Consider the following 144179-nt stretch of genomic DNA (forward strand, 5'->3'; position numbering starts at 1 on the left):
GTTTCAAAATAAATGATTTTAATATAGCCATTATTTATTTATTTATTTATTTATTGTTGTAGGGTGTTTTTGTTTGTTTTGTTTTGTTGCCGTGGGTGACACCTGACGCAAATCGCTCCAACGTCATTTTTCACTCAGCAGCTGTTAACACTTAGTTCACACAAGTTAGCAGCTGGATGTGCTTGGAGCAACAATAAAAACTGGACATCTTCACTTGTCTACAGCAAAGTAAAAAAATTTTAAATACTCACACCATCCGACTTCTTTTCTGTTTATTTGCTTTTACAGTTTTATAGAAAAACATATAGTCGTGATTGGTGAACTCCGATAAAACCTTTAAAAATAACAAAGAAATAAATAATAGTAATAAATCAAGCACAGCAGACGCCTTAAATAATTATTTCTGATTATTGTGAACATTCAAAATCTTCTGCGTTTTGGGTAACTTGATGCTGTCTGGGGGTCTGTTGTTCAAGTAAATTAAGACAGAGACAACGGGACATTTATTCAGATACTGTAACTGTTTGCTGGTTAAATGCGTTGATGAGCTGTATTTTAGACATTAGATTTTTAAAATAACAGAATGGAAAGGATTTGTCAAATAATTTATCTGTTTTAGATTTAAAGTCACATAGAGACATTTAAAAATATTTTGTCATGTTAAAATGCATGTTTTTCTCAGTAAATGTCAAAAAATAAAAAATTTTTAAAATGAAGGTGGCCAAGCTGTTTATGCACTTGTTTCTGGCACGTAGAGTTGTTAGTTCAAGGCCACGCCAGCTGGTTTTCCATGTCATGTGGCCTTAAACACTTACTGAATCAACATGCGGCTCCATTGTGGATCTGCTGTGACGACCTGAGGACAAAGGGAGAAATGTGAAGAACTTATAAAATGATTGTGCGTTAATTCATCCTCCTTTTGCTTTTCTGTCGCTGCTGCGTACCAAGAAATTACAAGTTGATTGTCGCCGAGGGGCTCATTCTGAATGATTCTGGAAACTTCTTGAAAAGTTCTCCGTAATCTCACAAACAAACAGATTAACGTATCTGAAAACAAACTCCTATCCAGCTGTTTCTGCTGCTTGTTGTTTATTGTACATTTTTCTTTCCATTTCAACCATAAGTGACGTTTCTGGATTAGAACTGAACAGACAATCAAGATGTTCCTGAGTCAGTCACTCTGAGGATCGAACCCCGTTTCAGGAAAAACAAAACATTCTTCATATCCATGTTCTTAATGTTATACAGTATGAATGTTGCATGTGCAGCGTTGTCTCAGAATAAATACAAAATAACATTAAAGTCATGACAGAGATTTTCAGATAGTTTGGAAAAGTCTGTATATCTTTTGGTTTGGTGCTTTGCATAAAACAACCCTGAGCCATATTTACCTGATACAACTTTAAACCTGAGGAAATGTTTGTGTGCAACTGCTGAGTCCAGGAGAGACGTGGACATTTATTTTGTCAGTGTCTCGTTATGTTGCCACCTTTAGTTGAATTATTATTGTGTTTGATGGATCAGATTTTTGAAGATCTGTACAGTCAGCAGCAGTGAGACAGACACATGTCTCTGTCTCAGCAGGTCTGGACTTCAGCTGAAGACTGTTTCTCTGTCTTTCTCTTTGCAGACCAACCTCGGACTCCTCACAGGCCGTCCAACCCCATTGGACAAAATGTCGGCGTCATCATGACAAGGGACATCAGGATGGTCCCGCCAGTACAGAACTCGAGTAACGGCCTCACAGTGACGGTGATAACAAGTCCAGAACCACACCTACAACATCATGGTGATGAACCCTTGTTGGAGGACCCCCCTGTGAACTTTTGTTAAAGGCTCCTTACAGGCTCCAGAATTCGACATTTTTTTAATCAACATTAATTTTGGAAATTAAGCTTCAGTATTTTTCCAACAGCTTGAAAGCATTTTGTGGAACAATGCTGAACATTCTTGAGGTCATCACTCAAAAAAAGTAATGTCACATATAATGTCACTTGCTCCTTCAAAAATGATTTTACTTTACTTTCAGTGGAAAGTAGCTCATTACTTGTTACTTTTGCATTACTCAGAAACAACCTGTAGCCAAACCTTAAAGCTACATGCACTGCACACGTGGAACAAATTCCGATTGTTAAACAGAGCGGGCTCTAGCCCTTTTGGTGCCTAGTAGACAGTGTACACTGATGTCACGCAACATGCGGTTTTGTGTACGCAGCCATACTGGACAGCAAGTTCCACACCACAGTATGGCCGGTGCAGGATCGTCTGTGGACGGACAAGCTCATTTGTCCAATATAGCGCAAGTGCTCAATCCTGATCAGAAGTATTTGGGGAAAATACAGAAAATCAGTGTGGATCCCTACAATATTTCCCTCAGACGTTCACCAGTTTTATCAATTTTGAGCAGAAACCAGACAGGCGGTATGATATCCAGACATTTTTAACTACTTTATCAACACTCCAACACCCTACACAGGAGAAGCCCTGAAGGCATACAAACGTTTGGAGGCCTACAGCTTCTTCGCGTCTTGATGGGGGCAGAATGTTGTTGTTGCATAAAATTCGCAACTAGTTGTGGTGGACCCCAGGCAAGGTCGGGGCCCCAGACAATTTATTGGTTTGCTTTCCTTCGTGCAACGGGCCTGGTTGAGGGCAGCGGCTGAGCCCATCTGCAGAAAAAAAAAAACATCCCAATGTTGGAAACCTTCCACAGCTGGAAAACTGATGGAAGTCAGCACAGCAGAAGAAAATCCTCCAAATCAACACGATCTTCACAATCATGAAACACCTTAACAACTACAGCTGAGTCACCCAGGTGAGTGTGTACGACGTTCTAAACACCCCAAACAGCCAGGGGCCCCCCAGGGTAACATCACTGATGTTGTGTCCAAAAGCATTATAGCATCATATCTTCATGTGTTAACATTGTGTCTACATGAACAGTAAGACAGAGGTGTCTCCTTAAAATGAGCTGTGGCCTGAAATAAACCAGTAACACAATAATAGCAATTTATTACAAACATCGACTTTCTGGAGCATCTTGATGAATATAAACCAACAAATTAATCCTATTCCTCCCAACTGTTCTGTACTTTGGTGCACGATGAAACCGTCTGTGGACAAACTGTATCTGCATGAATTACCAACCAATTCCCATTTAAGTCAAAATGGGAGCCTTGCTACTGTCAATACATGAAGTTTGTAAAATGTGTAAAAAAAGATTAGAATTTTGCCTGGGCTGAAAAGGATTAATAAATAACCCACATCACTCCAACATTAAGATGAACCTGAGTCCTTCAGTCAGTGCAGCTGTCGTTCAGGATGTTCAAACTGGTGTATCCAGATCTGCAGTGTGACCTCATGAAAAAGACAATAAAACTGGCACATGTGCAAACTGCAGAAACCTGCAGAAAGCTCCACACCGACACAGAGCTCATCAGGTGCGGAGAAATTAAACACACACACACTCATCTTCAACCACTTAGTCCAATTAAGGGTCACGGGGGGCTGGAGCCTATCCCAGCGGTCATAGAGTGTGAGGTGGGGTACACCCTGGACAGCACGCCAGTCTGTCACAGGGCCACATATAGACAAACAAACACATTCACACCCGCACGCACACCTATGGACAATTTAACGTTTCCAATCCACCTAACCTGCATGTCTTTGGATGTGGGAGGAAGCTGGAGCACCCGGAGAGAACCCATGTAAACACTGGGAGAACATGCAAACTCCACACAGAAAGGCCACAGGTGGGAATCGAACCCATGACCTTCTCGCTGTGAGGCAACAGTGCTAATCACTACGTGCTGATACTGACACCATGCTGCCAGAAATTAAACATTTACTTTAAAAAAATTGTTAGAGTAAAAACAATGTGCAAAAATTGAAAAATCTATATTATCTAACTAATATTTTAAAATACTTCTGATCCAATTTTTCTTGAGGAATTCATTTTCTACACCTGCTTATTCCAAAGAAGAGTCACGGGGGGCTTGAGCCTGTCCCAGCAGTCATTGGACAACAGGTGGGTTACACCCAGGGTGGGACGCCACTCTATCGCAGGGCCACATAGTGGAAAAAGACGTGCCTGGAACCAAACTGAGTAGAGCTGAGTCGTGCTAGTTCTGTGTAGTGGAAAAGGGCCTTTAGTGTTCCGAGTCCACTCGATGCCAGTATCTATTCAGAAAAAAAAGTTCAAACAACAATGTACTTCAGTGTCCTTGCACCACTTTTTGAATAGACACTACAATCCCATGGGCTCAAAAAAACCACTTCTTCCTGCCACCACTAATCTCAAGAACTTTAAATATTGAATCATCATTGTGCACATACCCCTGGAGTGAACAAATATGTTACACCTGTGACCTAAAGCTTAATAAATAAATAAAAGAATAAAAGAATAAAGCTGACAGAAGCTTGGTTCTACAATTGTCTGGATAACTTGTTTTGTTGAAGAGGTACTGAAGTTTGAATACAAAGTTTTTCTACATTATAAATGGGGAAAAGACTATTTCAAAAGCAAATTATATAAGAAGATTATAAACTTGCTTTAAAAACTAGAAATGCCAAAGAAGGCACCAGCACGCAATATGAATAAGGTTTAGACATATGACAGGGTTATACAGACAGAGACTAAAACTCTCTAAACCTGTTGTGGGGACATCTAAAGTGTGGAGCAATGAAGCTGTGGAGGAGCTACGCACGTGCTTGGGCACTACGGATTGGGATATGTTTGAGGCTTCAACAGACAGTCTAGATGACTACACGGACACTGTGACGTCATATATTCATTTCTGTGAAGACAGCATCATCCCACAGCGCACCAGGGTGAGATATAACAATGACAAGCCCTGGTTCACACCTAAACTCCGGCAGCTCCGTCAGCAGAAAGAGGTGGCTTTCAGAGAAGGAGACAGAGACAGCTATAGAGGTGCAAAGTACAGATTTAGCAAGGAGGTGGCAAAGGCTAAATCCATGTACAGTTCACGTCTGCAGCAAAGGTTCCCTGCCAACAACTTGGCCTCTGTGTGGAGGGGGCTGAAAGAGATCACCAACTACAAGCCTAAAGCACCTCATTCTATTGACGACCTGAAGCTGGCCAACGACCTGAACGTCTTCTATTCACGCTTTGAAGACATGGACTCACACCTCTCCACCCCCCACACAACTGGATATTCAAACACCATGGACCTCCCCCCTCTCACCGCTGCCCTCCCCCCTCTCCCCGTTGCCCTCTCCGTCCAAGAGGAGGACGTGAGAAGACACTTCAAAAGGCTGAATCCACGTAAGGCCGCGGGCCCAGACTGTGTCTCTCCTGCCACCCTGAGACACTGTGCTGATGAGCTCGCCCCAGTCTTCACGGGGATCTTCAACACCTCCCTGGAGTCATGCCATGTTCCAGTCTGCTTCAAGTCCTCCATTATAGTTCCAGCCCCCAAGAAACCATGTGTCACTGGACTTAATGACTACAGGCCTGTGGCTCTCACGTCTGTAGTCATGAAGACCTTCGAACGCCTGGTTTTATCCCACCTGAAGTCCATCACCGACCCCCTCCTGGACCCGCTGCAGTTTGCCTACAGAGCTAACAGGTCTGTAGACGACACCATAAACCTGGCCCTGCACTCCATCCTGCAGCACCTGGACTCCCCAGGAACCTACGCTAGGATCCTGTTTGTGGACTTCAGCTCTGCATTCAACACCATCCTTCCAGCTTTGCTCCAGGACAAGCTTTCTCTACTCCACGTGCCCAACTCCACCTGCAGGTGGATCACAGACTTCCTGACGGACCGGAGTCAGCATGTGAGGCTGGGAAAGAATGTCTCAAACACTCGGGCTCTCAGCACAGGATCTCCACAGGGCTGTATCCTTTCCCCTCTGTTCTTCTCCCTGTACACTAACTGCTGCACCTCCAGCCACGACTCCGTAAAGCTCATCAAGTTTGCGGACGACACCACCCTCATCTGACTCATTTCGGATGGGGATGAGTCTGCCTACAGGAGAGAGGTGGACCGGCTGGTGACCTGGTGCAGCAGCAACAACTTGGAGCTCAACGCCCAGAAAACAGTGGAGATGATCGTGGACTTCAGGAAAGCCACAGCCCCCCACCGCCCTCCCTCGCCCTCACCAACAGCCCCATCACCACTGTGGACTGTCACCACTTCCTTGGCACCACCATCACCCAGGACCTCAAGTGGGAGTCAACCATCAGCTCCCTCATCAAGAAGGCCCAGCAGAGGATGTACTTCCTGTGGCAGCTGAAGAAGGGCAAGCTGCCTGTCCAGCTGATGGTGCAGTTCTACACGGCCATCATCGAGTCCATCCTCTGCTCCTCCATCACGGTGTGGTACGCCGGGGCCACAGCTTTGTTGTGTCATTACATGATTGGGAAAAATATATTACCACTATAGGATCAACACATTCTCTGACCATGTCTGGCAAAGTGCTCTTCCCTCTGACCGTGTCTGGGACAGGTGACCAGCTATGGACCAACTGCTGTGTGATGACTGACTTCCAGGGATGGCTTGATTTGAAAGACTATATTCCTGCTGAATAAAGCATCATTTTTTTGTCTTCTTTCAAATATTACAGTGTGAATTCACCCCCAGAATCAAACCTCTGTACCTTTGCACAACTCTACACATAGATCACACAGCTGTAGTTTAAATTGTTAGTATATTGGCCTAGTTTTTTTTGTACTGCATATAGTTAGTTTTTTGTGTATATTGAGTATGACATGAATCACTTATTTGAAATCTAAAATTTTTATTTAACATTTGTGAATGACACTAACATTTAATAAACATTTAATAACTTGATGCAACATGTCAGTTTTTTTTTATTATTATTTACAGTTGGTAAGCTCCTAACTGTAGAAGTGGAGACCAATGTTTTCTGGTTTGTAGTTATTGTGTAGCTTTCTGCACCGACACTGGTATGACAGGGGTGAACCTCGTGGCACAGGTCCGAACCTACAGTCCACCATGGAGAGCTCAGACAGGCTACGCAACACCGAGGAGATCAGTGGTTACAGTCTGAGGTGCTTCACTCCTTCACCAGGAGACAACAATGTATGTGTCAGAGCGGGGTCCTGAAATAAATTAAGCAACATAAATAAATTAACGTGTTAAATTCACCGATCTTCCACGCATCTCTTGCAACTTGTTTTAATTTTCGATTCTGATGCCAGTTATTCTTGAAAACCGCTGACTTCAATGTTTTATTTACTACATCAATATAAACAATAAGTGGCAACATACAGCAATACACATTATTATACACAAACCAACAGTTTAATAGTGTCATCACCTGTGTGTGTTTGATCGAGTGTTGATTTGCAGACACTCCTGGCTGATGGCTTTGGTCTCCTCACAGCTGCATCCTGAACTGGCTCTGCATGAATCCCCTGGGAATGATATTAACAAGCAGACATGAGTGGAACAGTGTCCTGCTTCATTGTAAGAACTCACCATCAAGTTCTGAAAAAATCTAACAGCCCAGAGACTATTTTTATTTGCCTGTGGGCCCAAAGTCTGTTTTTATTTGCCTGTGGGCCTGTACACAAATGTTTTAATAAAGTGGTTATTGATTAATTTTCTGATTTGTTTTAACCCCCATGTCGATGTTAGATACTGACTAGCCTATAGCAGTCTGCCCCTCAGTAGGAGGGGTCTGGTTAGGTTTAAAACTCCAGCTTTTGTTGGCTTCTGTTTATTCGTCTCTACAAGAGTCAGACAGAAGTCAGATTTCCAGAGCAAGAATTTTAGCTGAGGAAGCTTCTGCGATTTGAAGCGAAACGTCCTCGCATCAAGCAACCCAGTCCAGTTGAAGATTCAAGCTTCTCTACGATCTGATTAGACACCATGTTTCTAAGATTTGTGGGGCAAAGTACAATAACTTTTATAACAGTTTTATCTGAATTTAAAAGCAGGAAATTAGAGGTCATCCATGTCTTTATGTCTGAAAGACATTCCTGCAGTTTAACTAATTGGTGTGTGTCCTCTGGCTTCATGGATAGATAAAGCTGGGTATCATCTGCGTAACAATGAAAATTTAAGCAATGCTTTCTAATAACACAAGGGAAGCATGTATAAAGTGAATAAAATTGGTCCTAGCACAGAACCTTGTGGAACTCCATAATTAACCTTAGTCTGTGAAGAAGACTCCCCATTTACATGAACAAATTGTAATCTATTAGATAACTATGATTCAAACCACTGCAGCACAGTGCCTTTAATACCTATGGCATGCTCTAATCTCTGTAATAAAATTTTATGGTCAGCAGTATCAAAAGCAGCACTGAGGTCTAACAGGACGAGCACAGAATTGAGTCCACTGTCTGAGGCCTAAAAAGATCATTTGTAACCTTCACTAATGCTGTTTCTGTACTATGATGAATTCTGAAACCTGACTGAAACTCTTCAAATAGACCATTCCTCTGCAGATGATCAGTTAGCTGTTTTACAACTACTCTTTCAAGAATTTTTGAGAGAAAAGGAAGGTTGGAGATTGGCCTATAATTAGCTAAGATACCTGAGTCAAGTGATGGCTTTTTAAGTAATGGTTTAATTACTGCCACCTTAAAAGCCTGTGGTACATAGCCAACTAATAAAGATAGATTGATCATATTTAAGATCGAAGCATTAACTAATGGTATGGCTTCCTTGAGCAGCCTGGTAGGAATGGGGTCTAATAGACATGTTGATGGTTTGGAGGAAGTAACTAATGAAAATAACTCAGACAGAACAATCGGAGAGAAAGAGTGTAGCCAAATACCAGCATTACTGAAGGCAGCCGAACATAAAGATATGTCTTTGGGATGGTTATGAATAATTTTTTCTCTAATAGTTAAAATTTTATTTGCAAAGAAAGTCATGAAGTCATTACTAGTTAAAGTTAAAGGAATACTCGGCTCAATAGAGCTCTGACTCTTTGTCAGAAACCTGGGGTTGTTCTTATTATTTTCTTATTGTTCTTATTTTCTTCAATTAGTGATGAATAGTAAGATGTCCTAGCTTTAAGGAGGGCTTTTTTTATAGCGCAACAGACTCTTTTTCCAGGCTAAATGAAGATCTTCTAAATTAGTGAGACACCATTTCTTCTCCAGCTTACGGGTTATCTGCTTTAAGCTGCGAGTTTGTGGGTTATACCACGGAGTCAAGCACTTCTGATTTAAGGCTCTCTTTTTCAGAGGAGCTACAGCATCCAAAGTTGTGCTCAATTTCAACCAATAATTTGCATCATTTTGTACTGAAATTGGAACAACTTTAACTTTTGACCACTGTACAAACTGAAACTAACCTTTGTCACCATTTTTGCTGTTTTTACCCCATAACTCCAAAACATTCCATCACAGATAGTCCAAACTATACCTTTTTGGAATCATTATGAACAGACAAGTAATATGATGTAGTTTCAACATGATTGGAGCATTTTTAAAGTTTGACCTCTGTATAATTCTTCACTGACCCCTACCTGGCTACAGCTACCACCCTGGGATTGCTATCATACATTTTTGTGTAGGCCATGATACACTGAGGCTGGATTCTAAGTGTTGTTTATTCCCCTTAAGAGGTACCGAAAACCCGCTGGCCCATGGACTAACTTCTTATCAGTTTACAGTCACTCTGTGGTCGGAAAGTGCAGAAAAAAGTCCAACAACTTCAATAAATTCCTCCGTTTTATTTGCTGCATGATCTGGGTCGGCAAGTCCTGCTTCTAAATGCTCTTAAAATCAGCAAGGGCTCTCCTTAAAATATCTCTCACCAACTCCCGACAAAGTTCACGGAGGCCCGCCATTGTCTCTCCCCAGGCAGCTACTTAGACCAAAACAATGGATCAGAGTAGATTGGCGTTAGCCCCGCCCACTGACTTTGATGGCCGAGTTTGACAGATAAATTTAATTCATGATGCACTGCAACACAAGGACCATGAAATAATTAATAAATAGTGAAGTAGTTATATATGTTTTTGACCATGAAATAATTAAATAGTGAAATAATTATTTATGTATTTAATTCCAATTTTAATTAATTAATGGCACATTTAAATAATTACTTGATGATGTATTTATTTATTTATTTAATTTGGGCACTTTTACTCCTCCAATTTAAATTAATTAATGACAAATGTAGGTAATTATTCACAATTTAAATTAATGACACATTAAATTAATGATACATTTATGTAATTATTTAATGATGTATATATTTAATCAGTGACATTTAATTAATTAATGACAATTCAAGTAATTATTTAATGACGTTTATTTATTTATTTTTGACACTCTTATTCCTCCATAGTACAATGTACGTACTGCCAACTGGATTTTGGACTGGTCGATGTAGCACATTTGAAGATTGTATCTCGGGCTCTGAGAAATTCTAACAGCCGTTTTATATATATATATATATATATATATATATATATATATATATATATATATATATATATATATAGACTGAAATATTTATCGATTGCTGTAATAAAACACACACACACGGTCCCTCTGCAACAAAGGCGTTTCACTGAATAATATCCGAGGTTCGAGTTGTTCCGTGAAGGCAGCACCAGAGCACGTGTGGAGCTTTCTGGAACGTGACTCTCCCTTTAGCGCTTCAGCTAAAGCAGAGCACAGCAGTCTGTACCAGTGTTACTTTTTCTACTGTTACGGCTTTGCGATGGCTGCCGTGAAAGCTCTGAACCCCAAAGCAGAGGTGGCCAGGGCTCAGGCCGCTCTAGCGGTCAACATAAGTGCCGCCCGCGGACTTCAGGATGTGTTAAGAAGTAATCTGGGACCGAAAGGGACCATGAAAATGTGAGTGCTGCAGAGGGTTTTGTCCAGCACGCGCGTTAAGCTAAGCGGCTAATGTTAGCCAGAGAGCTAATAACTAACATTAAGTTTACACTGGATTCTGCAGTTACCCCGTATTGTTTACAATTGAGCTATCCGTGCCTACGTATTAATTTTTATTCTTTTACCGCAAAGACTTTACGGTAGTTTGGTGAAACACTCATTGTAGGCCTCTGCTGTTGGCTAAGTGATTTTGCCGGTGCACGTTGTGTGCCACTGAAACACACAGTCATGCTAATGTTAGCGTAGCATTAGTCGATTGCCAGTCTGCTTGCATTCATTAAACACGGCAAAATGAAGAAAAACACAATCACCCCAGAGTTTGTATTTTGACTTCGGAACATCTAAGTCAGAGGTATAAAACTGATTCCAGAAAGGGCCAAGAGGGTGCAGGTTTTGTTTGCAACCACCCACTCCACCGGGTGATTTGGATGATTTCAGTTAATCAGTGACCACCCACTCCACCGGGTGATTTGGATGATTTCACTGATTAACTGATGGAATCAGTTAATCAGTGAAATCACCCGGTGGAGTGGGTGGTTGCAAACAAAACCTGCACCCTCTTGGCCCTTTGTGGAATCAGTTTTAATATCTCTGATCTAGAGTTGACCAGATGCTCATAATGTCTTACTGTAAGAGCAGAGTTAAATTTTCAGTTAAGTAGGAAGGTGCAAGGCTATAGGTATGGTCGGGCCTACGTCACTTCCACGTAGTTACGGCCGCCATTTTAGGTCGCCGCTGAAAATAAACTATGTGCACTCACAACCATTGTTGATATAGTCGTCTTTACCGCTGTTTATTCGCAAAGGCCTGCTGATTTGTTCATGCCAAATGGCGTAGGTACAGTCGGACATCTGGATCCCTGATGTGCGCTTACATAGCAACACACATAGTAACGAGCGAGCCGCTGAAAACAACTGCTGTCGCGTTCATTTCCTACTTGACATCCATTGCGCTGTCATTGTTCTGTCACATTTTTCTTTCTACTTAATATACACCCGTTTTCACAGCGAATGCCATGATTGTGTGCGGAATGCTATAGTCGCAGCCAAAGCGGTGTGCAGGAGAAGACTGGTTAACACCAACATAAGTTGCGTTACTTAAGTCTGATGCTGATGAAAGTGTGGATGGCTGTCTCAAGATCACATCTACTGAGAAAGGGCTTTACTTTAGTCAGACATAGTAGCTGGAAAAAACTTGCTTTGACAACAGAGTTTATCAAGATACATAGATGGATTTTTTTTTTAATCCCCTAGGGGGAATTGAGGTATCTTGTAGCTAACAGGTACAGATAAGACAGCAACACAAACCAAGTATTAAAAGTTATAACGTGAGCAAATGATAATGATACTATGAATATCAAAAATGTGATAAGAGAATAAAAAATGAATAAATCGAGTGATAAATAATTACAATTGTTAAAAAATAACGGGACATCGGCCCATTACACAGTGCACATGAAAGGTGTCGGGGGCAGCAACAACCAGTTCAGTTCAGAAGCTTCTACCATTGACGGAGTTGCTAAACAGCGGCTGTGGGGAGGAAGGAACTCCTGGGCAGCTCAGTCCATGGGCGCAAGGAGATGAGTCACCCACTGTGACTGGTGCTCTGCTTTGCCAGCATGTATTGGAGCAGGTGGCTGTTGATCCTCAAACAACTGTCAAATATCACTCCCAAATTCTTGAAAGCTGCTTTTAAATAATTTGCTACAACACCAGTTTGACTGTACAACATTTGGCATGCCAGAATTTCCAAACACAATGGTCTGGTTTTGCTATCATTCAGTTCACAGAAATTTTGGGACAGCCACTGCTTAACATCATGAATAGAATTAAATAATGACAAAGCATCACGCACATTAGTCCTCATAGGCAGATAGATTTGCAGATCATTTGCATAACAATGGAAGGACAGGTTTTGCTTGGCTATAATTTACCCCAATGGCAACATGTACAATGAAAGTGGAATGGGGCCAGGAATAGAACCCTGTGGCACTCCACAACAAAGGAGCATGTGATGAGTAGAGGTCACCAGTCATAATGGAAAAACACCTCTCAGCTAAATACAATTTAAGCAACTTAAGTACGGTACCATGAATGTCAACAACATATTGTTACCACAAAACAAGTACTGTGTGGTCCACAGTGTCAAAGGCTGCTGTGAGATCCAACAGAACCAGCACAGTAGGATTCCCTGCGTCCACGGTGTGATGTCATTATGTACTTTTAAAAGTGCTGACTCAGTGCTGTGCTGTGATCAAAATCTAGATTGGAATTTTGGTTAAATTGGAAAATTGGATAAAACTGACGTGTCAAGGTTAGGTTTTAAGAAGGGGTTGAACCACAGCATGTTTAAAAGCAGCTGGAACAGACCCTGAACTAAGACAAGAGTTAATAAGTTAGGAGACCTGCCCCGACAGTATTAAAAACCTTTTTCAGCACCTTAGCTGGAATAACATCTAAACGACAACTTGTAGGTTTTGTAAGAAACCGCCTAAAGGAAATGGGATTTACATAGAGAAAAGCTAAAACGAAAGCCATCATTAACACCTAAACAGAAAAAAACAAGGTTACAATGGGCTAAGGAAAAGCAATTGTGGACTGTGGATGACTGGATGAAAGTCATATTCAGTGATGAATCTCGAATCTGCATTGGGCAAGGTGATGATGCTGGAACTTTTGTTTGGTGCCGTTCCAATGAGATTTATAAAGATGACTTCCTGAAGAGAATGTAAATTTCCACAGTCATTGATGATATGGGGCTGCATGTCAGGTAAAGGCACTGGGGAGATGGCTGTCATTACATCATCAATAAATGCACAAGTTTACATTGATATTTTGGACACTTTTCTTATCCCATCAAATGAAAGGATGTTTGGGGATGATATCATTTTTCAAGATGATAATGCATCTTGCCATAGAGCAAAAACTGTGAAAACATTCCTTGCAAAAAGACACATAGGGTCAATGTCATGGCCTGCAAATGGTCCGGATTTTAATCCAATTGAAAATCTTTGGTGGAAGTTGAAGAAAATGGTCCATGACAAGGCTCCAACCTGCAAAGCTGATCTGGCAACAGCAATCAGAGAAAGTTGGAGCCAGATTGATGAAGAGTACTGTTTGTCACTCATTAAGTCCATGCCTCAGAGACTGCAAGCTGTTATAAAAGCCAGAGGTGGTGCAATAAAATACTAGTAATGTGTTGGAGCGTTCTTTTGTTTTTCATGATTCCATAATTTTTTCCTCAGAATTGAGTGATTCCATATTTTTTTCCCTCTGCTTGGTCTAAAAAAGTAACCGTTACTGACTGCCACAATTTTTTTTTCCTGATTTCTTATAGTGTTTCTTAAAGCCAGAAAGTTGCCATTTGAAATGACTTTAGTTTTGTCATGTCTGTGATCTGCTTTTTTTCTACAAAATTAAACAACTGAATGAACATCCTCCGAGGCCAGTGATTCCATAATTTTTGCCAGGGGTTGTATTACTACTTGAGTGTTGTCATGAATGTTTGGGTGGCTTCCTTCACTAGTTTTGAGAACTGCATACTTCAGACATATTTACATACAGCACCATACTGTTTCTATTAATGACTGAGGTCCAAGATATGTAGAGGTATGTAGAGATACAAGTATTCATCCTCTCGTTTATCAAAAGAAAACTGTAAAAGAGATTTAATGATAACCAGTTGTTTCCTATTTTAATGGGCTCTGAAAATGAAGGGACTGATGCCTGACAGCATTTAAATGAGACATGGTTTAAGCTTGTCATTGAACACAATTCTTATCCATCCCCCTTTGGCCAGCTTTCATAATATTCTCAACTATAACACGTTGGCAGCAGATGTGGTTGAGCTGAGCTCATGTATGTTTCAAACATACAGATGTTAGACTGTCCATTTATACCTCAGCAGAAGTTGCTTTTCTATGCTTGGAATTTAACTGCAGTTGTGGAAAAACCCTAATCCTCAGCTCTGACTGCACTGCAAACACAGTAGAAAAAGTTCTGGGTCTTTCTTGCTTTCTTTCTTTAACCCAGATGCACTCTGGTACAGAAATTTTGCACCAGTTGATTGGGTGGGAATGTGTAGCGCTGATGTCATTTGGTCAGTACCCAGAAAGTACAGAGTTTGATACCCAACTGTAATACACTTACATTCAGTGGTGGGTACAGCTAACCAAAAAGTTAGCTTCTATAACCATTAATCTGATGACTGAAAAGTTATATTTTATGATGCTAAACCGATAAACTGCTAAAAAATTAAGCTTTATTACAGATAACCGATAACTTTTAGTATTGATTCGGACACGGCCACATCGGATTACACTGTCGGTTTCTGATAAACCAGTTTCACTTTAACTTTTCACTGCTGGGTAAATTCAAGGATCACAAACGCATAAGAATGCACAAAAAATGAATGAATAAAAAAAATAAAACCCCAAACACTGTCATCATCTTTCAAAAGCAGTAAAACACTATTAGAAGTCAGTTTATCTCGGTATTAGATAAACCGTCATTTATGAGCTAAAAAGTTGCTGCTTTTTTCACACGCTTTGAACCCTGCGGCTTAAACAACCGAAATACGTCCATTACTGCATTGATTGGCAGAGTAAAAGACACAAATTCTTACCTGTTAGTGTCAGTGGGATTCATCTGAATAAATAATCCACATAAAGCGTCCTTTTTCATTTAATCCAAAACTCTCTAAACGGTGATGAAAAGTACCTCTGTACACAGCTGTGCAGTGAGAGGTCCTCTCCCCCACCAAGTCTTGGTGATTTAAATTATACCATCAGCCACAAAGAAATAAAACAAAATAATGTTAAAATTAGTCAGTTTTGTTACACTACCCACAATGCTCACTGCGTCGACCGGCCAATCACGTTTTCTGCTTATTGATGACATCAGGCAGCCAGTCTGCTACGAACACAATAGATGGACTAAAATGTTTGATTTTAGGGTTTATAAACATTTTTGACGGTTAAACTTTGCTCACTTTACCAGCAAAAAAAAAAAAAAAGTTATTGGACTGAAAGTAAACGGAACTAAATTTATCAGAACATAATTGGTCCGGTGATGGTTTTAAAACTTACCTGAAAAGATAATCCATGAGCAAAAACATTAGCTTCGATAATTATCTGTTATCAGATTAGCTGAACTGTGCCCACCACTGCTTACATTTTAGCTGCTTTCAGAACATGTAAAATAAGGGCATGAGAAGAAGCAGAAGAAAATCTGATCCAGGGCGGCTTGACTGGGATTTTGCAATCATCTGCTCACTTGAGTACATGCTATATCATGAGTTAAAGTTCTCCGTCACCACGACGGATTTCCATCATTTGGAAAATTTAACCACACATACACACGCATGTGGTGTCATGCGTGTTTTGGGGCTGAAATATGATACTCTCACTGTCAAAGCAACATTCCATTCTGCACTAATCAAAGCAGCAGCAATGTAATACTACTACTAATGTACTACTATTCAGTGTAGATGGCGTCGCACCGCAGAGGAAGGGACTGTGTAAATTTTCACACCTCTCCGCTCTGTTTACTGCTTGCCATGAGCGACGGTCCTTCTCCAAACCTGTCTTCGTGGGAACATTGGCAGACCTTCCCCAAGTAGAGCGGAGCGTGGCTTTGCTTTGAACCAATGAAGCAGTGCTTCAATGGTTCGTTGTTTTATTTCGCTTTATCTTAATTTTTCCCCGCTAAAACCCTAAAAAGCATATGTTTGTGAGTAATATTTACCTTTTTTATGTTAAACCGACCTGTTATGGTCTTCTGAAACAATTTATAGATGTATTTTATAACTTAAAAACGGGACCGATGCTAATGTGTTAGCATGTCTATAGGTTTTTCAATGTTCAAGTTAGCATTAAGCTGTTCGCATCTCAGCACGTTTGTGTGCATTTGTTTTCTTTGTAATAATTAGTGGCTCAGCATTTGTTGTCGTAAAAGAGTCAAATGTATTACAAATTGTAATTTATTTTTATTTATAGATTAATAATAGCAACAACAATAATAGTAATAATAACTAATAAGAGAAACAGACAAAAAAAAACCTGATAAAACAAAACAACAGAAGATAAAACCAACTATCAATGAACATAAATAAATATAGAAATAAATGTTTCCTGTGAACACCTTACACCTCCACTTCATCCCTCTTTTATTTAAGTTTAATGACAATTTGTTTTGGTCAACAACATCTAAGCTCTGTTTTTACACAAGAAAAAATAAAATGCAGTAAACTGCACATTTGTCTTTTTCGTGTAAATATCTTATTAAAGATCACATATTACACTTTAGTCAGGCCTTTAAAATACTTCTATGGACTCTTGCTGTAATATGTTGTCAGTAGTTGAGATAGTTGCAGTAGGCATCTAAAAATGCTCATAATTGGGTGAAACCTGATGGAAATCTCTTGGTGGTGTGTCTGATATATGTATGTGCAAAATAAAACAAAACACTACTCCAGGTATGTTTTTGATGAGAATATAACATAACTTTGTTACAAGGTTGATGTTGCGTGATAAAGGCCTTTTAATAATATAACTCAAAGAAATAATGGCAAAACTCACATGCAAGTAAAAAAAACAAAAAAACAACAAAAAACGATTAATCGAAAAAAAAATAATTGCCCGAATAATCGTTAGTTGCAGCCCTAGTTTGTTTTACAAGTGAGAGCATTTTACTGATTAAATGTGAATAAGCCAGTGTTGAGTTTCTCAGTGAGCATGCGTTTTCAAAACGGGTGACAGTGTTACTTTGTGCACAGCAGAACAAAGTTGTCAATTGCTTTAGGCGCTAATTTTGTATTTTGACTGTACAGGCAGCGACACAGCACCTTTTTGGCACATTTACCGGATTAGAACTGATCAAAATACTACAGAAGATGATTTTTTTTACTTGACAGTTTGAAGTGAGTTTTCTTTGTTTCAGAGGGCTTCATACCCATTAAAATTCACTAGAATATACAAAATTTGACTTGCTCTTTTAAAACATTTCTGGAGGAACACCCCCAGACCCCAGATAATCAATAGTGTGTTTTTACTTCATAGTTTGGAGTAACTTACTCGTTTCAGAGGGCTTCATACCCATTAAAATTCACCATAATATACAAAGTTTGACTTGCTCTTTTAAATAATTTCTGGGGGAGATCCCCCAGACCCCCCCATAATCAATACTGTGTTTTTACTTCAGTTTAAAGTGAGTTTTCTTTGTTTCAGAGGGCTTCATACCCATTAAAATTCACCAGAATACACAAAATTTGACTTGCTCCTTTAAAAATGTTCTGGGGGGAGCACCCCCAGACCCCCCAGAATTAAGACTACACCCCGCCCCCCACCACCCTTTTATGTACCTTTATGTTCAGGTTTTGCATTCTTTTTGTGCATTCTCTCTCTCTCTCTCTCTCTCTCTCTCTCTCTCTGTCTCTCTCTCCCTCTCCCTCTCTCTCTCTCTCTCTCTCTCTCTCTCTCTCTCCTTAGAGGCTATTTAGACTAGATTTGTGTATACTGTATAATGTGTTTATTGTATTTATTGAGGAAACAAGTGTGTGCCCCCACTACGCCACATTTTAGGGAATTGCTGGCATTCATTTTTGCCTGGAAAAAATTTCAGTCGGATGAAAATGTATTGTTTTAAACCATGTGCTATATTCATAGGCAAGGCATTGTTCAAAATATTTCCTTTTCAACCCGGAAGCTATTGGTCACCTGTAGTGGAAAAACCGGAACTGCTTGTGGACATTTTTCTTGATTTTCATCAATCTTTTTTTAAATCTACAGGTTGGTGTCTGGTGCAGGAGATATAAAGCTCACTAAAGATGGTAATGTCCTCTTACATGAGATGGTAAGAAAATGTAAAAGAGCTCTTGCTTTATACTGACTGACTTTTAAGTTAAGCAGGTTCTCCATGCTTCTACCAGCCACAGCAGTTTGGTGCAACTAGGTCAGGGTGAAACAAGTCAAGAAAAGGAACGCTGGTGCAACACAGATGACTATGTAATTAAATTATTTATTTAAAGGTGCATAAGGTGCATCAGTCCATAACAAAAGTTATGGACTGATGTTTTGATGTTTACATCAGAGGACTCTGATGTAAACTTTGAAATTAATCTGTGGTTCACATGCGTGCCCCATTATTTTGGGGTGGGGGGAGTGTTATCCATACGGATCGCAGATCAACTGTGATCCATTACACCACTAGTTTTTACCTTTTTATTGTGGCTTCTTTGGCAACCAGGTCAATACAATGCAAAGAGGTTGATCATAATTGTTACAGTTGCCATCTTACTGTATCATCTGCTTGTTTCCAGCAAATTCAGCATCCCACAGCATCACTTATTGCTAAGGTTGCTACAGCGCAAGATGACATTACAGGAGATGGAACCACCTCCAATGTCCTCATCATTGGTGAACTCTTGAAGCAGGCTGACCTCTATGTGTCAGAGGTACAGGAAAAGCTTGTTATCGCTGCCCAGAAGGCTTTGCTTTCATTTTGCCTGTCTGTTTTCTCAGCAGAATATCTCAAAAGGATATTTCCACATTTCAATGAAATATGGTGTAGAGATGGGTAGGCATAAAGTTGATTGAATTTTGGTGCAGATCTGGATCATTGAGCTTGATTCTTTTCTTTTTTTTTTAACCTTTATAGTTGCTCATGATGATGATGTTGATAATGTACCAAGATTCTTGATTTTCCCAGTTGAAGATAGCCTGTGTTTTGGCTCAGTTAAGTTAGGGCAATATACAGTACGAGGTCTGTGATAAAAGTAACGGACCTTATTATTTTTTTCAAAAACCATATGGATTTGAATCACGTGTGATTACATCAGACATGCTTGAACCCTCGTGGGCATGCGAGAGTTTTTTCACGCCTGTCGGTTACGTCATTCGCCTGTGGGCAGTCTTTGAGTGAGGAGTCGCCCACCCTCTCGTCGTTTTTTCATTGTTTAGGAATGGCTCAGCGACTGCTGCTTTGTTTGATAAAAATTTTTTCAAAAACTGTAAGGCACAACTGAGTGGACACCATTCGATAAATTCAGCTGGTTTTCTGTAAAAATTTTAACGGCTCATGAGAGATTTTGGTCTGGTAGTGTCGCTTTAAGGACGGCTCACGGCGCCTGACGGCGATCTGCGCTTCGAGGCGTCGTCGTCTCACCGTTTCAAGTTGAAAACTTCCACATTTCAGGCTCTGTTGACCCAGTAAGTCGTCAGAGAACAGAGAACTTTCAGAAGAAGTCGGCATGAGGAGTTTATTCGGACATTCCATTGTTAATGGACATTTTGTAATGAAAGAACGTGCGGGCAGAGTCGCATGTCGGGCGGGACCCGACCGCGGGGGGTCGTGACAGGAAAAACACCTCCGTTGGAAACCTTAACGGGCAAGTTGGAACATGCCCAAGCTGTTAAAGAATTTCTCAGTTACTCACTTGTTGAAAGCCATGAAAAGCCACCTGAATTTTACAAATGGTTTTCAACACGGAGGTGTTTTTCCTGTTGCGGCGCACACAGATTTGCGCGCACTTCTTTCATTACAAAATGTCCTTAAACAGTGGAATGTCCGCATAAAGTCCTCATGCCGGCCTCTTCTGAATCTTCTCTGTTCTCTCATGATGTCCTGGGTGTATTAAGCCTTAAATTAGAATGTTTTCAGGTCGAAACAGGCCGACGACGGTGCCTGGAAGCGCTGCGCGACGTCCCGCTCCATGGGAAGTCCTTACAGCGACAGAAACACCCCATAATCTCTCATCAACCGTTAAACTTTTCACCAAAAACCAGCTTAATTTCTCGAATAGTATCCACTCGTATATCCCTCACAGGTCCAGAAAAAATCTTGATAAAGCTACGCGCACCATTCCGCAGCGGCTATTCAGACAAAGAGATTCCGACGGGCGGGGTGGAGCACTCCTCACTCAAGGCCTGCCCACAGGCGAATGACGTCACCGACACGCGTGAAAAAACTCACGCATGCGCACAAGGGTTCAAACTTGTCTGATGTAAAAACATATGAATCAAATCCATTTATTTTTTGAAAAAAATAAAAAGGACCGCTTTTTTTCCATCACAGACCTCGTATACTTCTGGTGAGGGGAAAAGAGTTTTTATTCATAATTAATATATAAGAAAATATAACAATATTACAAAAACTGCAATAGGTAAACATTTACCCCCCAAAATTATTATTTATTTATTTTAGTTAGCTTTTTACTAAATTTGCATGATGTGCGCAAATATTAAAATGTGTAGTAGTGGCTATATTTTCTCTGTCACAGGGCCTTCATCCGCGAATTATTGTTGAGGGATTTGAAGCAGCTAAAGAGAAAGCCTTGGCTGTTTTGGAGGAGATTAAAGTGACACAGAAAATGGACAGAGAAACCCTCATCAATGTAGCACGCACCTCTCTTAGGACAAAAGTCCACACAGAGCTGGCAGACCTTCTCACTGAGGTATGTTGGGTTTTTCTGTAATTATTGTATGGCTTTTGCCTTACAATATAAAGTGCCTTGGGGCAACTGTTTGTTGTGATTTGGCGCTATATAAATAAAATTGATTTGATTTGTTATGAGTCCATCATGCTCATTGAACAGTATTATGAATAAGTCACATTGAGTTGTCGACATGTATGTGCTGATGTGAGTACCAACTTGTTGTTTAGGCTGTGGTAGATGCTGTGTTGGCCATAGCTAAACCTAATGAGCCCATCGACCTGTACATGGTTGAAATCATGGAGATGAAACATAAGACTGACTGCGATACACAGTGAGTCTCTGAGAGAAGAGTTGCAATGCAGCAATTCTTCGATTTTTAAATTTGTGTTAAAGGGTTATATAAAGTTTCTAGTCAGACTTAATTGCTGCTGGTTTTATGTTTGTAAGTTTGATCAGAGGTTTGGTGTTGGACCACGGTGCTCGCCATCCAGACATGAAGAAGAGGGTGGAGGATGCCTACGTGCTGACATGCAATGTTTCTTTGGAGTATGAAAAGACAGAGGTCAACTCCAGCTTTTTCTACAAAAGTGCTGAGGAAAGAGAGAAGCTTGTGGCAGCAGAAAGGAAGTTTATTGAGGATCGAGTGCAAAAGATCGTTGCCTTGAAGAACATGGTCTGTCCTAATGGAGAGAAGGGTTTTGTTGTTATTAATCAGAAGGTATGTTTCTTTGGCGTTGTTTGTTTAATATTTAATACTGTGCTTTCAGAATTAATAGTGTTTGGCTGTTGGGTCAGAAGTATTGCTTTTTTAATCTTGGATTCTGTTGACTCAACATTGCCAAAATTCAATGATTATCTGTCCCCCTTCCCCCACCTTGCCACCCCCAATGTGATTCAAAAAGAAGACCAGAAGACTGATCAGAAAATGCAGTTCAGTCTTTAATCATTTCAAATCATTAATAAATAACATTGTCAATTCAGTCCTATTATATGCACAGTGAGTATCTGAGGATGCCATGATGATGCTCCCTGGTTTTGCTTCTCTGTGCTACAGTGACTCTGATCTCTACCTTTGCATTAGGAGAATAAAATTCCTCTCCTCTATGCATTCAACAGATTTGAACAATTGTGAAGCAATTTAGAAGGTATGGTTATTGTATTGGTTATAGTAAGTGGAAGTTTATTATTTAATTTTATTTATTACAATTGTGTTGGTAGGGTATTGACCCACTCTCTCTGGATGCCCTCGCCAAAGAAGGTATCGTAGCACTGCGTAGAGCAAAGAGGCGAAATATGGAGAGGTAAGAAAAGCATTTGGAGTTTTACAATATCCTGAATCAAATGGAGATTAGAAATTTGTTGTTCTGGACTATTTGCATATTTCTAAATTACACTGGTCAAAAAAAATTAAATATTGCAAGAACTTTGAGAATTGATTTAGTGTAATTTTGGGGTGCTGAAACTGAATCTGAGCTCACATTTCTTCCACATCACGGTTTGTTGCAATCTGCATGTTCCATATTGATGGATTACGCAAAAGCCACGCATTCACTCATGAGTTTGACACCACTAATCGTGCACAAAGGTAGCTTCAAAACCATAGTTTTTAAACTAGGTACACGAAATGTGAACAAGAGCCGTAATATTGTTTATGGCGCCGAAGAGGTGTGCGAGACTGCAGCTTTTGCTTCAATGCTTGATTTGAGAAATATATTTTCATATCTCAAAAACGTGATGTGATTGACATAAACTAACACCAGATTTGGATTCAGCACCCCTAGATTACCCAAAATCTGTTGAAAAACTCATGTAAGAAAAATTGTGTGTTGACCAGTGTAATCATTTTAAATTATGGTGTTGGTGTGTAACCCAGCATTTTAATATGTTAGTTGGTAAATGGACTGCGTTTATATAGTGCTTTTTCATCTATATCAGATGCTTGAAGTGCTTTACAGTAATGCCTCACATTCACACAATCACACACCGATGTCAAGGTGCTCCCATGCATGGCGCTCACTACACACCCGGAGCAACTTGGGGATTAAGGGCCTTGCCCAAGGGCCCTTGGTGACTTCTCAGCCAGATGGGGGTTTGAACCGGGGATCCTCTGGTCTCAAGCCTACTCATTAAACACTAGACTGTCACCTCCCCAATGTTGTTGTTATACTGCTTAATGTAATATTAGTATTTTCTTTTGCACATTTTCACCTTTTCTTTCTTTACTTTATCCCAAGTTGACATTACACCCTCCTTGCTTGTTTGACAAGGTTACTAACCCCAAGATCCTTATCTATCTATCTATCTATCTATCGATCTAGCTAGCTAGGGAAGATAGGTCATTTAGGGAAGATCAGTCAGTTAGGGATGATTAGGTCAGTAACTGACCTGATTTTTTTTTTTTCTTTTTTCTTTTTAGTCATGCGAGAACTGAATGTATTTTAGTCCCATTTCAGTCAAGACATTTTAGTCTTTTTGATAAACACATTAGATTATTTCTGATTACCATTTCAGTCAATATTAAAGGATTATTAACGGACTGTGAGGTCTGTACGGGGAAATATAAGACCGATGTGTAAGTACGGCGATAGATATATATATAAACACGTGAACACCCGAATATGAAAGCTGCTGCCGGCTCGTAGACAGAGCTCATAGTCAGAGTGGAAGTGAAGCTGTTTGCTTCAGCAGCGGAGGTGAAGTTCACCTCCAAAAAAACCCAAACAAACAAAAAAAAAAAAAAACGACTTCACCTCCTCTGCTCACTTCAGAGCTCTGAAGCCGAACTAGCAGCGGCTCATCTCAGCTCACCGTCGAGCTGACGGCCGGTGTCCCGACAGAACGTCGGAGCAGAGCAGGAACTTGCTAACAGTTAGCTGGTAAGTTTTCAATCTGTGTTGTTTTTTTTTTTTGTTTTTTGTTTTCTCCCAAGATGCTGTTTAGATATTTATGGAGTACGTTCATGCCCGACTTGCTTTTTCTAATCGCGTTTTTAGCTTCTGGTTTCTAAAGAAAATACGCGTTTCGGACTGATTGTCATGGAAACCGGTCCGATATGGGAAACTATCCGACCGGTAATCGGCCAGTCAGAGCGTGTGTAACATTGCAGCGTTGCTTTCGCACATCGCAAATACTAATTGTTATCATGACCTGGCAAAATACACTTGTTGAATTATTGGCTTGTGGTGTTTTTCCCTGATATTTTATATTGGCAAGGCTTCCAGTCAGATAAAATTAGACATTTGGTTTTCCTGTAAACCAAATGCGCTGTAGGGCTGCGGGTCTTTTGTTGGATGTAGTTATTCGATTTGCATGTTGAGAATTGGTTGGAAATTTGTTAAAGCAAAGCAGAATAAAATAAAACAAACAATTCAAGATTTGTAATGTTTTCATCTATTGTAAGAGGCACAACTTGAGCCAGTTTAATTTAAATATGATGCACACTTCATATTTCATTATTCTTTATATATTTTATGTCATTTGTTATACATTAGTCATATACTGTTTAAAAACAAATTGATATTGGATGGATATAGCGTTTGCTGCTGTGTTCAAAAAATCTGCACACCGTAGATTTAATCTGACACTTTAACACTGTGAGACAGTCAATGTAAGATATTTTTTCATTAAATGTTTGATTGGCATTGGATGAATTTACTTTGCAGCACAATCCTTAGGCATAATGTTGCATTTAAATCTCATTGGTTACATTATATAGTCAGAAATGTATTTATTGTGACATAAACCTTTTCATGTCATATGCTTGAAAATTAAATCTTCTGTATACTACTTGGTGTGCTTTAATTTTTTTTGGTGGGGGTTGGGGGGCTATTTAATGGATATTTTAGAAGCCCTTTTGATTATTTCAGCTTTTTTCATTTTTGGGAACACCACCACAAAAAAGATGTGGTTTAGCTCTTGAGGATGGTGAGGAGACTAGTCCTGGAGACTCATCTACTTCATGCTCCGTTATATGATAACAAATCTCTGAGCCTGTGTAGGACTCACTATGTCTTCTTAAATCAACTGACTACATTCACTACTCTCAGAAACAATTATTGTTTTTGTTATTGGGACACCCCCTCTTTACAATTTGTCATTTTTCAAAAAATAACATCAAAGACCAAACTCTTACAATATTTGTATGTGTTATGCTTTGGCAGACTCACCCTTGCTTGTGGCGGCATTGCCATGAATTCGGTTGATGGCCTCACACCTGAGTGCTTGGGAAATGCTGGGTTGATTTATGAATACACACTGGTGAGTTTTTCTTCAAACCTTTGATTGGTTCAGCGGCATTCATTGCAAGAACCAAAAGCACAATTATAAAATTTAAGCATACAACCCCTGGCAAAAATTATGGAATCACTGGCCTCGGAGGATGTTCATTCAGTTGTTTAATTTTGTAGAAAAAAAAGCAGATCACAGACATGACACAAAACTAAAGTCATTTCAAATGGCAACTTTCTGGCTTTAAGAAACGCTATAAGAAATCAGGAAAAAAATTGTGGCAGTCAGTAACAGTTACTTTTTTAGACCAAGCAGAGGGAAAAAATCTGGAATCACTCAATTCTGAGGAAAAAATTATGGAATCATGAAAAACAAAAGAACGCTCCAACACATCACTAGTATTTTGTTGCACCACCTCTGGCTTTTATAACAGCTTGCAGTCTCTGAGGCATGGACTTAATGAGTGACAAACAGTACTCTTCATCAATCTGGCTCCAACTTTCTCTGATTGCTGTTGCCAGATCAGCTTTGCAGGTTGGAGCCTTGTCATGGACCATTTTCTTCAACGTCCACCAAAGATTTTCAATTAGATTAAGATCCGGACTATTTGCAGGTCATGACATTGACCCTATGTGTCTTTTTGCAAGGAATGTTTTCACAGTTTTTGCTCTATGGCAAGATGCATTATCATCTTGAAAAATGATTTCATCATCCCCAAACATCCTTTCAATTGATGGGATAAGAAAAGTGTCCAAAATATCAATGTAAACTTGTGCATTTATTGATGATGTAATGACAGTCATCTCCCCAGTGCCATTACCTGACATGCAGCCCCATATCATCAATGACTGTGGAAATTTACATGTTCTCTTCAGGCAGTCATCTTTATAAATCTCATTGGAACAGCACCAAACAAAAGTTCCAGCATCATCACCTTGCCCAATGCAGATTCGAGATTCATCACTGAATATGACTTTCATCCAGTCATCCACAGTCCACGATTGCTTTTCCTTAGCCCATTGTAACCTTGTTTTTTTCTGTTTAGGTGTTAATGATGGCTTTAGTTTAGCTTTTCTGTATGTAAATCCCATTTCCTTTAGGCGGTTTCTTACAGTTCGGTCACAGACATTGACTTCAGTTTCCTCCCATTCGTTCCTCATTTGTTTTGTTGTGCATTTTCAATTTTAAGTTTTCTGTCTTGACGCTTTGATGTCTTCCTTGGTCTACCAGTATGTTTGCCTTTAACAACCTTCCCATGTTGTTTGTATTTGGTCCAGAGTTTAAACACAGCTGACTGTGAACAACCAACATCTTTTGCAACATTGCGTGATGATTTACCCTCTTTTAAGAGTTTGATAATCCTCTCCTTTGTTTCACTTGACATCTCTCGTGTTGGAGCCATGATTCATGTCAGTCCACTTGGTGCAACAGCTCTCCAAGGTGTGATCACTCCTTTTTAGATGCAGACTAACGAGCAGATCTGATTTGATGCAGGTGTTAGTTTTGGGGATGAAAATTTACAGGGTGATTCTATAATTTATTCCTCAGAATTGAGTGAGTCCGTATTTTTTCCCTCTGCTTGGTCTAAAAAAGTAACCGTTACTGACTGCCACAATTTTTTTTCTTGATTTCTTAGTGTTTCTTAAAGCCAGAAAGTTGCCATTTGAAATGACTTTAGTTTTGTGTCATGTCTGTATCTGCTTTTTTTTTTACAAAATTAAACAACTGAATGAACATCCTCCGAGGCTGGTGATTCCATAATTTTTGCCAGGGGTTGTATATTGGCTGTTTGGATTTGTTAATGATGAACATGTAAAAATTTTGATTAAAGTTACATCAATATTGTTTGCCAGGGAGAGGAGAAGTACACTTTCATTGAGAAGTGTGTAAACCCTCGCTCTGTGACGCTGCTGCTGAAGGGACCCAACAAACACACCCTCACACAGATCAAAGATGCTGTCAGAGATGGCTTGCGGGCAGTCAAGAATGCTATTGAAGATGGTAAAGAATGGAAGTTCTTGTTTTTCCATTCTTTATGGAAATTCCATAAAGAACGGAAACATTTTTTAAATATCTGAAAATGTCATATTTATGCTATAGCTTTCATAACATGCTTCTATAGAGATGAATATCCAATTTACACTAGCTTTTCATTGGAGAAGTGTCATGTTTTCTCTGCCCTCAGCACAACATGCTTTTCCTTTTTAATTTCCTGTACCAGTGTCATAGTTGTCAGCTTGACTCCAGAAAGGGCAACGAGGGTGCAGATATCTTTGTAACTACCAATTCCACCAGGTAAATCACCATTGATGAGCTCATCCCATCTGCTGTTAATCAATGAAATCACCTGGTGGAGCTGGTCGTTAAAAAGAAATCTGCACCCTCTTTGCCCTTTCTGGAGTCAGGTTGATACTATGCGGTGTAACTGTTTTCCTCTGACATCTGCCTCAAGGCATCACATAAACTTTTGAAATGTTCCCATGATACACCTACCTTAAACGTACCCCTGCATGAATAAAGCTATCTTCTCCATGGAGTTTTAAATCACTGACAAAATGCCCTATTGGGCATATTGCCGTAATATTGCTATAATAAATGTGTTGTCTGTTAGGAGGTTAGTTGTTTGAAATTTTATGGAGGGCTTTTGTGTTCATCTGCACAGTGAACACCCAAGGGTGCCAGCGTGGCTCTCCCTGGTCTCATGTCTCTGTGCTATAGCGACTCTGGTGTGTACCTCTGCGTTGGGAGAGCTTCCTTCTCTCCTACATGTATTCAGCGCATCAGTACAAAGTGTCAGTACTGTTTACGAAGTGATTATGGTTTTGTCTCAGGGGGATTAATTGTTTTGCATGTTTTCTGATAATGACCCCTTGTTTTCTCAGGTTGTGTTGTGTCGGGAGCAGGCGCATTTGAGGTGGCTGTGGCAGATGCTTTGGTAAAACACAAGCCTAATGTGAAAGGGAGAGCCCAGCTTGGTGTCCAAGCATATGCAGATGCACTCCTGGTCATTCCTAAGGTGAGCCTGTGATGTCATAAAGTCACCGTGTGGGCTGCTAACATCTTTTGCATGGTGGTAAAAGTCCAGTTCTTCAGCGTTGTGGTGCTTTGAGTTACTGTGCAGTTGTGAGGCCTAGGTGCTGTGCTGTGACTAGGGATGGGTATTGATAAGATTTTATCTATCGATGCCATTATCGATTTTGCTTATTGATCCGATTCCCTTATCGATACCTCTTGTGAATTTTCTGTGTACTAAAAGTAGGCTTTACAGGTTTTCTATGTCAACAACATTATGAGTCTTAAAGTAAATAAATATGAAATTGGTCACTGTATCCTTGATCTCTGGACATAAATAAAAATAAACAATCTGTAGTTTTTGTCAAAAGCATTTCCTTTCAGACATTTTGGCATGAATGTCTCTCCATACCTCTGAGCTATTCCCCATCTTTTCTTCTTCAAATTCATTGCATTAGTACTCTGCAATTAATGGGATGCAGCAGTTTTCTATCTTGGCAGATAGTGCTGGAGGAAATCACTGAAGAAATTAACAAATTGAAAATATGGTTTGACTGAAACAAATTGTCGTTAAACTTAAATAAAACAGGGATGAAGTGGAGGTGTAAGAGTCACTAGGTGTTCTCAGGAAACATTTATTTATTTATGTTCATTGTTAGTTGAGTTTATATTTTCTGTTGTTTTTAATCAGGTTCTTTTTGTCTCTAAAGTTGTATTGTATCATTATTAGTTATTATTACTATTATTGTTGTTGGTGTTATTAATATATAAACAAAAATAAATAAAAAAAAATTACAATTTGTAAAACATTTGACTCTTACGACAACAAACGCTGAGCCATTAATTATTATACAGAAAACAAATGCACACAAACGTGCTGAGGTGCGAACAGCTTAATGCTAACTTTAACATTGAAAAGCCATAGACATGCTAACGTGTTAGCATCGGTCCTGTTTTTACGTTGCTTCATTGCTTCAAAGAAGAGCCGCAAGGCAGAAATGGTTGATTACAGACCCTTGCCGGGGTTCTGTAATCAACGTAGAAACATGATCATTTTCCCGACACACCCCAAAAACAATGGTCGCTCTGAAGGACCGATATGGGAATAATTAAGCAAAAATGCTATTGATGTTGGTGGATCAAATAATTTCTTAACGATACCCGAAAAGAACCGGTTCTTGATACCCGACCCTAGCTGTGACCTAAGACTAGGGACAGTTCACTGCGATATCATTGGTAAAAGCTGTCTAAAAGTTCCGAGATTAAACGGTGCCTCTTTTAAGAGTCATTTGGTGTACAGGTCTCTAAAAACTTCATTATTAGGAAGGGTCATACTACCTTCTTAGCTGCATCGTTACGAGCCGCCACAACAGCTCAACATCATACTGACATCTACTTAGCCAAATAAATTGTAGCACAACACTAATATGAAAACATTTTTCTTTTGGCTTCTCCAGCAAATAATATTCCAGTCATTATTGACTAGAAATATAGAAGAACTTCAGATCAACTAACACTTATTTCCATTAACTGCTGTAGATTTTTCTTTATTTTTACTGTATAATTTGTCTTGCTTATAGGTTGGGGTGTTTATTATTCCAGTCAGAATTGGCCATATTTCAAATTTACATTTCAATGAATTTTGTGTATGAAAGTACATCAAATATTGGCATTTCAAGTTAGAACTTTAAGGACTGCCCAATGTCAACCTGTTATAGAGACCAGAATGAGGCCTATTGCATGCTTTGGGTCGTGATACCGAGCATAATCCAACATGCAGGTGCCTCAGTATTGAAGATCACAATTCCTTTAATTGGCAAAGCAGATGGCCACATAACACCTGGCTGCAGTAAGATGAGTGACTACAGTAGGGAGATAATGATGTAGTTTGTTGGTGTTCTGATCCATGCAGTGTGCGCTGCAGTAGATCGGAAGACCTCACATTTACTCTCTTGATGACACTGCAGTTAGAATTCATTAATGTATGTTTGATTGGGTAAAGCATTTGTTCGTTTGATGCAGATGCTCAAAGCACTATATAATAATGGCTTGCATTTACTCATACTTCCACAACTGTGTCATGGTGTTGCGATTCAAGGTGCTCAACTGGACACTGGAAGCAACTTTGAGAGTCCTTGAGTGAGTTGCATGTATGGTGGTGAATCAAACCAAGAATCCTCTTCTGCTTTAACCTGATGTCAAATCTCTTCCATTTCAGCGATGATTGGCTTCATAAATGTAACCAGCTCCTTGTGGGAATAATGGCTCTTGCAGGGGTATGGGGTCTTATGAATAAGTTTTTTTCAGAGCATAAACCAAGGAACACAAAAAATGAGATGCCAACAATATATTCAAGGATTCTTTGTCAGTACCATATATTCTTCTACATGACATGAAATTAGGTTTGGAAAGGTGAAATTATAAACGTGTGAGTAAAAACTAATCTAGACTAGGGAATATGAATAAATAAGAGCAAGAATATAAAATAAAAAGCAACCTAATTGTAACAGGCAGTATGACAATTATTGTTCAAAAGTTCAGTTGTGCAAATATACAGGTGTACAGAAGTCTAGTTATTGTGCAAATATACAGGTGTGCAAACAAGTGTTGTGCAACCATGGTATGAACAGGTGTTAACCTGTCTTAGGTAGTATCAGGGCTGTGAAAACTCCGCGGATTTCATCATGGGGAGGGGGGCGGGGGTGTTAATGTTGTACTCTTTAATCGTGATCGTTACTGAGTTTTTAAAATGCTTATCGCAAAGCGTTCGACCCCCTGTGAATTTTCCTCGGATTTCACAATTTTCATTTCACAGCCCTGTAGTATAGTTAATGTGCAGGAAGCAACAGCAATATAATGACAGCAAATTAAATCAGCTCTCTTTCTCTTAAAATTTTAGTCCAAATAGGTGCTGGTGAACTTCACACCGCATATATGGGGAAAGGAATTGATTCTTAGATGTGATGTGGATGTTTTTTAATCTGTTCACAAATGTCAGTTGATTTTTTTTTTTTTTTTTTTTTTAATCTTTAATTTTGAGGGTAGCAACATGGCTGCTGACCACAGTTAATAAGCACATTTTTTTGTTCCTTATGTAAGCTTATGTTTCTACTTTAATTCACTTTGTGTCAACACATTGAGGTGAAAAAGTTGAAGTTATTTTCCTGATGGACCTAATCACAAACTCTGATTTTTATTTATAATATAACTATTACTACTATGTAGGTTTTGGCCCAAAACTCTGGCTACGACCCACAGGAAACTCTTCTGAAGCTGCAGATGGAGTACAAAGAGTCTGGCCAGCTGGTTGGAGTAGACCTCAGCACAGGTCAGATCACCCTCTGAGCCGCAGTCTCACTACAACACATCACCATCACCTGGAGTCTTCACAAACGCAAAATTTGTTCTGTGGAGTTGCACACATCTGACATTAGTACCCACAAAAGTCTGAACAGATGGCTTGTTTGTAACCAGTTGAGTTGAACTTGACAAATTGTCAGTCTTTCAAAATGTTATTTATGAGTTCCAATAATACACTTGGTGGAAATATCCATCAATCCATCCATCCATTTTCTTCCGCTTTATCCAGAGTCGGGTCATGGGGGCAGCAGCTCAAGCAAAACCGCCCAGACCTCCCGATCCACACACACCTCCCCCAGCTCTTCCGGGGGAACCCCAAGGCGTTCCCAAGCCAGCCGAGAGATATAGTCTCTCCAGCATGTCCTGGGTCTTCCCTGGGGCCTCCTCCCAATGGGACGTGCCCGGAACAGCGAGGCGTCCAGGGGGCATCCGGAAAAGATGCCCGAGCCACCTCAACTGACTCCTTTCGACGTGGAGGAGCAGCGGCTCGACTCCGAGCTCCTCCCGAGTGACTGAGCTCCTCACCCTATCTCTAAGGGAGCGCCCAGCCACCCTGCGGAGGAAACTCATCTCGGCCGCTTGTACTTGCGATCTCGTTCTTTCGGTCATGAGCCAAATCTCATGACCATAGGTGAAGATCGGAACGTAGATCGATCGGTAAATCGAGAGCTTTGCTCCATACTCAGCTCTCTCTTCACCACGACGGTCCGATACAGCGACTGCATCACTGCAGATGCTGCACCGATCCGTCCATCGATCTCACGCTCCATCCGTCCCTCACTCGTGAACAAGACCCCGAGATACTTAAACTCCTCCACTTGAGGCAAGGACACTCCACCGACCTGAAGAGGGCAAAGCACCTTTTTCCGGTCGAGAACCATGGGCTCGGATTTGGAGGTGCTGATTTTCATCCCGGACACTTCACACTCGGCTGCAAACTGCCCAGTGCACGCTGAAGGTCCTGATTTGACGAAGCGAACAGAACCACATTGTACGCAAACAGCAGAGATGAGATTCTGTGGTTCCCAAACCAGACCCCCTCTAGACCCTGGCTGCGCCTAGAAATTCTGTCCATAAAAACAATGAACAGAACCGGTGACAAAGGACAGCCCTGGCGGAGGCCAACGTGCACTGGAAACAGGTTTGACTTACTACCGGCAATGCGAACCAAGCTCCTGCTGCGGTCGTACAGGGACCGGATAGCCCTTAGCAAAGGACCCCGGACCCCGTACTCCCGGAGCACTCCCCACAGGGTGCCCCGAGGGACACGGTCGAACGCCTTCTCCAGATCCACAAAACACATGTGGACTGGTTGGGCGAACTCCCATGAACCCTCGAGCACCCGATGGAGCATGTAGAGCTGGTCCGGTTGAATTCTCTTCTCTAGCACTCTGGAATAGACCTTACCGGGGAGTCTGAGGAGTGTGATCCCCCTATAGTTGGAACACACCCTCCGGTCCCCCTTCTTAAACAGAGGGACCACCACCCTGGTCTGCCAATCCAGAGGCACTGTCCCTGATCGCCACGCGATGTTGCAGAGGCGTGTCAGCCAAGACAGTCCCACAACATCCAGAGACTTAAGGTACTCAGGACGGATTTCATCCACCCCAGGAGCCTTGCCACCGAGGAGCTTTCTAACCACCTCGGTGACTTCGGCCTGGGTAATGGATGAGTCCGCCTCTGAGTCCCCAGTCTCTGCTTCCTCTTCGGAAGACGTGACGATGGGATTGATGGGAAAAAATATAGAAAGCAAAATAGCTAAAGCTTATTTTAATTGAGGAAGTGGTGCCCTCCTAAAGTCAAACGCCACAATAAAAGTGTCTGAAATAAAGCAAGGTTGTAGTTTTAATTTACTAGTAGAACATGTGCCACCGAGAGCAGCACTCTGCCTATACTTCTGTTAGCAGATGAGTCTCAGACTGTGGCAAGCTTAAAAGAAAAAAAATTAATTGCTGTATGTGTGGACTATTAGCAAATTAAACTATTCCTTAAAGGTGTTCCTCTTATTAGTATGTTCTGAGCCACATCGATGTTCGGTCAAGCGTAAACCTTGGGTTCATCATGTTTGCACAGAAATGTGTTCCATATTCTGTTTGTTGTGGCAAAAACATAGTGTTTGTACAATAAATTTGTTATCAAGCAGAGAGGAAAAAAATCTGACTTCTTGTTGAAGCAAATGCTTCAATTACCATATTTTTGAGTGGGTCACTTCTATTTTTAAAAATGCGTCATGGATAGCAAAAAAAACAAAAAACACAAGTTGTACCGAAGTGTAACGCATTTATTTTTGAAACAAAATTAATTTGATCAGGGCTATATTTACAGTACATCCATAAAGTATTCACAGAGCTTCACTTTTTACACATTTTATGTTGCAGCTTTTCCAGATCATGTCCAATCAACTGAATTTACCCCAGGTGAAATCAATTAAGCTGTATGTAAGGATGATCAGTGTAAACAGGATGCACCTGAGCTCAATTTTGAGTGTGACTATGAATACTTACATACATGTGATTTCTTAGTTTATTATTATTATTATTATTATTATTATTTTAATAAATTTTGCAAAAATCTCAAGACTTTTTCGCATTGTCATTATCGGGTATTGTGTGTATAATTTTCAGACAAAAAAAATGAACTTCATCCATTTTGGAATAAGGCTGTAACATAGAATGTGGAAAAAGTGAAGTGACGTGAATGCTTTCTGGATGCACTGTATTGCGATAGAGATGACTGTCCTTCCAGAAGTCCAACCATTAGCAAACAACCGATAGCGATCAGAAGCTAACATGCTAATAAATGTTAACTGTAACAGCACATAACAAATTAAAAAAAGCCTTTGGCCATTGAACGGACAGCAAGGCACAAAATATGAGTAAGCTGCTTCTTTTGGCCACTGAATAGATGATGCTGTGCGAGCTAAACATTTGAAAACGCTTTTGTAAAACAGAATAGACTTATTTGCTGTTCTTGCTGTCTCGCATATCCCAAACAAGTGTTGTAGGGAGAGCAGTATAAAGTTATATTCTTTACTAGCGCATTGTCTGTGGGGATCCACAGGCTCTAGATTAGGTAGTGTTTATAAAATAGGTATCTGACATTTTTCAAGGGTGGTAATAAATTATGCGACATTTCTATAATGAGTTGGAATGGCTTGTGAGTCTAGAATGTTTTTCAGACCTTAGACCTCAACAGTTTTTAGAGGACAAACTCTCATTTTATGTTAATTATGTAATTTTTTAATGTAATGTTAATTTAACTGTCTTAATGTATTTATAAATTTAGGTTCTTATCATATACACATTATTTTTAGTATTATTTTATTTTATAATTACTTCTATTTTGTCATTTGATTTTTAAATGGACCACAATGGAAATAGGTGATTTCACTTTCTTGTGTCATCCATGTATTTTTAACGTATTTACAGTTATGTTATGCATTTACATTGAACTTACCAATGTAAATTAAAATCCAATAAAATCACACACGTACACTTTTATTATGTAGATTTACTGCCTCCTGCTGGAATGGCGTGAGTCCAGAATGTAAATATTAATGTCCATTGTTTGGTTTTCTTAGTTAATATCTGTAGTTTCTCCAAAAATATCAGTCCTGTCACCTTTCTGTTTTTGCAGTGTTCATCTTTGACCCAAAATATATAACCAGTCTGCAAATGTCAGCTCTCCTCAGTTTGTCCGTGGTCAAAGTTGTATGCACACATTTATTTTTACACACCCACAAACAGACCGTGGGGGAAGACATCAGATGCACTATCCTTTTCAGTCATGGTAACGGCAACTTGACACTTAACTAAACTGACCACCAGTTGAACTACAACCCCAATGCCAATGAAGTTGGGATGTTGTGTGAAATGTAAAAAACAGAATACAATGAAATGCAAATCCTCTTCAACTTATATTCAGTTGAATACACCACAAAGACAAGATATTTAATGTTCAAACTGATAGACTTTTTTGTTTTGTGGAAATATTTGCTCATTTTTAAATAGACACATCTCAATAAAGCTGGGACAGGGGCAACAAAGACTGGAAAAGTTGATGAATGCTCAAAGAACACCTGTTTGGAACATTCCACAGGCGAACAGGTTATTTGGAAACAGGTGAGTGTCATGATTGGGTATAAAAGGAGCATTTCCAAAAGGCTCAGCCGTTCACAAGCAAAGATGGGGCGAGGATCACCACTTTGTGAACAACTGCGTGAAAAAATAGTCCAACTATGTTCAAAAAATAGTCCAACAGTTTAAGAACAATGTTTGTCAATGTTCATCATCTACAATCTGTAATATAATCAGAAGATTCAGAGAATCTGGAGAGCTTTCTACACGTAAGCGGCAAGGCCGAAAACCAACATTGAATGCCTGTGACCTTCGACCCTCAGGCGGCACTGCATTAAAAACTGACATCATTGTGTAAAGGATCTTACCTCGTGGGCTCAAGAAGACTTCAGAAAACCATTGTCAGTTAACACAGTTTGTCTTTACATCTACAAGTGCAAGTTAAAACTCTACCATGCAAAGCAAAAGCCATACATCAACAACATCCAGAAACGCCGCAGCCTTCTCTGGGCCTGAACTCATTTGACTTGAACAGACACAAAGTGGAAAAGGGTGTTTGTGGTCTGAGTCCACATTTCAAATTGTTTTTGGAACTCATGGACGTCGTGTCCTCTAGACAAAAGAGGAAAAAGACCATCCAATTTGTTACCAGCGCAAAGTTCAAAAGCCAGCATCTGTGATGGTATGGGGGTGTGTTAGTGCCCATGGCATGTGCAACTTGCACATCTGTGATGGCACCATCAATGCTGAAAGGTACATCCAGGTTTTGGAGCAACACATGCTGTCATCCAAGCAACGTCTTTTTCAGGGACGTCCCTGCTTATTTCAGCAAGACAATGCCAAGCCACATTCTGCACATGTTACAACAGCGTGGCTTCATAGTAAGAGAGTGCGGGTACTAGACTGGCCTGCCTGTAGTCCAGACCAAGCACCCGTTGAAAATGTGTGGCGCATTATGAAGTACAAAATGTGACAATGGAGACCCCGGAATGTTGAACAATTGAAGCCATACATGAAGCAAGAATGGGAAAGAATTCCGCCTACAAAGCTTCAGCAATTAGTGTCCTCAGTTCCCAAATGCTTGAGTGTTGTTAGAAGGAAAAGTGATGTAACACAGTGGTAAACATACCACTGTCCCAGCTTTTTTGAAACGTGTTGCAGGCATCCATTTCAAAATGAGCAAATATTTGCACATAAGCAATGAAGTTTATCAGTTTGAACATTAAATATCTTGTCTTTGTGGTGTATTCAATTGAATATAGGTTGAAGAGGATTTGCAAATCATTGCATTCTGTTTTTATTTGGTTTATGGTTCTTTCGTATATGGTTTTTAATGCAGTGCCGCCTGAGGGACCGAAGGTCACGGGCATTCAGTGTTGGTTTTCGACCTTGACGCTTACGTGTAGAAAGTTCTCCAGATTCTTTGAATCTTCTGATTATATTGTGGACTGTAGATGATGGAATCCCTAAATTCCTTGCAGTTGAACATTGAGAAACATTGTTCTTAAACTGTTGGACTTTTTTTTCACGCAGTTCACAAAGTGGTGATCCTTGCCCCATCTTTGCTTGTGAATGGCTGAGCCTTTTGGGGATGCTCCTTTTATACCCAGTCATGACACTCACCTGTTTCTAATTAGGTGTTCTTTGAGCATTCATCAGCTGTCCCAGTCTTTTGTTGCCTGGCCCCAACTATTTTGAAATGTGTTGCAGGCATCCATTTCAAAATGAGCAAATATTTGCACAAAAACAAAGTTTATCAGTTTGAACATTAAATATCTTGTCTTTGTCATGTATTCAATCAAATATAGGTTGAAGAGGATTTGCAAATCATTGTATTCTGTTTTTATTTACATTTTACACAATGTTCCAACTTAATTGGAATTGGGGTTGTATTTTAAAATTATGACTCCCATCTTATTGGTTTGTTTTTTTTTTTTTTTTAGGGGAGCCCATGGTGGCTGGAGAGGCTGGTGTGTGGGATAACTACAGTGTCAAGAAACAGCTTCTTCATTCATGGTGCAAGACTATTTTGGATCTTTAAAGATCACCACAATATCTGGCTTTGTTATAGTGACTCATTTTTACTGTCCTCAAATCTGTTTTCTTTCAGCACGGTGATCGCCAGCAACATCTTGTTGGTAGATGAGATCATGCGAGCTGGAATGTCTTCTCTTAAAGGTTAAAGGTCAACTAAAGAAGCTGCAGGTGTTCTCCTCACAGGGATGGTTGTTAACCTGATGTTTCAGTCAACGCTTTCCTGATCTTGCACTCTGAAGCACCCCGGCCTGGTGACCAACCCATTGTAACCTCTGGCATCTATCACAGTATCTGTCAGAAACATCTCTGGTAGTCATGGGTTTGTCAACGTCTCCATGATGGGTTTATTTATGAGATTCGTTTGAAGCACTGACCTCTGCTGATCTGTCTGGTTTCTACCCATTAAATATTTTTTTGGTTCTTCAAAGGTGTGTTTTCCTGACTGTTTTGGAAGAAAGCTCATCAAAGAGTCTACAGTGTTGTTACCACTGACCGATTTAAAACCACTATGGTCCTTGGTAGGGATGCACCAATCCCAATACCAGTATTGGGTATTAGCCCGATCCTGTATTCATTTACTTGTACAGTAGTGTTCAGAATAATAGTAGTGCTGTGTGACTAAAAAGATTAATTCAGGTTTTGAGTATATTTCTTATTGTTACATAGGAAACAAGTTACCAGTAGATTCTCACAAATCCAACAAGACCAAGCATTCATGATATGCACACTCTTAAGGCTATGAAATTGGGCTATTAGTAAAAAAAAAAAAAAAAAGTAGAAAAGGGGGTGTTAACAATAATAGTAGTATCTGCTGTTGATGCTACAAACTCAAAACTACTATGTTCAAACTGCTTTATTAGCAATCCTGTGAATCACTAAACTAGTATTTAGTTGTATAACCACAGTTTTTCATGATTTGTTCACATCTGCGAGGCATTAATTTTGTTGGTTTGGAACCAAGATTTTGCTGGTTTACTAGTGTGCTTGGGGTCATTGTTTTGTTGAAACACCCAGTTCAAGGGCATGTCCTCTTCAGCATAAGGCAACATGACCTCTTCAAGTATTTTGACATATCCAAACTGATCTATACCTGGTATGCGATATATAGGCCCAACACCATAGAAGGAGAAACATGCCCATATCATGATGCTTGCATCACCATGCTTCACTGTCTTCACTGTGAACTATGGCTTGAATTCAGAGTTTGGGGGTCGTCTCACAAACTGTCTGTGGCCCTTGGACCCAAAAAGAACAGTTTTACTCTCATCAGTCCACAAAATATTCCTCCATTTCTCTTTAGGCCAGTTGATGTGTTCTTTGGCAAATTGTAACCTCTTCTGCACGTCTTTTATTTAACAGAGGGCCTTTGTGGGGGATTGCAAATAAATTAGCTTCACACAGGCATCTTCTGTCACACACTTACAGGTAACTCCAGACTGTCTTTGATCATCCTGGAGCTGATCAATGGGTGAGCCTTTGCCATCCTTGTTATTCTTCTATCCATTTTGATGGTTTTCTTTCTTCCACACGTCTTTTTTTTTTTATCCATTTTGAAGCATTGGAGATCATTGTAGATAAACAGCCTATAATTTTTTTGCACCTGTGTGTTTTCCCCTCTCCAATCAACATTTTAATCAAACTACGCTGTTCTGAACAATGTCTTGAAAGTCCCATTTTCCTCAGGCGTTCAAAGAAAAAACATGTTCAACAGATGCTGGCTTCATCCTTACATAGGGGTCACCTGATTCACACCTGTTTGTTCGACAAAATTGATGAACTCTTTAGTTTGTTTAGCAAACTGATTGTTATAAATAAAATAGCTAAAATCACATGTATATAAGACCCTTCGGCTGTTCCCTTGTTTTCACTTGGGGTTGCCACAGCAGATCCAAGGTGGATCTATATGTTGATTTGGCACAAGTTTTATGCCTGATGCCCTTCTTGATTAACTCCACATTACTTTGAGAAGCATGGCAGAGGTGGGGTTTGGACTTGGGCCCTCCCGCACTGAAACCTCCATCAGATTGTGTGGCACGTTGGTCGGTGCAGAGCCGTTTTCAGGTCTCTCCGTGGATGTTCAATCGAATTCAGGCTGGGCCACTCAAGGGCATTCACAGAGTTGTCCTGAAGCCATTCATTTGATATTTTGGCAGCGATTAGTGTCAAGTGTCCTGCTGAAAGATGAAGTGTTGCCCCAGTCTGAGGTCAAGAGCGCTCTGGAGCAGGTTTTCATCCAGGATGTCTCTACATTGCTGCATTCATCCTTCAAACCTCTCCAGTCTCCTAGTTTCTGCAGCTGAAAAACATCCCCACAGCATGATGCTGTCACCATCATGCTTCATTGTAGGGATGGTATTAGCAAGGTGATTAGCGGTGCCTGGTTTCCTCCAAATGTGTTGTGGCAATCAATCAATCAATCAATCAATTTTTTTTATATAGCGCCAAATCACAACAAACAGTTGCCCCAAGGCGCTTTATATTGTAAGGCAAGGCCATACAATAATTATGTAAAACCCCAACGGTCAAAACGACCCCCTGTGAGCAAGCACTTGGCTACAGTGGGAAGGAAAAACTCCCTTTTAACAGGAAGAAACCTCCAGCAGAACCAGGCTCAGGGAGGGGCAGTCTTCTGCTGGGACTGGTTGGGGCTGAGGGAGAGAACCAGGAAAAAGACATGCTGTGGAGGGGAGCAGAGATCGATCACTAATGATTAAATGCAGAGTGGTGCATACAGAGCAAAAAGAAAAAGAAACAGTGCATCATGGGAACCCCCCAGCAGTCTACGTCTATAGCAGCATAACTAAGGGATGGTTCAGGGTCACCTGATCCAGCCCTAACTATAAGCTTTAGCAAAAAGGAAAGTTTTAAGCCTAATCTTAAAAGTAGAGAGGGTGTCTGTCTCCCTGATCTGAATTGGGAGCTGGTTCCACAGGAGAGGAGCCTGAAAGCTGAAGGCTCTGCCTCCCATTCTACTCTTACAAACCCTAGGAACTACAAGTAAGCCTGCAGTCTGAGAGCGAAGCGCTCTATTGGGGTAATATGGTACTACGAGGTCCCTAAGATAAGATGGGACCTGATTATTCAAAACCTTATAAGTAAGAAGAAGAATTTTAAATTCTATTCTAGAATTAACAGGAAGCCAATGAAGAGAGGCCAATATGGGTGAGATATGCTCTCTCCTTCTAGTCCCCGTCAGTACTCTAGCTGCAGCATTTTGAATTAACTGAAGGCTTTTTAGGGAACTTTTAGGACAACCTGATAATAATGAATTACAATAGTCCAGCCTAGAGGAAATAAATGCATGAATTAGTTTTTCAGCATCACTCTGAGACAAGACCTTTCTGATTTTAGAGATATTGCGTAAATGCAAAAAAGCAGTCCTACATATTTGTTTAATATGCACTTTGAATGACATATCCTGATCAAAAATGACTCCAAGATTTCTCACAGTATTACTAGAGGTCAGGGTAATGCCATCCAGAGTAAGGATCTGGTTAGACACCATGTTTCTAAGATTTGTGGGGCCAAGTACAATAACTTCAGTTTTATCTGAGTTTAAAAGCAGGAAATTAGAGGTCATCCATGTCTTTATGTCTGTAAGACAATCCTGCAGTTTAGCTAATTGGTGTGTGTCCTCTGGCTTCATGGATAGATAAAGCTGGGTATCATCTGCGTAACAATGAAAATTTAAGCAATACCGTCTAATAATACTGCCTAAGGGAAGCATGTATAAAGTGAATAAAATTGGTCCTAGCACAGAACCTTGTGGAACTCCATAATTAACTTTAGTCTGTGAAGAAGATTCCCCATTTACATGAACAAATTGTAATCTATTAGACAAATATGATTCAAACCACCGCAGCGCAGTGCCTTTAATACCTATGGCATGCTCTAATCTCTGTAATAAAATTTTATGGTCAACAGTATCAAAAGCAGCACTGAGATCTAACAGAACAAGCACAGAGATGAGTCCACTGTCCGAGGCCATAAGAAGATCATTTGTAACCTTCACTAATGCTGTTTCTGTACTATGATGAATTCTAAAACCTGACTGAAACTCTTCAAATAGACCATTCCTCTGCAGATGATCAGTTAGCTGTTTTACAACTACCCTTTCAAGAATTTTTGAGAGAAAAGGAAGGTTGGAGATTGGCCTATAATTAGCTAAGATAGCTGGGTCAAGTGATGGCTTTTTAAGTAATGGTTTAATTACTGCCACCTTAAAAGCCTGTGGTACATAGCCAACTAACAAAGATAGATTGATCATATTTAAGATCGAAGCATTAAATAATGGTAGGGCTTCCTTGAGCAGCCTGGTAGGAATGGGGTCTAATAAACATGTTGATGGTTTGGATGAAGTAACTAATGAGAATAACTCAGACAGAACAATCGGAGAGAAAGAGTCTAACCAAATACCGGCATCACTGAAAGCAGCCAAAGATAACGATACGTCTTTGGGATGGTTATGAGTAATTTTTTCTCTAATAGTTAAAATTTTGTTAGCAAAGAAAGTCATGAAGTCATTACTAGTTAAAGTTAATGGAATACTCAGCTCAATAGAGCTCTGACTCTTTGTCAGCCTGGCTACAGTGCTGAAAAGAAACCTGGGGTTGTTCTTATTTTCTTCAATTAGTGATGAGTAGAAAGATGTCCTAGCTTTACGAAGGGCTTTTTTATAGAGCAACAGACTCTTTTTCCAGGCTAAGTGAAGATCTTCTAAATTAGTGAGACGCCATTTCCTCTCCAACTTACGGGTTATCTGCTTTAAGCTACGAGTTTGTGAGTTATACCACGGAGTCAGACACTTCTGATTTAAAGCTCTCTTTTTCAGAGGAGCTACAGCATCCAAAGTTGTCTTCAATGAGGATGTAAAACTATTGACGAGATACTCTATCTCCCTTACAGAGTTTAGGTAGCTACTCTGCACTGTGTTGGTATATGGCATTAGAGAACATAAAGAAGGAATCATATCCTTAAACCTAGTTACAGCGCTTTCTGAAAGACTTCTAGTGTAATGAAACTTATTCCCCACTGCTGGGTAGTCCATCAGAGTAAATGTAAATGTTATTAAGAAATGATCAGACAGAAGGGAGTTATCAGGGAATACTGTTAAGTCTTCTATTTCCATACCATAAGTCAGAACAAGATCTAAGATATGATTAAAGTGGTGGGTGGACTCATTTACTTTTTGAGCAAAGCCAATAGAGTCTAATAATAGATTAAATGCAGTGTTGAGGCTGTCATTCTCAGCATCTGTGTGGATGTTAAAATCGCCCACTATAATTATCTTATCTGAGCTAAGCACTAAGTCAGACAAAAGGTCTGAAAATTCACAGAGAAACTCACAGTAACGACCAGGTGGACGATAGATAATAACAAATAAAACTGGTTTTTGGGACTTCCAATTTGGATGGACAAGACTAAGAGACAAGCTTTCAAATGAATTAAAGCTCTGTCTGGGTTTTGGATTAATTAATAAGCTGGAATGGAAGATTGCTGCTAATCCTCCACCCCGGCCCGTGCTACGAGCATTCTGACAGTTAGTGTGACTCGGGGGTGTTGACTCATTTAAACTAACATATTCATCCTGCTGTAACCAGGTTTCTGTTAGGCAGAATAAATCAATATGTTGATCAATTATTATATCATTTACCAACAGGGACTTAGAAGAGAGAGACCTAATGTTTAATAGACCACATTTAACTGTTTTAGTCTGTGGTGCAGTTGAAGGTGCTATATTATTTTTTCTTTTTGAATTTTTATGCTTAAATAGATTTTTGCTGGTTATTGGTAGTCTGGGAGCAGGCACCGTCTCTACGGGGATGGGGTAATGAGGGGATGGCAGGGGGAGAGAAGCTGCAGAGAGGTGTGTAAGACTACAACTCTGCTTCCTGGTCCCAACCCTGGATAGTCACGGTTTGGAGGATTTAAGAAAATTGGCCAGATTTCTAGAAATGAGAGCTGCTCCATCCAAAGTGGGATGGCTGCCGTCTCTCCTAACAAGACCAGGTTTTCCCCAGAAGCTTTGCCAATTATCTATGAAGCCCACCTCATTTGGCACTTTGATAGAACTTTAAATCCTGTGGGTGGTGAGCCCAGAGTTAACATGTCACTAAGCATTTAGGAATTACAGACATTTTTATTTTCAGTGTCCATCAGCTTGATTGACAAACTAAATTTTTGTCCAATTACAGTTATGGAAGTCTGTTAACCCTTTAAGAATTGTCTTGGTGGCTTCCCTCACTAGTCTTGCATGTCAGTTTTTGAGAACTGCCTACTCCAAACAGAACGACCATACAGAATCATATTGTTTGCATTTCTAAATGATTGATGTAAATACGGCAGCAGCAAGAAGGTCTTGGGATTGTTTCCCATTTGTGTAGAATTTGCATATTCTCCCTGTGTTTGTGTGGGTTCCCTCCGGGTGGTCTGGCTTCCTCCCACTTCCAAAGAGGTTTGAGATTAAACTCTGCATTGTGTAAGTATTGCGTATCCACTCCCTCCACCCTCTGGAAGCAAACTTGCAGTCTCTGGCATAGGAGTCAGGCACGCTTTTCAGGAGGCTAAAACCCATGGACCCGTCTGGGCAGAGCATCTTTCGGCATTGGGGTGGAGGGGGTGAGGTATACTGATTACCATATGCACAGTGACTGCTGCTGAGCTCCATCACACCATTGTGGCTGAGTTTGTCTATCATAGATTGGCGTCCTGGTCCAGGGTGTAACTACCCCATGTCTCACCTTACTGACCCCTTGACTGGAGTAAGTGGGTAAAGAAAAGTACTTATGGCATCTAAACATACAACTCCTGGCAAACATTATGGAATCACCGGCCTCGGAGGATGTTCATTCAATTGTTTAATTTTGTAGAAAAAAAGATCAGACATGACACAAAACTAAAGTCATTTCAAATGGCAACTTTCTGGCTTTAAGAAATCAGGAAAAAAAAATTGTGGCAGTCAGTAACGGTTACTTTTTTATACCAAGCAGAGGGAAAAAAATATGGAATCACTCAATGCTAGGAAAACATGGAATCATGAAAAACAAAAGAATGCTCCAACACGTCACTAGTATTTTGTTGCACCACCTCTGGCTTTATAACAGCTTGCAGTCTCTGAGGCATGGACTTAATGAGTGACAAACTACTCTTCATCAATCTGGTTCCAACTTTCTCTGATTGCTGTTGCCAGATCAGCTTTGCAGGTTGGAGCATTGTCATGGACCATTTTCTTCAACTTCCACCAAAGATTTTCAATTGGATTAAGATCCGGACTATTTGCAGGCCATGACATTGACCCTGTGTGTCTTTTTGCAAGGAATGTTTTCACAGTTTTTGCTCTATGGCAAGATGCATGATCATCTTGAAAAATGATTTCATCATCCCCAAACATCCTTTCAATTGATGGGATAAGAAAAGTGTCCAAAATATCAATGTAAACTTGTGCATTTATTGATGATGTAATGACAGCCATCTCCCCAGTGCCTTTACCTGACAAGCAGCCCCATATCATCAATGACTGTGGAAATTTACATGTTCTCTTCAGGAAGTCATCTTTATAAATCTCATTGGAACAGCACCAAACAAAAGTTCCAGCATCATCAGCTTGCCCAATGCAGATTCGAGATTCATCACTGAATATGACTTTCATCCAGTCATCCACAGTCCACGATTGCTTTTCATTAGCCCATTGTAACCTTGTTTTTTTCTGTTTAGGTGTTGATGCCTTTCGTTTAGCTTTTCTGTATATAAATCCCATTTCCTTTAGGTGGTTTCTTACAGTTCGGTCACAGACGTTGACTCCAGTTTCCTCCCATTTGTTCATTTGTTTTGTTGTGCATTTTCAGTTTTTGAGACATATTGCTTTAAGTTTTCTGTCTTGATGCTTTGACGTCTTCCTTGGTCTACCAGTATGTTTGCCTTTAACAACCCTCCCATGTTGTTTGTATTTGGTCCAGAGTTTAGACACAACTGACTGTGAGCAACCAACATCTTTTGCAACATTGCGTGATGATTTACCCTCTTTTAAGAGTTTGATAATCCTCTCCTTTGTTTCAATTGACATCTCTCGTGTTGGAGCCATGATTCATGTCAGTCCACTTGGTGCAACAGCTCTCCAAGGTGTGATCACTCCTTTTTAGATGCAGACTGAGCAGATCTGATTTGATGCAGGTGTTAGTTTTGGGGATGAAAATTTACAGGGTGATTCCATAATTTATTCCTCAGAATTGAGTGAGTCCATATTTTTTTCACTCTGCTTGGTCTAAAAAAGTAACCGCTAATGACTGCCACAATTTTTTTTTCTTGATTTCTTATAGTGTTTCTTAAAGCCAGAAAGTTGCCATTTGAAATGACTTTAGTTTTGTGTCATGTCTGTGATCTGCTTTTTTTCTACAAAATTAAACAACTGAATGAACATCCTCCGAGGCTGGTGATTCCATAATTTTTGCCAGGGGTTGTATATGGACTATGCAAATGGCTGCAATTCCTAAATGGTCAATACAGTATTTTTGGTAAACCCTTTAAATTAAAGCTAACTGGGTACACTGCAAGCACGTCTTGCTTCGTTTCAGTTCTGTTGTGGTTGTGTAATGAAACTAAATTATATCAATACTTAGGATCTGAGGGTAGATAATCCTGTTTGTTGTGTCCGCTTATTAAATTGGACTATTTTATGTAATAATGTAATTAGTAAATTGTTTATTTTATTGTAGACAATTTTTCTACAAAATCCACGATTTTCGGCTTTTGTCATGTTTTTGAAACAGATTGGCTGCATGAACTGATCATTCTGAAAACCAATCCAATTGCCGTTCTTTAAAAACAACAAAAAAAAGTGGCGCCTAAATTTATAGATTAATCTGTTGTTGAGTATAGTCTTGGAAAAGCGTTTTGATGATGGAGATCATGGTAAGTAAAAAAACAAACGAGCTTTCACATCAAAAGTTGCTCTGCAGCTGGGTTTTTCCATGAAATCCCAGCTAATATAGAAAAAACACACACACAAGCAAATCATAGAAGTAATAAAAAGCATGTTTATTATTATTATTATCAAGGTTGGGTAGGATTACTTTGAAAGAATACATGTGGATTACATGTATGTACATACATTTGGATTACTTGTAATCTGATTACTTTTGGATTACATTTCAAAGTAATCTTACCCAACCTTGATTATTATTGCTACTATTATTAAGTTGTTTATTTTATTGAAATACCATTCTCAACTTTCGATTCAGATAAAACATGGTTTATAGTGCGGAACGGCTTAATATAGTTTAGTTTACTACACGGAGCCTTTTTGTGGTTGGACACGTTTCCGCCAACTTTTTGACTTTTGTATTTGTAAATGCCAAAATTTAGTTCTTCAGGCAGTGTTTGGTAAAAAAACAAAAAACAAAGTATAGTAGAAAATGAATATGAAAAGTGTTAAGTGGGTATCTGTTGTGATGTTTTTATCGTCGGTAGCAGGTAAGAAATGTCACACTTTGGAGTTTAAAGAAGCCAAAACCACCAAGAGTTAGCATACATATATAAACCGAATAAAAATCCTACCGAATTGTATTATCTACGTCATCTCCACATGATTATGTTCTTTTATGAAGCTCTCCTCTCAATAAAAGTACTGCTATATATATATATATATATATATATATATATATATATTACATATTTGATTGGTATTATGGTGCCACTTGGTGTGTTTAAAACCCACCACATATATGCAAAGATATGTACTCTCATAAAAACCTGTAATGGCACGAAGCGTTTATTAAAGCTACAGTCTGTAAAATGGAGTGTCGTCTTTTGGGCTCCTGCATCAACATGGCGGCCTCCATGAGGGGGCCCACTCCCATGTAGATACGAAATGTTTGTTCTTGGCTTATGTGTCAATGCAAGCTACTTTCATTTAGCTTACACAGACACTGATGATATCGCTACAAGGTTTGATCTCAGTCTGAAATGTGGTCATAAATCAGCTTATCATTAAAAAAATGCTCAGTGGTGGCACCCATGGAAATCTTGTCAAGGACCACCAAGAGTACCCAGATCCATTACAAAGTGTTAGTCATATCCAGCTTCCAGGTTGGTCAAAATATCACTATTCGGCAAAATCAGGCTAGTTAATTTTTCACGCTAGCGACTCTAGCTAAAGCTGGGCACACGCTGTGTGACTTTAGCAGTGTTTTTGTGAAATTCCTCCTCTAATTTTACAAGTAAATTGCACAAGATGTAAAGCCAGGCTCAGGTTTCATAGGCCCACACTGTGGTCCAGTGGACAGCTTCAGCAAGACAGCTCACACTCTATGTATGAAATAAACATATCGGACACTCCACCCCCCAAAACCAGAACTGTGTGGCTGTGTCAGAGAATGCTTACAACCAGTTCCATGATGTAGAAGCTCATAGGCCAATATTTATTTTTATTTATTTATTTATTTATTTTGAAATTGAGGAGACTAGTGTAAGAGCAAATATTCACTTGTGCAGAAAGAAAGTAATTTCAGTTTCAATGATGCAGTGAAGGTTAGCTATAGCATGTCAAAGCAGGTATATTTTTTCATGGTTTTCTCCCATCAAAATGTGAATGATTTGGGCTCATTTTTTATCTATTGCATAAACTGTTTTTTCATCCTCTGCATAAGCATATTATTGTTTTGTGTTGATGAGAACAGTGCACACCTTATTTGAAGTGAGAAATTGGTTGTCAGCACTGCACCTGCTTTGGCCCAGAAATCATAAAAATACCAACATAACCTATTATTAAGCTGTCAAATTATAGAATATGGCAATTGCCAGTCAAAGTACATTGTTCAGCAGAAATTTGTTTTTTTGTAACTTTAAATATAGAGTGACAGTATGTAACGTCAGTCACATATAATTATGCAATCATTCAGATTTTGCCTTTGATTTGTAACATGGCAAGGACCAGCAGAATGACAGTTGCTTGCAACCTTATATCCTAGAATTGAAAGAGTTGTTAACCCTGTATAGTTTGAAGATAAAGTTGCAATAAAGTTAGTAGTAGTATTGTATTGAGTACCACCAACTTGTACTAAGCACCAACAAAGTTTCCTCCCGCTACCAAGTAGACCTTGTCCCTATTATGTCTTCCACAAGATAGGAACATTCAGGGGTTGTATGTTTTAAGTCCTGGTCACTTAAAAAAGGCCTGCTTCCTCTCTGAATATAACGTCAGTCACCATGGAGACACATGCTGTCTTGGCCATTTTTGCCATTCTGTGTGTGCATAAACCTCCAATAAAAAATAGATGCCGACTTATAACGTACAAGCTAATGCAACTTTAGCTCACCTTGTCAAAATCATTAACTTTCCAGGCAGCTGCACATTGGCAGCTATTTCCTCCCAATGTTTTTCTCTGGTATTTCTGCCGTGATAGGTTAAGGAGGACAAATTAAGGGGGCTTGCATGCTGCTGCCACAGCTTAACCAGGTGAGACTCGTCCAAACCACATGCTGTGTCGCCATGTTTTCTCCTGTTTTCGCACAGGCAGAGTGAGAGGGGAAGACACTCATTGGAATGAGAGGAATCGGTTCATCGCTGTGCTTCAACTGTGCAATACCCTCACGAGGGGCGACCAAAAATGTCTGACATGTCAGAACATCCAGCCATCCGATTGCGGGTTGGGAGAAGTTAATCGCCTGTCGTTACCCCTTGCACACTGCACAACAATAATATGCACACATGACAAAGCCTGACTCAAAAAAAAAAAAGAAGTCATACTGCTCAGAATTTGGCTTAAAACAGACTTAAATATCATAGTGTATGCCCATCTCAAACTAACCCCCCCACCCGCCCCCACCTCAACAATAACAATTTGCACAAATGCAATCTTGACTGTCAGATTGATTCCTGGTGTCACTCAGCAGCAGATGAGATGTTGTACATACCAGGAGGAAAGATGGTGATGGGAACCAATGCAGCTGACGGCAGAGATGGAGAGTCTCCAACCAAAGAAGTGACACTGTCACCGTTTAAAATCGACAGATATCCCGTCACAAATGCTGATTTCAGGTAGCTGCTTTAAACCTGTGATTGTTGCTGCTGGTAACGTCAGAAAGAATAAACCTTCACTTTTGAGTGTCATCCACAGAGACTTTGTGAGAGCGCAGAAGTACAAAACTGAAGCTGAGACTTTTGGATGGAGTTTTGTGTTTCAAGACTTTGTGTCAGAAGAGTTGAAAAGCAAAGTCACACAGAGGATAGAGGTACTGTGGTAGAATACTGCATGTGTACAGTAAGTCCATATGTATCTGGACAGCGACGCAGCTTTTAGCCGTCAATAACAACACCTGAGAGTTGAAAGCCAACACTCAGCATGAGGTGGCAGGACAGACACTCTGAGTTTTCCAGATCATTACATCACTGTCTTTGTGTGTGTGTTTGTGTGAGTAAGTGAGTGAGAGAGAGAGTGCAGTGCCCCATTTTAAAAGGGTGAAATGTAATATTACAATCAGATGCTGGGCTGTTTTGCTGTAGTTGTGTATTATTATTAATTTTACAAATCAGTAGATAAAAGGTCTAAATTTGAGTTCAGTTAATTCGGTCATTAAGAAACGTAAAGAGTATGGCACAGTACGATTAATCTTTCCACAACAGTCCAATGACAACTGTGCATGAAAACATGACTGCATTAAGATACATAGATATACGTATATCTTTACCTGTTAAATCATTATATTAAGAACAATTTAATAATTTAATTTGGAAAGGACACAGCTTGGAAAAATAGGGGGGAAACTCCCCTATAAATTAAGTGTGAAAGCAATAAAACCTTAATAATGCTATCAGCAGGAGACACCTATGCTTTATCCCCTAATCCACCAGGGATAAAAATCTACATATGACGATCCATATGATACCAGTCACTGAAATACACATGATAACACACATGATAGATGTAAAGGACTTAGCAGAATCAGACTCTGTGGTTCTAACAGAGAAAAGTAGCATGATAAAAGAAAACCTTGTAGCCTGCTGCCTTCTTTTTCCACTTTTAATTCTGCGTAGTATTTGTTAAACTATTTTTGTCTCCTTTTAGTCTGCTCCTTGGTGGTTGCCAATAGAACGAGTATTTTGGAGACAGGTAAGATCATGTGTGTACTTACATTTGCTCTTTATGTTAGTTCCTAATTTCGACTTCTTTGGTCTTCTGTTTTGCAGCCTGCAGGTCCTGGTTCAGGTATTCGGGAGCGCCTGAACTTCCCAGTGGTTCAGGTGAGCTGGAACGATGCCCAGGCCTTTTGCCGGTGGAAGGGGAAGAGACTGCCTACTGAGGAAGAGTGGGAGTGGGCTGCACGTGGGGGACTGCAAGGTACCTATTATATACACTCTAAGTAGACATCTTTAACAGTGTGAGAACCACAGATGAAAATACCATAGTATACGGTATTGTATTTGCATGAAATGTACACAGTCATAACACATTTTTAGTATGTGGATTAGTGGTTGTAATTAATCTACATGACAAATAGTCTTATTAATTACCGGTGTTCACCACTGTTCACCCCCGTTTGCTTGCTTGTTTGTGAACAGCCTGTAACCCACAATTTTTCATATATCTTTATAAAATTTTTACAGAGGATTCATATTATGATAAGCAAGAACTGATTCAATTTTCAAGGTCATAGATTAAAGTCAGGTTAAAGAGGGCAGCACGGTGGCTTAGTAGTTAGCACTGTTGCCTCACAGCGAGAAGGTAATGGGTTTGATTCCCACCTGTGGCCTTTCTGTGTGGAGTTTGCATGTTCTCCTCGTGCTTGCGTGGGTTCTCTCCAGGTGCTCCGGCTTCCTCACACATCCAAAGACAGACAGGTTAGGTGGATTGGAAACTTTAAATTGTCCATTGGTGTGAGTGTGTTTGTTTGTCTATATGTGGGCCTGTGGTAGACTGGTGTCCTGTCCAGGGTGTACCCTAACTCGCGTGAGCGTGTTTGTTTGTCTATATGTGGGCCTGTGGTAGACTGGTGTCCTGTCCAGGGTGTACCCTAACTCGCGGTCTATGACTGCTGGGATAGGCTACAGCCCCCCGTGACCCTTAACTGGAGTAAGTGGTTGAAGATGAGTGAGGTTAAAGTCAGGAAAAATCTAGGAAAATTGGAAAAATCCCTGTCCTTTAACATTGAACAAATTTTTAAAAATTCACAATTCTGTCAAAAAATGGTAAATGGACTGCATTTATTTAGCGCTTTTCCATCTGTATCAGATGCTCAAAGCACTTTACAATTATGCCTCACATTCACTCATTCACACAGACACACTCACACACCGATGTCAGGGTGCTGCCATGCAATGCACTCACTACACACCTTGAGCAACTAGGGGATTAAGGACCTTGCCCAAGGGCCCTTAGTGATTTTTCGGTCAGGCTGGGATTTGACCTGAGGATTCTCTGGTCTCAAGCCCAATGCTTAACTGTGATGCCATCACCTCCCACCACTATACCATCACTTCTTACTTACACTTGGTTTAATGTCGTCGCACTTCTTCAGTTTGACTTGGTCAACAGGAAGCTGTGTGAGGTCAAGCCCCACTTTTTCTGTTATCCTGTATTTCTTAGTTTTGCTTTCATGAAATACCTGACAGATGTCGTGGATGTGTCGATATCTTTTTTTTTTCTCATTTCAGTGTTCTTCCAGTTAGGATAGAATCTGGCCAGTGGTCTTGGGCTAACGTTTGAGACCACTGTGCACAACGATTCAGACATTTTGTGCTTTATGTATGGTTTGATATGAAGCTTAAAAGTGACCCATTCACATTTTTATAATAACTGTGGGTCGTGACTCGTGACTTTAGCTACTTATCTGATCTTATCTCTGTTTTATCTGCCAGGTCGGACTTTTCCTTGGGGGAACAAGTTCCAGGTCAACAGGTCCAACCTGTGGCAGGTGGGCCCTCTGCACTAATCCATATTGTAGCTTGAAAGAGACCAAACCTGTCAAAATCAAGATGTTTTATTACAGAATTAGAGGATACAGAGTACAGACTTCCACCAAGGCTGACCATCCACTCATCGACCATATGGAGGTCCACATCCAAATCACCAAATACAGTTCTGAAAACTGTTTTTTACAGATACCCTGTCACTATATAACTGTTGGCAAAAACATAATTTTCCAGTGTAACTGAGATAAAAGTAACAAGATTGGTATAATATTATATAGGGCTTGATTTCTATTTAAAAAGTAGAAATAAGGCAAAATAGTTTGTTCCAGATTTCTCATTATTTCAGCTACATTTTTTGTTTGATTCATATTTTTACCTCTGCCTGTTGGCGGAACAGCCATTGAATACTTTAGTGCATCCAGAGCATTATCTGGATCTGCATTAAATTTTTGGTTTACTAACAGTTGAATATTTACAGCTTTAATGGGCTTTCATGGATTTTTCTTTTAAGAAATTGCTGAAAATGTAAAAACAACTAGAAGTCCTAGCTTGCAATGGTAGAAATAACAGAACAAAATTCCTAGCTTATCATCACCACCTCTTCCCTTCACCATTGCCACCCTTTTAAACTTTTAAACCCTTTTTAAAAACATTTGTTTTTAAAAGTCTTTTGAACGAAGATGTCTTTCCAAAAAAAAAAGAGAAACAAACTTTCTTTCTGATGGTCTGCAGTGAGGATACGTGTGAACTGAAGCCAATGACTGCTGTCATTAGTGTATCCATGCTTGTACACTCAGTAGCTCCCCTCCACCCATCACTGAAATCACCGTCAGACCGTCCATTACCTTTCAGCACAACTCCTCCTGATCTGGTTGGTGGATTTACTTGAAGCTTCACAGAGTGGTAGCATACCATTTGAAGATGTTTATGGAGGAAAATAATTCTGGTCCAACATCTTTAAGAGGAGATAATTGGACTTTAGTTATTGTTTTTAAACATCATGTTTGTCAGTTGCATGTTTGTCAGTTGGCTCTTCAGTAATTTATTTTATTGAACTTGCTCACAGATCTGTTTTCTCTTACAATTTTCCGATTTACTTTGTCACCTCTCATTATTTTTAGGATTACAGTCATTTACATTTTTAAACAGACAGTTCTTTCAAAAAGAATAGTAGACACATAATGAATGTTTATGAGTGCAATGGTAAGAATAAGTGTAGCTGGAATGTTCAATTCAATGACGCTTCACTTCATTGAATGGAACATTCCATCTTTCAATGATTGAAAATTTTTTCCTTTGCATGAATGGAACGCATTCATTATTTGTTTTATATGACACCTAAATAGATCATAGTCAAGGCAAGCTTCCTCATATCATGGACACATTTTTATGAAAAGGTTGAACCATTTTTTCAATAATGCCACATGACATACAGTCCACCAATCATTTGACAAGGACAAGATAGGATTAGGTGTTGTATAATAAGGCCTACCTTGATAGCACATTTGTACATGTGCTATATACTCAACAACTGACATACATGCGTTGTATTTTATACAGTCACCAGCATTAATGTGTAGGTACCTTAGCATATCTTTGGCTTTGACATGGATGAAGTTTTCTAAACAATAATCAACTAGTATCCTCCTCCCCCCCCCCAATTTAGGGCTCGTTTCCAGTTGGAGACACTGCAGAAGACGGGTACCATGGCATCTCCCCCATCACAGCTTTTCCTCCTCAGAACAGTTATGGTAACTATCATGGAAAATGAAATAAAACACACCAACCATGTGGGCAGGTTCAGAAAAAGTAGTTAAGAAATGTGTTTCCACCAAGCAGGCTCTGAGGGTTTATCATGGTTTATTCTGTTCTTTTACAGGTCTGTACGACATGTTGGGAAACACGTGGGAGTGGACGTCCACCTACTTCCCTGGAGCACGCACCATGTACGTACTGCGTGGTGCCTCATGGATCGACACAGTGGATGGCTCAGCCAATCACAAGGCACGACTCACAACCAGGTGAGTTATCGTTTATGTTCATTCTGAGCACAAAGCAAGAAGAGGCCATTCTGACTGACTGATGGCTGTGATTGTGTGTCCTCCAGGATGGGCAACACTCCTGACTCAGCCTCGGATAATCTGGGATTCAGATGTGCTAACAGTGATGGACAAAAAACAGAACTGTAGCGATGAACAGGCAGTGTGTGAATGGAGGTGATGTTGTTTTAACCACATTGATTCAGAAGATGTGTGCAGTCTTGATGAACAATGACGAAAAAGCTGAAATAACAGAAATTGATTTGTGTACTTCTCCTGTGGAGAATTGCTGTCTTGCTGTTGTAATTTAATTAATTGTGGGTGTGTGGTGGGGGGTGCTTTAAAAATGCAAACATTTATCCAGAAAACAGTGGAATATTTAGAAAAAAACATTACTTTCAAATAAAATTTCCATCCTGTTTGACATTATCAGATTTTTGGGGCACATTTATGAAAAATATGAGTTATTGATTTTTGGCCACGAGATCCTTATTGTTTGGCCATTGGAGCAGGATGACTGTTGTTAAATGTTTGATATTTGGAATTAATAGGACTGAAGACAGACATGCAGACAATATTGGAGTTTAAAATTTAACAGGTTTAGTGATGCAGATTGGCTTGGAAAGAGAAACTATATCAGCCCCCCATATGGTTTCTGAACTTTCCAACAATACCAGTATGTGCAAACATGAGTGTAGGAGGATTGATGTTAGGAACTCCCATGCTGTATATTTTTTGTGTTCTTTTCAGTCAGGTTCATAAGTATTTGGACAGTCTTGGAATTTTTGTTGTAATATATTTGGAATTGAAATGAAACAATCAAGACGTGCTTGTAGTGTTCAGGTTCAGGTAACTTTATTTGTACCCGTAGGTATATTTGGCTTGCAGCAAACAGAAAACAGAAAAAAGGCGCCCATGTTAGTCAACACAACAACAACAATAAAAAACACTAAAAATACTAACAAAGAACATACACAAAACAAGTTAAACACCACCAAGGACTCACAGCCTTAAAACCACTAAAAAGATGGTCAGCTTAAAACTAGTTTGCAAAGGGCAAATAAATAAATAAGTATATAAATATCTAAATATAACCATATGCAAACCTACTAAGATGTGTTCAGTTGCACAATTGCTGCTGGGACAAAACTACTGTAGCGTTTTGTTCTACACCTTGGGACTCTAAACCTACGGCCAGAAGGTAGAAGCTGAAATTCATTAGCCAGGGGGTGGGAGTCATCAACTATAATGCAGTTGGTTATCCGCTGTAATTGTTTAGTGTACAGGGACTCTAAACTCAGCTGCGATTCACCAATCAACCGACTGGACCATTTAATGATCTGACTCAGTCTGTTCCTATCCTTCAATGTCAAACTGCCAAACCATGCCACCAAAGAAACAGCTTAAACAGATTCAATAAAAGCACGATAAAATAGTGTAGACTTACAGCTGTGTTTCAACACATAAAAAATATCTTAACCATTTTGGAGTTATTGACATTTTTTCCGCTGTGACACAGTAGACTGGATGTCACTACACGTGTGTGGGGAGTCCGTCAGTCATGCAGCATTTCACTTCTAAGCAAGATAAATTCTGTTTGTATATACATTACACATAGTGACACTAACATTACACATAGTGACACTAAGAAACCTGTAGATTTTTGTCTCAAAAGGTCAAGGTCACTGGAGCTTACTTGTGAGCACAATAACATTTTTTTTTCTTTTTTTTTTGATTGCCATCAAATTTGGCATATGTGTTTGGTATACTGATCAGCAGATGATGTCACATTTCCTTGGAAGTCTGCACTTAGCAGAAAGATTTTCCTGGTTTATAGAAACATACGCTGGATTTGAGTTTACCATGGTCTAAAAGCATGACCTCATATTTCTACACTGTTCATGCACCAGGACATCAAACAATTCCACTGCACCTCCTCTTTGAGAGAAAGAAAGAGAGAGAGCGAGAGAGAGAGGAAGAGAGTGGTCTTTTTCTTCAAGGCATTGAGCTGCTCTGCATGTCCGCTTGTGCTGAATTGACACCCGAGCTTTCAGAAGCCCAGAATGAACCATCAGCCACAGGAAAAGAATAAGACAAAGCTTGCTGTCTGAACTCATTCTTAAAGTTTTAAACATGCACAAAACTCAGCGGACATTGGCTGACAAGGAACTCATTTTGTGCTTTATAACAGCGCTTTATAAAATGAACTGTATTCATAAAAATAACAGCACACAGCCCCAAACTGTGTGTTCATTCAGTATCCTTTGGTAGATCATGGTGACATCTGTGCATTTGTGTGTTGTCTGTGCATCCTTTGAGTGACCTCCAGCCTCTGCGTCTCTTCTGTGTTTGTTTGAACATGCTCCATAATTCACAGCGAACGTGGTGTCCTGTGTGCTTCCACTGAGCATGCCTTGTACGATCTTGGCGGGCGCTGTGCGTTCCTTCAGTGTCCTGTGGCATCCTCCTCAATTATCCGGTTGCACAATGCGACGCAGAACAGACTCCGTACCTTTATAATGGGCATTTAATTGCCTGATTATCACCACTTGTGTGTTAGGTATGGTGACCCCAAGAGCCCTATTGATTTTGGTGTCAAAAGGTCAAAAATCACTGGACTGTATTTTGTTAATGCCTTCCACAGAAAAATGTCCCTTATCGGTGGTAAGCTTATCAAGGTTTGCCTAGGACACAGTGGGTTAGTGCAGGGTACAACCCCTGGCAAAAATTATGGAATCACCGGCCTCGGAGGATGTTCATTCAGTTGTTTAATTTTGTAGAAAAAAATCAGATCACAGACATGACACAAAACTAAAGTCATTTCAAATGGCAACTTTTTGGCTTTAAGAAACACTATAAGAAATCAGGAAAAACAAATTATGGCAGTCAGTAACGGTTACTTTTTTAGACCAAGCAGAGGGAAAAAAATATGGAATCACTCAATTCTGAGGAAAAAATTATGGAATCATGAAAAACAAAAGAACGCTCCAACACATCACTAGTATTTTGTTGCACCACCTCTGGCTTTTATAACAGCTTGCAGTCTCTGAGGCATGGACTTAATGAGTGACAAACAGTACTCTTCATCAATCTGGCTCCAACTTTCTCTGATTGCTGTTGCCAGATAAGCTTTGCAAGTTGAAGCCTTGTTATGGACCATTTTCTTCAACTTCCACCAAAGATTTTCAATTGGATTAAGATCCGGACTATTTGCAGGCCATGACATTGACCCTATGTGTCTTTTTGCAAGCAATGTTTTCACAGTTTTTGCTCTATGGCAAGATGCATTATCATCTTGAAAAATGATTTCATCATCCCCAAACATCCTTTCAATTGATGGGATAAGAAAAGTGTCCAAAATATCAACATAAACTTGTGCATTTATTGATGATGTAATGACAGTCATCTCCCCAGTGCCTTTACCTGACATGCAGCCCCATATCATCAATGACTGTGGAAATTTACATGTTCTCTTCAGGCAGTCATCTTTATAAATCTCACTGGAACGGCACCAAACAAAAGTTCCAGCATCATCACCTTGCCCAATGCAGATTTGAGATTCATCACTGAATATGACTTTCATCCAGTCATCCACAGTCCATGATTGCTTTTCCTTAGCCCATTGTAACCTTATTTTTTTCTGTTTAGGTGTTAATGATGGTTTTCGTTTAGCTTTTCTGTATGTAAATCCCATTTCCTTTAGGCGGTTTCTTACAGTTCGGTCACAGACGTTGACTCCAGTTTCCTCCCATTCGTTCCTCATTTGTTTTGTTATGCATTTTCAATTTTTGAGACATATTGCTTTAAGTTTTCTGTCTTGACGCTTTGATATCTTCCTTGGCCTACCAGTATGTTTGCCTTTAACAACCTTCCCATGTTGTTTGTATTTGGTCCAGAGTTTAGACACAGCTGACTGTGAACAACCAACATCTTTTGCAACATTGCGTGATGATTTACTCTCTTTAAGAGTTTGATAATCCTCTCCTTTGTTTCAATTGACATCTCTCGTGTTGGAGCCATGAATCATATCAGTCCACTTGGTGCAACAGCTCTCCAAGGTGTGATCACTGTTATATGGCTGGGGGGGCCTGGCTGCCTTTTTGTTTCTGTCCTTTGTTTCTCCTTCCAGGTGGCTTGCATTTGGGACTGAGTGGCTGTGTTGCTGAGGTTATCAGGACCTCACCCTGATCACCTGCGGCTCGTCAGGACTCGCAGCTGAGGTGCATCTATATGGATTGGAACATGGTGGCATTTAAGACTGGAGTATACAGTGTGTATTTGCCAGAGACTCGACCTTGTGACCAGACGGGTGAGATCGTCGTCTCGGGAGCCATCTCATCATCAGTGGATGCAGAGAACGTCCAGGGTTTGATGCACGGTCTGTGAAAGAGGAGGGGGTGAGGTCTCACGCTCGTCAGCACACTTCCTGAGGTACGTTAGATTTTGTGACTAACATTTATACAGTCAGTAAATGTGGTGTCCCTCACACCTTTTTATATTGAGCTGTATGTTAGTCATGTATCGGCTTCCACTGCAGTGGAGTTATGTGAACTGGATGTTCCATGCCTGCAGGTTGGGAAGTTGATTAGTAATCAAGCCAGGAAGTGTTTGCTGTTTGTACACCTTTAAGTGTTCTCTCTGTGTGTAGAGTGTGGACTCACATAATGGTTCCTTCTTTCACAGACTCGGTTTGTTGCGGCCACCTGGGGGGTGTCGGCGGGGTCCTTGGGTCCGAACAGCTTCTGGCTCCGGACCGTTAGCGCTGCTGGGAGCGCACCACGCCAGACCGCACCTTCTGTTATTTTTGTATCACTGTTATGTATTAAATTCAGTTAGCCTTTGTACCGTGCTCTGCTTATTTCATACTGGGTCCTTCAAACGCTAGTCAGTTCTCCGAGCTGCGTCCGACACATAACAATCACTCCTTTTTAGATGCAGACTAACGAGCAGATCTGAGTTGATGCAGGTGTTAGTTTTGGGGATGAAAATTTACAGGGTGATTCCATAATTTATTCCTCAGAATTGGGTGATTCCATATTTTTTTCCCTCTGCTTGGTCTAAAAAAGTAACCGTTACTGACTGCCACAATTTTTTTTCCTGATTTCTTATAGTGTTTCTTAAAGCCAGAAAGTTGCCATTTGAAATGACTTTAGTTTTGTGTCATGTCTGTGATCTGCTTTTTTTTCTACAAAATTAAACAACTGAATGAACATCCTCCGAGGCCGGTGATTCCATAATTTTTGCCAGGGGTTGTATGTGTTTGTTATATTTTGAGGCTTTGAAAAGCCTAGGAACACAATGAAAGACCCACATTCCAAAAATCAATCAGTAATATGCCTCACCTGATGTTTTTACTGTTGTGTTGGAAATGTGAAAAGGTTGAGTTTGTTCTGGTACAACCCCAATTACAATGAAGTTGGGACATTGTGTTAAATGTAAATAAAAACAGAATACAATGATTTGCAAATCCTCTTCAGCCTATATTCAATTGAATACACCACAAACACAAGATATTTAATGTTCAAACTGATAAACTTTATTGTTTCTGTGCAAATATTTGGTCATTTTGAAATGGATGCCTGCAATACATTTCAAAAAAGTTGGAACGCGGCAACAAAAGACTGGGAAAGTTGATGAATGCTCAAAGAAGCCATTCACAAACAAAGATGGGGTGACGATCACCACTTTGTGAACAACTGCATGAAAAAAAATAGTCCAACAGTTTAAGAACAATGTTTCTCAATGTTCAGTTGCAAGGAATTTAGGGATTCCATCATCTACAGTCCATAATATAATCAGAAGATTCAGAGAATCTGTAGAACTTTCTACACATAAGCGGCAAGGCCAAAAACCAATGCTCGTGACCTTTGATCCCTCCGGCGGCACTGCATTAAAAACTGATACTGTGTAAAGGATCTTACTGCATGGGCTCAGGAACACTTCAGAAAACCATTGTCAGTTAACACAGTCCGTCGCTACATTTACAAGTGCAAGTTAAAACTCTACCATGCAAAGTGAAAGCCATGCATCAACAACAACCAGAAACACTGCTGCCTTCTCTTGGCCCGAGCTCATTTGAAATGGACAGACGCAAAGTGGAAAAGTGTGCTGTGACCTGATGAGTCCACATTTCAAATTGTTTTTGGAAATCATGGACATCGTGTCCTCCAGACAAAAGAGAAAAAAGACCATCCAGAATGTTACTAGCGCAAAGTTCAAAAGCCAGCATCTGTGATGGTATGGGGGTGTGTTAGTGCCCATGACATGGGCAACTTACACATCTGTGATGGCACCATCAATGCTGAAAGGTACATCCAGCTTTTGGAGCAACACATGCTGCCATCCAAGCAACGTCTTTTTCAGGGACGTCCCTGCTTATTTCAGCAAGACAATGCCAAGCCACATTCTGCACGTGTTACAACAGCGTGGCTTTGTAGTAAAAGAGTGCGGGTACTAGACTGGCCTGCCTGCAGTCCAGACCTGTCGCCCATTGAAAATGTGTGGTGCATTATCCATCCATCCATCTTATACCGCTTAGTCAAATTAAGGGTCGCAGGGGGCTGGAGCCTATCCTAGCAGTCATAGGGCGTGAGGCGGGGTACACCCAGGACAGGACGCCAGTCTGTCGCAGGGCCACAAACAGACAAACACAGACACACCCACACGCACACCTAAGGACAATTTAAAGATTCCAATCCACCTAACCCGCATGTCTTTGGATGTGGGAGGAAACCGGAGCACCCGGAGGAAACCCACGCAAACACGGGGAAAACATGCAAACTCCACACAGAAAGGCCCCGGGAATGGAACCCACGACCTTCTCGCTGTGAGGCAACAGCGCTAACCACTAAGCCACCGTGCAGCCTGTGTGGCGCATTATGAAGCGCAAAATACGACAACAGAGACCCCAGACTGTTGAACAACTGAACTCGTACATTAAGCAAGAATGGGAAACAATTCCACCTACAAAGCTTCAACAATTAGTGTCCTCAGTTCCCAAGCGCTTATTGAGTGTTGTTAGAAGGAAAGGTGATGTAACAGAGTGGTAAACATACCACTGTCCCAGCTTTTTTGAAACGTGTTGCAGTCATCCATTTCAAAATGAGCAAATATTTGCACAAAAACAATAAAGTTTATCAGATTGAACATTAAATATGTTGTCTTTGTAGTGTATTCAGTTGAATACACTACAATACACTGTTCGAAATAAACAGTTTTTCATTCATTTTCATTCATTCATTCATTCATTCATTCATTTTTCATTCAATATAGGTTGAAGAGAATTTGCAAATCATTGTATTCTGTTTTTATTTACATTTTACCAGTAGTGGGCACAGATAACCAAAAAATTAACTTCGATAACAGATAATCAGATAACTGAAAAGTTATCTTTGATAAAGATAAAACAATAAACCACCCAAAAATGTATCAGAAGTTACAGATAACCGATAAATTCCAATGTTGTCTCTGGTACATTTGCAACTACTAGTAAAACAAATTTGTTTTAATGCCACAATAACTTCTACTAATATTAAAAGTAACAACAGACCCACACACTAAGACCACACTTTTGTCTTTGAACATTCTGTCCCTACTGGAAGCTCTTGTTTACTACAGAGCTCCCAACACAGAGGTACCCTGAGAGCAGCTATGAAGCCAGCTCTTTATCAATTACAACACTCCGGTCAGGCGGAGGTCTTGAAAAATAAAGTCATGCTGACTTATGGTTTTGATTTATAAATAACATTAATACCGATACAATAACTCCATTAATGTCAATTCTGTCATTTGTACAAAGTTAAAATATAGCATATATCTTTTAATGTTGAATAATGCACTAATTCTGAAGTTTTGTAACAAACACAGACAAATCGCAAAGGATTCTGGGTAGAAGTGCCTCTGCTAAACACTGATTGGTTCAGTCAGTCATTATGTAAACCAACACGTTAATGTGATGTCTGTCGTGTGTTGGTGTTCATTTTTTTATTTGTAAAAACGGGCATTTTTACGGAGCCCTGGAAGTGTCATCGCAAAATGTTTTGCATGTGGAGAGAATGTGCGCACGTTTTATGATGTTGTAAAACGTGCTTTACACTGTGCGAGATGATTTTTCATGCAGGAATTTTTTGGACCGGGTTTCAGGTTATTCGCGTGTCCTGCATCGTGTAGTGTACATGGAATAACAAGCTGCGTTTAACATCACAGGACCACCTCCTGATCGCCGATCGTATGGTCCAATGAAAATCAAACCTGTTTGATATTATTCTGGTCGGCCGTTGTGAGGTTATCCTCCTGCTGAAAAGCTACAAGCATCCAACCGCTCGCACTGTGCCTGTGCAAACACTGCAGCGCTGTCTTGTAATGTTATTATTATTATTATTTTTTTTTTTTGCTGTTGTTTTTGTTTTGTTTTTAAACTTCATTTGTAAAAAAAAAAAAAAAGCCATTTGCAAAGCCAAAAAGTTGATTTGACAATCATCTGATATAACCGGGGTCAAAACAAATACAACACTGCCATGTACTGGTTCCAGACGCTTAGTACTTAGGGCGAATACTGCCATGAACACTACTGGCCAGTAGATGGCAGTAGAGGCCTTGAAAACAAAATTCCAGATAATCCCTGTCTGCTACATTTACAATGTGTGGAATTTAACAAACGCAAATACAATAACAACGTCTATAAACCCAGAGAATATATTCAAGAGAGTTTTAGGCACTAGAGTTTAATGCTGTTGTCCGTGGAGCCTGAACAGAGTGTCTGAAATGCATTTGTCCTGTCGTGAGATTACATCATCCTACCCATAATGCACTGCTGGGCTCAGCATGTGCTCACAAAACCTTAAAAATTAGCACATTACTTGAACACTAAAACATATAATATTTTCACTTTATAAAACTTCAGACATGACAGTAATTTTAAATAACTTGTCCAAAATTAGTTTAGTTAAAGTTTGAACCATAAGCTAAAAATGTATACCTCTGGATGACTTAGGTGATATTGCCAGCATATTGGTATGGTGTTAAAGGAAATGTGTTTTTTTTTTTGTGTGACCACTTCTCCTTTGTCTGTAGAGGATAGAGACATTTTTCGTAGAAGCAGCTCTCTTCTGTTTGCAGAGAGTGTAAGTGTATATCTGTTAGAAAACTTTTAACAGGTAGATGCTGAACTGATTTTAAATTTTAGAAATGCTTGTCGCTGTTAAGCTTTATCGGTTTAAAAGTTATCGGACAAAAGTTAATCGGAAGATAATTGGTCCGATAATCGTTTTTAAAGTTATCTAAAAAGATAATCTGATAATGAAAACATTATCTTAGATAATTATGTTATCGGATTATTGGAACTGTGCCCACCACTGCATTTTACACAACATCCCAACTTCATTGGAATTGGGGTTGTACATGTATATTTATTTTAGCTTTGGCACAAAAAGAATCAGGATGTTTGTAGACTTGGTGACTATGTGTTAGAAACTCCTGCAAACATTGTAATCTAGATTGAGGGGAGCCAACCAACCAGTGTATTGCTAATTAAGGAGTGACTGACAGAATTAATTGCAGGTGGTTTATTTATAGCAGTTTATTTTTAACACCTGAGTCACTCAGGTAACACGTTATAATCACCTTTCACTTGTCATAACATTATTTGTAAATTGTCATATTTTCCAAAATCTCAGTAACCTGTCAGATCTTAATAAAACTGTTTCTAAAATGGCACTTTTGAAGTAAAATATTTCAGAGATCAGTTGTTTGAGCACTTTTATGTAAATGTTGGACATCTTTCATTTTTAAAAAATTGTGATGGAGATAAAAGGTAACCGAGTGGGGGAAAAAAAATAAGGCAATAGATTGGACATCGGACAACTTCAGCACATTGTATAACAGTTTTCAGAAGGAAGAAGTTCTGTCTCCATATTTTAATACTCTGACTGAAGATTAAAATCGGCATAATAATACTAATCTATGTGTACTTTTCATATGCCACAGTGATTCTATGCAAAAAATACAGCTCAGTTCTCTACATTGGACATCTGACTGGCCAAAGTTTCAAATCCATTTTTCTTAAAACAATAAAAAGAGAACATACCTGATTTTCAGCAAATGGTATCCACCCAGACAATCCTTTTACAAGGATTCTACAATCATGATGTACAGGAGATAAATTAGGTATCCTGAGAACTGTCTCTGGAATTATTTTTAGGTATTTGTGACAATGGCGCTGGCGGAGGGATGCGCTCCGTCAGCACTTTGCAATTGACATGATTCACTGATGTGTCATAGAGCAACACAGGAAAGATGGCGTATGAACCAAAAATAAATCAATGAGTAGCTGTCAGTCTGTGGTTTTAACATTTGTACATTTTCCATAAAATGAGGAAGTAAAATCACATAGTTTCACAGTATTTGAAGTCACGTTGCTTTTGTTTAACACTGTGTTTTTCTCTGCACACCTTGCCTTCCTGACATGCCCTCTGCCCTGTGGATCAGATATATTTGATAAAAGCTCGGGTAGATTTTAGTGTGTTAAAGGACCAGCCCTCCCACCTGCAGCTCTGGTATGTTTGCACATCAAGTGTCTGTGTCGTAACTGGAAAGGAAGAAGATAAGCCAAAGCACAGCCTCCAGTGACTGCATGACATTTTTCCTGCACACCCGCACACAAAGGTCAGGAAAAACAAGTTTGGAGACATTCTACTTGTCATCCTCCCTCCTACTTTTTTATTTTGCCTTCAACTTGCTCTTCATTACATACCAGTTGGCGCTGTTCACGGATGTTTTAACTTTTTGCTTCTTGGTGAACATTCCAAGCTGACCATGAATTTCTCTCGGTCTTTGTTGGACCTGAATAACCTGGTGAAACCTCGATATACCACCAACGACCAGCTCTACTCCACGCTGACCAGAACAGAGGGCCGAGGGTTTAATTCACGAAAGAACAAATCTTCTAGCCACGCAACACTTCTGCCAAAAGACCCAGAGCCAGAATGCACTGTGACCACTACAAATACCAAAGAGGAAGCGCAAGAGGAGGATTTGATCTGTGGTGGGCTGGAAGACAGAAATTGTGCTGATTTGCTGCCAAATGAGAACTCGTGCCCCGGCTCTCTTCTTAAAGATGTAGATGAGGTGGATTTGGTTGGGGACCACAGCTCCTTCACCTTTCAGCCTGAGGAGACAGTTGACCCACATGATCAAACAGAAGGTGGGACAGGAGATCTCTGCTCAGATCAGGGAGCCTTGAGTGGTGAAGGTGCAAGTCAGTTGCAGAGAAGCTTTATAGATGGAACAATACCAGATGTGATCAACAGTGGGAGACCTCTGAGCAGACGCAGGACAGTGGGACATTTTGCTGTAAGATAATACTCTGTATGCATGGGTGTGTTTGCTGTCTGATTCTCAGTGTTTTGAAAAAACCTTAAAGTTCTTCAAATTTACATGAATTTCAAATCTAATTCCCTGCACCGGTAACAAACTAACTAACAAACTGCATACATGTCTGTGGGTCCCCAGCCGTTGAAATCAGGAAACACCTGGGAAGAGCTCATGGAGTCATGAGGTCAATGGACAGAAGTGTTTGGTGATGGTGTAGTGATATCTATGCCGGAGAACAATGGTCCAAGTCTTTAGCGTACTGGTGCTTCTTGGGTGAAAACTAGATGTCTTTGGTACTAGGGTTTTTTGGAGGATCTTTGCATGCCGCTGAAATGACTTTGTGTCAAACAAGTGGTTACTTAGGGAGACTAACCCACTTGGCCAAGTGGTCATTTCCTAAATGAGCAGATCAACCTCCATGTTTTATTGTTTTTATCAACCTGTTGCAATTTCATTATTTTTTATTTATTTATTAATTTACTTATTATTGGGCATAGCCCGGTGCCCACTTTGTACAGCACTTTGGTCGACTGCTGTCGTTTTAAATGTGCTTTAGAAATAAAGCTTGAGTTTAGTTGAGTTGAGTTATGGACACTTGTTTCCAGTGCAGAAGGTTCCTAGTTCAATGCCACCCCTGCCCATTCTCCATGTAATGCGGATTTGTGTCAGGAAGGGCATGCAAGAAAAAAAAAAAAACTTGTGCCACATCAACATGCAGATGTGCCTTGACCCTGAACAAAAACACAGGAGAAGCCAAAGGGACCTACTAGTATGGCAATGCAATGAAAAGTCAGCTTTTGCATGAAAGAAATAATACCCTGTTGCAGAAGAATCACAAATTATTTAAAAATATATACATATAAGAAAAGATAACATCGGGTTACGATTTATACTTCACAATAATTTGTTTCTTTAGAGATAAAACATCGACCACAGATTACTTTCTACATAATTATGGTAACAGTGATTAATTATGTTTTGAATTGGGATAGGTGTATTGCGATATGTATCATATCGTTGCACCTCTATTGAGGAGTATTACTGGCGTTGTGAGGGAACATCAGCTATGACATTTTGGCATGTGGCACATTTCTCTTGGCGTGATGCAGCTCACAGGTGCCTCAGTGTTGAAGACCCCAGCAGCTGAAGAAGGCCAAAGAGACGTCCACATTTCAAACAGCTGTGGCAGATCAATGGTGATTTTTGAGACATGGGATGGACCAGTTATTTGGCTGGGTGGTTCTGTGGGGTGGTGGATCTAGCAACACGCAAGACCAGCACATGCTGCCAGACTTGACTTGTAACAGCTTACAGCTTGGACAGCAAAGATATAGATCAGTGGCTTGCTCTAGGGGTTGTAACGTTAGAGCTTACTTGTGTGACGCGCCTTGAGGCAACTTTGTTGTGATTTGGTGCCATATAAATAAAAATAAATTGAAAATTGGGTGAGAGAGTTAGTCCATTCCAGTCAGTTTATAGAGAATAACATTACTCACCAAATGTAAAAGAGCACATAATGAGGTTGATCTGATTAGTCTGCGGTGAACTTTGACGAACCAGAACAGTTAAAAAATGATGTGGGCAAATACAGTATGGTGCAAAAAAAAAAAATTTGGTACTTGATAATGGCAAACTAAAACACTGTTGAGGAATGTTTTTTGAAACTTGTTTAGGAGCATTGTTCCAGAGTCCATATCAAAAGTGCATCTGTGCTGTCTGACGACATTAGATCTTGAACAGTTAAAATGTCTGCATGGATCTGCCTTCATAGAGAGATCGTTGAACTAATGGGTTGCAAACATTAGCTCCATTCATTCATCCATTTTATCAACCCGTTAAGGGACCTGGAGCCTATCCCAGCGGTCATTAAGTGAGAGGCAAGATACACCTTCACAGGCCCACAGATTGACAAACACATACACACTCCCACCGCAGTCAGTTTAGAGCCACTAATTCACCTAAAATGCACATCTTTGGAAGTAAGAGGAAGCTGAAGGGAAACCACACAACAATCTGCAGAACAAGCAACTCCACACAGAAAGGACCAGGTCAAAAGATGAGCACAGGGCCTTCTCGCTGTAAGGCAGCAGTGCTGCCCACTAAGCCTCCCACAATTGATCGTTCTTTGCAAAGATGAGGCTTGCACAAGAGATGACAATATGACAAACTTTTTTCACGAACTCAAAAGAAAGAATCCAGAAGAGTCTGAGATGGTCCCATGCAAGATCACATAGCCAGAAGATGTAAGGCCAAAACAAATGACTCTAATGGTGATATATGAGGAAAAACTGTCTATGTGACAGAAGATGTAAGCATTGATACAGTGGCATGTTACCTGGCCAACAATATGATTTGCATAAAAACTGTGGAAAATGAGCATTTCCAAAAACTGCTCAAAATAGTTACACTTGAGAACCAGTGATGCCTGCAGAACCTTCCTGGAGACATTCCTTAACTTACGGTGCATCCGGAGAGTATTCACTGCACTTCCCTTTTTCCAGATTTTATGTTACAGCCTTATTCCAAAATGGAGTAAATTCATCCCCCCCCCCCCCCTCAAAATTCTACTCACAACACCCCATAATGACAACATGAAAAAAGTTTTTTTTTATTTTTGCAAATATATTAAAAAAAAAAACTAAGAAACCTCAAACACATGAAAATGTGAATATAGATTATATTACGTGTTCTGTAGTACATGACCCCTTCATTAATCACCTTATTGTCAACTAGACTATCTTGATTTTAAGATCTGCTCCTTGGAAGTAAAAACCTGGAAGAAAAACTTAATTAATTAAAGCTTTTTACATCGATAAGACAAATGATTGCTATGTGTAAAAGTTCACTGCTTCTGAAAAAATAGTTTAACAATATTTCCATGATTAAGTTATGTACTCATCTGAAAATGACTTTAAAGTGATTTACTTCCATAATAAATGCATTTAACAGCTGCATCCAGAAAGTATAGAAGTGCAAGTGTAGAATTTTGAAGAAATAAATACATTTCTTCCATTTTGGAATAAGGCTGTAACATAGCAAATGTGGAAAAAGGGTAGCGCTGTGAATACTTTCCGGATGCACTGTATAACGTAGCCTGTAAATTATTGTAATTATTATATACATAAGTATTACTAATTAGCATTTGGTAATGTTCTTTGTTAGTCTTATTATGAGCCTTATAAAGCTGGAAACATGCTTCTTAAGTAACACTTCATAAATGCACAATAGCGTTGAAGTAGTATTACTTGACCATAATTAACCTTTTAACATTCTTTGTAGCCTTTATTGGAAAGTTGGAAACATGTACGCCTTATGTAATACCGTATAAATGCGCAAGTATGCTATACAGTCATTCTTTACTTGCAATGTCCTTTGTGGCCCTTATAAAATTTAAAGTTATTAAATATTAGTAAAACATGTCTAACTGAAAATCAATTCATCATGACAGCCAACACTTATCAACACTACTTATTTCAAATTTTCAAAGATGAGCACTTTATCAGAATCAGAATCCTTTCATTGTCATTTTAACGCAATACAAAGTATAACGAGATTAAAAAGTAGCAGCACTCTTTTCAGTGCAGTGGTTGATGATAAATAAATGATAGAGTTGAACTAAAATAGAATAAGAGTGAAGGAAAGCAAAAAAAAACAAACTACACAATATACAAAATACAAAATACGAGGAATGTGCAAAGATGTACGACACTAACTGCAAATATGCTACACATTCAAACAAAATGCAGCTATAGATAATGAAATACGTTTTGTGTTCTCTGACAGGAATAAGGACAATGTAACTTTTGAGATCACTGAAGAGATGTTTCTCTTCATGAACCTTTACATTTGTACTCCATGTTTTTTTTTTGTTTGTTTGTTTCAGAGGAATTCTGGCATTTTTTCCAATTCTGCATTTATTTGACAGCTGTGTAACTAGCTACTTTACAAATTAAAGAGCTTTGTGCACAAATCATATTAAGAAGTTATAAAATGTTTTATTACATGAATACCCAAAACTTTATAGAAGTACAGGTGAAATAATTAATAATGGAGGTGAAATAAAAATAATCAAGATGTGCTTGTCGGGTAGAGTTTCAGCTTTAATTCAAGGGTTTAACAATAATATTGCATTAACCATTTAGGAATTACAACCATTTTTATACAGAACTAATTTTCAGAGGTCAGATGTAACTGGACAAGCTAAACATAAGGATCATTGTTATCATTGTTATTATAGTTTTCTTCAGTCAGGGGAAAGATACATGAACATTTCCAAGTCGCTGAAAACAGCTCAACTTCAATCATTAAAAAGTTGCAAATAGTATGGTACTGTATGGTAAATCATTCTGAAGTAGACAGTTCTTAAAGACTGTGCAAAGAGACCAGCAGTGTTGCCACAGTTGCTTTGAAAAGTTACTTTATACAATCACTTCATTAGCGGCTTTATGCAGTTACTTTATTAGGGACTACCGACAACTTGTAACTAATAAGGTAACTAGTAATCTAACTTAGCTGCTCTTAAGATTGAGGACTCAAAAAAGTAACTATTAGTTACTATTAGTTACTTTTACTGAGTACTCAATCTTAAAAATAACCTTTAGATTACTAGTTGCTTTATTAGTTACATTCAGCAGCTGCTGACAAGTTGTCCGCAGCTGCAAATGAAGTAACTGTATAAAGTAACTGTAAAAAATAACTAATAAAGTAACTTTTCAAAGTTACTATGGTGACACTGGAGACTAGTGAGGGAAAACGTCAAGGCACCCAACTGCTCTGAAGCACTTATTGGCTCCTGTGGCTGGAATAGGAACTGTGCAACTTTTATGTGTTGCACCACCTGTTATACAGTTTCATGGTTTAGTGGAAAAGACAAAGATTTATCCTAAAAGAAGATATTAAATTTCAGCTACGTTGTACCAGAAAGCCCGTGGGAGACTTCTGTGTAGATGGGCTGTTAAATTTTTTAACAGTGACGCATTATGGCCTGATGATGACGGGATTTGATTTGCGATTGTGATTTGCGTTTGTGGATGACATGTTATGCATCAGACTGTATATCCACAGCGTCTGTTACCCAGGTGTGTCTGTGAGAATGCATTTGTGCATGTTTGAAACGCCTGCAATTGTTGAACGACAGCTGGTATGACTGGATTTTGACATGCGGTTTCACCCATGTTCTCATTTAACAGTTTCTGTTTACACTCTGTGACAATGCCAGCACAGTGTGTGTGTGTGTGTGTGTGTGTGTATTCTGTAGCAAAGAGTTATGAAATTGTTCAAGTTACCTGATTGCATGTTTACTTATGTGTGTTTGGTTTTAGCTCAAAGAAGTACGAAAAGAAGTAGAGCTATCTAGGAAACGAAGTATCAAGCTTAAGGCCCAAGTTGACAAACTGCAGCAGAACAGAGAGTGGCCGGGATGGGGCCAGAACCGAGAGAGGGTAAAGCTGTCAACCCAAACGCCTCACAGTGCAGCGTCTGTCTGTCTGTGGAAGTCCTGCAGCCTTGTCTTTCTTTCTTTGCTGTTCAGGTCACAGAAGAAATTCTGTCTGTTCTGAAACTGCTGCACCCACTGACAGACCCGGAAGCCGGTCCAGTTGACCTCCCTACAGGGGACACCCGGCTGGAAGTGGCACTGACAGAGCTGCAGCTTGTGGCCCGTAAATTGGCAATCAACCACACCCAACAGGTAAAACCAACATGTGCACAGACTTATCGAACAGATGCCAGTGTGATTTTGTTTTGTAATAACTTATTATTATTGTTAATTGTCATCATTGCCAGAAGGATCATGCAGGAAGACATTTGGAGCAAAATTAGTGGTGATGCATGATGTGTTTTTCACCGTTATGTACAACACCAAATAAGAAAAAGTTGGGACAGTACAAAAAATAAAAAAACCCTGCAGTGATTTAGTTTGACTTGTCTTTCATTGCAGACTGTATGAAACAAACATATTTCCTGCTTTGGTTTTAGTGATGTTTTGTGTATTTTATGTGTTTTATGTGCCAGTTGTTGAAGAAGGATTTCTGTGACCTTTGTGGGACAGACAATAAAGTCTATTCTGTTCTATTCTATTTCTATTCTATTCTTTATGTGGTCAAATTCCATCCATCCATCTTTTATACCTGCTTACTTCAATTAAGGGTCACCGGGGGTGCACTGGAGCCTATCCTAGCAGTCATAGAGCGTGAGGCAGGGTACACCCTGGACAGGATGCCAGTCTGTTGCAGGGCCACATGTAGACAAACAAACACATTCATTCTCGCACACACACCTACAGACAATTTAAAGTTTCCAATCCACATAACCTGCATGTCTCTGGATGTGGGAGGAAGCCGGAGCACCTGGGGAGAACCCACGCAAACACGGGGAGAACATACAAACTCCACACTAGAAAGGCCACAGGTGGAAATCAATCCCATGACCTACTCGCTGTAAGTCAACAGTGCTAACCACTAAGGCACAGTGCCGCCCTGTGGTCAACTTAATTTCATTGAAAAATAAATAAAAACACATTCTAAAAAAGTAGGGACAGTGTCAATTTGGACTGAGCAAGGAAATAAAAAATGCAATTAAATGATCTTATTTCAAACAGGTGACATCAACAGGTGGGTGTAATATTGATTTGGTGCAAAAACAGTATCCAGGAAAGGCTGAGACTTTGAAGAGCAAAGGTGGGCAGAAAATCTCCAGTTTGTCAACCGCTGTGTGACAAAATGATTGATTAAGATGGGAAAGGATTTCCCATCTTAATAATTTATTGCAGTGTTGTTGTTGTTGTCAATAATTTATGGTCGTGTTGTTCATATGGTAATGATGTGCTCCCTCTCCCACGGTAGAGGGAGAATGATGTTCTCCCTCTACCGTGTATAAGACATCGTCGTCAGACGAATCAGTGTTCCAGATTTTTTTTTTTTTTTAGGAAGATGAAAAGACCATCCAGACTGTTATCAGCAACAAGTCCAAAATCCAGGGTGTGTCATGGTGTGGGGTTGTTTCAGTGCCCTTGGCAAAGGTCATTTACATTTCTGTGATGGCAGCATTAATGCAGAAAAGTACAGTAAAATTAACATATGTAGCCTTCAAGGCAGCAACTTTACCACGGATATCAGTACATTTGTTTAACAAGACAATACAAAAACACATTCTGCACATAATACAAAGACATAGCAGCAGTTACTCTCCTGGCCTGTCTGTTGTCCTGATCTGTCCCCAATATAGAATGTGCGGAGAATTTTGAAATGAAAAATGCAGCGATGATGAGCCTGTACTGCTGTACACCTTAAGATGTGTTTTCACAAAGAACTGGACAAAATAACACCTGAATTGCTTCATCTCTTGGTTTCCTCTGTGCTAAAATGTCTTTTTAGTGTTGTGAGGAGAAATAGCAACGTGATAAAGTGATAAATGCTTTAGCGTCCTTTTTTGGAATGTGTTACAGACTTTAAATGCAGGACTAAATGTATATTAACAAATAAAATTAAGTTAACCACACAAAACGAAATATCTTGGCTTCATAATGTCTGAATGAAACAGAAGTCAAAGTAAATGTAAACATTGTGGGGTTTTGGGGTTTTTTAATTTGCATTTTTTCATACTGTCCAAACTTTTTTCTGATTAGGGGTTGTAGATGAGAACATGATGTTCTCTAAAGCTCGGATATGTGACCTGACTGGTTTTAATATTCATAACCTGATGGTTTTATTGTGTATCAGTGAAGTAATCATTTCATGCAAAACTGATTTGTATCTGCTTAAACTTCTACAAAGTGCCATAATTTTGGATGTGCGTGCAGAAATGATTCAGGCACCAGTCTCAGTGGCGTGATTGAAGGTCAGTCACAAAGTCATCTGATTTTGGTGAAAAGTCAAGGTCACAGGCCAAAGTCAAAATAGCTATCGTGCATATTTACAAAATGCCATTTTGAGGAATCGGTTACAGTTACTATTAAACACAAACATGAATTCACACATCACCTTTTTAATTGGTCACACGACCTTTGATATTGGATGACCTTGAAACGTCAGACTCAAAATGGCTGTTTTGCAGAACTGGTTAAAGATACATACAGTTACTCTAGTCAAGTCTGGGTGGGTGTGCTGGTACTGCACATCCATCACACTCTGGAGCCACCCCAGGTCCTGGATGACAACCACTCAGGGCAGGCATCCAGACTATCACCACCTCTCAAATGCAGCCATCTGTCTGCCACAGCTGAGTGAAACATGCTGCCTCCTGTCGTCCTTCTCCAGCCACTGACGTGCTCAACAAAACTTAGTATGAAGACATATATCAGCTTTCTCTTGGTTACATGAACTCTGACCTTGAGTGACACTGAAAGGTCAAATTCACAGTCCTAGCAGTTGCAAAGAGGTTGGAAGAACTGTGGCTAAAACATGGTGTTTGCCAACGATAACATGATTTGATCAAATGCGGTTACCACACAGCATACAAATAATGAATGTACATTCCATCTTTCACCTCATGAAATATTTGTACCATTGAACTCATAAACACTCATTATTTGTTTTATATACGTAACGGCAAAAACACATCCTTGTCATTTGATTTGTTTCTGTTCATTTGTTTCTCATTTGTTCTGTGTGTTTCACTCACAGTGACCTTTCTTCCTTTCAGCATGCACAGCCCCCCCTCCAAAATCCCCCTTCAACAACTTCGAGAAGTCACAGTATGTGCAATCTGCATTATAATCAAATTTACAAATTGTTTGTTTACTCAGAAGGTCAAATCTGGAAGAGGAAAGTCGAAGGGGGCCGAGGAGAGCGCCGTGCTGCAGCAGGCTCTGCGGGACAGAGACGACGCCATCGAGAAGTGAGTACCGTCTTGTGATCAACAGTCACCTCCTGTAAGTCAATGAATCAAGGCTGCAGGAAAAAAGGGGAAACTCCTCAGTTGTGAAAGACTGATCTGTTCTGAGAAGTGATTGGTTGTCGTTGTGGTGCATGCAGGAAGAGGGCGGTAGAGGAGGAGCTCCTTCGCAGTAAGTCAGAGCAGATGTATCTGAACAACCAGCTGTTGGAGGCCATACAGAAACGTCTGGAGTTGTCGCTGGAGCTGGACGCTTGGAAGGTAGAAATGGGTCAAAGTAGAATGTCACTCAGCAGGCGCACGCCTCTGACAGGCTCCATAATTACCTCTCCCCCAAAAGATAGGAGAGGTTTGATTTTACTCTATCAGGCCTTTGTGACATCATAATGATGTTACAGAAAGTGATAAAAGATTTTAGAGGCAGATCTGGATTAAAAACAAAGTTGAATCACCTCTTCCTGGCACAAAGATGTGTTCTCTGCCAAGTTGAACACATGACCTGCCCCTCCTCATCTGTCAGGTGGAGGAGGTAAAAGGAACAAACACAGACAAATAAGGGACATATGTTCACTCATGTGAGAAAACTGTGAAATGATGAGGATTGGATGGTCAAATGGATCACTCATGCAGAAACATTTTATACCCCCCATAAACAAAAAGTGGGGGGTTACATAGGAATAGGAATCATCCTCCACAACAATCCATCTGTCAGTTAGTCTTGTAAGAGTAACTACTCCTAAACCATTTAGTAGAGTTCAATGAAACATCACAATGGTAGCACCCTGTATGAAGATGTGCACAATTATGGTCATCTTCAAAATTATAATAAAACTCAAAATGAATTTTCTCATCTAATTTCAAGATATAAATTCAAGAAATGACTTTTACTTCTTCCACTGGCATTTTTGTTTTTACTTTTTACAAGGCAAAACATTGTTTTTGTGTAAAATCTGTATTAGCAAACAGCAGATTAAAAGAAATTAAATGCTCATCAACTAATATTTTGTTGTATAACCCAAAAGGGCTTTTGTTTTTGATTATTTTAAAACAATTCAAATGCTTAATAAATCTTAAACTGTTTCTTTAGTGACACATTAAATTTTCTAAAAGGAGAGTTAACAGGAACAGCTTTAAACGTGGCACTTAAATTAGTGATTCAATTCAGTTTTCAATTTATTTTAATTTATACTCGTATAGCACCAAGTCACAACAGAGTTGCCTCAAAGTGCTTCACACAAGTAAGGTCTAACCTTACCAACCCCCAGAGCAGCAGTGTTAAGGAAAAACTCCCTCTGAGGAAGAAACCTGAAGCAGACCAGACTCAAAGTGGTGATCCTCTGCTTGGGCCATGCTACAAACATAAATTACAGAACAATTCACAAAACGAACATACAGGAAATTCTGTTGGTGCACAGGACAGGAGGATCTCCAGCACAAATACCACACCCATCTCTGGATGGAGCTGCACCTTAAACAGAGAGAAAAAACAGAATCAGGCATCAGAAAGACAAGAAATACAGTATAATTTGTCAGCATTAAACAACAAGAAAAACAGGAAATAATAAGGTGATCGCCAGCCACAAGCCCTAAGCTTCACTAAAAGACCCAGAATTTAGGTAAAGTTGAGGCCGCTGCACGCTCTGTTTACTAATAAAATGAATTAAGAGTAAAAAGCATAGAACTATACTATGCCAGTATGCTAGCCATACGAAAGGGAAAATAAGTGTGTCTTATTGTTTTGTCTTAAGTGTTTCTGGCGCTGCACGCACATTATAAACAGGCATACACATAACTGGTACTCATGGTGCATGTGCATGCTAAAAATAAATGATGTGCAGCAGAAAACACAAGGGAAGCACTTCATAAGAGGAAAGCAATGACAGATTAAAGGAAAAGTGTTTCCCTCTGCTGTGCATCAATGATGTTTAGCACACATGAGCACAATGAGTACCAGTTATATGCATCCCTGATTATAAACTGGTTTATTAAAAAACTGGATCCATTCCTTCATCCAGATGTGCTTCAGACTGTGATGATTTCTTTTCCTGGCCTTGCCCCACATCTCCACAAAGATCTATTCATATAGTATCAGCAATTAGGCACAAAAAAAAAAAAAAAAAAATCTTAATTTATGTTGTCTTTCCAAAATAATTAAGTCATTTGATTTAACAGTTAAACCTGTTAAAATCCACATGTGATGCCACACAGATACCAAAATAAAGCTTAAAGAGGCACTCTAGAGGAACATTTAAGAAAATGGAATCCAGCCTGTAGTTTTATGACTGTTTTATTGCGGTTTAAAAAGGAGCGAGCTCTCACAATGTTTGCCCTTATTCCGCCCTCGTTTAGAGTTCACAGTGTGCTTGCCAGCTGGTGGTTTGGGATCAGGCCTGTTTGTTTTTCAGCTGAGAGTCGAGTTTCCTGCTGGTTGTTTGTCAGGTTTACTGCTGAAAGGAGCACGGACACTAATCCCACACAGCTTCACATGAGAGGCTTCACATGCTGCCCTAGATTTTCTACCCAGACCCCGTTTTATCGGCATGTTTGGTCAGATTTAAACACCTTAAGGTTAACATATAATGTTGGCTATCAACTTGAAAAGCAAATTCTGGTTCACAGCAGAGGATTGTGCTTCAGTCAGACAGATCTGAAAAACTGAGAATTAGAGCAAATCTGGATTGTATTTAATCTGGATGTGGAATATAATTTTTAATACTCACAGTTGATCTGTTCATCTTTGCTGTAACTAATTTCTTGTTGCAACTGCAACAACTCCCTTTCCATGGAAATTCTATTTGTAGTAACACTGAAACACTTCGTCCAAAATAATTGTCACCTAGTTTTGTGATCGTTTGTGGATAAAAAATTTAAAAAATAAATAAATTAAGAAATTTCTTTTACTGTATGCCGACACTGTATACGAGGGGTGATTGAAAAGTGACTGATGTGTTTTGAGTCTGACCCAGAAAAAGCCGGGCTTGGTTCTCAATCTTTTGCATTCTGAGAAACCAACATTTCTTCAGAGAATGTGTGAAATTTTGACTCACTGGGTGCAATGCTGCGAGTAGGGGTGTGTCAGATTGGCAAAATGGACAAAGCTGGTGGGCGTGCTGTGATTCAGTATCTTATGAAAAGGGAATGTCTCCGATGGAGAGCCGTGAAGACGTGGTCATGACAGTAGGGGAGGATGCTTCGTCTTTTACTACAGTTAAACGCTGGTCAGCCAAATTCAAGAGGGGCAGAACAACTGCTGAAGGTGGAGCTAGATCAGGAAAACGCAGAATTGCCACCTTGACCGATATGATCTAGAAGACCCATGATATGGTCCTTGCTGACAGAGGAGTGAGTGAGAGTCACACAGCCACTTCTACAGGCATTTGTCAGGAGATAATTCAGTAGGTTCTGATGGGAGAACTGGGAATGACCAACTTTCAGCACGATGAGTCCCAATGCTTCTCACAGCTGATTAGATACGTACAAGGTTCCAGATGTTCAGGAAGAAACTTTGGCTTTTTGAAACAGATCTGGATAACTTCATGTGATGATTCTCGACCATGGATGAGACCTAGGCCCGTCACTTCAAACCAGAGTCCAAATAACAGTTGAAGCAATGGAAACGTGGGTTTATCTTCTGCCAAAGAAAACCAAAGCTCACTCCTTTGCTGGAAAAGTCATGGCCTCCGTCTTCATGGTGCATCATCATGGTGGGCTATATCCAAAAGGGTCATACCATCAATGCTTGCCTTTTGCGACAAATGCAGGAGAAAATAAAGTGGAAGCAGCGTGGAATGCACTGACGAGGTGTTCTGTTTCACCAGAACAATACTCTTGTCCACATGTTGGTCATCTCAATTCATGAATTCTTGAATGTGGCTTCAAACTTGTTTTGAACCCACCTTATTCTTATCTGGCTCCTTCGGTCTTCTATCTGTTTCCAAATGTGAAAAGGCATCTTGCTGGAACTCATTATAATACTGATAATGATGTCATACCTGCAGTGGATGACTTCCTTGAGCTCCAGGATAGGACCTTCTGTGAGAACGGTATTAAGGCACTGCAGAAATGCTGGAAAAAGTTTGTGGACTTACATAGAGATGTTGAAAAATAAAGTATTACATTAATTACATTAATTCAGTTGTGGTTTTGTCTTGGTCAGGCTCAAAACCTTTCAATCACCCCTTGCATATATTTTTGCATTTTGTAAAATTTGTCTAAACAAAGTGGCGGCTTCAACTTTTTTTTTCGAGGTGGGGCAGGCCATGATTTAGTGGTGAGGTAACAGATTTTGTAGTAGATGTGCAGGTATGTATTTTGAAGGGAATTTTGAATGTAAAATTATATAAATGTCAATTCATATATATACATATACACACAATAGACGAGGGCTTGAAGTCACATTTTTTTTCTTTTTAAACCAGTTTGTTCTGAGCAGAATTTGCATTTTTACATTTCTGTTTTTTCCCAAACCAGCTCATCCCAAATTAAATACTGGTTAATAATGCTCTCTGTACGGCCATGTGACATCACAATATATATTTTTCAGACTGTATTTTTTTTTCTCTGGGCCCCTCCCCAATTGGACCGGGAGTGACATGTTTAGCTGCATGTTCTCCTTGAATTGCTGGCTGTCTGAGTGGTGTCCAAAAAATGAGGTGGGCTTCATAAATAATTGGCAAAGCTTCTGGGGAAAACCTGGTCTTGTTAGGAGAGACGGCATCCATCCCACTTTGGATGGAGCAGCTCTCATTTCTAGAAATCTGGCCAATTTTCTTAAATCCTCCAAACCGTGACTATCCAGGGTTGGGACCAGGAAGCAGAGTTGTAGTCTTACACACCTCTCTGCAGCTTCTCTCTCCTGCCATCCCCTCATTACCCCATCCCCGTAGAGACGCTGCCTGCTCCCAGACCACCAATAACCAGCAAAAATCTATTTAAGCATAAAAATTCAAACATAAAAAATAATATAGCACCTTCAACTGCACCACAGACTAAAACAGTTAAATGTGGTCTATTAAACATTAGGTCTCTCTCTTCTAAGTCCCTGTTAGTAAATAATATAATAATTGATCAACATATTGATTTATTCTGCCTTACAGAAACCTGGTTACAGCAGGATGAATATGTTAGTTTAAATGAGTCAACACCCCCGAGTCACACTAACTGCCAGAACGCTCGTAGCACGGGCCGAGGCGGAGGATTAGCAGCAATCTTCCATTTCAGCTTATTAATTAATCCAAAACCCAGACAGAGCTTTAATTCATTTGAAAGCTTGACTCTTAGTCTTGTCCATCCATGTTGGAAGTCCCAAAAACCAGTTTTATTTGTTATTATCTATCGTCCACCTGGTCATTACTGTGAGTTTCTCTGTGAATTTTCAGACCTTTTGTCTGACTTAGTGCTTAGCTCAGATAAGATAATTATAGTGGGCGATTTTAACATCCACACAGATGCTGAGAATGACAGCCTCAACACTGCATTTGATCTATTATTAGACTCAATTGGCTTTGCTCAAAATGTAAATGAGTCCACCCACCACTTTAATCATATCTTAGATCTTGTTCTGACTTATGGTATGGAAATTGAAGACTTAACAGTATTCCCTGAAAACTCCCTTCTGTCTGATCATTTCTTAATAACATTTACATTTACTCTGATGGACTACCCAGCAGTGGGGAATAAGTTTCATTACAGTAGAAGTCTTTCAGAAAGCGCTGTAACTAGGTTTAAGGATATGATTCCTTCTTTATGTTCTCTAATGCCATATACCAACACAGTGCAGAGTAGCTACCTAAACTTTGTGAGTGAGATAGATTATCTCGTCAATAGTTTTACATCCTCATTGAGGACAACTTTGGATGCTGTAGCTCCTCTGAAAAAGAGAGCCTTAAATCAGAAGTGCCTGACTCCGTGGTATAACTCACAAACTCGCAGCTTAAAGCAGATAATCCGTAAGTTGGAGAGGAAATGGCGTCTCACTAATTTAGAAGATCTTCACTTAGCCTGGAAAAAGAGTCTGTTGCTCTATAAAAAAGCCCTCCGTAAAGCTAGGACATCTTACTACTCATCACTAATTGAAGAAAATAAGAACAACCCCAGGTTTCTTTTCAGCACTGTAGCCAGGCTGACAAAGAGTCAGAGCTCTATTGAGCCGAGTATTCCTTTAACTTTAACTAGTAATGACTTCATGACTTTCTTTGCTAATAAAATTCTAACTATTAGAGAAAAAATTACTCATAACCATCCCAAAGACATATCGTTCTCTTTGGCTGCTTTCAGTGATGCCGGTATTTGGTTAGACTCTTTCTCTCCGATTGTTCTGTCTGAGTTATTTTCATTAGTTACTTCCTCCAAACCATCAACATGTCTATTAGACCCCATTCCGACCAGGCTGCACAAGGAAGCCCTACCATTAATTAATGCTTCGATCTTAAATATGATCAATCTATCTTTATTAGTTGGCTATGTACCACAGGCTTTTAAGGTGGCAGTAATTAAACCATTACTTAAAAAGCCATCACTTGACCCAGCTATCTCAGCTAATTATAGGCCAATCTCCAACCTTCCTTTTCTCTCAAAAATTCTTGAAAGGGTAGTTGTAAAACAGCTAACTGATCATCTGCAGAGGAATGGTCTATTTGAAGAGTTTCAGTCAGGTTTTAGAATCCATCATAGTACAGAAACAGCATTAGTGAAGGTTACAAATGGTCTTCTTATGGCCTCAGACAGTGGACTCATCTCTGTGCTTGTTCTGTTAGACCTCAGTGCTGCTTTTGATACTGTTGACCATAAAATTTTATTACAGAGATTAGAGCATGCCATAGGTATTAAAGGCACTGCGCTGCAGTGGTTTGAATCATATTTATCTAATAGATTACAATTTGTTCATGTAAATGGGGAATCTTCTTCACAGACTAAGGTTAATTATGGAGTTCCACAAGGTTCTGTGCTAGGACCAATTTTATTCACTTTATACATGTTTCCCCTAGGCAGTATTATTAGACAGCATTGCTTAAATTTTCACTGTTACGCAGATGATACCCAGCTTTATCTATCCATGAAGCCAGAGGACACACACCAATTAGCTAAACTGCAGGATTGTCTTACAGACATAAAGATATGGCTGACCTCTAATTTCCTGCTTTTAAACTCAGATAAAACCGAAGTTATTGTACTTGGCCCCACAAATCTTAGAAACATGGTGTCTAACCAGATCCTTACTCTGGATGGCATTACCCTGACCTCTAGTAATACTGTGAGAAATCTTGGAGTCATTTTTGATCAGGATATGTCATTCAATGTGCATATTAAACAAATATGTAGGACTGCTTTTTTGCATTTGCGCAATACCTCTAAAATTAGAAAGGTCTCAGAATGATGCTGAAAAACTAATTTATGCATTTATTTCCTCTAGGCTGGACTATTGTAATTCATTATTATTAGGTTGTCCTAAAAGTTCCCTGAAAAGCCTTCAGTTAATTCAAAATGCTGCAGCTAGAGTACTGACGGGGACTAGAAGGAGAGAGCATATCTCACCCATATTGGCCTCTCTTCATTGGCTTCCTGTTAATTCTAGAATAGAATTTAAAATTCTTCTTCTTACTTATAAGGTTTTGAATAATCAGGTCCCATCTTATCTTAGGGACCTCATAGTACCATATCACCCCAATAGAGCGCTTCGCTCTCAGACTGCAGGCTTACTTGTAGTTCCTAGGGTTTGTAAGAGTAGAATGGGAGGCAGAGCCTTCAGCTTTCAGGCTCCTCTCCTCTGGAACCAGCTCCCAGTTCGGATCAGGGAGACAGACACCCTCTCTACTTTTAAGATTAGGCTTAAAACTTTCCTTTTTGCTAAAGCTTATAGTTAGGGCTGGATCGGGTGACCCTGAACCATCCCTTAGTTATGCTGCTATAGACTTAGACTGCTGGGGGGTTCCCATGATGCACTGAGTGTTTCTTTCTCTTTCTGCTCTGTATGCACCACTCTGCATTTAATCATTAGTGATTGATCTCTGCTCCCCTCCACAGCATGTCTTTTTCCTGGTTCTCTCCCTCAGCCCCAACCAGTCCCAGCAGAAGACTGCCCCTCCCTGAGCCTGGTTCTGCTGGAGGTTTCTTCCTGTTAAAAGGAAGTTTTTCCTTCCCAATGTCGCCAAGTGCTTGCTCACAGGGGGTCGTTTTGACCGTTGGGGTTTTTCTGTAATTATTGTATGGCCTTGCCTTACAATATAAAGTGCCTTGGGGCAACTGTTTGTTGTGATTATCCTAATTTTAATGAGTTTATTGTGACTATATGCCTTTGTGATGAACAGAACCACTTCTATTTATGCTAATGATGTCTAATATACAGTAGTGTTCAGAATAATAGTAGTGCTATGTGATTAAAAAGATTAATCCAGGTTTTGAGTATATTTCTTATTGTTACATGGGAAACAAGATACCAGTAGATTCAGTAGATTCTCACAAATCCAACAAGACCAAGCATTCATTATATGCACACTCTTAAGGCTATGAAATTGGGCTATTAGTAAACAAAGTAGAAAAGGGGGTGTTCACAATAATAGTAGTGTGGCATTCAGTCAGTGAGTTCATCAATTTTGTGGAACAAACAGGTGTGAATCAGGTGTCCCCTATGTAAGGATGAAGCCAGCACCTGTTGAACATGCTTTTCTCTTTGAAAGCCTGAGGAAAATGGGACGTCCAAGACATTGTTCAGAAGAACAGCGTAGTTTGATTAAAAAGTTGATTGGAGAGGGGAAAACTTATACGCAGGTGCAAAAAATTATAGGTTGTTCATCTACAATGATCTCCAATGCTTTAAAATGGACAAAAAAAAAAAAAAAAAAAAAAAAAGACACGTGGAACAAAATGGAAAACAACCATCAAAATGGATGGGAATAACCAGAATGGCAAAGCCTCACCCATTGATCAGCTCCAGGATGATCAAAGACAGTCTGGAGTTACCTGTAAGTGCTGTGACAGTTAGAAGACGCCTGTGTGAAGCTAATTTATTTGCAAGAATCCCCTGCAAAGTCCCTCTGTTAAATAAAAGACATGTGCAGAAGAGGTTAGTTTGCCAAAGAACACATCAACTGGCCTAAAGAGAAATGGAGGAATATTTTGTGGACTGATGAGAGTAAAATTGTTCTTTTTGGGTCCAAGGGCCGCAGACAGTTTGTGAGATGACCCCCAAACTCTTAATTCAAGCCACAGTTCACAGTGAAGACAGTGAAGCATGGTGGCGCAAGCATCATGATATGGGCATGTTTCTTCTACTATGGTGCTGGGCCTACACATCGCATACCAGGTATCATGGATCAGTTTGGATATATCAAAATACTTGAAGAGGTCATGTTGCCTTATGCTGAAGAGGACATACCCTTGAAATGGGTGTTTCAACAAGACAATGACCCCAAGCACACTAGTAAATGAGCAAAATCTTGGTTCCAAACCAACAAAATTAATGCCTTGCAGATGTGAAGAAATCATGAAAAAACTGTGGTTATACAACTAAATACTAGTTTAGTGATTCACAGGATTGCTAAAAAAGCAGTTCGAACATAAGTTTTGAGTTTGTAGCGTCAACAGTAGATGCTAATATTATTGTGAACTCCCCTTTTCTACTTTTTTCTTTTTTTTACTAATAGCCCAATTTCATAGCCTTAAGAGTGTGCATATCATGAATGCTTGGTCTTGTTGGATTTGTGAGAATCTACTGGTACCTTGTTTCCCATGTAACAATAAGAAATATACTCAAAACCTGGATTAGTCTTTTTAGTCACATAGCACTATTATTATTCTGAACACTACTGTATGTCTGTTTGTCCTGTGAATGTTGACCTTCCCTGAGCTTGAAAGAGCCTGGTGAAAGTCATAATTACATGTAGCTGTCATTAAAACAGTTGGATTAGGTCAGGATGATGTGGCAGCATTTGGACCAGAATTTCATCAGATGTTTGTTTCAATAAAAGCTGATTTATAAGTACTGTTTTGATGCCTTAGCATTTCACAGGCACTCGTGGTATTTGCTGTGCTCTGACCACCTGTATTTTCCCCTGACTTGCCCCAGGAGGATGTTCAGAAAATGATCCAGCATCAGATGCAGTCAAAGCAAGCAGAAGAATTGCATAAGAAGTCATCAAAGCTGGGCATTCTGAGAAGAAACAACCGACAGCCCATGCAGCGACCTACCAACTTCCCCGTGCCACAATACAACCCGCCATCAACCAACACAAGCCAAGTGTTTGTCAACAGATCCTCAGCATCTGCTCCTTCAACCCCCACAACACCTCCTTCCACCCCCCAGCGCAACACTTGGAAGGATAAATTCAGGAGGGCCAAAACCAGTAACTATGGAGACCAGGAGGGGGCAGAGCAGGACGACGGCTTCCAGGTTGTATCGTTGGATTGAAGCAATACAGTGCAGCGATTTACAACGTCTGAACATAATCTGAACAATGTGTGACTTGCATTTGTTTTGAGAAGTGTTTTGCTGTATATTAATGTATGAATTGTGTCGGAGAATGAGCCAGGTAATGTTGTCAAATTTTTAAAGCTGTACACTGAAATTACTGAAAGATGCTCAACAGTTTCATTGCTGAATCGTCACAATAAAAAATTAATTAATTAATTAATAAAGAAAAATGCTATAAACTCTTCAAATGTCTTTATTTGTTTATACATTGTAAATACTGTGTAACTTCTATATGTATCTTTCAAATAATTAGAATTATTACACCTACATAACACCACCACTGTGGTAACACTGTCAACACAAGAAAACTCACAAAGGGTTGGTGAGGAAAAACAAAAAACACACACACAAAACAAAACAAAAAAACAGCATGTTCACAATCAACAATTCACAATGCTTAAGTGAGGGTTACAGGCTAAAAACGGTTCATAAATTCACTTTGCTGTATTGTTAAAGTTATATGTCTTTTTCTTTTTTTTTTGCACCAAGGGGGCCTGCATTCAAATGTTACCAAAAACAATCCATTTAAAAACGTGTAACAAGACAAACCTGTCTAAGGGACTACCGGTTTAAAACTGTAACTTGTAAAATTAATAAAACACATTTTTACCCAATTTTGTTGATTTTATAATAGACGTAAACATCAAGCTCCATATATACTTGGCAGGTATTATAGTTCATGTAGAACAGGGAACCCAGCCGCCACTTCACAACAATAGTCTTGAGTACAAGGTTTTAACAAATTTTGCAGCGATGAAACAAGAGCTGTAGACAAAAGAGGCACATACAACTTTTTAAACACCCTGCTTATTCACACAAACATGGCAGTTTTACCAGACGTGTACTGTTCAAACCCGTTAAAACAGAAACACTGTTACGAATACATAAGAACATACATTATTGCAGCATACATTTGTAGAAGACCCATACAGCCACGAGCTTTACATATGAAGATATGTGGGATCAAACATGTTTCATCAAAACATTAGACTAAAATACACTACAGCGTTACCACACAGCGATAAGCAAGTATAGTAACATTTATCCTGAGAGGGTCAGGAAACACTTAGCAATACTATGTGAGTATTTTCGATTGTTGTTTGTACACTGTGATGCTGTCATAAGAACAACAGAGTTGTAAAAGAATAACTGAAAGAAATTCCTCAACCTCGACATATAGAGAGGGTATAAGAAAAGAAGACAATAGCTCCAGATTGAAATACTGACCAAGAAGCTGTGAAGCAGCAAACGCCCCCTCAGATCTGTGTACAAGGGTATCACCTCATAACCTAAATAGAAAGGTGAGCTAGTAGCTGACAAGTGCAATGGGGTTAGTTGTAGAAGGTGTTTATGGGCTCATATGATCTTGCACGAAATTGCTTCATATCCTAATTAAAATACAAATTAGGTCACTGTTGCGATGGCAATCATTGACGCCAATGGAACAACCCATGTACAAAATTTGGTTAGCATGGCATTAAAAGTCTTGGAGGTATAGTGGCAAATGTTTGGACTATATACCTCGCTGATACCTTGTTTGGGTGGGCAGGGCTATAACAAAGCAGTATTATTAACAAGACCTTTAGTTTCTAAAACAAACCAACTATAAACACAAAGTTGGCATTACAGCATCTACAGAGCTGTGAGTATCCTGACATATGATACCACACACACTGTTTTAGTTTGCAAATTCTTCCCCGACAGTATCTGTAAGAATGTAGTCTCAGCTAATAGAGCGTTTGCTTTCATTACTCTAACATCTAAACTTTAATATACATACATGTGAATTATACTGGCATTAATATATTCAGCATCAATGGTTGTGCAAGTCAGTTTCTTTGGATTAGTACACACATCCGAAGCATCGTTCATATATTAAAATGTAAATATTTTCATTGTTTTTGAATACCTGCCAATCTACAAAAATAAACACACCTACAATCCAACAAATCAAGCAAAACAAAAAGCTGCTGTCCATTACAGTATTATTATATATTGTGAACAGGTCAAGGGGTGTATTTGGTCCAGTGTTGGCAATTATGAGCATCGTTAATGATGCGTCTTGCTGAGGCTGCTGAGTGGTCACCTTTAGGTCAAGCGAAGGCTCCATTAAAGACGCCGCCGAGCACAAAACCAATGTTTTAGGTGACAGCAGGATGAAGCTAGGACTGGAGGAAGGAGATGATTGAGCTGATGAAATCTAAAGGTTTATCTGCGTGGATCCAGTGGCTCGCATCTGGGATGTACTGGATGTCGGCGCAGGGGAACAACCTCTGGATTGTTGGGTAATCTTCAGAGCTGGATGAGATGAAGTGAAGACATGGAGAAGGATGGACAAGAACATCAAATAGAGAGAAGCTGACCAGGCAGCACTTTTATTAATAAAGGTGTATTTACACATTCAAGTTGAGTAGCCACAGATTGACCTATATGAAATGGAAAAGCAATAACAATGAAAAGGTACTTCTATATTTTTTCCTTTCTGTTATCAATGATTGATTGCTGATGATAAGTGATCAATAGCTGGTAATTTTTATTTTTTAGTCAGTATATATACTGTACATGTATTCTAAGTCCTCTCGGCTGCTCCCTTGTTTACACTTGGGGTTGCAACAGCAGATCCAAGGTGGATCTGGATGTTGAATTGGCACAAGTTTTATGCCTGATGCCCTTTCTGACATAACTCCATATTACATGGAGATGTGTAGCAGGGGTTGGATTTGAACCAGGAATCTTCTGCACTGAAACCAAGCGCACTAACCACCTGGCTACCACCTCTCCCTCAAAATACAATTTTCCAATTTCTTCAGCTGTAACCTGAGGCTGTAAATGCACAATATTGTGCAAATGCTTTATGCACACTTGAAATGCAAAATAAAAGTTGTTACATGCTAAATATATGTAAATCAACATAAGTAAAACGCAACCAGTTTTCACCTTATTTAGGAGATAATCATTATTTTTTAAGGTGGCCCCCTTCGATTTATAAGCGAATCAGGTTGTATTAAATCAGGTTTCTACAACAATTTTATTCAGTGGTCAGCAGTAACTGTCTTTGTGCTACACTCTGTAGCCCTACAAAGAAATTTTTAAAAAGATAAAAGAAACTGAAAATGACCTTATAAACTTTGTGTCTGTTTGATTACAGTGAAGCAAATCTTCACATTAGAACTTCTTAAATTGGAATATTTTGACATTTCAAATTATGTTATTTTTGTTCTAAAGGATTATTAAACAAGCACGAGGTCTGCACGGAAAATATCAGACTGAGGTGCTGGCAGTACAGGCCGAGCGCAGCAAGGTCCGTGCAAAAAACACAGAGGTCTGGTATTCCTGTACAGACAGAGCAAGCGATGTTAATAATTCATTCATTATACAAGCGAAGCGCTGTACAGCAGCGTGAAGCTCGTTCATGGCACACTGTGGCCCAAACAGGAAGTGCCAAATTTTGAATCCACAGTGAAACAGGAAATGTCAAATGTTGAACAATTCCTGGCATGGGTGGAACTACAGCGGAGGCAAGAGTTGCACTGGACTCCCCTGAAATCTGATTGGACACAGATGATTGACATTTCACGGCACCACACGTCTGGTTGAAAGAGCTGCAATTTGAAATTAGTGTCACATTGACTGCTAGGTTCCTCTTGTCCAGTAGTTGGTGCTGTGTACCATCATTTCAGATGAGTATCCAGTACGGATAAAGCATTTTTGCCGAGCACGAGCATGATCCGAATAAAATTCATCAATATCTGTGCTCGTGCTGAAGGAAACTCCTGATTGGCTAACTGACTGTCTTCACGCTCAGCGATTGGCCAGTCACACACAGCGCCCGCCCCTCCCTACACAGACACGTCTGTCTGCAGCTTCTCTCACACACAGACACACAGGATCTCTCTCTCTGTGTTTGGCTTGACTCCAGCTCACGTTGCTGTACTCCATATACACATGTTTAAGCTAACAGACAGCAGCTGCTTCATGCTCTGGCTTATTTGTGCAACAGATAACTGAAACAATCCTTCAAATGGTGATACAAGCATCAAATTCAGCACAAATAGACCTTAGACATTACACTTTTGGAAAAAACGACTGACCACATAGCTTTTCAATGTCAATAGTGCAGCATTTAACTCAAAAAAATCCTTCAAATGGTGATGCAAGCACCAAATTTGGCACAAATACACCTTAGACATTACCTTTTTGAAAAGGCAGGGTGTCCATTTGAATTTCCAATAGGCAGCCAGGTAGGGGTCAATTGAAGAATTACACAGGGGTCGAAATTTAAAATTGCTCCAATCAAATTGAAAACTATACCACATTACTTGTCTGATCATAAAGATTCCAAAAAGGTATAGTTTGGACTATCTATGACTGAATGTTATGGAGTTATGGGGTAAAAACAGCAAGAACGGTGACAAAGGTCAATTTCAGGTTGTACGGGGTCAAAAGTTAAAGTGTCTCCGATTTTGGTAAAAAGTGAAGTAAATTATTGGTTGAGCTAATAGGATTAATAAATGGAATACCTTTGACAGTGCTGAATGCTTGGTCTCCAAAGTAAAGGTCAAACAAGGTCAATGTAACATGAACTAAGCATGACACATGATACAAACTGTTATTTTTTATGAAACCCGATTAACTCAACCAATAATTTGCATCAGTTTTTATTTTATTTATTTATTTATTTTTACCAAAATTTGAGTAATTTTAACTTTTGACCCCTGTACAAACTGAAACTGACCTTTCTCACCATTCTTGCTGCTTTTACCTCATAACTCCATAACATTCAGTCACAGACAGTCCAAACTATACCTTTTTGGAGTCTTTTTGATCAGGCAAATAATGTGGTGTAGTTTTCTATATGATTGGTGTTGTGTGGGCCGCTGAAGAGGAGGTACTGCTGGCCCACCACCACCAGAGGGCGCCCTGCCTGGAGTGCGGGCTCCAGGCACCAGAGGGCGCTGCCGCCTTATGGGAGCAGCCTGGGTGACAGCTGTCACCCATCACTGGACACAGCTGTTCCACTCAGCACAGAGGTATATCAGGAGGACGGCGTCTCCACCTCAGTGCTGAGATATCGCCTTTAGACTGAGGTAACGTACTCTGCATTTATATTCTGATTAAAAGACTTGTTAAACCTTTTCAGGACTGCTGATTACTGAAAGCTAAATTGCTTGGATAAGTACTCACCTGCCTGCCATATTGTGACTAGAGGTGGAGGCGGCTTCTCCCCTCTCCGTTACTGGGTGCTGTCGCATCCACGCCTGTGTTGTTGCTCTCTCCCGCCAGCAGTACCGGATCCGACGAGCGGAGGCAGTGGCCACCTGGGACTTCGGGACTTGGCGGTTCCAGTATTTCCAGGGTTCGGTGGCAGAGGAGATCTGGGTGGTTTCGGTTCGACTGAGACGGACGTCTCCTACCTTCGAGCCTGCCCACACGACACCAGCGGATTCGACCCCAAATTGTGATTGTTGTATTCATTGTGCTCGTTTCACAATAGTAAACCTTGTTATTCACCTTCCTCCATTGTCCGTTCATTGCGCCCCCTGTTGTGGGTCCGTGTACCTACACTTTCACAACAGGATATCTCGGCCAGCGTCATGGACCCCGAGGGGCGTCAACCGGCTGTTGAACGGCCAATGGAAGACCAAGGCGCGTCGGCGGCTTCGGGAGGGGTAATCGGTGAGTTGCAGCGGATCCTCACCGCTTTCACCTCTCGGATCGATTTAATGACCGAGCAGCACGTTCTCCTAAACCGCAGGGTGGAGGCTCTCGCCGCACAAGTGGAGGCGCGCCCTCCGGGCGCCGCTGCGGCTCTCCCTCCCGAGGACCCTGCGCGTGAAAGTGACGTTCCACTGGTCGTTCAACGGTCCCTTCCTCCGTCCCCAGAAGCATACATAAGCCCTCCAGAACCGTACGGAGGCTGTGTGGAGACGTGCGCGGATTTTCTGATGCAGTGTTCGCTCGTCTTCGCACAGCGTCCCGTGATGTACGCGACTGATGCTAGCAAAGTAGCTTATGTAATAAATCTGCTTCGCGGGGAGGCACGCGCTTGGGCTACAGCGCTCTGGGAGCAGAACTCACGGCTCCTTCATACATACGTTGGGTTTGTACGGGAGCTCAGAACGGTGTTCGACCATCCCAACAGAGGAGAGTCCGCTTCAACCGCGCTACTGTCAATGAGACAGGGGCGTCGGAGCGCAGCTGCCTATGCAGTCGCCTTCCGCATCGCGGCGGCGAGATCCGGCTGGAATAGCACTGCCCTCCGCGCCGCCTTTGTAAACGGACTGTCATTGGTCCTAAAAGAGCACCTGGTGGCGAAGGACGAACCGCGGGACTTAGACGGGCTCATCGATCTGGTCATGCGACTTGACAACCGGTTAGAAGAATGCCGTCGGGAACGAGGCGAAGGGCATGGCCAGGCACGCGTCGTCCCTCTCCCTTCCGGTTCCGATCGAGCTCCGCCTTCCCCACGCTCCACAGCCCCTGCGCTCCGTGGGGTCACAGCTCCCCCTACTGACGAAGCTAGGAACACGAGTAGGGCAACATTTAGGGCACCAGATGCACAGAGGAGATGGACCCACGGAGCGTGTCTTGTTTGTGGTTCAATAGAGCACCATGTGAGAGACTGCCCCGAGCGGTCAAACGCCAAACGCCCGCCCCTAGAGACTGGGCCAGGGGTGGGCCAAAACATTCACGTGGGACACACCCACATTGCTACACAACTCCCAGTCACGATCCTGTTTGAGGATTCAACCCTGAAGGCCCCAGCACTGGTGGACACGGGCTCTGAGGGGAATCTGCTTGACAGTAGATGGGCCAGGGAGATAGGGCTCCCTCTGGTGGCTCTTACCTCGCCTGTGCAGGTTCGGGCGCTAGATGGCTCCCTACTCCCACCAATCACGCATAAGACACCTCCAGTAACTCTGGTGGTGTCAGGTAACCACCGGGAGGTGATCGAGTTCTTTGTGACTCAGGCCACCTCCCGTGTGGTTTTGGGTTTTCCCTGGATGCTAAAGCACAATCCCCGGATCGATTGGCCGTCCGGGGTAGTGGTTCAGTGGAGCGAAACCTGCCATCGGGAGTGTCTAGGTTCCTCGGTTCCTCCCGGCTCCCAAGCTAAGGAGGAGGTCCGAGTCCCGCCCAATCTGAAGGCGGTGCCGGCGGAGTACCATGACCTCGCTGACGTGTTCAGCAAGGATCTGGCTCTCACGCTTCCTCCCCACCGCCCGTATGATTGTGCCATTGATTTGGTTCCAGGCAGTGAGTTCCCGTCCAGTAGGCTGTACAACCTCTCACGGCCGGAGCGTGAATCAATGGAGACCTACATCCGGGACTCATTAGCTGCCGGGTTGATCCGGAATTCCACCTCTCCGATGGGTGCAGGTTTCTTTTTTGTGGGTAAAAAAGATGGCGGGCTTCGTCCATGCATTGATTACAGGGGGTTGAACAAAATCACGGTTCGCAACCGATACCCGTTGCCCTTGTTGGATTCAGTGTTCACCCCCTTGCATGGAGCCAAAATCTTCACCAAGCTGGATCTTAGGAATGCGTATCATTTGGTTCGGATCCGGAAGGGAGACGAATGGAAGACGGCATTTAACACCCCCTTAGGTCATTTTGAGTACCTGGTCATGCCGTTCGGTCTCACTAATGCTCCCGCGACTTTCCAAGCGTTGGTAAACGATGTCTTGCGGGACTTCCTGCACCGGTTCGTCTTCGTGTATCTAGACGATATACTCATCTTTTCCCCGGATCCTGAGACTCATGTCCGGCATGTCCGGCAGGTTCTGCAGCGGTTGTTGGAGAACCGCCTGTTTGTGAAGGGCGAGAAGTGTGAATTCCACCGCACTTCTTTGTCCTTCCTGGGGTTTATCATCTCCTCTAACTCCGTCGCCCCTGATCCGGCCAAGGTTGCGGCGGTGAGAGATTGGCCCCAACCCACAAGCCGTAGGAAGCTGCAACAGTTCCTCGGCTTTGCTAATTTCTACAGGAGGTTCATTAAGGGCTACAGTCAGGTAGTTAGCCCCCTGACAGCCCTGACCTCACCAAAAGTCCCCTTCACCTGGTCGGATCGGTGCGAAGCCGCGTTCAAGGAGTTGAAACGGCGCTTTTCGTCTGCACCAGTTCTGGTGCAGCCCGATCCTAGCCGCCAGTTAGTGGTTGAAGTGGATGCCTCGGACTCAGGGATAGGAGCGGTGCTCTCCCAGAGCGGGAAGACCGATAAGGTCCTTCACCCGTGTGCCTATTTTTCCCGCAGGTTGACCCCCGCTGAACGGAACTATGACGTCGGCAATCGGGAACTCCTTGCTGTGAAAGAGGCCCTCGAAGAGTGGAGACATCTGTTGGAGGGAACAGCCGTGCCATTCACGGTTTTCACTGACCATCGGAACCTGGAGTACATCAGGACCGCCAAGCGGCTGAACCCCAGGCAAGCCCGCTGGTCACTGTTCTTTGGCCGTTTTGACTTCCGGATTACCTACCGTCCCGGGACCAAGAATCAAAGATCGGATGCATTGTCCCGGGTGCATGAAGACGAAGTCAAAACGGAACCGTCGGATCCCCCGGATCCCATCATCCCGGAGTCCGCTATTGTGGCCGCCCTCACCTGGGACGTGGAGAAGACCGTCCGGGAGGCCCTGACCCGTGACCCGGACCCCGGAAACGGACCAAAGGACAGACTATACGTCCCACCAGAGGCTAGGGCTGCAGTCCTGGACTTCTGTCACGGTTCTAAACTCTCCTGTCACCCTGGGGTGCGAAGGACCGTGACAGTCGTCCGGCAACGCTTCTGGTGGGCATCCCTGGAGGCCGACGTCCGGGACTACGTCCAGGCCTGTACCACCTGCGCCAGGGGCAAGGCCGACCACAGAAAGACCTCAGGGCAGCTACAGCCACTGCCCGTGCCTCATCGCCCCTGGTCCCACATCGGCCTGGACTTTGTCACGGGTCTCCCGCCGTCCCAGGGACACACCGTCGTCTTCACGATAGTGGACCGTTTCTCCAAGGCGGCCCACTTCGTGGCCCTCCCGAAGCTCCCAACGGCCCAGGAGACAGCAGACCTCCTGGTCCACCACGTCGTCCGTCTGCATGGCATACCATCAGACATCGTCTCCGATCGCGGTCCCCAGTTCACCTCGCACGTCTGGAGGAGCTTTTGCCGGGAACTGGGGGCCACGGTCAGCCTCTCGTCTGGGTACCACCCCCAGACCAACGGGCAGGCAGAGCGGGCGAATCAGGAACTGGAGCAGACACTTCGCTGTGTGACAGCCGCGCACCCGACGGCCTGGAGTACCCACCTGGCCTGGATCGAGTACGCCCACAACAGCCAAGTGTCATCAGCCACCGGCCTCTCCCCGTTTGAGGTGTGCTTGGGGTATCAGCCCCCCTTGTTTCCGGTGGTTGAGGGAGAGGTCGGTGTGCCCTCGGTCCAGGCCCACCTACGGAAGTGCCGTCGGGTATGGCGTGCCGCCCGCTCTGCCTTGTTGAAGGCCCGGACGAGGGCGAAGAAACATGCAGACCGGCGGCGGGCCCCGGCCCCCAAGTATCGTCCTGGGCAGGAGGTCTGGTTGTCCACCAAGGACATTCCTCTGCAGGTAGACTCACCGAAACTTCAGGAACGGTACATCGGACCTTACAAGATCCTCAAGGTCATCAACCCCGCCGCAGTGAGGCTCCAGCTTCCGGCCTCACTGCGGATCCATCCAGTTTTTCATGTTTCCCGGATCAAGCCCCTTCACACCTCACCCCTCTGCACCCCGGGTCCGGCGCCGCCTCCTGCCCGGATCATCGACGGGGAACCGGCTTGGACTGTACGCCGGCTCCTTGATGTCCGTCGGATGGGCCGGGGTTTTCAATATCTGGTGGACTGGGAGGGGTACGGTCCCGAGGAGCGCTCCTGGGTGAAGAAGGGCTTCATCCTGGACCCGGCCCTCCTGGCCGACTTCTACCGTCGCCATCCGGACAAGCCCGGCCGTGCGCCAGGAGGCGCCCGTTGAGGGGGGGGTCCTGTTGTGTGGGCTGCTGAAGAGGAGGTACTGCTGGCCCACCACCACCAGAGGGCGCCCTGCCTGGAGTGCGGGCTCCAGGCACCAGAGGGCGCTGCCGCCTTATGGGAGCAGCCTGGGTGACAGCTGTCACCCATCACTGGACACAGCTGTTCCACTCAGCACAGAGGTATATCAGGAGGACGGCGTCTCCACCTCAGTGCTGAGATATCGCCTTTAGACTGAGGTAACGTACTCTGCATTTATATTCTGATTAAAAGACTTGTTAAACCTTTTCAGGACTGCTGATTACTGAAAGCTAAATTGCTTGGATAAGTACTCACCTGCCTGCCATATTGTGACTAGAGGTGGAGGCGGCTTCTCCCCTCTCCGTTACTGGGTGCTGTCGCATCCACGCCTGTGTTGTTGCTCTCTCCCGCCAGCAGTACCGGATCCGACGAGCGGAGGCAGTGGCCACCTGGGACTTCGGGACTTGGCGGTTCCAGTATTTCCAGGGTTCGGTGGCAGAGGAGATCTGGGTGGTTTCGGTTCGACTGAGACGGACGTCTCCTACCTTCGAGCCTGCCCACACGACACCAGCGGATTCGACCCCAAATTGTGATTGTTGTATTCATTGTGCTCGTTTCACAATAGTAAACCTTGTTATTCACCTTCCTCCATTGTCCGTTCATTGCGCCCCCTGTTGTGGGTCCGTGTACCTACACTTTCACAACAGATTGGAGCATCTTTTAATTTTGACCCCTGTCCCTGCCTGGCTGCCTATTGAAAATTCAAGTGGCCAATCAGTTTATTTTTTAAAGAGTTAATGTCTATGGATTATTTGTGCCAAATTTGATTCTTGTATCACCATTTTCAGGATTCCACTCTAAAAATTCTCTTATCTGCTGCACTATATATGAGATGTAAGTTGCTGTTCCTCAGTATTTCTGAATTGCCCTCAAAAGTATTGGAACACTTGGCATTTCACACATTTTAATTTGTTTACTTTTTTCTTCCAAAATGATCTTCCTTAAACTCAAACTGAAAGCAAATCTCTACAACTTGATATAAATTAATTAAAAAATACAGCTTCCTGATGAAGGAGGATTTTCTTAAAAAGAAGATCTGAAAGTTCAGCTACAATTTGACAGAAAGTACATTTGAGATGAAAGCCTAGATTTGATGTTTTGGTGAAAGAAACTTTTGTATTTCTTCATAATTGATGTAAATAAAGTCCAAGACATATTCAGTGACTTGGAAATGTTCATGTTTCCATCCCCTGGCTTGTCTGAAGAAAAGTGGCAATAAAACTGATTTACAGGTTTTATCAAGTTTTAGACATTTGCTTTCAGATTGAGTTTGAAAAGATAATTTTAGAATGTTTTATTCTTTATATATGTTTTCTATTTCTTGTATTAAGATGTGTGAAATACCGTTTTCCAATACTTTTGGAGGGCACAGTATCCGAACCTTATGATGAGTGCAAAATGAGTGTGGTATTACTGTTTTGTTTAAGAATGTTTAATTTTCACTGTTGCTGCACTTTGTGTCAAATCATAGTCATTATCGTACTGATATAATAATACTGAGATAGAATAATTTGGCCATATTGTACAGCTCTGTCAGCTAGCTGAAAACTTTGAATATTAATTTACATCTACATTAAAAAAATGCTTAAAGTGGCAGGAGGTTAAGAGGGCTGTAATTAGGGGGGTCAGCTGAAAGGCAAAAAAGAAAAATGCTTAAAAAGGCAGTGGGTATGGGGGGCAGAGCCTCCCTTCAAAACCTGAAAGGCAAAAAAAGGAAAATGCTTAAAAAGGCGGGGAGTATGGGGGGCGGAGCCCCCTCAGAACCTGAAAAGTTTTAGCCATGCTAATGCCCCCCTAAAGCATTTACCAAAAAAATCTCTGAAAGGTGTAAATGACACGGTTCGATCGCGAGGAGCTTCTAGGCATGTGAGAGGCAAATAAAGAAAAATGCTTAAAAAGGTGGGGGCCTGGGGGGGCAGAGATCCCCCAGAAATTGAAAGGTTTTAGTCATGCTAATGCTCCCCTGAAGCGTTTTACTGAAAAAAGTCTGAAGGACCTAAATGACAAGGTTAGATGATGAGGCGCTTCCAGGCATTTGAGAGGCAAATAAAGAAAAAATGCTTAAAAATGCAGGGGGTCTGGGGAGAACCCCCCCAGAAGCTGAAAGGTTTTAGCCATGCTAATGCTCCCCTGAAGTATTTACTAAAAAAAAAGTCTGAAGGACCTAAATGACATGGTGAGATGCTGAAGCGCTTCGCTTGTTCATCTCCATGACATACGAGGTCTGTTAGAAACGTATCGTACCTTTTTATTTTTTTCAAAAAATATATGGATTTGATTCATATGTTTTTACGTCAGCCAAGCTTGAACCTTTGTGCGCATGCGTGAGTTTTTCCATGCCTGTCGGTTGCGTCATTCGCCTGTGGGCAGGCTTTGAGTGAGCACTGGTCCACCCCTCTCGTCGTCGTTTCATTGCGAGGAAATGGCAGAATGATTAGGGATTTTTTTTCCATCAGAATTTTTTCAGAAACTGTTAGAGACAGGCAGCTGGAAACCATTAGAAAAATTTATCTGGCTTACGGTGAAAATTTTACGGGCTTCACAGAGAATAAGGAGTGTTACTACAGCTTTAAGGACGGCCCACAATGGCGCACGGCGCGCTGCGCTCCAAGCCGCCATCGAGAGGCAGAAAACACCACATCATTTCTAAACGGATGGCTGTGTGGAGCCGGAACCGTCGTGTGCAATTTCTCTGGTTATCACAAGAGCTGGACATCAGCCATTTTCCAGCAGATTTCACTTTTAACAAGAGATTTTGTCATGGAAAGCCGCGCGGAGGCTTCGCGCGTCATGACCGATTCGCTGATGAAGCGACAAAGGAACACCTCCGTTTCAGAGTGTTAGAGGACAAGCCCAGCTCTCCACAATTTCTCTTATACTCACTCGACTGGTAAGCACTGAAAGCCGAGATAGGCATGTCCCAACTTGTCCTCTAACACTCTGAAACGGAGGTGTTCCTTTGTCTCGCTTCATCAGCAAATTGGTCGTGACGTGCGAAGCCTCCGCACGGCTTTCCATGACAAAATCGCTTGTTAAAAGTGAAATCTGCCGGAAAATGGCTGATGTCCAGCTCTTGTGATAACAAGAGAAATTGCACACGACGGTCCCGGCTCCACACTGCCATTCGTTTAGAAATGATGTGGTGGTTTCTGTCTCTCGATGGCGGCTCGGAGCGCGGCGCGCCGTGCGCCATTGTAGGGCGTCCTCAAAGCTGTAGTAACAGTCCTTATTCTCTGTGAAGCCCGTAAAATTTTCACTGAAAATTATATATATATATATATATATATATGTACACACACACACACACATCTGACATGTCTTAAACCAAAACTGGCCGTAAAAGTGATTATATGTATGCCAAATGATCCTTACATTTAGTTTGATCTTTGAAATTAGTCCTTCCATTTTATCAATGTTTTTAAAACCTTTTGAATTAAAGCTGAAAATGAAGACTCTAAGCAAATTTTGCTAATTTCATTGCAGAAGCAAATTTGTCACTGTCCAAATACTTATGGACCTGATAATATGTCAGATTGTCTGAGACTGCAAACTAGTAACTAAGCATCTTAGATGAATGTAGTGGAGTAAAAATACAATATTTGCCTCATAACGTAGCAGAAAACAGAATTATCATATTGACTGGAATATAAGATCTCCCTGATTATAAGACGAGCCCATTTTCAAGACAATTTTGAAAAAAACACATTCTAAAGACCAAATGTTTTTTTTTATATATTTTAAAATAATGCAAATAAAAGCACACTGAGTACAAAAAGAGTGGCGCAATAAAGTGCAAGCTGTGTGTTATGATAATGCTTGTTACTTTGTTACTTCAAAGTGTTACATGCTGGTTATTGTGGAGCTCTTGTTATGTACGTAAGTGATTGTGATGTTAAAATGAAGACGCTACATTCGGCACTATGAGCGTAAATTGTATCTCACTGACAGATTTTCATCTCGTTTGGCTCTTATGGGTGGCTGAGAACAAAAAGTATTGTCACCACCTGCTGTTGTGGGTGTATATAACATGTGATAGTCTCGTCCCCATTTATGACAATGGCCCTGTGATTTTCAGTTGTACTTTGTGGGGGAAGCAAAACAACCTTGTCTTGTATTCAGGCCAATATAGTACACAAATAAAGTACAAATTCAGACGTAGGTATAGTAATATTACACAACAGTTGTATCATGTAGCACTGTGTGTAGTGTCATATCTCCTTACTTGATGTAAGCAGAACTGGCTCCACCCAAAAACAGCGTAGGCCCGTCATAACTTGTGTCAAAGTCGGGGAAACTAATCAGCTCATTGAGGTTCGCTGAGATGGCGTCCAAGTTGACTCTCCAAGAGTAGTGACCATTCTGCTCCTCCAGGTTAGTCAGGAGGAACTGACGCACCGAGTGTTCCTGAGGGACAAATGGACAGTGGACAAACGTTACAGCACCCATCAGCTGACAGAAGAGAACATTAGATCTTTCTCACATCAACAGGTGAGAATGTGAAAGATATAAAAAGGAAAAGCTATACACACAGCTTCCAAAAGCTGTAAAACATTATTTTTGTGAGGCACATCTAGATCACATTTAAATTTTTCCAGGCTCTTCTCCAACCCAAGTACTAACTCCACAGAAGGGGGGGGGTTCACAAGAAAACCTTCTGTTCTTGCTTCAATTTAGCAAAGAATACCCTATATTTACCTATCCAGAGACTGAAAAACATAGATGATAAAGTTTCTGTGTAGGCTCTCAGTTGTCCAGGTGGTTTCCATAGTAGAGAAGCTTGAATGTTCGACTGGACTGGGTTGCTTGACGCGAGGACCTTTCGCGTCAAGCGAAACGTCCCCCTCACCCCTGAGAGAGGGGTCAAGGAGGCATTCTTTGTGAAACGTTTGAAACCCAGCCTTAACTGGGGAGGGGGTCGGAAACATGCTTTGTCCCCTGTTTACAATGGGGTACTCAGGTCAGAGGAGTTTCAGTCCTTTGTTTATGGTAATGAGTCATTCACTTCATCAGAAGAGTCATCAAGGGAGCCATCAAGAAAGGCATCCATCCCATCATTAGGAGTGACAGCTGCCCTGTCATTAGGAGAGCGCTAACTAGAGCACAATAGTTGCTAATTAGAGCTATTGTTTAGTCACTAGCCTATAGCAGTCTGCCTCTCAGTAGGAGGGGTCTGGTTAGGTTTAAAACTCCAGCTTTTGTTGGCTTCTGTTCATTCGTCTCTACAAGAGTCAGACAGAAGTCAGACTTCCAGAGCAAGAATTTTAGCTGAGGAAGCTTCTGCGATTTGAAGCGAAACGTCCTCGCGTCAAGCAACCCAGTCCAGTCGAAGATTCAAGCTTCTCTACTATAGATGATAAACAAAAACAAGAAAGCACACTCAGAGTGCAACATGTATGATACTGAATCCCGCATATTAATTATTTGTGACTCAGTGTTTCCAAAGTATATGGTTCTGCATAGGCACAACAGCTTATCATTTCTATCCAACCGGAACACAATTTATCCATGACTAACACACAACCCTCCTACTATGTTAACCTACATTGGCTCAGGACTGTATGAGTATGACCTCGAGTGTGACCAATGGAAAAGGTATATATGACTCGATATTAGTGTTTAATAGTGACCATAGCTGTATCTTCCATCCCTTTCTTGGAAGAGCCATTCTAAATATTCCCCTAACATAACACTGGGCCAAAAACAAAACCTATATGACCCTGGCCTGTGACATTTCCACTAAATAAATAAAAATCACTGTCCTTGACTGACCTTCAATCATTCCACTAAATTTGGTCCAAATTGGATCACAACTGTTACGCACATGGACAAATGGACATACAGGACCACAAACAATACCCTGGCATGTCCTACCACTACTTTGTGTTACTAACTCTTGACCTCGACAAAAGTGCGTAGCTGGTCCTCAGCCATTCGTCTGGCAGTAGAACGTGGGATGTCTCTGGAAATATTGACCTTCTGCATGGCTTCGATGTAACGGTGGAGGTTGGTACGCACGCTGGACTGAGATGGACTGATGTCCACGACAACCAACCTCTCCACCAAATTGGGCTGTAAACATACATAGTGAGACAAGAAGAACAGCAGCAACAAAAACATCAAATGAGGAAGGCATGCAGAGCAAAATGTGAGTGAGGACAAAACAATAAAATGGAAACAGGATAATTAAGTTATCAATAATAAATCAACAGAACAAAACAGTGCTGTAGACCGAGAAAGGTCAGGTGACATCCAAAAATGGGACAGAAGCAACAGCATAACTGAAGAGACACCAAGCAGCTGCAAACCTGGATCAGGGCCATTATCATGGCTGTTTTTCCCCCCATGCTGTGGCCGATGAGGACACACTTCTCGATATGTAGCTGGGACAGGAGGTGTTTCAAATCACTGCACATTGCTTCATAGGTCAGCACTGGACTGTGGGGACTTTTGCCATGGTTACGGGCATCAACAGTCAGCACCTAACTGGACAAAGGACAGTTAGATCACTTGGAAAAGAGGGAAAGAGGGAACAGATAATCCAAAAACTTTATGCCAGCTTCATCCTGCATATAAAAGTGCACCCTGTGTTCCATTTAGACAAAGAGCTGTGGGTGAGGAAAGACTACAAACAGGCTGCAATGTGCTTCAAGCACATTATCCATGTTTGCAACAACAGTGCAGACTGCTGGAAGTCGCATCAAATAACTAGCAACAATGTGGATGGGCTGACTGTTCCCAGACCTGCTTTAGTGCAACGATTAGCACCCGCGGCTGAACATGTGGAGCTGAAGTGTTATTGTTGTAAGAACAGCGTCTTCGTCACTGTGTTACCTTTCTGCCTGTGCGTTGTACCAAAGACTTTGCTATTGAGTAGAAGTTAGATTTGCTGCCAAAAAGACCGTGAAGAAAAACCAGTGGAGTGCTCTCTCCTTTCCCATCGAAGACATCATAGGACAAGTTGACGGAGCTGAAACAAAAACAAAACAATCAGTAACAATTCACCTCAAGCGTCACATCTCTGATGAGAAGTTTTTGATCAAATTAAAAAAAAAAGAAAAAAAAAGAATGGGTCAGATACAATGCAATAATCAATGTCACACTATTTTGAAAGGTTGTTTAATCATTGTTGTTGTTGCTGTGGTATGGACTGACGTTGTTATGATTATTGCTATTAATATACACAGATATGTGTTTTGTAGACGTGTGTGCATGTGGGTATGTATGTATGTATGTGTATATGTATACATGTACATATGTGTATATATATATATATATGTATGTGTGTGTGGGTATGTATGTATGCATATGTATATATACCTCCTTGTGTATCATGTCTGTATTGTTTTATGTTATATGGTTATTATCCTCATGAATTAACCTATTCTTGTGTTTTATATTTATTTTCTACCTCTGTAGTTCTATACTTTATAATTCTCTGCAAAGTGTGTTCTTTTGTTTTTTTACAGGCACTTTGCAATCCCTTTGTGAGCTATGGTGTATGTAACTATTGACCTTTCTTAGTGTGTTTTTTATTGTACAGCGTCTATCATGTGATGATTTAAGTGTATAGGAACATTTCATAGGCTTTATCAATATTGTTTACCCTCAATATTGTGTCTCACTTCTGACTGAACAGTTCCTCTTTGAATGTGTTCATTGACTCCTCTGTTTTTGCTGTTTTATATCTCTGTGTACTATCTGTGTACTGATATCATTGATAAATAATCTTATTAAAAAAAAAACCCCAAAAACACTACAACTCGTTTAAACTGAGAAAAATATGTGGCAATGATGATATGTGATTTGAAACAATAAACAAGATTTAAATGACATCTCATTTAATGTTATAGACAACATTGTGTAAAGAATGTACCTAAATCTTTTGGAAAAATAATGGAATAACTGCAATCTAATCTTATGATGATTGTAGCGAATGTATGCACCCTCCGCCTCATATTTAGAACTAAATAATATCTTCAGAACTGGGACAAACATGGATTTTTTTTGTGCTCCTAAATATGTTTGTCATTTCTGGAAATCTGCCAAGCAACTGTGTAAATTACTTTAATTTACATACTTTAGGATTAGGATTTGGATATGAGTTGGGGTTTAATTTTCTGAAAGTTGTAAAAGGTTTGGAAATTTGAACACTTCCACTTCTGACCAGTTTCCACCTTTAAAATAGAGTTTTTTAGTGATGACACCACATCATTGCTTTAAGGTGGCAACTTATAAGAAAATATGTTGTACTTAATCATATGTTGTACTTGTGTGGGTGTCTGCATTTGTGTGTGAGCAAAGTAACTCAAAAAACAACCCAAAACGGCAGGGTGGAATTTCACCCATCTTGGTGGAAATATTACTATGGCTAGAGTCTCCAGATGATTAACTTTTGCAACAAACTGGTCAAAGGTAGTGGTGCACAGATCATAGTTGACCCTTGATCCATATGGACACTCCCCTATGGTTTGCCACACATATGAACCATGGATTAACTGCAAATTTTAAGTAATAGTGTGAAATACACATTTAATGTCATGGCGACTTGTTTTTAAAGTAATAACTGCATAAGAGTTGCAATGAAATCAAGTACGACTGGAGAAAAAGCATTTGCATGCTCATGTGAAGGGAGCCTGTTAAAAGTACAGTCGACTCGCTGCCACCTTTCACTCCACTAGACAGCCTGTGAAGCTCGATATATGTTTAGGTCAAAAAATAGAAATAACCCCTCTGAAATATTAGGAAGATGAGGATGAAATGCGCATGCCGAAGATGAGGATGAAATGTGCATGCCGACCTCGCTGAAAATGTTCAGGTCAGTGAGTGTGTGCTGTGCCATCCCCAGCCAAGGGCAGGTAGCCCACTGAGCTCCAGCAAAAATCTTTTTTTTTTTTTTTTTTTACCATTTTTTTCCAAGTGGTATTTATCCTGAAAAAGCTATAGAAATAAAGTCATTAATATTACCTTCTCATCAAGCAGTACAGACATTCTCAATGTTTTGAGAAAGAATTTGAAGTTAGAAATTCAGGTATGCTTTGTTATATTTCTTTCTTTTTTTGTTTTTTTGCAATGGTCAGGTTGCAGTTTCCTGGCTAATCTTATATTTTGGGCACAGCCAGGAAGACCTCAGACATCCTATTGGGATTTTGTTACCCAGCTGGCTTGGAAATACCTTGGGATCCCACAGGAAGTTAGAGGACTTAGTTGAGGATAGGGAAGTGTGGGATGTGCTGCTTGGTCTACTGCCACCGTGACCCTGATCTGGATACATGGCAGAAAATGAATGAATTAATGTGGTGAACATTATCTGAGAGTGCTACTTTTATGTTTTGAGACATGGGCGCTAACCAGTGACCTAAGGTGACAACTAGATGTCTGTGGTACTAGGTCTATTCGGATTTAGAGTAGATAGCTGAGTGAATAAGGGAGCTGGCCCGCCAATGTGTCTGTCTGAGTTTGAATTCTACTCATGCTACCTGTGACCTTGGACAACACACTTAATCTACACTGTTTCAGTCTGCCCAGAAAAATGTGTACTGTCTTTGGGTGGGAAAGGAACCTGTGTCTGGTGAGTCAGACTCTCATCCGCTTGATGTTGCAGGATCTGGAGATAAGCACTGGCACAATGGACCTCAGGGCCTATATCCACTGTCAGAACATTTCCAACTGGATCATAATTTCTCCACAATGCACTATGATTTTTTTGGCATGGGATCAAGAGATACCAGATTCTCACACAAAGAAGCACAAGCATTATAACTTTGGAGAAAATTCATCCCTCGGGACAAATGCATACCAAAAGAGCACATTAAAATAGAATCTGACCAGTGATAAATCTGTCTACTTATAGATTCCCCTAGCAAACTGGAAACTGTCGCGGATCTTGGACGAAATTGCACACCTCGATCGTTTGTGATATAGGCGGGTTACTTACGGAGACTAAGTGGAAGAGTATCACTTGCATTGGGAGAGAACATCAGCTTCAAACTTTTGGGTGGACCCCGGTGGATGGAGAAGACCAAGGGGACGGCCACATTTCACCTGGCTGTGCCAGATCTTCAGAGAGATGGGGATGTTGCTGGGTAGTAGCTATCCAGGATTTGCACTGGTCCATTCTCTCATCCGCTTGATGTCAGTCTTGGATAATGGATTATCTCAGACTTGACTTGGTGGGATCGATTTTCCTGACTGATCCTATTAAATCGATCCACTTAAACAGACAAATACACCCACGGACAATTTAAAGATCCCAATCCACCGAACCCGCATGTCTGTGGGAGGAAACCGGAGCATCCGGAGCAAACACGGGGAGAACAACTCCACATAGAAAGGCCAGAGGCGGGAATTGAACCCATGACCTTCTCGCTGTGAGGCAACAGTGTTAACCACTAATCCACCGTGCTGCCCCCCACTTAAATAAACTATTAGCTATTTATTAACTGGTTATAAACAACTAGACCAGTGGATTAAGTAACCCGCTAAATTGTGACTCAGTTCAATCGGATTGATACATTTGCATTTTGGGAGAAAAACGTGAAGCCGAATCTTTAGGTTTTTAAGGTCACTGGTATTTTTAATTTATTAATTAATTATTTTAAAAAAATAGAGACAAAATAACCAATCGTTAGTTAAGCACCTATCTAAAGGGAGCTAAAATTAATTAACACACAGACGACAGAGTTTACGAAGCTGTGTTGGTGCGGTTCTACCTGGCCGAGCTGGAGGTCCGGAAAACAGGAGCCGACGCGAACGCATCCTTCTGTCCGGCAAGGAAACGGCTCAGATTCCGGCAGCACATCACTCCTCTGCGGCTCACCCCACACAAAGCACTCATGGCAGCATAAGCAGGAAGGGAAAACCGACTGGTGAATTAAAAAATATTCAGTAACAGGACTTTTACGTGTGCGGGATGAAAGACCTTGATTCTTTACGTCAACAGCTCATGTTGCGTGATGACGCAAATAAGTGAAGCCTCAAAGTAACCTTCTTCTTCTTCTATCGAGTTTATTGGTGGTTTTCAAACCGACACGGTGCATTACCGCCACCAACTGTTTGAGTGTGGAGCATTACAGCTTTTCTCAGTTGCTTTGGTGTATTTCTCAGATCAGAGATGAAACTGCTCATAACTATTAGTTCAACCTCCACAACATCAAGTCATTTGTACGCATCTTGTACGCAGTTTCTCATTCCCTCGAACAAACTGCAAATGCTTTTGGACGTGTATCAATTACTGCCATACAATTCTCTGCTGTTTTATAACATCATCATCTGCTTTTGTCATGTCAGTCAAGATGAACTTTACTTATGAATCCTGAATAGTCATTCCCTATTGTGACCGTAGGACCTTTGAGGCTGGGACGGCGGTGGGATGGAACCCGGACGGCTTGCACTAAAGACCATTCCTCTACCAGGTCAGCCAAAGGGGAATTCCCTGTTAGCCAAGCTAGCGGGAACTTCTTTTCAATCAGGACCCGGGACCTTCATCCTGCTACATATCTCCCCACCATTTTTGACTTCGTCCTGAAGTCACAGGTGCATTTAAGCATGTCCTGTGACTACCCACATCCTGTTCGTGACGCCAGATTGTGACCGTAAGGCCTTTGTGGCTGGGACGATGGTGGGATCGAACCCGGACGGCTCGCACTAAAGACCATTCCTCTACCAGGTCAGCCAAAGGGGAATTCCCTGTTAGCCAAGCTAGCGGGAACGTCTTTTCAATCAGGACCTGGGAACTTCATCCCGCTGCATAATAAAGCTAACAGTCCTCATTTCATTGCTTGGGTCATTACATACAAAATGGTTGAACTAGTTGTCAAAAGCTGTCAAGCTAATTCCATACATTTCTTTATGATTTTTTTTTTTCCTGAAAATGTCTCCGAAATTGAACAATTGATCTCAGGTGAACCTCAGCTTTCACTCATGAGGACTGTGTGAAGCATTAGTTGTAACCAATGACAAGCCACTTGTCCACAGTCAATCACAGCTGAATCCCATGAACCCTCAATTGGCAAGCATATATGAACCAAGGAGGACATAGCACGCACCATTTCTACAATTCTGTGACACAAAAATGGAACATCAGCATCGTGGAGGAGGTGTGAGAATGCGGGGAGGAAGGGGAAGGGGACAAAACAGGGGCAGAGCAAGAAGAGGTGAAGTACATAGGCAGATTCCTGATGAAATTAGGGCTACACTTGTGGACCATGTTGCCAATCACGGCCTCACTATGGCTGAGGCTGGTCAATGGGTGCAACCAAATGTAGGAAGAACCACTGTAAATTCCATCATTCAAACATTTCGTAGGAAGAACAGTAGGTATAGTGTTGGACAGTAACCCAGTACCTTGTATTATCTCATATTTACTGTACTTTACTATAATTTTACTCTACAACACATAGGACTGCAAGACAACATCGCAGAGGTGGAAGGGGGCCCCTTTTTACTCCATAACAAGAGGAAGCTATGTGTGCAATGGTGATTGCAAACAATGCAATAAGACTGAGAGAGATTCAAAGCGCTGTTATAGAGGATGATAATATCTTTGGCAATATTGAATCTGTTTCAATCGCAACAATTGAGAGAGTGCTCAGGAGAAATGAAATACGCTGAAACTACTTTACAATGTGCCATTTGAAAGAAACAGCGAAAGAGTGAAGGAGACCCGTCACCAGTATGTACAGGTAAAGCCTGTGTGCTTTTGATGCCTACTCTAATGTTCAGCACTGTAAACTGTTCTACTTTGTGTAGTTCCATAACAGTTCTGTATATTCACAGTAAGCTACATATTGTTCACTTCTTATTCTTTGTCTTTCGGCTGTTCCAGTTTGGGGTCGCCACAGCAGATCAGTCGTTTCCATCTCACCCTGTCCCCTGTATCTTCCTCTGTCACACCAACCACCTGCATGTTCTCCTTCAACACATCCATAAACCTCCTCTTTGGCCTCACTCTTTTCCTCCTGCCTGGTGGCTCCATCCTCAGCATCCTTCTCCCTATATACCCTGGGTCCCTCCTCTGCACATGTCCAAACCATCTCAATCGCGCCTCTCTGACTTTGTCTCCAAACTGTCCCACCTGAGCTGTCCCTCTGATATGTTCATTCCTAATCTTGCCCATTCTTGTTACTCCCAAAGAGAGTCTCAACATCTTCAGCTCTGCCACCTCCAGCTCTGCATCCTGTCTTTTTGTTAGTCCCACCGTCTCTAAGCCGTACAACATAGCTGATCTCACTACTGTCTTGTAAACTTTCCCCTTCACTCTTGCTGATATTCTTCGGTCGCAAATCACTCCTGCCACCTTTCTCCACTCACTCCACCCTGCCTGCACTCTCTTCTTCACCTCTTTACCACACTCTCCATTACTTTGAACAGTTGACCCCAAATATTTAAACTCATCTACTTTCGCCACTTCTACTCCTTGCAACTGCACTATTCCACTGGGCTCCCTCCCATTCACACACATGTACTCAGTCTTGCTTCTACTGACTTTCATTCCCCTTCTCTCCAAAGCATATCTCCACCTCTCCAGACTAGACTCAACTTGCTCTCTACTCTCACTACAGATCACAATGTCATCTGCAAACATCATAGTCCATGGGGACTCCTGTCTGATCTCATCTGTCAACCTGTCCATAACCACTGCAAACAAGAAAGGACTCAGAGCTGGTCCTTGGTGTAATCCCACCTCCACCTTGAATGAGTCTGTCATTCCGACTGCGCATCTCACCACTGTCACACTATTCTTGTACATGTCCTGCACTACCCTAACATACTTCTCTGCCACTGCAGACTTCCTCATACAATACCACAGCTCTTCTCTTGGCACCCTGTCATAAGCTTTTTCTAAGTCCACAAACACACAATGTAACTCTTTCTGGCCTTCTCTGTACTTCTCCAACAGTATTCTCAGAGCAAACATTGCATCTGTAGTGCTCTTTCTTGGCATGAAACCATATTGCTGCTCACAGATCTTCACCTGTTTTCTAACCCTTCTACTACTCTTTCCCATAACTTCATGCTGTGGCTGATCAACTTTATGCCTCTGTAGTTACTGCAGCTCTGCACATCACCCTTGTTCTTGAAAATAGGAACCAGCACACTTCGTCTCCACTCCTCAGGCATTCTCTCACTTTCCAAGATTTTATTAAACAATCTGGTTAGAAACTCCACTGCCATCTCTCCTAGACATTTCCATGCCTCCACTGGAATGTCATCTGGACCAACTGCCTTTCCACTCTTCATCTTCTTCATAGCAGCCCTCACTTCTTCCTTACTAATATCTTGTACTTCCTGATTTACTCTCACCACATCATCCAGCCTTTTCTCTTGCTCATTTTCTTTATTCATCAGCTCTTCAAAATATTCCCTCCACCTTCTCAGCACACACTCCTCACTTATGTTGTCAAAAATGCATTATGTTACACAGGGAAGGTTCTTACAATTGTTTTTTCCTCTCTCTCCCTCTCTTCTGGGATAAAGCGTATACTGGAACTAGTGGCCAGGGAACCACTGCACACATTTATTTACAATGATGAAACAGGTTTCAATCTGGCCAAAGGCAGAAGACATGGAAGGAACAGAATTGGAGAAAGTGCAACGATTGATGTCCCAGGCCAACGAGGAGGGAATGTCACAATGTGTGCAGCCATCCTGGAAAATAGTGTCCCATATCCCCCTTCTCGGCCCTTACAACACGCATCTTCTCACTTTTCTAGACACTCTTTATAGAACAGTCAGTGAGTCAGTCAGTCCATGAACTCCATAAATTTTGGGTTATGATAGATAAGTGTGAGGAACAATGAACCTCCTATTTTGAGTCACATTGATATCTTTGAGCACAATGACTCTAACATATAATAAAGACAGGCAGGCCTGTCAAGTTGCTTATGAAGTCTTGTTGATAATTGCAGACTTCTGTTGCTTGTTATAAATACAGGGCATCTTAAACTTTTGCATATAACTATATCTGCATGTGTTTTGTGGCAACTCTAGATGGAGCTAGAGTGACACAGTAGGAGCTGCAGCACCTGCTTCCAAGTGAATGGTTTTATGTTCAGTGACCTTGAAAGAAAACTTGACAGCAACCTCCTATAAACATGAAAAAAGCTATTTCTTTTGATATTTTGACTTTAATAATTTTGACTAATATAAAATTTTCAGATAGGGCCTTGATTTAGTTTTAAAAGTGCACTCCATTTATGTCATTCACTTGTCACATCTTAATATTTGCAACATGTTAATGAATGTGAGACACTCATTGGAGCTAAGCGCATTATTGTGATACAGACATGAGACGTGTTGTTGAATCAGGAGCATGCACTTTAGAATGAACAACCATGAGTCATTAATTGGTGTCTTTCACCTTTTTGCCTTGCCCTGTTGCCACCCATGACCCTGACCGTTGCAGTTTCCTGATGTGTTCTTGTTCCATGTTGTGCACAGTGAGGAGCTACATACACAGTATACTTAAATACAAACCATCAGTCAGACCAGCCTCCACTGGGTGTAAACATTCATTACTAAGTGCAACATGGCTGCTGGGGATAAGTGTGTTGTGCACGTTACCTTAGCAATGAGGGATGCAAAAGAAAGAGATACCCTAAGGGTTGGCATTACAATTTGCTTGAACCAGTTCTCTCTCTCTCTCTCTCTCTCTCTCTCTCTCTCTCTCTCTCTCTCTCTCTCTCTCTCTCTCTCTCTCTCTTAAAATATTTTTCCAAGCCACTGTTTTAATCAGTGAATTATTTGTCTTATTCTACCTATTTTTCAATAAATAAATATATAAAAATTTAAGTGATATTATTGGCCTCTTCTCTGAAAGGCAATGGTATCTCAAAGTGACCATTTGGCTTTTGCTCAATGCCTTCTTTCAGCTTTGCAAAAAACTTGATATCTTGTGACACTGGAACTATTTCTCTCTTGCTCTCAGTGAAATCTGACTTAATGATCTTGATGATGTCTGCTGGAGTTATTATTTCTTTCACTTGTGTTGTAGGGTTCTGCTACTAGCCTATAAAATTGTTCATGGACTGGCACCTCCCTACCTAGCTGACCTAATTACACCTTACGTACCGGCTCGAGCTTTGCATTCTCAGGGTGCAGGACTACTTTGTGTCCCTAGGGTGAATAAGAAGTCTGCAGGTCATAGAGCGTTCTCTTATCATGCCCCTGTTCTGTGGAATGATCTCCCTGTGTCAATAAAACAGTCAGATTCTGTGGAAACCTTCAAGTCCAGACTTAAGACGCACTTATTTTCCCTTTCATATGGCTAGCATACTGGCATAGTATAGTTCTACGCTTTTCACTCTTTTAATTCATTTTATTAGGAAACAGAGCGTGCCACGGCCTCAACTTTACCTAAATTTTGGGTCTTTTAGTGAAGCTTAGGGTTAGTGGCGAGCCACAGGTGGCCTTAGTATTTCCCGTTTTTCTTGTTGTTTAATGCTGGCAAATTAAACAGTATTTCTTGTCTATCTGATGCCTGATTCTGTTTTTTCTCCTGTTTAAGGTGCAGCTCCATCCAGAGATGGGTGTGGATTTGTGCTGGAGACCCTCCTGTCCTGTGCACCAACAGCGTTTCCTGTATAACTGTTTTGTGAATTGTTCCGTAATTTATGTCTGTAGCATGGCCCAAACAGAGGGTCACCCCTTTGAGTCTGGTCTGCTTGAGGTTTCTTCCTCAGAGGGAGTTTTTCCTTACCACTGCTGCTCTGGGGATTAGTAAGGTTAGACCTTACTTGTGTGAAGCGCCTTGAGGCAACTCTGTTGTGATTTGGCGCTATATAAATGAAAATAATTTGAAATTGAAACTGAAAAATTGTGCTCTGCAAACAAAGTGGACTTCAGACTTTAGCATAACAGAGGACTTGGTAACTGGCATGACTTAAATTGTAATGACAACACGATGGCTTACACCTAGTTCATCTTCATAGTCAATGTTGGATTTGTTGTTGCCAACAATGCTCCAACCTAACAGTCTTCTGCGTGAAAGGATGGTCTTCATCACCATTTATTCTTTCTCTGGGAAGCAAGGCCTGAGGGCAGTTGTAACCAATTATCAATCCTACTTCACAATCAAGCTCAGGAGACATTTCATTTGCCAGACGTTTCAAGAGAGACCAGGACTCTGCAGTTTTTCTTGTGGATATATGGGATCTATTTAATGGTATATAGTCCCTTGTGTAAGTTGTTGGGAGTTTGATATTAGTTTCCGACATGATACCCCTTACTTGTAGACCTTTCATCTTTAGACTGGACACAACCTTTGTTTTTGATGTTATTGTAGATACTTTGAACTTCCTTGTCTGGTTCAGCTGTTTTGGAAACATAGACAGGAACAATAGAGGGGGTGCGAGTGTTGGTTCACAGTAAATTTGGCAAAGTAAAATTTACTCGGCTGGGATAACATTTGGTCCCAGTCCAAATAGAGTTAAATATACTCTACCACAGGGCTAAATCAACTCTATCAGTGTAAAATCAACTCTTATTGGAGTAGAAACACTTGATTTGACAAGACGGTAGAGCTGATTTCACTCTATAATAGAGTGTAATTTACTCTATTTAGGACCAAATGTTATCCCAGCAGAGTATATTTTACTGAGCAAAATTTACTGTGTTTTCTCTTGAACAACTCTGTGTGATGTAGCTGTCTCCATTGGTTTGTTGCATTTGATTTTCTTGTTTTCATTTGTTTGTTCTTGATTTGGCTTTTTTCCTTGATCATGGTCATTTTATCACAATTTTGATGCAAGCATGTCGGGTGAGGTTTCCCACCTGAGTCACATACACTCCTAGATGTACAGGCTCTGGAGTTATGGCGGGTCTTAAGGCAACCAAAACACAACTTCTCACTAAACATTAGATGTCTTATGGATGTTCTATGGACCCTACAAACGCAATATAGACATGATCTGCATGTCAATAAGACATTTAAAGTTTAGTGGGTTCTCATGCTGCAAACTGTACTTTTTCTTCAGTTGGCTTTTCCATTATCTTGTGACATTTGTGGAGTGTATGGCCTTGCCTCTTACAAAACTTGTATAGGGTTATGGGCTTCTCACTTGAAGTTGTGGTCAATGTTTCAGCACTAATGTTGCGAATCTGGCGAGACATTTTCTATGGGCTTAATCTTTTCCCGTTCTGTTGGATTTATTGCAGAGGCCTCAAACTGATTCCAGAAAGGGCCAAGAGGGTGTAGGTTTTCTTTGCAACCACCCACTGAGGTGGTGGTTTGAAACCTCTGCTTTGTTGCCTGTAGTGATGTGATGGGATTGCATCCAATCCGAGCCTCCTGGTTGAGGAATCTAACAAAAAACTTTAAGTCAGGGAATATTTTTTGTTCATCTTGAAACTGAGTGACTGTTCTATTCCAACGTACGCTCAACCAACCAGGTAATTTTGCACCAATACTTTGGTTCTCCACAATCATTGAGAGCTTGTCAGGCTTGAACATAGTGCATGGCTGATTAAATGCTAGTCAGAAAGTCTACAAATGTGCGGAGATCTTTGCTGTCTCTGATACCAATTGTGTACCATGAGTGTATTTTCTCAGAAAAAAAAAAAAAAATCACTGAAATGTCACATTTATCTGACTCAAAGCTTGAAGCATGTGATTGGATAGAGGTGTTTGGTGATGCTGATATCTTTTAACGAAGGGCCAATTCTTTAGGGTCCTGGTGCTTCCTGTCTTGCTATACAGTATGGTTGTGAGACTTGGACGCTAACCAGTGACCTAAGACAATAACTAGATATCTTTGTTACAAGGTCTTTTTGGAGGATCCTTGTGTACCTTTGGAAAGACTTAGTGTCAAGTGAGCGGTTACTTAGGGAGACTCCGATTAGGAGCATCCCTTGCATGGTGCGGCAATGTCCGCTGTAACCTTTTGACAATGTCGTGTGTTCCTTTGGGTAAGATCCAGCATGCAGATGACTCAGTAATGAGGACCCTAGAGGCTGGAGAAGACCAAGGGGATGCCCACGTTTCACCCGGCTGTGGCAGATGGATGGTAACGTTTGAGAGGTGGGGGTAGACAATTGTCTGCCTGGTTACCATTTGGGACCCAAGATAGTTCCATCGTGTGGTGGATGCAGTGATATTCAGTGCCAGTGTGTGCTCTCAGACTATATTTGATTTGACTTGATGTTAAAGGAGATAGCCACACATAAGAACAACATAATGGAAGAAATCAAAATTAAACACTTTTAGATTTTCCTATATCAACATAAGTGGTGATATTGACAATATTTATAACTCCTTAATCACAGTTTTTATTTTGCAACACCAGTTTATATTTACAGACATACAGAATGTGATGACTCAATAAACCGTGAAACACAACTCAGAGCTCTGTGATAAGAGTTACTTTACTCCTGGATGAATGTATCGGTGGAGCGGTAAGGGCCCTGTCCCACTGGTGTTTAGGAGGATTTGCGGATGGAATGCGCACAAAAGTGGCCCACATCCGCCAAACAACAACAATAACCGTGTAACATTCCTGTATGAGTCGGCCGCCATCCGAACACGTTCGTGATCATCCGCAGAGGCACGCATGTCCGCAGCCAGGATTTTCAAAAATCCTGCTGCGGATGAGATCCGCATCATTGTCTGAACACATACTGAAGACATACGCAGGACATACACAACCAACGTGCCGCATATCCCCTGTCATCCGCTGATATCCGCAATCGTCGGGTTGGCACGGCTTGCGGTGGACCGGGACAGTGTGCAAAACAGATATGATGCCTGCCCAGCACACCCACATCACGATCGCAAATGGTATGTCGCGCATGCAGACAGAGTGGGCACAGATGAAGCGTGTGCATCACGGCCGCTGCGCCCCTCATGGGGGCGCCTCCGCGGTCGCCTTCGCTTCTGTTCCCTGTTATATCCGCTTTTCTTCCTCATGTATTCGCTGATCCACCCTGGGACATTTGTCATTTCCACCCACCTTTGTTGCGGACGCTCAGCTTTTGTCTCCTCATTTCATGCGCAAATCCTCCTAAACGCCAGTGGGTCAGGGCCCTAATGAAAACAGTCATTGCACAAAACCTACATCACTGCAGAACACTCTTCACTGTCAACACTAGGGGCACCAAGGTATAAGTCACAATTCGGTTAACATTTGTGTTTAGACATTAGGGGTTGGTATGAGTTCGGTTGAGGGAGGTAAAAACATGTCATGTCTGACACACTGGACCCACACATAGTCATCAAACAGTGCGTGGCTGTGGGTGTGTGTACAAGGAAGTAAAAAAGTGAAGTGCAGTCTTTTAATGTCTGGGGAACACAGCATGGACTAGCTGCAGGTGAAATGAAAAAAAAAAACTACCTGTTTTTGAACTATATGCAACACACACTCACACACATACGTAATAAAAAGCACATAGTGTTATTTCCTGTTTCTTCAGCTGGTAAAATTTTGTAAAAACCTTGTTACTGTTAGAATGGCCTAAGCAGGGGGTCACCCCTCTGAGTCTGGTCTGCTTGAGGTTTCTTCCTCAATGTCATCAGATGATGCTTTTCTCTTACCACTGTCACCTGTGTGCTTGCTCAGAGGGGTTGGTAAGGTTAGACCTTACTTGTGTAACCTTTGTTGTGATTTGGCACTATGTAATTAAAGTAAATTGAATGTAGTGACAAGTTCTGGCTACACCTGAACACTTTTTTAATTTCAAAGTCTAAAAAACAGTTACATGATGGAGCGCTTGTTTGCGCCACAAACGCAAATGTCTGCTTTTAGCTTCACTCTCCCTCAACACATTAGTGGCTTAGCTGAGCACTCCAGTGAAAGCAAACTAGTCTGTTTCCTAAAAAAAAAAAAAATCTAAACAGTTTATAGTATGTGCTGAGTATTATGGCTGTCATTTATAGCTGATCACCTAAAATGATCTCCACAGCTATCTTGTCATTGTGACGCACTGTAGTTTATGTCATTGGAAATAAAAATACACATGTACAAAATGAGAAGAGGGAGTGCGTGCTATAACCTAATGTCAGCAAATCAGCAGTGGGTGATGGCCGCAGGAAAAAAAAAACTCTCCATCATGGAACTGTTATGTTTGTTTTTTAGACTTTGAAGTTAAAAACTGTGTTCAGATGGAGCCAGAACTTGTCACTATGTACTTCTTGCTCTGTGGTTTGCCACATATCAAAACAGGTGGTTTTCTGATTCATTCTGATTCATTACACAGCGCAGCATCTGCACTGTGTCCCCCAGACAGATCGGAAACGAAAGCTTCCCAGAGTGCAGTGGGGTTGGACGTGATGCAAAAATGTGACACATGCTTTTGGTGATAGCTGTACAGAGTCGTACCGTGTATTCAGCATTCCGAACCATCACATGTGTACCTTATGGTTCAAAACAAATACGTTTTGTGCCATCCCGAGTCAACACAAAAGATAAACTAAAGTTTTATAGTCTGTGTTCTGTCACTCAGGCAGAATAATGAACCCTGTGGTCCAAAGGCAAACTATTTCTTCTCAGATGACAGATCTAGCATACAATGTTTTTAATTTGCATTTGTTACTGTTTTTGTTGTCTTGGAAGAACATTATGTGCACAGTCTGACCATATAAACCCACATGCTGAATTAAACACTCAGCACAATGTTCAAACAGGCTGAATTTGGTCTTTAGAGGCATACACAAGATATGCAGTACTGTAGGCAATGGATGGATACATGGATTTCCATGTTAGTTACATCCCCTAAATGTTGGACGCTGGTGCAGAGTGGTAGGACACAACTGCAGGATTCAGACATAAGTTTGACAGGATTTAATGATTGTTCGAGCAGGGTTCGGTACCCAAAAAAGCTGGCTGTTACAGGCAAAAGTATCCGAAGCATTAGGCAGAGAACAGGGTCAAAAAACAGGCAGACAGGGCAAAAACAGGACTAGACACCCAAAAGGAAACTCTCAAAAGAGGATTAAGGCTGTTAGAGATTTTGTATACATGTTATCACTGTTAAACGTTTGTACATTTGCCTTCTTTCTCATGAGAACGGTGTTGTGCTGTTTTGCACTTCACCCTGAGAACGTACGTGTTATTCAACCTTGTTTAGCTTTGTCTTCTTTCTCATGAGAACGGAGATGTGCTGTTTTGCACCTGTCTTAATGCAATCCTGAGAATTCAATTTTGTTTTGACGTTTGTGATGTGGTGTTTAGTGTGAAGGAGTGTGGAAGACAGGACACTTCAGGCAGATGCAGAACAGCTGATACCTGCAACAGACGAACGAGATGTGCTGACCTGAAGTGTTCTTCCTTACAGCTGCACTTATTGACGTATGCGTTTATGTTATGGGAAGAAACTTGTCTTGCGTCATTACCCCCACCCTTAGGACAAGTTTCTTGTTTATGTGATGAGGGCGTCTCTTAATAAAAAGAGCGGAAAAGCAGGCCAGACTTTAGTGTAGCCTTGGTGTACAGCCTGGCCGCACTCCGCGCGTAATATTTGACTTTCTGTCTCACTGGTGTTTCTTGACTCTGTTTGTCTTGTTAAAGGTTTTAAAAATGTTTGGAGGAGAAAATACCCAACATTGACTGGGGGCTCGTCCGGGAGCTCAACAACACCGGAGGTGTCCGGCGGAGGTCGTCAAGTCCAGACGTAAATCCTTGGCCAAGGTCTGATCGATCGATTGATCGTGTCTGCAATTGTCGACCACCGTTGGCATCGTCTGGTTGACAAGATTTTCCCGAAGAAGACAGACAGGAAGTCGAGTCAGTGAGTAAAATTTCTTTGTAAATAGTACTGAGTGAGTGGTGATCAGATCACATAAAACAGTTAAATTCCGCAAGCGATGATACAGAATCGCCTGTTAATGCAAAGCAGTTAAACTCTGTAAGGAGGGTGCGGACTCCTCTGTTTATATACGCGTACCGGTAGGGGATAAAAGTGATCACATAAAACAGTTAAACTCCGTAAGCGATGATACAGAATCGTCTGTTAATGAAACACAGTTAAACTCTGTAAGGAGGGCGGACTCCTCTACGGTTGCGAGGGACGCAAGTAGTTAAATTCCGGAAGGAGGATACGGACTCCTCTGTTTTAATACGTACAGGAAATCCCGGGTAGAAATATGTGCACTGTAAAAAGGCAGTTAAATTTGGCAGGGACGGCGGAGTCCCCTAAGGCAGGACATTAGTTAAATTTCACGGGAGGGTGAGCTCCCCTGACATAAGAATACGCGTACGATTATTAGGAGTGTTTCTATGTGTAAATAGTGTTTTGCGCAAGTGTAAATAACTGTGTGAAAGTGTAATACTTTGGACAACGTTAGTGACAACCGTGCGTGTGGAAGCAGCAGGCAAGTGATTCCGCTTCCTACGGGGAGGTGAAAGGAATCAACCACACGACGGTAAATTAATTGTCACGTCCAAAGAAAGTGTGAAAACTTCAGATTTAGAACACCCTAGGTGTGCCCCCGTCTGAAGTCCAAATTATAACAAGGGATAATAAAAATGGGGGGTAAGACGTCTAAAAATAAGGAAAATTTATCAACTGACGACTGGAAAGTTATGGAGGCAAAAAATCCAAAAGCAACAAAGAAATTGGAGACCTGGATAAATAAACATGACTTTGACGGACGACTGAACCTGATCAGCATACAAAAGCTGAAGAAGGAGTTAGAACGGGAACATAAAGGTGATGAGAAAAAGATGCAGAAAGTAGGGGCAGATTTAGTGGCATTTTGGGAGGAAGAAGCAGAGAACAGACAGAAAGGAGCAGAGAAGCGACGATTAGAGAAAGCAAGGAAAAAGAAAGCTGTAGGTAAGGCAGAAGAAGATGTGATAATTCAGCACAGAGAGCCAGAACAGCCTCAACAATCACCGCCGGCTGGATCGTCGGTGACAAAGAGACCTTTATCTCCTCTACCAGAGGATGACGATGTACCGCCACCAAAGTATGATTTGGCGGTAAAACCTAAGGTAAAAAGAGAAAAACCAGAAAAACCACAAACACGCAGTCAAGCGAAAGTGCCTACAGCCCCTCCCATGGTGGAACATAGTGATCAGGGAGGTGCCTATCCTATGATAGAAGTACCAAATCCTCGTGCAGGAACAGCAGGACAGCTACCAACCATGCTCGTTTATCGGACATGGAATGCTGATGATATCAAAGCAGCAGTCGACATGATACCATCACCACATGTCGATATTGAGGGATTTATGCAGGATATAGAAAACATTAGAACATCTTACCACCTTAATGGACCTGAAGTCCAACAGGTGTGGATGAAAGCATGTGGCCCTAAATGGAGTCAGGTACGCGGAGACTGGAATCCTGCAGATCAACAAGGCGTACCACTGACACATGATGATCTAGTCTTGAAAACAAGAGTGGAAGCTATGATTACACGTGCAAAAGGAGTGTTAGGACCAAAGATAAATTATACTGAAATTACCAGGACAACTCAGAAAGAAGGAGAGCCATGGACAGAGTTTAGGTGCAGATTTGAGAATGTGTTTAGGGTCCATAGTGGCATATTGCCAGAAACACCTGTGTATGAACAACAATTGAAAAACGCTCTGATCCAACATTCCAATAAGGATATAAAAGCTTGGATACAGAAACATTGGATTGGATTGCCTACAGGCACATTTGAAGACACACATACACACTGCTGTCATGCAGAAGAAGTCTTAAAACAGAAAAAGACAAGAAACAGCGACAAAGGAGTGTATGTAGCACATGGAGATGATGAAATATATTACCAGCAGGGCAACTTAAGACAGCAGAAGCAGTGCAAACGCCCCAAAAAGCCATGGCAAAATAGACAAGGTGGACAGCCACAACGTCAAGGACCATGGCAACCACAACAGCAGGGAGGGCCACCACGTGGTCCCCTGATTTGTTGGAACTGTGGAAGAGAGGGACATATGTATAGAAATTGTCCAAATCCACCTACTGAGGGAGCAGCAGGGAGAATTCCACAACGGAATAATCCTCCGCAGCCACAGTATCCACAATGACTAGAATCCATAATCCATGATTCCATATCAGATAGGCAGTCTGAATCTGTATGTATGGATCTGTGTGCCTTGCTGGGAAATCCGGTACCAAAACCAGAAGTGACTTTGTTGGTAAATGGACGACCAGTGACATTCCTTTGTGATACAGGAGCATGTAGAACCACATGTAATGACAACATACCTGTCCATCAATTAAGCAACGAACTCTTTAGGGTTCGCTCTGCAAATGGACAAACATCAGACGTCCCTATCACCAAACCCATAACGTTGACAGATCCATTTGGCCTGACGTGTACTATGTCAGTGTTAAGCATGCCACAATGTCCAGTTAACCTCCTAGGACGAGACGGATTGACTGCATTGGGCTTGTCCATAATTGTGGAACAAGGGAAATTAGTTGTTGAACGCACAGGAGGCGTTAACATGGTAAGAGAAGAAAGCGCTGACCCCACATTCCACTATTACTATACATTTGACATCTCAGAAGAAGATGCTGCAGGATGGGGTAAAGATGTCGTCTTGCAAGCGACAGCCCTGCTAAAAAATCCTGAACAACAGATGTCACCACCTGACCTGCATGTCACAATGTGGCATAAAGATCCTCCAGGTCCGGATGGTGACTATGAAACTAAATTGAAAAATGTTTCACCTGTGAAACTGACAATGACCGATTTGATTCATGATGGCAACTCAATAGCCGTCATAACAGTAACAGGCGCCACTGAAGATGTATCAAAATTGAGATTCACAGGTATGCCATTACATATGTCACTTTGTAAGCCATATTTGACAGAATGGCAAGAATTGGGACTGACAGTCATAACAGCTTTGTCAGCCTCTGATTGGAGTAGAGTTGGCCCACGAACGGAGTTCAGTCCATCAACCAAGTTGTATAAAGTGCTAGTTAATGTCTCATTGGTGCTGACAGCTGGAACACACATTGATGCGTCCACTTCACAATCCTGAGTGTTTCAGTTGAGTCCTGAAGAAGATGCTCTTCTCTCTTCAGTACCGTCAGGATTGTGGACAACAGGTCCTTCAGACGTAGGACTGATTAAAAATGCACAACCTGTAGTTATAAGGCCAAAAACAGAATACAGACCATGTGTAAGACAGTATCCATTGAAACCTGATGCAATTGACGGAATCAGGCCAGTAATAGAGGATTTATTAACAGCTGGAGTAATAGTGCCATGTCCAGATTCACCATGTAATACACCCATATTTCCTGTGAAAAAGGCTCCGCCCTCAGTGGGGTGGAGAATGATTCAAGATCTGCAGGCAGTAAATGCTGCTGTGATTAAAAGAGCACCATGTGTTCCAGATCCACATACCTTGTTAAATTCGCTGAGACCAAATTCTAATAGTTTCTCAGTAATTGACATAAGTAATGCATTTTTCTCTGTGCCAGTGCATCCAGATAGTCAATTCTGGTTTGCTTTTACCTTTAAAGGACAACGATATACATTCACCAGATTACCACAGGGTTACGCAGAGAGCCCAACTATTTATTCTCAAGTCATGTCAGCATGTTTAGCCAATTTTGTTCCACCGGCAGATAGTCAACTATTAGTGTATGTTGATGACATTTTGATTGCCTCTGACACACGAGAAAACTGCATAACTGACACAGTAGCATTATTATGTTTCTTATTTGATAATGGCCACAAAGTGAGTAAAAACAAAGTTCAGTTGTGTAGGGATAAAGTAAAATATTTAGGACATGAGTTATCAGCCACAGGGCGTACTATCCTGTCTGACAGGAAGGAAGCAATTTTGCACGCTCCAAAACCACAAACCAAAAAGCAGATGATGTCATTTCTTGGATTGACAAATTACTGCAGGGCATGGATTCCTTGCTATGCAGAGTTGACTAGTCCACTTTCTGATTTGATGTACAAAGATGATATTTCAATGTCAACCGTGTTGGAATGGAACAAAGATGCTGAGGAAGCCTTTGTAAAAGTAAAGCAAACATTAGTGTCATCCACAGTTTTGGCACTACCAGATTATAGTAAACCATTCATTCAAACAGTTGATTGTAAGAATAAGTTCATGACTAGTGTTTTGGTTCAAGTGTATGGCTCAAAATTGAGGCCAGTTGCCTACTACTCATCTAAATTGGATGCAGTAGCAAGTGCTTTACCACCATGCGTACAGGCTGTTGTTGCGGCCTCTATGGCTGTTCAAAGTAGCAGTAATGTTGTTCTATTCCATCAGTTGACATTGAAAGTTCCACATGCAGTCTCTGCACTTTTGTTGCAGACAAACATGAGCCTTTTGTCCCCAGCAAGACATCTTTCGTGCATGTCCTTGCTATTATCACAGCCACACCTTACGGTAGAGCGATGTACAACATTGAATCCCTCCACATTGATACCTTTACCTGAGGATGGTGAGCCGCACAATTGTCTTGATGTAGCAACAGTTTGTACAAAAGCACGCCCAGACCTCCGGGACACACCCATCCCAAACAGTACAATCGTGTATGTGGATGGTTCTTCCACCAAAAATGCTTATGGACAAACGCAATCTGGATATGCTGTCGTCACAAATTCAGAAGTATTAGATTCTGCTTCATTGCCATCGTCATTTTCAGCACAAGCAGCTGAATTAGTTGCTTTAACTGCAGCTTGCTATCTGTTTGAAGGTACGGCTGTAACAATTTATACAGACAGCCAGTACGCTTTCAGCACAGTGCATGTGTTTGCAAAACTGTGGGAGGAGCGTGGAATGGTGACGTCGTCTGGAAAGCCAGTGACTCATGCCACTCTCCTAACTGCCCTACTGCAAGCTGTGAAGTTGCCTCAACAAATTGCTATATGCAAATGTGCGGCTCACACCAAAGGCTCTGACAGTGTTTCAAAAGGAAATGATTTTGCTGACAGAGCAGCAAAAGAGGCAGCAGCAACTCCTTCTATTTTTGTTGTACAGGAAACTACCCCAGAGTTGCATTTAGGTCATACACTGCTTGCTGACATGCAACAGCAGGCAACTGACAGAGAGAAACAAATGTGGATAGCTAAAGGAGCTACGTATGCGAATGGCTTGTGCGTATGACCACAAAAGAAACCCATATTGCCAAAAAATATGTTTAAATGGGCAGCTATTATGAGCCATGGCGTGACGCATGTCTCATCAGGGGGTATGATATCGCAATTGCAATCTATTTTTTGTCTTTATGGGTTCGAAGCATATGCAAAACAGCATTGTAGAGCATGCATGATATGTGCAAAACACAACTCACAAGGCAATTTGAGACCCCAAAGAGGTAAATTTCCAACACCACAATATCCCTTTCAAGTGATTCATATGGATTATATACAGCTGAGTAAACATGAAGGGAAGGAATTTTGTTTAGTCATAATTGATGCCTTCTCAAAATGGGTAGAATTGTTCCCTACAAAACATGCAGATTCACTTACAGTGGCTAAAGCATTATGCAAAGACATCATCCCACGATTTGGAATACCAGAAACAGTCTATTCAGATAATGGAGCGCATTTTGTTAATACAATAGTGCAATGCATAGGAGAAGCGCTACAGGTTAATCTCAAAATCATTGTTCTTATCATCCACAAAGTGCCGGATTAGTGGAAAGGATGAATGGAACAGTAAAAAACAGACTTAGAAAGACAATGGAGGAAACAGGCAGACCATGGACACATTGTGTAGATTTGGTAAAAATGTATATAAACATAACTAGTACCATGGGGTTGACACCGTATGAAACATTGTTTGGCAGAAAATATCAATTGCCATATTATGGACAAATTTGGGATGTACCTGAGGAAGCCAATTTGGCGGATTACATGAGAAAAATGTTAGAAGGACAACGAGGGAGAGTTCCAAACACTGATGATCCCATTTCTCCACAGGAGGACCCTAAAGTGGTACCTGGAGGCTGGGTGTTGATAAGAAGCATCAAGAGAAAACACTGGCATTCACCTAAATGGGAAGGGCCCTATCAAGTACTACTCACAACACCCACAGCTTTGAAAATTGGGGAAAGAAGTACATGGATTCATTTAACTCACTGTAAGAAAGTCATTTCTGCAGACACAGACAAACAGTAAGAACAGTAGGACAAGACTAGTAATAGTGTGTGAGCTTGGTGTTGAGATCCAGGTTAGACACGAAAGCTAGCAGAAGACATTAAGAAGCCACTGTTCTGAACATAGGTGTGCTGTAGTGTGCAGAAATGGCGAAAGAAAAAAAAAAAGAACGGGGGTTTCTGGACCCCACGGACAGTCCTTGTTATGCTACTTTTCTTTTTTGAATTGGGAGTATTATTAAAAGCCATGAGCACGGGACATGATAATAAGGATCACATCCGCAGATTGCAGAGACCAAAAAGAAGTAACAAAGACCCCAGTCCGATAATTAATGCCACAGTACATAGCTGTGATGGGAATAATGCATACCGATTTGGTGTACAGGCCTGCATTCCTAGAAATACTTCTGTGATCATCTCTGTACCATATAGTGCTCTTACCCATGGAATGCCGGATGGTGACAGAGGGACTAATTACGGAAATAGTTTCTCATGGTATATGACCAACGATCAACAAGATAGGAGATGGGAAACGTTGGTAGCCGATGAATGGAGTAGATGGACACCAAGATGGGCACAAACCGAGTGGGCTAAGTACCAGAGTCAAAGTCTCAAAATGTATTAAACAGATGATAAGCTGTCTATAGTGGTGAATACCACAGAAAAAGGAACCATACTCCCACCTGATATAGAGGGAGACTGTTGGTTGTTCCTCCTTTGGGTATACAAACAAGGAAAAGATCCGTATTTCCATTTCTTCCTCTGTGAAACAGATAGAGTACAGCAACCAATATTGACCGAATTAAGTACGTCAAAGGGGGTGTCCATACAAGCAAAGGGGGTGTCCATACAAGCAAAGGGGGTGTCTGTACAAGGCACAAAGACATGAAGGCAGATGACTGGTTCCTAGTAACTACTGGAATTAGTGGACAAAATAACAATTGGCTTTTAATGGCAGAACAAGCAGGACTAGCAGCAAAGAAGGACTGTGTTGTATGTATGGGACCCAGACCTATATTACAGGTAATACCGGCAGCATTACCCAAAGACTGTCTACTGACTGCTATGACACAGACATACATTGCGGCAAACAACAAATGTTCTAAGTGGGACAAGATCTATCCAGTGACCAAATTGACTAAGATTAAACCTTTATTCTCAAGCAAAGTTGGGCATGCTAACCATACATGTGTACACTTGACAGGGACAAGTAAGACTTTGGGTAGCTTAAACCACACCGCCTGGTGTAAGAATGTGGTCCATAGTACTCCCACATTCAAACCTGTCGGGAGGAGTGACGTATGGTGGTGGTGTGGGGATAACAGAATCTTTGACAGACTGCCACGAAATGTGTCAGGTTATTGTGCATTAATATCATTATTGTTACCAGTTGAAGCCATACCCATGACCCCTGAAGACGTTACGACATATGCAGCCTCTCTTATTCCTGAAGATTGGCAGAAAGGCGTAGCCAGACATAGAGTGAAAAGAGATTGGAAAGGAGTGGGAAATCCAACATATATTGACGCAATAGGAGTCCCCAGGGGAGTGCCTGACGAGTATAAACTGGTTAATCAAATAGCAGCTGGATTCGAATCTTCCATCTGTTGGTGGTGCTCAATTAATAAAAACGTGGACAGAATAAACTACATCCACTACAATGTACAGAAATTAGGAAATTGGACTGAGGAAGGATTTAAGGCTGTCCATTCACAGTTAGAAGCCACGTCCCTTATGGCCTTCCAGAATCGCATTGCTCTGGATATGTTGTTGGCAGAGAAAGGAGGTGTTTGTGCCATGTTCGGAGAACAATGCTGCACATTCATTCCCAACAACACAGCTGCAGACGGCAGTCTCACTCAAGCCATTGACGGGCTGAGGACGTTGAACAGGAAGATGAAAGAGCACAGTGGAGTAAACACCGAAGGCTGGGATTGGTGGCTGGAAGGGATGGGAAAATGGAGGTCTTTGATTTCTTCACTATTAGTGTCTATAGCAGTATTTGCTGCAATTCTAACATTGTGTGGATGTTGTTGTATTCCATGTCTCCGAGGCCTTGTAAATAGAATGATAACCACAGCAATAAGTCCAGGACCAGGAGGGGGTCCAGCATCATATCCACTTCTGGGGACAGATGACGACAAGGAGGACGATGGCTCTCCTGACCTGTACCCAGACCAATGGAAGTATGATGACCCAGACACCGATGATGGTGACAATGATGACATCACCTCTGGGGTGTAAGCCTAGAGAAAACATACCATGATGAACCTCTTAGTGAAAATCTCAAAAAGAAGTGCTAAGCTGAGTGATGCCTACTGTATGTTTTAACAGGCGATAAACAGGAGGGGAATGTTAGAGATTTTGTATACATGTTATCACTGTTAAACGTTTGTACATTTGCCTTCTTTCTCATGAGAACGGTGTTGTGCTGTTTTGCACTTCACCCTGAGAACGTACGTGTTATTCAACCTTGTTTAGCTTTGTCTTCTTTCTCATGAGAACGGAGATGTGCTGTTTTGCACCTGTCTTAATGCAATCCTGAGAATTCAATTTTGTTTTGACGTTTGTGATGTGGTGTTTAGTGTGAAGGAGTGTGGAAGACAGGACACTTCAGGCAGATGCAGAACAGCTGATACCTGCAACAGACGAACGAGATGTGCTGACCTGAAGTGTTCTTCCTTACAGCTGCACTTATTGACGTATGCGTTTATGTTATGGGAAGAAACTTGTCTTGCGTCATTACCCCCACCCTTAGGACAAGTTTCTTGTTTATGTGATGAGGGCGTCTCTTAATAAAAAGAGCGGAAAAGCAGGCCAGACTTTAGTGTAGCCTTGGTGTACAGCCTGGCCGCACTCCGCGCGTAATATTTGACTTTCTGTCTCACTGGTGTTTCTTGACTCTGTTTGTCTTGTTAAAGGTTTTAAAAATGTTTGGAGGAGAAAATACCCAACAAAGGCACAACAATCTCGCAAGGAGGTGAGTGACAAGGTGCAAAGAGGGAGCACCAGTACATGCTCTTAGACCTGACCTACAAAGTTACATATTTCTGTATGATTTGCATACACAGTAGTTACGGCACCAAATTTCCACCTCATTTTGGTATAACACACAAATAAAAGTTGTCAATCTTTAATGTACCTGCAACATTAATCAAATCCTCAAAACATTACAGGAATGTTATTAAATATGTGAACTAGACAGAATAAAATACAACAGTTTAAAGATTGCCTTCAGTTATCATTTGTCCTCAGATATGTTGGGATAATTTATTAGCGGTTTTTCTTTTTTTTTTTTTTTTCTTTAATATTTATTTCATTCATTTAAAAGAAAAACAGAAAAGCAAAAAACAAAAGCACCACAATACCAGAATGAAAAGGAGCAGAAAGAAGAACAAGTCTTATGATTTCTGCCCCTTTTAACAATACAATCTTTCAATATACAGCATCATAGTCAACATTATTTAACAGATTGCATTTCTTTAACTTGTCACATACCACTGACCCATTTCATAATTATGACCATTAATTAATAGATTACATCACTGACAGGTTACATTTAAACTTAAGACACTCCAAACATTATTAACAGTTTACTTTTTTTTTTTTTGACTTTCTTGCAGCCCACTGACTTACTTCATAGTTTCATACTTACTTAATACATCTAATTTAATATGTTTTTTAAATAATTTAAGCGACCTTAATTCTTTAATTTCTTTATTAAGATTGTTCCATAATTTGACACCATTTACTGCAATACTCCTTTCCTTTACTTTGGTTCTAAATCTTGGTTTTTTAAAGACTTCTATTCCTTTCAATTTATAACTACTTACTCTTTTTTCAAACATATTTTGAATGTTTGTTGGTAAAGTATTTTTATTAACTTGGTACATCGTTTGTAATATTTTCAAATCAACTAAATCATGAAATTTAAGTACCCTATACTTAATAAACAATGGATTAGATGAATCTCTAAAACCACTGTTACTAATCACTTTTAAAGCTCTTTTCTGCAAAATAAATAAAGGTTGTATATAGGTTGTATATGTTGATCCCCAGATTTCTACACAGTAAGTTAAATATGGGACAATCAATGAATTGTACAATGTTAATAAACCATAACTATTTAATGAATATTTTACTTTATGCAAAACAGCAATGGCTTTCGCTATTTTCCTTTTATGTAATTTATGTGTGACTTTCATGTAAGATCTTCATCAATCATGACTCCTAAAAATTTCATTTCTTTTACCCTTTGTATATCCATTCCATCTATTTGTAATGACACATTATTTTCTTTCGCTCTATCATTAAACAATATGAAATTTGTCTTATTAATATTTAGTGACAATCTGTTTATATCAAACCAATGTTTAACTTTTTCCAACTCTGTATTTATCACTTGTGCTACTTCCTGTATATCTGATCCAGAGTAAAACAGCGTTGTATCATCAGCAAATAAAATGCTGCCAAGCACATTGGATACATTCACAAAATCATTGATATACAAAATAAACAGTTTGGGTCCAAGTACCGATCCTTGTGGTACTCCATAAATAATGTTACACAATTCTGATTTGGTATTATTTATCTGAACAAACTGTTTTCTATTTTCTAAGTAGCTTTTTACCCACTGATGTGCAACACCTCTTATTCCATATTGTTGTAACTTGTGGAGCAATCTTGAGTGGTCTATAACATCAAAAGCCTTTTTCAGGTCAATAAAAATACTTACAAAATAATCCTTATTATCTATTGTTGTTGATATTTTCTCTATTAGTTCCATAATTGCCATAGCTGTCGAATGTTTTGTTCTGAATCCACACTGAGCATTATTTAAAATATGATGTTTCTCAATAAATTTATCCAATCTTGTTACAAAAACTTTTTCCATAATTTTAGAAAACTGTGGAAGCAATGATACTGGCCTGTAATTAGAAAAATTATGTTTGTCTCCATTTTTATATAATGGGACTACCTTAGCAATTTTCATTTCATCTGGAAAAACCCCAGTTGACAGAGACAGATTACAAATATAAGTAAATGGTTCAATAACAATTTCTATTATACTTTTTACAGTCATCATGTCTAAATCTTCATGGTCAGTTGATCTTTTGCTTACACAGTTTTTTACAATATTTCTTATTTCATCTTTTTCCACATTGTCCAGGAAAATACTATTGACCGTATTTACCAATGTACATAATTTATCTTCTATTATTGGTTTATTTCCCACCAGACTTGACCCTACATTTGAAAAATAATCATTAAACCCATTTGCAACTTCTTTTATATCATATATCTCTTTATTTTCCTTAACAAAGTAATTTGGAATAGTTTCTTTCGTTCCATCACTATCAATCACACTTTTTATAATTCCCCATGTTACCCTCATATTATCTTTACTCTTATTTAGTTTTTTCACTGTATAATCTTTTTTTGTTTCCTAATTATTGTTAATAGTTTATTTTATATTTTTTGTATTTATGTTCTGATTCCTTTGTTTGCAATTTTAAAAAGCACCTGTATAAATAGTTTTTCTTTGCACAAGCATTTTTTATTCCCTTTGTCAGCCATGGTTTATTTACTCTTTTCTTACTAATTTCAATTAATTTACAATTTTTATTGTATGATTTCATCAATATTTTCATAAATGAGTTATATGCTACATTAACATCACTGACATAAACTTCTTCCCAGTTTTGATTTTTAAGGTCATATTTTAATGCCTCTAAGGCTTTTACTGACTTATCTCTTTAAAGTTTATATCAGTTTTTTTGTTGTACCTATTTTTATATTTAAATATTGAAAAAATTGGTAATGGTCGCTAATATCTGTCATGAAGATCCCATTCTTGATAATTTCATCTGTTCTGTTTGTAAATATATTATCAATTACCGTTGCACTTTGCGATGTAATTCTGGTTGGTTTTGTTATCAAGGGGAATAACCCCAAACTATACATTGTATTCACAAAATCACTTGATCTTTGGCAGCTGGAGCTTCTATGTTAATATTAAAGTCCCCACACATAAAAAGCGTTTTGTTTTTAATTTGATGGAATAATTCAATTATTTTATCTGTAAATTTCACAACACAAGAATCTGGTGCTCTGTATACACAACTAACTAAAATATTCTTAGATGTTTCATGTACAAGTTCCACTGTTACAATTTCTATGACATCATTCATAATTGTCATTTCTTCAACAATTGTACACATCAGATCTGTTTTTGTATACAGAGCAATACCACCGCCTTTTTTATATCTTCTGTTTACAAAATACAGCTCATATCCCTCCATTTGAACTTCATCCATGAGATCATCTTTAAGCCAAGATTCAGTGATTGCAACAATACTAAATCTATTTTTAAACTGATTTAAATAATCTTTTATTTGTGACATTTTACAATACAAGCTTCGACTGTTTATATGTATGAGTGACAGGGTATCTTCTGCAATTTTTTCACTATTCAGCTGTTCTACTGTATAATACTCACAACCAATCGTTTTTAAGTCAAATATACTTTCATCAATATTAGTGTCTATGTCATATATTTTATCCTCTGTTTCCATGTTTGATCTGATTTTTTGTTGGTCCAATTACCAACAGATGTTATATTTGATTGTCTATTCAGGTCTGTATTTCGTAAGGTCCTCCATGTTTTTGATTTGTATACCGTTTGTTCCTTCTTTCACTCTAATCCACACCCTACAATTCCAGACCCATGTAGCAACAATATGTTTCTGTTTTCTTAGTAGTCTTGCTTCCCTAGCAATATCTGCTAGGGAAGCAGGGAAGCTACATCTGTTTCAGTGTAGCTTGTCATAATCAAGTCGTATACTGGCACTTAGTAAAGGATCTTACAGAAATTTAAAAATGTCATTCATTTATGTTTTAAAATCTGATGTATTAATATCTGTTAAACGCCCCTTGTTGGATTTGGTACAAGTAGTTCTTGTACATTACCTCAATAGAGTCCTATAAACTGTATCATGAAAAACATTAAAAACAGCTCTGACACATGCCTATTGAAGTGTTTGCATCATTAGATAGTCTATCTACTTTAAACAGCTTTCCAGTCTGTAAATCAGTCAAGCTCATGAAGTCAGTGATAGTGGGGTCAAGCTTTCTAATTTCACTCTCAGGCACCTGTTGGAGTATGCTTTACTGTCATTAACGTGTTAACTTGATTGTTCACTTCTTGTGTTCCTGCAGAAAGGAGAAGTTGACATTTCAATGTGTCATCTGTGACATTTGCGGCTCAAAAAGAACAACAGACTTTTAGCCTAGTTGATATTTACTGGCAGCATGATGATGTAGTGGTTAGTATTCTTCCCTCACACCAAAAAGGTCCTGGGTTCAATACCCTGTTCCACTGAATGTGGAGTTTGCGTGTTCTCCCTGTGTCTGCATGGGTATTTTGGTTTTCTTCCTTGGCGACCCTGAACAAAAACGGGAGCAGCCAAATGGACAACAACAACAACATTTTGGTTTCCTTCCTCCTTATCAACATGTACATCAGGTGCTTTCTCTGTGTAGAGCTGCAGTTGCATCAGGAAGGGTATCTGGCATGAAATTGGTGCCAAAGACCATATAGTTCAGACTTCTATACCATTGTCACATGGGATCAGATGATTTGGAGATGAGTGATCCATTGTGGTGACCCCAAATGAACAGGAGCAGGCAAAAGAAATAAAAAAATGGTTAATATTTGTGATTTTAATGTTCTTTTCTCAGTGGTGATTTGATGTGCTTCTGCAACATCAATGGAGAGAGAGAAAGATCCTGCCCGGCAGAACGTTCCTGCAGCAACCACATGCGGCGTCTGTCAGAAACAGTGTGCATCAAGACTGGGCCTGTTCAGTCATCTCAGGGTCCATGCCCTCATCTTTGAATCAAGTAAGAGACTATCTTCCTTGCCATTTTGCCAGTTGAGTCTGGTACTTGTTTATACTTGGTTGGACTGGGACAATGCAGATCAAGTGTCTTGTCAAGGACACACAGGAAGCCAACACACCTGGAACCCCGGTCCTTTGGTTGGTATACCGAACCCTATACCACACAGCCACGGGCTCTGCAGTGTTCCCATTCCTGCAACAAAATATTTACACGTCAGCAAATTCAAAAATGCTAATTGCTTGAATGTGCATTTTCAGTTATCTGAATGTCTGAACTTTCTGTTCCAGGGAGTGAAGACATGGACAGACAGCACTGAAGCAACATTCAAGGCTGCAGCTTTGACCAAAAATTGTATCACAGGGAAGATAAGTGCTGAGTTACTGAGAGTCATTATCTGTCTGTGAAAAAAAAAAAAATGGAAATCAGGTGCAGGGTTTTTACAATGATATCATTTTATTCTTTTCTTTCTTTCTTTTTAATATTTATTTCATTCATTTAAAAGAAAAACAGAAAAGCAAAAAACAAAAGCACCACAATACCAGAATGAAAAGGAGCAGAAAGAAGAACAAGTCTTATGATTTCTGCCCCTTTTAACAATACAATCTTTCAATATACAGCATCATAGTCAACATTATTTAACAGATTGCATTTCTTTAACTTGTCACATACCACTGACCCATTTCATAATTATGACCAGAAATTAATAGATTACATCACTGACAGGTTACATTTAAACTTAAGACACTCCAAACATTATTAACAGTTTACTTTTTTTTTTTTGACTTTCTTGCAGCCCACTGACTTACTTCATAGTTTCATACTTACTTAATACATCTAATTTAATATGTTTTTTAAATAATTTAAGCGACCTTAATTCTTTAATTTCTTTATTAAGATTGTTCCATAATTTGACACCATTTACTGCAATACTCCTTTCCTTTACTTTGGTTCTAAATCTTGGTTTTTTAAAGACTTCTATTCCTTTCAATTTATAACTACTTACTCTTTTTTCAAACATATTTTGAATGTTTGTTGGTAAAGTATTTTTATTAACTTGGTACATCGTTTGTAATATTTTCAAATCAACTAAATCATGAAATTTAAGTACCCTATACTTAATAAACAATGGATTAGATGGATCTCTAAAACCACTGTTACTAATCACTTTTAAAGCTCTTTTCTGCAAAATAAATAAAGGTTGTATATAGGTTGTATATGTTGATCCCCAGATTTCTACACAGTAAGTTAAATATGGGACAATCAATGAATTGTACAATGTTAATAAACCATAACTATTTAATGAATATTTTACTTTATGCAAAACAGCAATGGCTTTCGCTATTTTTCCTTTTATGTAATTTATGTGTGACTTTCATGTAAGATCTTCATCAATCATGACTCCTAAAAATTTCATTTCTTTTACCCTTTGTATATCCATTCCATCTATTTGTAATGACACATTATTTTCTTTCGCTCTATCATTAAACAATATGAAATTTGTCTTATTAATATTTAGTGACAATCTGTTTATATCAAACCAATGTTTAACTTTTTCCAACTCTGTATTTATCACTTGTGCTACTTCCTGTATATCTGATCCAGAGTAAACAGCGTTGTATCATCAGCAAATAAAATGCTGCCAAGCACATTGGATACATTCACAAAATCATTGATATACAAAATAACAGTTTGGGTCCAAGTACCGATCCTTGTGGTACTCCATAAATAATGTTACACAATTCTGATTTGGTATTATTTATCTGAACAAACTGTTTTCTATTTTCTAAGTAGCTTTTACCCACTGATGTGCAACACCTCTTATTCCATATTGTTGTAACTTGTGGAGCAATCTTGAGTGGTCTATAACATCAAAGCCTTTTTCAGGTCAATAAAAATACTTACAAAATAATCCTTATTATCTATTGTTGTTGATATTTCTCTATTAGTTCCATAATTGCCATAGCTGGCGAATGTTTTGTTCTGAATCCACACTGAGCATTATTTAAAATATGATGTTTCTCAATAAATTTATCCAATCTTGTTACAAAAACTTTTTCCATAATTTTAGAAAACTGTGGAAGCAATGATACTGGCCTGTAATTAGAAAAATTATGTTTGTCTCCATTTTTATATAATGGGACTACCTTAGCAATTTTCATTTCATCTGGAAAAACCCCAGTTGACAGAGACAGATTACAAATATAAGTAAATGGTTCAATAACAATTTCTATTATACTTTTTACAGTCATCATGTCTAAATCTTCATGGTCAGTTGATCTTTTGCTTACACAGTTTTTTACAATATTTCTTATTTCATCTTTTTCCACATTGTCCAGGAAAATACTATTGACCGTATTTACCAATGTACATAATTTATCTTCTATTATTGGTTTATTTCCCACCAGACTTGACCCTACATTTGAAAATAATCATTAAACCCATTTGCAACTTCTTTTATATCATATATCTCTTTATTTTCCTTAACAAAGTAATTTGGAATAGTTTTCTTTCGTTCCATCACTATCAATCACACTTTTTATAATTCCCCCATGTTACCCTCATATTATCTTTACTCTTATTTAGTTTTCACTGTAATAATCTTTTTTTTTGTTTCCTAATTATTGGTTAATAGTTTATTTTTATATTTTTGTATTTATGTTCTGCTTCCTTTGTTTGCAATTTTAAAAAGCACCTGTATAAATAGTTTTTCTTTGCACAAGCATTTTTATTCCCTTTGTCAGCCATGGTTTATTTACTCTTTTCTTACTAATTTCAATTAATTTACAATTTTTATTGTATGATTTCATCAATATTTTCATAAATGAGTTATATGCTACATTAACATCACTGACATAAACTTCTTCCCAGTTTTGATTTTTAAGGTCATATTTTAATGCCTCTAAGGCTTTTACTGACTTATCTCTTTTAAAGTTTATATCAGTTTTTTGTTGTACCTATTTTTATATTTAAATATTGAAAAAATTGGTAAATGGTCGCTAATATCTGTCATGAAGATCCCATTCTTAATAATTTAATCTGTTCTGTTTGTAAATATATTATCAATTACCGTTGCACTTGCGATGTAATTCTGGTTGGTTTTGTTATCAAGGGGAATAACCCCAAACTATACATTGTATTCACAAAATCACTTAATCTTTGGCAGCTGGAGCTTTCTATGTTAATATTAAAGTCCCCACACATAAAAAGCGGTTTGTTTTTAATTTGATGGAATAATTCAATTATTTTATCTGTAAATTTCACAACACAAGAATCTGGTGCTCTGTATACACAACTAATTAAATATTCTTAGATGTTTCATGTACAAGTTCCACTGTTACAATTTCTATGACATCATTCATAATTGTCATTTCTTCAACAATTGTACACATCAGATCTGTTTTTGTATACAGAGCATACCACCGCCTTTTTTATATCTTCTGTTTACAAAATACAGCTCATATCCCTCCATTTGAACTTCATCCATGAGATCATCTTTAAGCCAAGATTCAGTGATTGCAACAATACTAAATCTATTTTTAAACTGATTTAAATAATCTTTTATTTGTGACATTTTACAATACAAGCTTCGACTGTTTATATGTATGAGTGACAGGGTATCTTCTGCAATTTTTTCACTATTCAGCTGTTCTACTGTATAATACTCACAACCAATCGTTTTTAAGTCAAATATACTTTCATCAATATTAGTGTCTATGTCATATATTTTATCCTCTGTTTCCATGTTTGATCTGATTTTTTGTTGGTCCAATACCAACAGATGTTATATTTGATTGTCTATTCAGGTCTGTATTTCGTAAGGTCCTCCATGTTTTTGATTTGTATACCGTTTGTTCCTTCTTTCACTCTAATCCACACCCTACAATTCCAGACCCATGTAGCAACAATATGTTTCTGTTTTCTTAGTAGTCTTGCTTCCCTAGCAATATCTGCATTTTTTTTTGTTAGATGCTCATTTATATAGACACTCGTTCCTTTCAAATTCTTTGCCTGTCTTAATAACTCATATTTATATTTTCTGCTTGTAAATCGTATAACAATGTTAGATAGTTTATTTTTTTCTATCTTTAGTTGGATAGTATAACAGTCTGATATTGTGTCTTGATGGATGACAACACCTTTTTGATATAAAAGTTTGTAACTTGTTGTTCCAATGTATTGTCTTTCTTCAGGTGGTGCATCCTCCCCACTGGTTCCCACCAGAATCCACCACCCTTGCATATGTCCGATGCCTTGTTCTAGTCCAGATATTATAACGTCATCTTTTCTAGTAAAATTGTCAAGTTCATCTACACGTTGCTCAAGTTTCTTAATGATCTTGTCCTTCTCTTTAACCAGATTTTGGAGTTCTTTAATTTCCACCATCAGTTTGTCTAGATTAGACATGTCTTTTGATATATGGTTAATGAGGTCTTTATCTCCTCTATAATCTTCCTCGAGTTATCTGTTTTCCTGGGTGGTGCCATGCCGACTGTCGTGGGCCTCAGTATGGCCACTATTGATTTACAAAACAATTCTCACCAGTAGCCTCCACCACCACAGGTCCGGTAGCCGCACCCCAACCTCCTCCCCGTTGCTAACCTTCGTTCACAGCGCCCCAGCCACGGTCGTAGCCGCCGCCAGCCCTGGCTGTAGCCGCTGCTAGCCCGCGGATGTAGCCGGACGCCTCGGGCCTGGATGTATCAACCATGATAAGGTGTTCTCAGAACAAACAGTGCTTGATGATATTGTAGATGCAATACATTGTGTTCAGGAGGATGAAACTTTACACATCAGGCTAACAATTCTCGTGAGCCATGCTCTGAGCATTTATAATGTATGACAAACTGCAGAAGATGATGGTCTGAGTCTTGTTTAAGAACTTCAGCAGCAGCAGTGTGATGGACTCAACACTTATGATTATTATTTTGGAAGGTGATCCGGATGTGGATCTAGATTCTGGAATCAACATTTCTGGATCAAGATTTCTCTTTATATAGGCTTTGAAGGATTACATCAAAACTACTTCACGATTCTCACCAAATCTGCCACCACAGATAGATATTAGGGCATGTGAAGATGCCACTGAGATGTTTGGAGGTGATCCGGTGTCGCCGACTGAACGGCCCCCTGTAAAAATTGGTCCGCCCTGTTTTCACTGCGCATGCGTCTGAGACTGACTCTGAGTCTGACTCTGTACACCCAAAGGGAGTAAAGTGATTATTAACCATGAAGATGACAAAAGTAAAACCTCTTAAATCATTCTAAAGCAGTTTTGAGCAGAAACGAGGTAGTTTTAAGCAGAAAAGAGGCAATAATTGGTGAATTGCTACTGACGTTCCAAAACGATCTGATCTGTCTTTATGATTAAATAATGCTGAATTAATGTGGAAATTATTGTTGTACAAAAGCTTCAGATATCTGTCACTGAGATAGATGATGACTGGAGTGCAGTTTGAAGCAGAAATGAGGTGACAATCTGCTGATGCTCAGAAATGACACATGCGCAGTGAAGGCAGGGTGGATTGATATTTAGGGGAAAAAATGGTAGTTGTGCGCACATCCAATCCTATGCCATGTGCGGATAATCATTCCAGATAGAAAAAAGGAAAATCTGCACACTTGAAACGTTGCTTTTTTAGTCAATAAATTTTTGGAAGCTTTTAAACCAGAGTGCGGATTTTCCCTCTTTTTCTATCTGATTTTTAGGGGGTACAGATCGGTTGGTGACACCGGATCTGGATCCGAATTTCACTTTATGTAGACTTTGAAGGATTACGTCGTAACTACTTCACGGATTCTCACCAAATTTGCACCACAGATACAGTTATATGCACAAGTTTGGGCATATCTGATGATTTCCATGATTTCCTTTATAAATCATTGGTTGTTTGGATCAGAAATTTCCATTAAATATATCATACAGCAAACAAACACAGTGATATTTGGGAAGTGAAATGAAGTTTATAGGATTCATAGAAAGTATGCAATAATTCTTTAAACAAAATTAGGCAGGTGCATAAATTTGGGCACCCCAACAGAAAAAAATACATCAATATTTAGTAGATCCTCCTTTTGCAGAAATAACAGCCTCTAAATGCTTTCTATAACTTCCAGTGAGAGTCTGGATTCTGGTTAAAGGTATTTAGGGCCATTCTTCTTTATAAAACATCTCAGGTTTGTTGGTTTCCGAGCACGGACAGCCAGCTTAAAATCACACCACAGATTTTCAATAATATTCAGGTCTGGGGACTGAGATAGCCATTCAAGAACATTGTACTTGTTCCTCTGCATGAATGCCTTTGTAGATTTTGAGCAGTGTTGTCTTGTTGAAAGATCCAGTCCCGGCGCAAGTTCAACTTTGTCACTGATCCATGAACATTGTTCTCAAGAATCTGCTGATATTAACTGGAATCCATGTGACCCTCAACTTTAACAAGATTCCCAGTACCTGCACTGGCCACACAGCCACACAGCATGATGGAACCACCTCCAAATTTTACTGTAGGTAGCAAGTGTTTTTTCTTGGAATGCTGTGTTCTTTTTCAGCCATGCATACCACCCCTTGTTATGTCCATATAACTCAGTTTTAATTTAATCAGTCCACAGCACCTTATTCCTCTGCATTACAGCATCATACAGCATCTCTTTTTGCAACGTGTGCTGTATAGTTGAACGATGCACAGAGACACTATCTGCAGCAAGATCATGTTAAAGTTGTTTGGAGCAGGTCTGTGGGTTGACTATGACTGTTCTCACTATCCTTTGCTTCAGCTTATCTGAGATTTTTCTTGGCCTGCCGCTTCGGGCCTTAACTAGTACTGTGCCTGCGGTCTTCCATTTCCTCACTATGTTCCTCACAATGGAAACTGGCAGCTGAAGTCTCTGAGATAGCTTTTTGTATCCTTCCTCTAAACCATGATGTTGAACAATCTTTGTTTTCAGGCCATTTGAGAGGTGTTTAGTGGCTCCCATGTTGGCACTCATTAGAAGAGATGCAAAGAGGGGAAACATTTGCAAATGACAAAAAGTGCATTTATGCACATGCCCAATTTTGTTTAAATAATTATTGCACACTTTCTGTAAATACTAGAAACTTCATTTCACTTCTCAAATATCAGTGTGTTCATTTGCTATATGATATATTTAACTGAAATTTCTCATCCAGACAACCAATGATTTATAAAGGAAAATCATGAAAATGATCAGGGGTGCCCAAACTTTTGCATGCAGCTGTAGATATTAGGGCATGGAAGACTCCAATGAATTTTGGAGGTGATCCGGATCTGTATTGGCGGACATGAGAAATCTCTGATTACTCTTGTTGGTATTACTTTGTTACTATTCTGAAACATCTGATGGATTATAGTGACTCCTGTGGACGCTTCCCCGCCCACTTGTTCTTTCTAAACAAATTTTAAAGCATGATTTTTTTTTTTTTTCCCAAACAATGTAATTGCAGGCCAGTAGAGCACTCAAAGTGTTGACTGCAAACAATGTTTTCAGCAGGGTTGCAGAAAAAGTGAATTTATGCTGACAGCACATCAGTGTTGACATTTGAGACACTTCAAGATGAAGTGTAACTTAGATTCAACTTCCTACAGATAAGAAGGTAATTAACAATAATGTAATTAGAGTTATAGCAAATTTTTAATGGTAGGCTAAAATATGGCCAAATTTTGCTGTTATTGTATGACTTACCATAGAATTACCTAAGGCTATGAAAGGCTGCTAAATTTTGTTTTCTGTGTGCATACAACATTATACATCATTTACAAAGTGGAGCAAGCTGGACCATTTGAGTGACAGTTGAAATTACTGCATCACTGGTCATTTGTTTTATGAAATTACATAGACAAGGAACTACGTTGCATTTCCCATCATGAGGTAATTTTTTGACAGAGATATGTGGTATTGTTCAGCAGTTCCTCTGTTTTGCAAAGCTGTTTAAATGATTAATGCATTCATTTGATACACTGATTAATTCATAGTTCAACAAAGTTCTCTCCTCTTCCTCACTGCTATATTATCTGAGTTCAAAGTAAGGTGGAGGGCACAGAGCAGTGTGGTCATATAATTAAGGATGTGCTTGAGCATTTTAGTCAAGGACTCGAATCATACTGCACCCATGCCCTGAAGGACTAGTAGCACCTGCTGAATTATTGTAGTACTGTGGAGTAGAGGGACAGAGAACTCACTGGAGTCTGAATCCTCCTTAATTTGAACTTGAAAAAGTAGGTTAAGGTCAACATCCTTTGAACTCATGTGAGAGGATTGTGAGGTGCACTTACAGTGCATTTGGGAAAGTATTCACAGCGCTTCACTTTTCCCACATTTTGTTACATTACAGCCTTATTCCAAAATGGAATAAATTCATTTTTTTCCCTCAAAATTGTGCTCACAACACTCCATAATGACAACATGAAAATGTATATATATATATATTGTTTTGCAAATTTATGAAAATAAAAAACTAAGAACTCACGTGTAAATAAGTATTCACACCCTTTGCTCAATACTTTGTTGATGCACCTTTGGCAGCAATTATAGCCTCAAGTCTTCTTGAATATGATGCCATAAGCTTGGTGCACCTATCTTTGGGCAGTTTTGTCCAATCTTCTTTGCAGCACCTCTCAAGCTCCATCATGTTGGATGGGGAGCATCAGCGCACAGCCATTTTCAGATCTCTCCACAGATGTTCAATTGAATTCAGGTCTGGGCTCTGGCTGGGCCACTCAAGGACATTCACGGAGTTGTCCTGAAGCCACTCCTTTGATAGGGTTAGGGCCATTGTCCTGCTGAAAGATGAACTAGTAAGGTCAAGAACCTCAATTTCATGACCATTCTCTGGCTAGTTTGTTTTGAGGATTGATTTGACTTCTATGGGCCTTTTATTAAAAAAAAGCCCCCAGGCCGCTCCCAAACATTCCAACTTTTTTTTAACTAGAAGACCAAATTGAAGATGGCTGCTGGCGCCATATTCAAAAATTCACTTTTGAACCAGAACACCTACAATCATGAATGAAGACACTTTGTTGGGTAAGTTGACCATGAGGATTCTGACATCATTTTTACATTATTACATCATTTGACCCAGAAATTCAAGATGGTCAGCATCCAGTAGCACAAAAATGTAACTTCTGAATGGGAGCACCTTGGATTATGAATGAACACATTATTTCATTGAAACTGAGGTGCTGATACAATTTCTAACAATTGAAGACTGATAGTCAAGGTCATGTATGAAGGTCAACGTCATTCAAAGGTCATTTTTGAGCTCACACATAATGGTCACAGATTTGAGGACGAGGGCCATATTGGCTACATGTACAATCCCATTGTTTAACACAATGAAGGTCTTGTTTGCTTTAACTAGGTACACTTGCCTTTCAAGTTAATTAGTTGTTCCATTTATCGTATAATTTCATATCACATACATCTGATTAGTAGTAAATGTAGTTGTAGTAGTAGATATTTGTTTCTTATTTTTCAGGGATTGGTATGAGTATCATCCAACTGCCATCCAAAAAAGTGAGCAGCCTTAATTTACCAGAAAACACAGCTGATGACTGGAATTGTGTGGGCAGGACAGAGTCATATTTAGATAATGCTCCTGTGAACTTCCTGTAATTGCCGTTGTTGGATGATTCACTATTCTATCACTAAGGTGGTTTAGGAAGGCCCTGTTTTGTTTGACGGTTTCATTATGTTTTGCCACTTGAATGCGAACACCTTCATTAATTGCATGTTCAACCCTGCCCTGGCAAACTTAACCTTGAACATGCACTCACATGTTCATTGCTCTTTTCATGCCTTTTATATGCCCGGTCAAAGTTAGACAGATCCCCAAAAGCCAATTTTGACCACCAGACAAGACATCTCTGAGATGGTTTCATCAAGAGGTATGACCAACAGTACATTTTATCCAATGACTGTCGAGTTTTGAGGCAATGAAAAAACTGTTCCATGCAGTACCATTGAAGTGAACAGACACTCGGCTTCTATGGGCAAATGTACTGACCATAGTCCATATAAGAAAACAATTTCTTGAAATCTATGACATTGACACTATGGGAATGTACAACCCCAATTCCAATGAAGTTGCGACGTTGTGTAAAATGTAAATAAAAACAAAATACAATGATTTGCAAATCCTCTTCAACCTATATTCAATTGAATACACCATAAAGACAAGATATTTAATGTTCAAACTGATAAACTTTGTTGTTTTTGTGCAAATATTTGCTCATTTTGAAATGGATGCCTGCAACACGTTTAAAAAAGTTGGGATGGAGCAACAAATGACTGGGAAAGTTGATGAATACTCAAAGAACACCTAATTGGAAACAGGCGAGTGTCATGATTAGGTATAAAAGGAGCATCCGCAAAAGGCTCAGCCATTCACAAGCAAAGATGGGGCGAGGATCACCACTATGTGAACAACTGCATGAAAAAAAATAGTCCAACAGTTTAAGAACAATGTTTCTCAATGTTCAATTGCAAGGAATTTAGGGATTCCATCATCTACTGTCCATAATATAATCAGAAGATTCAGAGAATCTGGAGAACTTTCTACACGTAAGCGGCAAGGCCGAAAACCAACATTGAATGCCCGTGACCTTCGATCCCTCAGGCAGCATTGCATTAAAAACTGACATCATTGTGTAAAGGAGCTTACCGCACGGGCTCAGGAACACTTCAGAAAACCATTGCCAGTTAACACAGTTCATCGCTACATCTACAAGTGCAAGTTAAAAGTCTACCATGCAAAGCAAAAGCCATACATCAACAACATCCAGAAACGCCGCCACCTTCTCTGGGCCCGAGCTCATTTGAAATGGACAGACATTGAGTCAGACACTGAGTCCACATTTCTAATTGTTTTTGGAAATCATGGACATTGTGTCCTCCAGACAAAAGAAGAAAATGACCATCCAGATTGTTACCAGTGCAAAGTTCAAAACCCAGCATCTGTGATGGTATGGGGTGTGTTAGTGCCCATGGCATGGGCAACTTACACATCTGTGATGGCACCATCATCCAGGTTTTGGAGCAACACATGCTGCCATCCAAGCAAAGTCTTTTTCAGGGACGTCCCTGCTTATTTCAGCAAGACAATGCCAAGCCACATTCTGCACATGTTACAACAGCGTGGCTTTGTAGTAATAGAGTGCGGGTACTAGACTGCAGTCCAGACCTGTCGCCCATTGCAAATGTGTGGGACATTATGAAGTGCAAAATACGACAACGGAGACCCCGGACTGTTGAACAACTGAAGTTGTACATCAAGCAAGAATGGAAAAGAATTCCACCTACAAAGCTTCAACAATTAGTGTCATCAGTTCCCAAACGCTTATTGAGTGTTGTTAGAAGGAAAGGTGATGTAACACAGTGGTAAACATACCACTGTCCCAGCTTTTTTGAAACATGTTGCAGGCATCCAAAATAAGCAAATACAACCCCTGGCAATAATTATGGAATCACCAGCCTCGGAGGATGTTCATTCAGTTGTTTAATTTTGTAGAAAAAAAGCAGATCACAGACATGACACAAAACTAAAGTCATTTCAAATGGCAACTT

General features: G+C 40.4%; 4 protein-coding genes, 1 long non-coding RNA gene and 1 other non-coding gene across 8 annotated transcripts in view; 4 read left to right on the plus strand and 2 right to left on the minus strand.

Moving 5' to 3' along the window:
• The first annotated feature begins 10584 nt into the window (after nt 1-10584).
• On the plus strand, nt 10585-38420 carry cct6a (chaperonin containing TCP1, subunit 6A (zeta 1)). Its single transcript, XM_034178166.1, has 13 exons — nt 10585-10816; nt 18642-18705; nt 19172-19306; nt 21131-21304; nt 21514-21617; nt 21734-22004; nt 22505-22587; nt 25447-25543; nt 27367-27514; nt 28396-28529; nt 31751-31853; nt 37905-37977; nt 38072-38420. Exons 1-13 carry the CDS (start codon nt 10680-10682, stop codon nt 38142-38144), a joined length of 1596 nt encoding a protein of 531 aa, XP_034034057.1. The 5' UTR covers nt 10585-10679; the 3' UTR covers nt 38145-38420.
• LOC117518024 lies at nt 28168-28304 on the plus strand. Its single transcript, XR_004562895.1, has one exon. It is a non-coding gene; the product is annotated as a small nucleolar RNA SNORA22 (small nucleolar RNA).
• An 8893-nt stretch (nt 38421-47313) lies between the features above and the next one.
• On the plus strand, nt 47314-55159 carry sumf2 (sulfatase modifying factor 2). 2 transcript variants are annotated; one of them, XM_034178170.1, is made up of 9 exons: nt 47314-47466; nt 49885-50032; nt 50112-50226; nt 51060-51104; nt 51182-51332; nt 52850-52905; nt 54570-54654; nt 54783-54924; nt 55011-55159. In XM_034178170.1, exons 1-9 carry the CDS (start codon nt 47409-47411, stop codon nt 55090-55092), a joined length of 882 nt encoding a protein of 293 aa, XP_034034061.1. In that variant the 5' UTR covers nt 47314-47408; the 3' UTR covers nt 55093-55159. The 2 variants fall into 2 exon arrangements, with proteins under 2 accessions (XP_034034061.1, XP_034034062.1); XM_034178171.1 differs by having other exon boundaries at nt 47319-47466; nt 49888-50032.
• Nucleotides 55160-65520: 10361 nt separating this feature from the next.
• Nucleotides 65521-86133, plus strand: bicdl2l (bicaudal-D-related protein 2-like). Of its 2 annotated transcripts, none has more exons than XM_034178168.1 (6): nt 65521-66291; nt 71634-71753; nt 71843-72001; nt 75059-75147; nt 75285-75405; nt 85208-86133. In XM_034178168.1, the coding sequence occupies exons 1-6, from the start codon at nt 65755-65757 to the stop codon at nt 85547-85549; spliced, it is 1368 nt and encodes a 455-aa protein (XP_034034059.1). In that variant the 5' UTR covers nt 65521-65754; the 3' UTR covers nt 85550-86133. The 2 variants fall into 2 exon arrangements, with proteins under 2 accessions (XP_034034059.1, XP_034034058.1); XM_034178167.1 differs by having other exon boundaries at nt 65524-66291; nt 75056-75147.
• On the minus strand, nt 85852-106677 carry abhd11 (abhydrolase domain containing 11). The gene is made up of 6 exons (XM_034178169.1): nt 106391-106677; nt 102513-102648; nt 101987-102160; nt 101580-101750; nt 99904-100085; nt 85852-87910 (listed from the first exon to the last, which is right to left on the minus strand). Exons 1-6 carry the CDS (start codon nt 106513-106515, stop codon nt 87775-87777), a joined length of 924 nt encoding a protein of 307 aa, XP_034034060.1. The 5' UTR covers nt 106516-106677; the 3' UTR covers nt 85852-87774.
• A 30230-nt stretch (nt 106678-136907) lies between these two features.
• The window catches only part of LOC117516547, a 7746-nt gene continuing 474 nt past the window's right edge, over nt 136908-144179 (minus strand). The window contains exons 2-3 of the long non-coding RNA XR_004562461.1: nt 142381-142385; nt 136908-136919 (exon numbers count right to left, since the gene is read on the minus strand). This is a non-coding gene — a long non-coding RNA (uncharacterized LOC117516547). The remainder of the gene's footprint in view (nt 136920-142380; nt 142386-144179) is intronic.

This window comes from Thalassophryne amazonica, chromosome 9, assembly GCF_902500255.1.
Source record: "Thalassophryne amazonica chromosome 9, fThaAma1.1, whole genome shotgun sequence".
Classification (NCBI taxonomy): domain Eukaryota; kingdom Metazoa; phylum Chordata; class Actinopteri; order Batrachoidiformes; family Batrachoididae; genus Thalassophryne; species Thalassophryne amazonica.

Bases quoted from the DNA above. Each gene is read 5' to 3' on its own strand.
- cct6a (XM_034178166.1), top strand. From the start codon at position 10,680: ATGGCTGCCGTGAAAGCTCTGAACCCCAAAGCAGAGGTGGCCAGGGCT. The intron at 10,817-18,641 runs GTGAGTGCTGCA...TTAAATCTACAG, and splicing joins CCGAAAGGGACCATGAAAAT to GTTGGTGTCTGGTGCAGGAG. The intron at 22,005-22,504 runs GTATGTTTCTTT...TTGTGTTGGTAG, and splicing joins TTGTTGTTATTAATCAGAAG to GGTATTGACCCACTCTCTCT.
- sumf2 (XM_034178170.1), top strand. From the start codon at position 47,409: ATGAATATGAAAAGTGTTAAGTGGGTATCTGTTGTGATGTTTTTATCG. The intron at 50,033-50,111 runs GTAGCTGCTTTA...TGTCATCCACAG, and splicing joins GTCACAAATGCTGATTTCAG to AGACTTTGTGAGAGCGCAGA. The intron at 51,333-52,849 runs GTACCTATTATA...TTTATCTGCCAG, and splicing joins TGCACGTGGGGGACTGCAAG to GTCGGACTTTTCCTTGGGGG.
- bicdl2l (XM_034178167.1), top strand. From the start codon at position 65,755: ATGAATTTCTCTCGGTCTTTGTTGGACCTGAATAACCTGGTGAAACCT. The intron at 71,754-71,842 runs GTAAAGCTGTCA...TTTGCTGTTCAG, and splicing joins GGGGCCAGAACCGAGAGAGG to GTCACAGAAGAAATTCTGTC. The intron at 72,002-75,055 runs GTAAAACCAACA...TTGTTTACTCAG, and splicing joins CAATCAACCACACCCAACAG to AAGGTCAAATCTGGAAGAGG.
- abhd11 (XM_034178169.1), bottom strand. From the start codon at position 106,515: ATGAGTGCTTTGTGTGGGGTGAGCCGCAGAGGAGTGATGTGCTGCCGG. The intron at 102,649-106,390 runs GTAGAACCGCAC...TTTTTGTTTCAG, and splicing joins CGGACCTCCAGCTCGGCCAG to CTCCGTCAACTTGTCCTATG. The intron at 102,161-102,512 runs GTAACACAGTGA...TTGTCCAGTTAG, and splicing joins TACAACGCACAGGCAGAAAG to GTGCTGACTGTTGATGCCCG.